Genomic DNA, 125174 nt, shown 5'->3' with positions numbered 1-125174 from the left:
TTGCTGTCCCCCTGCCTAGATGAACAGTGTCCGTGGTGAGCTACTAGCCAGCATCTGGTGGTCATTGCCTCCTCCACGAGTTTATGACAATTTAGGACCTGAGAGAAGGGACTGTAAGGTTCTCTGACAATCCTCAGGTAGGTGGTTCTGCCCTTTGCACATGGGTGCCAGGTTATGAACCCTAGGAATAAACGCGGACATACAGCCTTGGACAGTGGTGGTGGCCCTACTTCCCCTGTGCAGCCCACAGAGCATTTCTATTGGGTTTTTACAAGGACTCATCTCTGACACCCTGACCATCTGTGACACTCATCTCGGACACTCACAGTGTGTCTGAGCTTCCCCTGGAACACCATCAGGCTGAAACGGGGCAGAGAAAGCCTCCCACTGACTTAGCCCACGCAGCTGCTAAGAGGGACACCCCAGCCGTGGGGCTTCTCAGCTGACATAGACTCGTAGACTTCATGGAAGTCTACCATGGAGACCAAGAGGGTCTGGTGTCAGGCAACCCACTTCCTGGCCTCTTGCTGAGACCTCACGGAGGAAATGACGGAAGTAGCTCTATGAAGTCTTTTACGAGGGCATGAATCCCTGGCCAAGCCCTATTACCTCAGTACCCATCTAAGCCCCACCACCTTGGGGCGAGAACCCAATAGGTGGACTTTAGAGCAGCTGCAGACATTCAGGCCACAGCACTACCTGAATCCCTTCCACACCTGCAGCAGAATGAGGGTTACTATTGAATGCCTATGCCCCAGATGCCTTCACAGTTGCTGGGCACCTGGCTGAAGATGTTCCTAGGACCCCTTGTAACCAGGTGCTCCAGGAAATGAAACAGCAGTGAAAGTGTGCTGCAAAGGGACTCGGTGGGGGTCTTAAAAGAGGGGCAGACTGATGAAGAGGGCTAGTCTGTCTTCCCCATGTCTTCTTTTGGGAACACAGATAGGATGGCTGGAAGCCCAGCAGCCAATCTGGGTCACAAAGTAACCTTGGGTCTGGAAGCCCCACACAGAATGGGGCTGAGGGTGGGAGGTTCCTGTAGACCAGATGGGACCGGCTGCCCCAGCCCAGCCCTAGGGAGCAAGCCCTGGGGAGCATACTTAACATTCGCATTTGAGTAAACTTAGTGTTCATCTGAATCTTCTCTTAACTGCAACACATTTAGTCCTGCACCACCCCATGCAATAATCACATGAGTTGACTGTTTCTTTCCGCCTGGCAAACCTCTTTAGGGTGATGGCAGTGTGCACAGGTGTTCCTCAATAGTCCCGGGTGTCCGTTGTCAGAAGATCTGCCCACACCGATCCTATTCCAGGCTGATGGGGGTGACCCTGAGCAACTTTGGGATTTGTTTTGGGTTTGGTTTTCCCAGGAGGGATGAGGGGGTTTTGTCAGCCCTTCAGTATGGGTGATTAGAGACAAGAATAAGCTGGGATGTCTAAGCCAGATCACGCTGGGAAGGTACTGATGCTGGAGCACATCAAGAGAGGCTGAAGGAACCCACCCAAGCGGAGAGGAAGGGGCCCTGCAGAAAACCCAGTGCAGGAGCGTTACCATGGCAACCCTGGGCCTGGGTGCCTGCCGAGGTGCTGGTGGAGACCCTATGGAATGGAGCAGGGAGGCAGGAGGCCTAAGCCAGCTCTTCCCCCATCCCTCCTCCCACGCCTGCCCACGCGTCAGCCCTCCTCTGAGACAGACTTCCTTGAAGTCTTGTGTTTAACCCTGACAACTCATGAGCTTTGCGTTCTGGATCATTTCTATGCATGATTTCATATAGAAAGAAATCATTTTAAATCTGCAAGTAAAACATCCACACTTGTCCTGTGATTTTTACATATGCCCTTCCACTTTCCACAGCAGGTACACCCCGTTACAAAGCTTGCCTTCTTCAAGTAAGGTGAGGCAGCAATTAAGAGAAAAGCCTGGGCTTGGGGCAGCTGTGGGTCCTGTTGAGGCCATACCAGAGCCTTTCTTCACTGAAGACAAGGACACAACTGTGGCATTGTCCTGGAACCTGGGTCCCCACTCATGTGCTCTCTTTGCTTTGGCCAGCCTGTTAGTCAAGGGCTTCTTTTATGTCTTAATTTTTGTTTTATAATTTTATGCATGGGTCCGAGAAGATGGCTCAGTTAGGAAAGTACTTACCACGCAAGTGTGAGGACCTGAGTTCAAATCCTTAGAACCCATATAAAGCCAGACATGGTGGCAACCTATCTGTAATCCCAGGCAGAGATGGGAGAATTCCTGGAGGATCACGGGCAAACTAGCTTGGTGTATAATTTCATACATGTGTGTTTTTTGTTGCTGTTGTGATTTTATTTACCCTCCATGACCCTCTCTTGTTGCCCTCTTATTCCTGATGACTGCCTTTCCCCAACCAGTCCCTTCTACTCTTACGTCTTTTTGTGTAGGTCTTGTGCAGGGAGCCACCAAACTGGGTGCTCATGATTACAATGGCCATGTCCTATTCAGAAGATGTTTCATAGGGCTCCTCCCCACCCTTCAGCTCTCAGGATCTTTCTCTCTCCAGTGTCCCACGGGCCTCGCAGGCGGTGATACAAATGCCTTATTTAGGACTCACTAGCCACTTTCTCTAAGCACTAGCTTAACATGTTGCTATTCACGGGTGATATGGGGGACTCCAGGGCTTGGGATCTGCTGTTACAGGTCCAGGTCCTACCAGTGGCTTTAAACAGTAAACCAGTAGCCATTGCTTCTTCCCATATCCCCATCCCTGCCAGGGTCCTTCCTTTCCATCTGTGCATGTGAGAATGAAGGAGCCAGGTAGGCATGAGCCAAAGGGACCTTCCCTACCTGCATGCCCGTTGCCCACTGTAGTCCAGCCAAACTACCCACACATCAGATCTATTTTGTTTATGGGAAAATGCATCTTGTTCTGAGGTATGGGGTTTTTATCTTATTAATGTGTGTTTTCTTTTATGAGGTACAGTCTTGCTGTGTAGCTCAGGCTGGCCCTCTCTGTCAGCCTTCCAAGTACTGGGATTACAGGCCTCTGCCATCATTCCCTGACTGGCCACTATTTGTGTTTGTTTTGCTCACATCCAGAGTACCGGGATTGTTGGCCTGCACCATCACATCCAGTTTATGCCGTGCTACTTAGGATTGAGCCCGTGGCTTCATGAATGTTAGGCAGGTTCTCTACCAACTGAACCACATCCTTAATGATTTTTGTACCAAAGACGAGACATCATTGAACCAGAGAACTAACAATATATAACAATGCCTCCAAATTTCTGCTTCACAAAACATCCTGAAGATGCAGGATTGTGGGATGGGGAGGGGTACTCATGGAGAAGCTGCATCTGTACAGTTCCTATAAGGCCCGGAGAAGTCCTCAGCAGGGAGGCCTCGTTAACCTCAGCAGGCCCAGAATCTCCTGAACACAGTAGAGGCAATTCTTTGTTCACGGCTCATCTGCTAACCACAGAAAGACTGTGTCACCCCACACAGGATGATTAATCTCAATTTTTGACTTGATGAAATCTAGAATCACCTGGGAGACTGGCCTCTGGGCATGCCTATGGAGGACTGTCCTGATTATGTTAACTGAAATAGGAAGATCTATCCACTGTAGGCAGCACCATTTCCTGGGCTAGAATCCTGCACTATCTAGAGAGTGGAAAACTAACTGAGCACGAGCATTTATGGATCTCTGCTTCTAGACTGTGGATGCACTATGACCAGCTCCTCAACTTGCGCTGCCATGGTGGACTGTACCCTTGAACTGTGAGCCAGAATGTATCCTTTCTCCCTTAAGTTGCTTTTGTAGTGATATGTTATCACAGCAACAGAAAAGGTAACTATGACACTGTCCTACCCTGAGAAACATTAAAGACACTACCTGGTACCTGTGCATGCTAATTCAGGCTGGACATTGTTGGGTCCAAAAGAAACCAGAAACAAATGGCTAACTGTGGTGCCCATAAGCATACCAAAGTGCATGCTGGCCTCCAGGCTCACTCAGTACCTGTGGCTCTTCTCACCCCACCCCTACCCTAAACTTCTCCAGCTCTGGGATTCCCTTCCCACAGCTTCTCAATTCCTGTATAGCCCCGCCATTTTGGCCATGTGCTCTCTTGATCCCCTCTCTTGGTCTCCTTTGCCCACACTCTTTTTTCTTCCTTTCTTACACGCCCACCCCCACCCCCACAGCCTGGTTCAGTCTGTTAGCCATGTTTAGTCCACTGCCTCTGACTGTACTCTCCCTCATGTCTACAATAAAAACCTTCCCTTTAACCATACCTTGGAGCAGTCATATCCTCACTTTAAGCATCTGTCTTATTAGGGTTTCTATTACTTCGACAAAACACCATGACCAAAGAGCAAGTTGTAGAGAAAAGGGTTTATTACTGAAGGAAGTCAGGACAGGAACTCAAACAGGGCAGGAGTCCGGAGGCAAGGGCTGATGCCGAGGCCATGGAGGGAAGCTGCTTACTGGCTTGCTTCCCCTGACCTGCTCAGCCCACCTTCTTACAGAACCCAGGACCAGCAGCCAGGGATGGCACTACCCACCATGGGCTGGGCCCTTCACCATTGATCACTAAACGAGAAAATGCCTTACAGCTGGATCTCATCGAGGCATTTCCTCAACTGAGGCTCCTTCCTCTCTGATGACTCTAGCTTGTGTCAAGATGGCACACACAACCAGCCAGTACAACATCTGGTTCCGAAACTCCTGCTTTAGACAAACAATACATCACACATGTTCCTGAAAAGCCTTTTCTATCCTAGCCCTGAGGTATTTCCCTCCTAGCCAGTGTTCTACACATTATTGCCTGGGTGGGTCATCCCTTTCTTATTTTCCCATCAGCAAAGCAAGGAGGCCTCATTTTTCTTAGAGGATACTGTGGAAATGCCCTGTAGCTAGAGAAGGAAGCACTAGCCATTAATGAGAAAGACAAGTGAAATGTTTTCATGGGACGGTATCTGACTCCTGTGTATTCTGGCCTGGGCTTGTATTGAAATGTAGAATGTTAATATATGAAGATTTGATTTCAAATTATGTAAATGAGATGAATATGAAAATTAAACTTGTGATTAACAGAGGGGAAGGGAAAGAGAAGAAACAGAAAGCTGAAAAATGGAACAAAAAATAATCCTGGGGCAGGAGGGAAGGAGGAGATGGAAGAGGACAGGTCAAAAACAGTCTTTTGGGTGCCCTTGACCATGGGTGGCAGTATGCCTGCTGATCACAAACCCCTTCTTTTCTGAGGTCTGGGGAAGGCTTCGGGAATCAAGATGCCTTAAAGGGAATAGAAGTGGAGGGGAGTGGAGGATGCTGCTTGAGTTACCTCAGCAAGAGCCTCACACCGCGCAGGAGGGAGGATGCTGCAAATGTGTCCATGTGGACCGGGCAGTGGCTGCTCCAGAGGTTCGCTGCATCTGAGCCAGGGAGCGAGAGTCTGAAGGCTAAGGTGCGTGAAGGACGTGCAATTGAAATGAGATGGGTGCTGCCTCGGGGACGGACCTCAGTCTCCTTTTTCCCAGTGAGTAGAAAGTCTCCATCTTGTTCAATTTAAGAAAGTAGAAATTACCCTCGAATCATTGAAAATGTTTGCAAACGAAATGTCCAAGAATAAGTAATAAGCAGATCAGGAGACAGAATGGAAAGGTATGAGAATCTGGGTTTGACTGGAATCCCCACAGCTTGAGTCTTGGGCTCCTGGAATGGATTATCTGAGAGCTTCACTTTCCATGAGGGGGAGGGTGATGGGAGTTCTCCCACTCTAGAGGAAGCACGGAGAATCTGGGAATTACTCACATACAAACCCCTGTGGCTCCAAGATTCAGGCTCCGGTCTCCTCCTCATAGAAGGCCACTGCCATCAGGGGTCATCTTTAGGACACTATTAAACCCTAATCACCTCTCACATGTCCTGTCTCTAGATGCTGTTAGGTCTCAGGAAGTGCATGTCCAGAAATGAGCTCATGCTGGACTAGAAAAGGATTTCTGGTGGTTAGATCAAAGCCAGCATTCCCCAGGAATTTGTGAAATGGGTTTCCAGGTTCCCAAAAAGAGTCATTTCCCTTGCTTCTGGCAGAAGGGACATAGGGTTCTTGATTGACATAAGCCTGTGGTTGTATACCAAAGCCCATGTTGACCTCCAGGCTCCTCAGACTCTATTCACAAGAACCTGTTATACTTGTCAAAGTTCCCAGGCTAGCCCCCTGGCCCTTATCACCCCAGCTCCCTGCTCCCTTCAAGGTCCCCCCCCCCGGGGGGGGGATTCTCACCATTCTCCTATCCTCTCTATTGCTATTCCTGCTCTTCCCTTGTCCCAGCTCTAGCCATGTCCAGTCTTCCTTTTCTCTCTGCTCTGGACAATTACAGATGCTGCTGGATATTTTCTCTCTCCTAGGCACAATAAAAACTGTTTCCCTAATCACGGAGTTGCCATTTGGGTGGTTTCTTCACTGTGCCTCTCGGTAGATACCACTAATAGAGGGCTTTTTGTGCACCAAGTTTCCAACACCACAATTCTGGGGAACAGATACTTAAGTCATGATGATATATATATATATGTATATATATTTTCCCCCGGAGCTGAGGACCGAACCCAGGGCCTTGCACTTGCTAGGTAAGCACTCTACCACTGAGCTAAATCCCCAACTCTGATGGTATATATATTTTTAGGATTTATTTTTAATTATGTCTCTGTGTGGGTATGTGCACACGAACGCACGTGTGTGTGTGTGTGTGTGTGTGTGTGTGTGTGTGTGTGTGTGTGTGTGTGTGTGTGTGTGTAAGCCAGAGGTCAGTCTCAGGTGTCATTCCCCCGGAACTACTCACCTTATTTTTTGAGACAGGGTCTCTCATTAGCCTGGAGTTCACCAAGTTATCTAGACTGGCTGGCCTTTGGACTGTAGGGATATGCCTGTCTCCTCCTACCCAGCACTGGCATTTTACACGCATGTTACCACACTTGGCTTTTTCACATGTTTTCTGGGAACTGAACTCAGGTCCTCATTCTTGCAAGGTAAGCATTTCGCTGACTGCGCCATCTCCCTGGCCCTCTTATCGTGATCTTAAGAAATAAAGTAAATGTGATGCTTAGCTGTAAGTCTGACAAAATGCACAGGTGCTGTTTGACTCACAATAGGGCCACACTGTAAATTAAAAATATCGTTAATCTGTGTTACCAACACACCCAACCCGCCCAGCTCCTGCCTCAGCAACAGCCCTCTGCATTGTGTCATGGCAGCTGCTTCCCCTTGTTGCCATGGCCACCCAGCATCTAGAGGAAGGACTTTAACACGAATGACAAGCCCCGGCAATGATCGAAATTCATAGTATGATCTTACTGAGTGGTTTTTACACAGCGATAAAGTAGAAAAAATACATGAAAAGAATTGTAAATCGGAACCATTTTAAGAGGATTGGTAGAGCCTTTATGCTCAAAGTTCAAGACGCTGACAGAAGCGGGGAGAAAGGCAATCTAACGGAGTGGCAAGTTTGTGTCCATCCGCCCTTACACTGGCTTTCCACCGTGAGCAGAGCCAAGTGTGGCGGTGCACAGCAGTGATCACAGCACTTCTGGGACCGAGACAAGATCAGTTGAAGGCCAGTGTGGTGGTATTGTATTCCCCAAAATATTGTATACTCTAATAAATTTATCTGGGGTCAGAGAACAGACAGCCACTAGATACAAAGGCTAGAAAATGGTGGCACTCACACCTTTAATCCTAGCACTCCAGAGATAGAAATCCCTCTGGATCTCTGTGAGTTCAAGGCCACATTGGAAATATCCAAGCATGGTGACACACACCTTTAATCCCAGAAAGCCAGCCTTTAATCCCAGGGAGTGGTGGTAGAAAGCAAAAAGATATATAAGGCGTGAGGACCAGAAACTAGAAGATTTTTGGCTGGTTAAGCATTTGGCTGGTTAAGCTTTCAGGCTATGGAGCAACACAGTTCAGCTGAGATTCATTCTGGATGAGGACTCAGAGGTCTCCAGTCAGAGGAGACAAGACCAGCTGAGGATCCGGTGAGGTGAGATAGCTGTGGCTTGTCCTGTCTCTCTGATCTATCAGCATTGACCCCAATAACTCGCCTCAGGTTTGATTTTATTAATAAGAACTTTTAAGATTCCTGCAACAGGCCAGCCTGTAGTGGGTAGCTGTTCCAGCTTTGACCTGGAAGCACTACCTCCAGTGAGGCTTCCAGTAACTGTCATGCCTACCTATGGCCTGTCCCTGAGGCGGAGTCAAGATGGGAGCCCTTAAGACCGGAGATCTGGATGTGCCCGCTCTCTTTGTTCCTGGTGATCCTGGATGCTGGGTGGAGTTCTCCAGAGAACCCAGCTGGACTGCAGCTCACCTCTCCCAGATCCGGTAACCAATCCCTTTACTTGTTGTAAGTAACCTCTCAAAATAAACTTTCCTTTTAATTATGTGGAGTTGCCTTCATAAATCCCTCAATACCAGCCTGAACAAGAGAGCAGGAAATTTAAAAAGCCAGGGAGAGTAGATTTCATCCAATCATACTGTAAGAAGTAGGGGGAGGGAGGCAATAATGACCACTGGGACCAGACGCCAGGCCCAGCTTCAGTGAGCCTCTAACCAGAGAAGTTACTGGAAAATAAGACTTGGACTAGGCAAAAGAAACAGAGAGGCCAAAAGGCCTGAGGGGGAGCAGAGCCCAGAGGGGACCAATAGCCCCAGAGCAGCCTCGGGAGACTGTCACATTCATAGCTGAGGTCTGGGGGCTAGCAGCCACCCCAAAGGTCTACTGTCTTTTCCTGATGAATGGCTCTCTCCTTGTGATGATCCCTAGTGCCAGCTGTCATGCCTTTCTTACCTGCAACAAATCATGGCACAGTTTTTACCCTGTGCCTCTAAGAATCGAGGGGGGGGGGGGACGACTGCCAGAGAGATAGCTCAGTGGCTTAAAAACACTTTATTTGTCTCTCTTACAAGGGACCTGGATTCAGTTCCCAGTGCTCTCATGGTCGCTCACGCCCATCAACAACTCCAGTTTTAGGGGATCTGACACACTGCTCTGAACTTTTCAGACATACCTGCAGGCAAAACATTCATACGATACACATAAAATAAATCTTTAGGGCTGGAGAGATGGCTCAGGGGTTAAGAGCACTGACTCTTCTTCCAGAGGACCCGAGTTCAATTCCCAGCACCCACATGGCAGCTCACACCTGTCTGTAACTCCAGTTTCAGGGGACCCTGACACCCATGGCAAAAACACAAATGCACATAAAAATAAAATAAAAATATATTTTAAAAAAATCTTTAAAAAAAAAAGAAAAAAAAAAAAAGAATCCCAAGGGGATTGGGGACTCAATTCCTTCCAAAAAAAATTAAGTCAGTCGTGAGGCTGAACCCAGTCCTCAGCCCATCAGGGAAAGTCAGCCTCTGTGATTCCAGGGAAAGCCTCGTCCTCACACACCAACTGGGCAGCCTATTCCAGTTCCCTCTACCTTGGATCTCTGCCCCCACTCCCACCCCCACCCCATGGGCCTGTTGATTTTAGAGGCACGCACAGTCTACCTGGGGAGAGACATGGCCTCCCATTGGCCCTTGTCTGGGTCACATACCCTGTCCCAGTGTGTTCACCAGCAGAACAGGGCCCAGAACTGGAAGGATGAGTCCCAACAGGTCGCAGCAAGCCTCAGAGCCTGGTGGAGATGCCTGGGATCCTACAGATTGTCTAAAAGGGGGGTGAGGGAGAGTGGGTAAGGCTCCAGCCTTGGGCCTGTCTCCCCCCACCCCTGTAGAAACAGCTGGCAGCTTCGACCCTTCAAAGCAGGCTCTGTGATCAGAATGTAATTGTGGAAATGTTCCCACCGCTGGAACTGTTCTCCGAGGCCCCAGCATGGCTCCTGTTTGTCTGTAGGAAAGCATTGTTATTCTGGGAGCAGCTTCTTTGAGCAACATGAAGACCTGCATGACCTCAAGGCAAACTGTGCTTCAAGCTGGAGAACGCGGAGAATGGTCCCTGGCTGCAGCTGTCAGTTAGGTCCCAAAGGTCAGAAGACAAGGTCCTTTTGCTGAGCAGGAGGCCTGGCCTGAAGATGGAGAGGGCGTTGGCCTTCCACCCTGGGATCCCTCCGTATTTATTCCCTACGTCGGTATCAGAATCCCTGGTGTCTGATATATCATAGAATAAAAGTCATTTTCCAGCCTGCCTACAGCCAGCGGTAGACAATGGCTGAATTCTAGACAGTGTGAAATCTCTCAGCATAGGGATGTCTAAACTCCGTAGCTATCCAAGTGTGAAGGCCAGGCAGGAGGGACAAATCAAGACATCAGAGCCTGGATCGCTCGTCAGGACTCTGGAGCCCAGGTCCCTTCAAAACAAAGGAAAGCTTGAGTTGTATCTCAGTGATAGAGTGTTTGCCTACATGCACACGGCCCTGGGTTCAATTCCCAGCACTACAGACAAAGAAATGGAAGCCTGGGTCCCTGATTAGGTCAGCAGACTAGGTGTGGGTCCTAGGTAACTTTTAAACAAGTGCTATTTAAGGTTCCAAGTCCCATGGAGTTTGACCTACCCAGGACACAGACTTTATATGATGAAGTGGAATGCTGGGAAAGACGAAGCCACTGTTGGTGAGAGTGAGTGACAGGTGAAGGGAGAGCTGCCACATCAGCCTATAACACAGCCCCTGGTCATATACAGACTGCTGTCGCTATTGACCCCTGAGCTCTGGTAGGAAGATCTAGAGCTGGCAGGAAGACTTTGGGAGTGGGTAGGTGGTGACTGTGGTGACTTACTAAGGTACCAGTGTTACCATTTACACTGGCCTGCTCTCAGGGACCTAGCAGGATGCAGCAGCAGCAGCAGCCAAGTAGAGCACTCTCCCTATGTCATGACACTGTAGCTACTGCAGCCACCAAGTAGAGCACTCTCCCTATGCGCATGCGCTATATCCCCTCATAAAAGGCAAGCCCCTCCTGCCCCCCTTCCTTCTGCTCTCCCTCAGAGGCCGCCTCTGCACCTTCCCCCAATAAACCTCCCATGTGAGCTCTGTTGCATGGTGTGACTTTGTGGTGCCCCTTGGCTCCAACCCACCAAGGTCGCCTTCCGCCATTCATCTATTACACCCAGTTCACCTGCTCAGCCATCTCTCCCAGGTGGCTTTTCCTGAAGTGTCTCCATGGTCCCAAGGCCATAGGGAGATTTTCAGGGGGTGTGAAGGCTGCAAGAGAAGCTGTTTTGTACAACTCCTAAGGTCACCTTACACAGATCCATCATGGCCAGATGACGCCTGTGGTTTTCACAGGCATGCCATCCAGGAAGAGGGCCTTGATTCATTTCACAGTGTTTCAGAAAAGTACATAGCCAGGATACTTAGTGGTTCAGCATCTCTAATTAAACCTGAGCTGAGAAAGAAAGAGTCAAAGAGAGATTGAGAGAGAGGAAGGAGGATTGGAAGTTCAATGCCAGCCTGGGCTAACTAGCAAGATCCTTTCTTACAAGGAAGAGGAAGAGGAGGAAGGAAGAGGAAGAAGCTAAAGCTGGCCACGTTCCCACAATGCAGAGTGCAGGTGAGCAGCTCCAGGAGTGGACCAAAGTCTCCAGTTTGCTCTATCGTCTTCCTCTGGCTAGATAAGTGGCCACATCTTGATGACAGTGGACAGACTGACAGACATCAGAGCCTCTGACCCATGGCATGGGGCTGAATTTTCAACACTGAGAAACAGACACTGGACCCACAATTATCCAGGGGAGGAATCGACTAGCATTCTCTGGCCGCTGACCACTTGAAGTTAGTGTGAAAGCAGTGACCCCTGACCCAGAAGGGGTGGGAGGAGCCCCGAAGGGAAACTCCTGCATTTGTCACACAGTGGAGGTGACCCTCCAGGGCAGGTAACTGCAGCCAAGTGGACTCAATGTAGCTCCTCTGTGTCCTCTGGGCAGCAAGCTAGCTCCAGGTGACACTTGCTGAGGACGTGGCCTTGACTGTGAGAGCCGCGAGGGCAGCAGCAGTCCACTGGCTGGGTAGAGTCCAACTCTGGAATCTAAGAGAGCTTCAACGAGCTAGGGCTGACCATATCAGCCCTAGCATCAATCACCATCTCTATACAGGTCCCTAGATCACTGGAAAGTAGCTAACTCCCAAAAAGCTGCAGCCTTGCGCTCAATAAATAGAGTCCACTTACAGTTTTTCAACCTAAAAATATCTGTAGTTCCAGCCAAGGCAGACTGAGTGGGTCAATCTGCTAAACCTGGTGTTAAGGTGCTAATAATAATAATAATAATAATAATACTCTACCCTGCAAGAACTGGTAGTGGCTACTGACCTGGGACATCTCAGTAGTTCTCTGGGCTCTTGTTCTCCATCCTCAAAACAGATGTTGCACTGGGGCCTTTCTCTGAAGACTGCTGGGTTAAAGTAAAAATATGTAAAACTAGCACGGTTCGGGGTATGGGGAAGGGCTCCAGAGCTGTGACGCATGGACTGAGAGCTGTGAGAGTAGGTGAGCTAAAGCACCAGTCAGCAGAGCCCATCTTCCTTCCCCCGGCCAGCTGGTCGCCACCAGCATGGTCTCTATCATCTCCCGTGCACAAAGAGCCCTGCAAACCGGTCTGTGGAGCTCCGCCTGTGGTAAACAGCAGGGGGCCTGCATCCCTGCTCTGCGTGGATATATGCTGTTCCTGCTACTCAAATAGTAAAATCAAGTCTGTGAAAAGTTCAAATGATTTCACGATCACCTGACACTGTCCTCTTTCCCCGGTGGATATTCACTCTTGGGTAGTTTTAAAGGACCAGTGCTGTGCACTGAATATTTCTGTCCCTCTCCCAACTCCTATTTGAAACTTTATCCCCAGTATGACTGCACTGGGAGACAGAGAGAGCTTGTGGGAGGTGACCAGATCACAAGGTTAAAGCCCTCCTCAGGGGGCAGGTACCTGCACACTGTGAGACGACAGCAGTTCACACCGGAGCTTGACCTCACGATTGTATTGGCCTTGGACTTCCAGCCTCTAGAATGTCAAGGAAGAAGTACCTGCTGTCCATCAACCATTCAGACCTTGGTGGCTTTGTTGCAGCAGTCCAAGCTGACTGAGCCAGCCGGACACTTGACCAAGCCCTGAGACACAATAAGGAGTGTCTTCTTGGTGCTTGCATTTAGAGTGGGAGCAGACGCAGGCCCACCCACCACACCTATGTAGAAGGCCACCATCATTTCTGGATAAGGCAGTCTTTAGACAGGCAGGCAGCCTGGGGCTCACAGCTGCTAACTTCATCCCCAGCCCTCAACTGTTTTCCCATCAGACACTGACCGGCAATGCCTCTCGATTCTTCAGGCTACTCTATTATCACTTTCTTTGCTTAACTCTAAATATGGACAGACCTTCCAAGGGCCAAGAGAGTTCTGGTAAGAAGGAAACCTGCCTTCAGTTACTCACCTTTTAGGCTGACCCTTGCCTAGCTGGGAACAGCTCTTCTTCTAAAGATAGAAGAATTGGGGTTAGGTACCTAGGGCCCATTTGCTTTCCAGAGGATCTAAGATAAGTATTGACTTTTCCGTGGCCCCCTCTTTCCACAGTCAGCGTTCTGGAGGGCCTCAGCCCCTTGGGTTCTGTGCCTCATACAGCTGAACTCTGTGGACTGTGTGAGGCCCTAGCATTCACACCTGCAGTAGAGATGGGGACTTCCCTGTCAGAACTGAGCAAAACTGAAGCTACAGCAGCAGGTAACACAAGAGGCCATGTCACCATGCTCCCAGTGACGACAGCAGGCCCAATGTGATGATGCCCACGTCAGAGATGAACTCGGTGACTCTTGGCCTGGGACTATGCTCGGTGGTGGGGAATAGGTCCCCACAGGCTGGTCTGGAAGACAACACTGAGAACTGCTGAAGGGTCACTGTATCAGTTACTTTTCTCGTCACTGTGACAAAATATCCAATAAAAGGAACTTGAATGAGAACAAGTTTATTTTTGCTCAGAGGTTGAAGGTTCAGTTTGTCATGACGGGGATGGCATGATGGCAGGAGTGTGCAGCAGCTGATCACGTTGCATCTGCTGTTGGGAAGAAGGCAGAGACGAATGCGGGCGCTCAGCTCACTTTCTGGCTTTGTTTTGTTTTTTTCCTTGTGTATGGGTGTTTTACCTACAGATATCCATGCACCGTGTGTGAGCCTGGTACCTGAGGAAGCCAGAAGAGGCCTGGAACAGAGTTTCAGAGTCAGAGTAACAGGAGTTACTGATGGTTATGAGCTGCCATGTGGATGCTGGGAATTGAATCTAGGTCTTCTGGAAGAGTACCCACTGCTCTTAACCACTGACCCATCTCTATACTCCCCCCTCTCCTTTTTATAAGGTTCAGGACCTCAGCCCATTAAACGGTGCTATCTAAATTTAGTTTGGGTCTTCTCTCTTCAACTAACCTAATCAAGAAAACCCCTCACAATCATGCTCAGAGGCTCTTTTGTCAACATGACATTCAATATTAACCATGTCTTAGTACTTTTCTATTGCCATGACAAAACACTGTGACTAAGGCAACTTATAAAAGAAAGCATTTGGTTTGGGCCTCACCATTCCAGAGAGTTAGAGTTCATGACCATCATGGCATGGCAGGAGACAGGCAGGCAAAACACTGGAGCAGAAGCAGAAAGCTAACTGGGAATGATACGGAATTTTGAAACCTCAAAACCTGTCCCCCAGTGAGACACCTCCTCCAACAAGGTCATACCTCCTAATCCTTCCCAAGCAGTTCCACCAACTGGGGACCAAGCATTCAAATGCATGAGCCTGTGGAGGCCATTCTCATTGAAACCACCACAAACCATCACAGACACTAATGCGCTTGTTGCAGAATATTTGTACACTGTGAAGATGTGTCTTTGCCAGGGCACCTTCTGTTTTGGTTTAATAAAGAGCTGAATGGCCAATAGCAAGGCAGGAGAAGATAGGCGGGATTTCTGGGGAGAGAGAGGAAGAGGAGGAATCTAGGCATGGCAATTTCACCAGCAGACTCGGCACAAGTTGGATGTGCTGTACTGAAGAAAGGTAAAAAACCACGTGGTAGATTAACAGAATCAGGTGAATTTGAGTTATAAGAGCTAGTTGGGGACAAGCCTAAGCTAAAGGTCAGGCTTTCCTAATAAGAAGTTTTCATGCCGGGCGGTGGTGGCGCACGCCTTTAATCCCAGCACTCGGGAGGCAGAGCCAGGTGGATCTCTGTGAGTTCGAGGCCAGCCTGGGCTACCAAGTGAGTTCCAGGAAAGGCGCAAAGCTACACGAGAAACCCTGTCTTGAAAAACCAAAAAAAAAAAAAAAAAAAAAAAGTTTTCATGTAGTTATTTGCGGGCTGGCGGAGGCAATGCAAAGATAGTCTGACAAGAAAGCTTTCTGCAAATGCTTTTTGGGTGGAATGCTGAGGGTGTGACCTCCAGGATTTCCAGGCAGCCATCCATACCTAGCCATCCCCAGCCAGTGCCAGGATGCTTGTTAGTCACAACAGAACACAGTACTGACCATGCTGCTGGCCATGGCTCCTGTGGTGATGATGTGTGAGTGGGTGAGTGTGCATGCTGGTTAGGTTTTGTCAACCAGACCCAAACCTAGACATATCTGGAAAGAGTAAATCCTTTTGTTGTTGTTGTTTTGAGATAGGGTTTCTCTGTGCAGCCCTGGCTCTCTGGGAACTTGCCTTGTACACCAGACCGGCCTCAAACTCACACAGATCCACCTGCCTCCATCTCCTGAGTGCTGGAATTAAGGATGTGTGCCGCCACCACCCAGCTGGCAAGAGTGAATCTTAATTGAGAAAATGCCTGTACAAGATTGGCCTGTAAACAAGTCTGTGGGACATTGTCTTGATTAATGATTGACGTTGGAGGGCTCACAGTGGGTGATATTAACCCCGAGTGTGTGATTCTGAATTGTATAAGAAAGCAAGCCATGAGGAATAAGGCAGCAGGTACCATTCTTCCATGGTTTCTGCTTCAGTTCCTATCTTGACTTCTTTCAGAGATGGAGTATGTCCTGAGTTGTAAAGTGAAATAAACCTTTTCCTCTCCAAGTTGCTTTTTTTTTTTTTTTGTCATGGTGTTTTATCACAGCAATAGAAACCTAAGACAGTATACAACAATGTGTAGGAGAGAGCCTATGAATTGTCCTATCCCATATTATAATCATCTTAATGACACAGACTCCTGACTGAATGTAAGTGTGATGTGTGGTGTGAGCATAGTGTGTAAGTTTGGGGGAACTCTGTCCTCCAGGAACAAGATGACAATGCCTATGTCTGCTGTTAGATTCACTGTGATTACCCATACCTGGGAGATCCTCACCAGACTGCCTAATAACACTCTGTCACAGAAGGAGGGGCTAGGGAGGGTCATTAGACCCTCTTCTGGACTCTAGCTACCTGCTTCTGTGCCTTACTCCTACCCCCAGCGGTGTACTACCAAGAGGTGCTAGAGTGTGGAAAGGGTAGAAAGGTGACTCATGGGGCGCTCTATCCATGCAGCCCTCAGGAGGCTATCACCCATGCTGGGACGGGACTTTTCAGCGATGAGGCTGAGTCACCCATGCTCCTATAACCCCAATAAACTCTCTGGTTCTCAAAGTTAGATTCAGGTAAAATTGGTTCTCTGGCCTATAAGGTCAGTGCCCCTAATCTGGGGTGAATAAAGATTTGTTCACATCACTCCAGAAACGTTAGACAACAGTGTGTGTGGTGTGTGGACGTAAGACATGGACAGACATCTGCTTAGTCTCTCGCTGAGTGACTAGGCTCTAGGGGAGCTGTCTCTTCCATCTTGAACCCCTATGTACACACAGTGCCTGGCACCAGCCTGCTGTTCATATGAGTGTTTTAGATGCATCTATCACACCTATCACCTCCTCTCTACAGAGACTGGCTGAGCATCTAAATAGAGCAAAATTCTGTATTTTGGAGATGGAGCCAAGTGGATTCTTTTCTGCTCCCTGAGAGACCCTAGGACAGAACTGCCAGTAAAGAAAAACTCAGGCCCTCTGCTAATACCTGAGACATGCTGGGTGTAAAGAACCCATCATCCAGAGAGGTTTTAGGTTAATGGCTTTGGCTGCCCCTGCATGCTGGGGCCTGGCAGCTTCCAGTTCTGTCTGGTCCTAGCAGAAGACAACAGTTTTCCTAAAGCATGCATTCCAGCAGCACTGGTCTGCAGACATCTGGAGAGGTGAGGGCCCACCCCTTCAGCCACTGGAGAGCTCAATAGCTCTTATCAACAGCTGCCAGGCAGCCCCCATCAGGTAGCTACACTTCCAGAAGCAGCAGCCCTAGTGAAGCAATCACACATTCTGTGAGTCAAATACTGCAGCTGCGGCTACATTTAAATTACCGCAACATAATCCGGTCCCACCATCTCGTAGTGACTTAATGCTAAAAACTTAAACTAATGGAAAAGACACACTGAGCCAAGGAGGCAAGCCTGGCTACTGCATACATTGGTGTGGTGGACCCTGGTACACACCTGACTATGCCTCTGAGCCTCAAGATTTTGCCCTGTAGTGGGGAGCAGAGTAATTATTACAAGGCACCGTGGGAGTGGTTTCGTGTGAACAACAAGGGTCTTCACCTTCCGCAGCAGCATTTCCCACACTCTACAAGCCAGCAGGCGGAGGGCAAGCCCCGAGACACTGGTCCTTTCTCCTGCTGCCAAGGGCTCCATAGACTGGAAAACATTGGTCCCGCATTGTCGGGTATTGACTCTAGATGCAGCAAAGCCTGAAAAGGGTGGATGTGTGCTTTATGGAAAGATGTGAAGGCAAGCCCACACATGTCCTTGCTGGTGGCAAGGACATAATTTTATCCGATGTCTGCTTGACAAGGAAGACTGAAGTTCGGTCCTGAACAGAAGATCACATGGCTAGGACTTACATCCAACACCTCTAGCTCTGACATTCCAGTCCTTTCTACCATGCTTCCCAGGCCAGCTCCAGCTTTAAATAGCTGCTCTTCACTCTGCTTGGGAAAGAGAGAGATCCTGGGCTTCTTGAGCAGGCAGCAAAACATCTGGATTCCATAACACTGACTGGAAAAAGCATCACAGCTTGATTTATAGACTCACAGGATCCAGTGTCCTTGTTTACTATGTAGGCCACACATCCCCTGAAGTCCTCAGAGGAAGTGTCTATTGCTGCTCAGTTCTAGCCCCATCTCCATGCCTTACAGAGTCAGGAACTGTATTTCTGAGTCCCCTCTATTCTGATTGCAGTTCCACCCCCTAGTCCACCTGGCAGGATCATAAGTGATAAATAGTGGATATCCAGGGCACAGTATGTGGGGAAATGGCTGAAAGTGACATGAATCCATTGAGGGTAGCATCCCATTTCCCCTATTTTTTAACCTGGTGGCAACAAACTCCTTTCTTTGTTCTTGGGGTTTAAATTAGTGATGCTAAGCCAAATATGATGGTACATGTCTATCATTCCAACACTCAGGAGGTGGAGACAGGAGCATTGCCTTAAGTTCAAAGCCATCCTGAGCTATCTAGCAAGACCTTGTGTCAACATAAAATACAGCTCTCACTTCAAAGGAGATAAGAGATAGTTTATGCTGAAGACAAATATGATCATGGCCCTGTAATAGAGATTCAGGTTACCCAGAATTCCATGTTCTAACTTAGTAACACTTTGATAGTGTTTTTTAATTTTTTTTTTATTTTATTTAATTGAGATAAGGTCTTCCTACATAGCTCTGGTTGTTCTAGAACTCACTTTTTAGATCAAGGTGACCTTGAACTCAGAGATCCACCTGCCTCTGTCTACTGAATGCTGAGATTAAGGGTGTGTGCCACTATACCAGGCTTTGGATGAAGTTTTTATAGCAAGAGAACACAGAAAGTCATAAACTAATACACTTTTCAAATACATTAGTGGAAACTTTAGATAAGCTGGTAAAGCAAAGCTGGAAAGTCTCTGCTATGGGCCTCGGATGCTGTCCGAGGCCTCTTGGTCCTTTGGTCGGTGGGAGCTAGTGATCTAATAAGCTGATACATCCCAGGAGGTTTCACCTGTTAGCACCAAGATGTTAGGTCAGACACAGAAGTAGGTAAGGAATGGCTGCTTACGGGGCTAAAGATAGCCCCAAATAAGTTGTAATTAAGCTTTGGACATGAAACATTCCAACTTCTCCAGTCATTGAAGTTCTTAGAGGTTAAATAGCGCCATGGAAGGATCAACCACTTCAGAAAGTGGTTCTTTCCAGGAACTCTTGTTCATGGAGGAATGAATGACAGAGGCTGTAATCCAAACCCTTATTGCTGTCCCACCAGCCTTCCAGTGGTTTAACTTCTACAGAAGTTAACATCCAAGGGGCACTCCAAGATGCATTGGCGCCATGTCTGAGGCTCTCCTCTCCCTTGTGTGTGCAGTGAACCCTCCCATGCTGTGTGTTCAGAAAGGAAGAATAAATGCCCCTGATAGGAAATTAAGAGGAAGTGCTGGGGAATTGCCATTTCAGATTAGGCAGGTTGTCGGTTCGTGTGATGGAGAGGGCTGCTCTCAAGAAGCTTGCTTCTCAGAGTACATTTATTTTTCATGAGCTTTTATTATTCAGCAGCTTTAGATTTGATAGCTCTGCATCCATCTGTCACAGGTGACCAGACTGTTTGGAGGGAAGCAGGCAGGAGGCACTCTCCTACACGACCCCATCTAAAGACCAAGAAGGTATTTGCCTCCAGGAGCCAGTGCAAGGGCATTTCAAGGAACTTCCTGGGTAGGCATAATGAAAATTTAATGTCTTCAGATCAGGACATATTGTAAGCCAATACTTGAGAGATTGTTAGATTTTCCACACATGGCCCTCCAGGTATTTATGTGTAGATTATCCCACTGTGTGTGTGTCTGTCTGTCTCTGTGTATCTCTCTCTCTCTCTCTCTCTCTCTCTCTCTCTCTCTCTCTCTCTCTCTCTCTCTCTCTCTGTGTGTGTGTGTGTGTGTGTGTGTGTGTGTGTGTGTGTGTGTGTGTGTGCCTGTGTGAGGAGACCAGAGGTTGATGTAGGGTATCTTCAATTGTCTTTCCCCTTGTTTTTGAGACAGTCTCTCACTGAATCTGGAGCTCACCAATCGGCTAGACTTGCTGGCCGATGAGCCCCAGGGATCCTCCTGCCTATACCTTCCTGGGACCTGGATTACTGTGCCCAGCTGTTTACATGGATGCTGAGGAGCAGGCGTCAGGCCCTTGTGCCTTCACCTTCTGAGCCATCTTCCCACCCCCAGAGGCCTTCTCAATCAAGTCTGCCTTATGTCGCTGGGCCCTGACTCAGACCTGCCCATTCACTCCCGAATGCATCCAACAAGTCCTTGTTGAGCACCCATCAGCTTTTCTATTAGAGAGCAGTGCTGGGCTGTTATAATCCAGCAGGCAACAGTATCCAACAGCATGCAAGTTCTTGGCAATTATATGTAAAGTTGCCACAGACATTTATGGGCCAGCTTTTGAGTGCATTCAAATTTTCATTTTTGTTTTGTAGCAAAAAAAAAAAAAATACCTGATGTAGATTTGCAGAGTGATAGGGTACATGTGTATGTAATGTTTTGAGACACCACCAAACTGTCTTCCAGATGGCTGGATCCTTTTGCATTCCCACCAGCAGCTTAGGAGAGCTCTGGCTCTGCTTGCTTTTCAACACTGGCTCTAGGATCAACATTTCTTAGAGTTTAGCTCTCTCAATAGGTGTAGAATAGTGTCTCGGGTGAGTACCAAGCCTGGCATTGTAATGGGGCAGTAATGAACCTACCCTCTTCCTATTGCTGTTTATTTCCACTTCTTGGGAGTGTTCCAGCACACATCCTTGGGTGCCCTCAGCTGGAATTTAAATAAAGAACTCCATTATCAATCAAATGTGGGACACCAGAAACCTCTAGAGGTGAGTTTCTATACAAACAAGGCTTCTGAGCATTTTGACCTTCATGTATGCACAACAATACCCAAGAGAGGGCAGACTGGGCACTGCTCCCCGCAAATCTGGCTATGATGCTAGTTTCCTGTGGACTTTATCCTATACATCATGGGAAAGCTATTCAGGAGACTCGGCTGCGATTCCTAGGGAGAAGGGAAGCAGCACAATAACCTGTAGGCAGGAAACAGTTTTCCTCTGTGCACAGTAGGAGTCTCTTTGCTTCTCGTTCAGTGGCCTCCTCAACTGGGCAGGTCTATTTAAGAATAAGACTTTGCTGCCTCTTTGAGTGTAGCAGTCTTTCTTTTGGGTCACCCACCAGCTCCCAAATCATGATATTGAGACCTATTATTAGTTAAGGATGCTTGGCCTTATCCTAGCTCTTGTTTTAATCTGCTTCTCTTCATCTACGTTTCGCCTCAGGGCTTTTTACCTTTCTTTCAGTCTGTATATCTTACTATCTTGTTACCTCCGTGGCTTCTGGGCCCAGGCATCTCCTTCTCTTTCTCTCTCCTCTTTAGTTCTCCGAGCCTAGATTTCTCCTTCTCTCTGCCCATCTGCCCTACCTATCCCTCCCTCTACTGCCTAGCTATTGATCATTCAGCTTTTATGTTAGACCAGTCAGGAGCCTTAGACAGGCAAGGTGAAACAGCAACACATCTTTACATGATTAAACAAATGCAACAGAAACAAATGTAACACATCTTTGCCTAAACAAATGCAGCACAATCAAACGTAACACATCTTTACATAAAGTAATATTCTGCAACATAGCAAATGTAAAGCATCTTTACATAAGTAAAGTAATAGTCCACAGTATTTGAGAAGACCCCACACAGGGGCAGGGTTGACTGAGTAAGACACTGAGATGGCTGGACACCCACACTGCAGGCCAGTTCTCCGCTGCGTTTTTATTTTTTTCTCTTCAGAATCTATCTCCTCCCACCAGGGTCGTTCTCTGGTAGTGTAAACTGTCTTGCATCACTGGATGATGGAAGCCAGTCGCTTCCCTGCTCCCTCTGTTCTAGTCCTCCTCATTGTCATTAGCTAAGGTGGCGGAGCTCCAAGCTCCACTTCCTGTCAGGACTTACACATTTGCAGATGAACCCTAGTCTCTTCAAGCCCACGCTCAGACTATTTAATCCATTGCTTTATCTTTGCCCTACCCTACCCACAAACAAAGGCCCAGGAACTTGACATGTTGTCACCCCTCCTGGAGGAAATTTCCAGAATGTAGTTCAGGTAAAGGTGGGGAGACACAATGACTGTGAACGAAGTCAACCAAAGGCTCTCCTGACCCATCTGGAGTGTCAGGAGAGGTGGCTTGGTCCTGGTGCACCCATAGCAAGGATCCCAGTGGACAAAGGAACAGGGGACAGACCTGGCCACAAATGTCACTCTACGACCATGTCTCTGCCTCCCTGCCTTCCCATCTCCATCACCACAGAAATTGGGCTTAACAAATGGGTGAACTTCAGAAAATAGCAATCCTTAGATCAATAGGCCCCCTCGTGAGTTTGAGGCCAGCCTGGGCTACCAAGTGAGTTCCAGGAAAGGCGCAAAGCTACACAAAGAAACCCTATCTTGAAAAACCAAAAAAAAAAAAAAAATAGGCCCCCTCAAACTGTCCTAAGACATTGCAAAAAGCAGCAGCAAAGAGCAACCCCCCCTCAGTGAGCCCCGAGCTCAGAAGTAGGCTGGAGCCTGAAGCTTAAATAAAAGCCACTGGAAAGCGTGGGTCTGCCAGAAACATTTCCAAGGTAAAGAAAAGGGACGTCCAGGAGACCTGTGATCAGAAAAACACAGCACTATTTCATGTCAGCTTCCCACTGAGCAGACGGTGTTAACAAAATCAGGTTGAATGTTACCAGAATCCAGAGAACGCTCCTATTTGCCAGGGCTTGTCACCCATGGGTAGGTAATATGCCATATTACAGGCAGTCATGTGCTTAATGTTACATCTATTGTTAAGCTGAGTTATTTCCAGTTTTTTCTCATAGGGACAAGGTTGCTACAGCCCTCTGGGCATAAATTATAGTGTTTTTCTTCTTAGCTATTTCCTCAGGCAAAGGCCTCAGGTCTCAGCAACAGTGGCATTTTCTGATGGCAGGTCCTCATGCTCCCTTGACACCTGAATAGATCCTTTCCTACAAGATGTCTCGGTGACCTTGCCAAGCCCAGTCACTCCACTGTGATACCTCATGAGGACACTCAGTGGACACAAGGTAGTGTTGCTCAGGGGCTAGAGTAGCTTATTCTGTAGAGTAGCTCATGAACAAGGAGGCCCAGAGGATGGCGTAGCTGAGAACCCAGACAGAGCGGGCTGCAGGCCGATCAACCGTGCCTCAGGGGTATGACTAACCATTGCCCTGCCTCTCTGCAGGATCATCCCATCTTCAGCCCTCAATCCATGGGATAGGAGGGTCTGTGTCCAACTCTGGGGCTCATCCCTTCACAAAATACAGCAGAAGAACATGTATTTCTTTTTGTAAATTTTGAGATAATGTCTCACTATGTAGTCCAGGCTAGCCTCAAACTCAAAACAATCCTCCTGCTGCAGTTTCTCTAGTGCTAGGATTATAGACATATGCTACTACATTTGCCTTTTTTTAACTTTTAATTTTTAGTTTTGTTTCAGCTGAGCAATACACCTACGTCCTAGAACTTCACCGCAGTAAATAAGCATGAGAAAGTTTACTTGCATGTGAAGATCATGATTGTCCAACAGAGAACATGAATCCCCAATAAATCACCTTAGAGAAAGTATCAAAGCCAATATGGTGTGTTGTTGTTTGTTTTTTCTCTTTTTTTGGGGGGGGGTCCTGCCACCCAGCTCCCAAATAAATCAGACATTTATTTGATTTATTTGCTTATTCTTATTTATGAATGCTTGGCCTTAGCTTGGCTTGTTTCTAGCCAGCTTTTCTTAACTTATCCAATCTACCTTTTGCCTCTGGGCTTTTTCTGTTTTTTACTTCTGTAAATCTTACTCTTACTCTGGCTTGCTGTGTAGCTGGTTGGCTGACCCCTGGAGTCCTCCTCCTTCTCTGGCTACTTCTTTTTTTTAACTTCCCAGATTTCTCCCTCTAGAGGTAGTCTCTGTCTACCAGCCAGCCCCGCCTGTTTCTCTCTCCTGCCTTGCCATTGGCCGTTCAGTTCTTTATTAGACCATCAGGTGTTTTAGACAGGCACAGCAACACAGCTTCACAGAGTTAAACAAATGCAACATAAACAAAAGTAACACACTGTAAAATAATGTTCCCCAATAGTGATGATTCATACTTGGGGGACTAAGGCAGAAAAACTGCAACAAGTTTGAGGCCAGCCTACCACATAACGCGTTTCAGGCTACAGAGTGAATCCCTGTCTAAGAAAAAATGAACAAACACCTTGTTTTTCCACTTCTCTGCTACTGGTAAGAATGAAAAACAAAATGCCTGGGGATGTAGCTCAGAGGGTAGAGAGCTTGCCTAGAATCCACACAGTGCTGGGTTCAGTCCTGAGGACCACATATGCCGAGCATGATGGCACATGCCTACAATTGCAGCTCTCAAGAGGGAGAGGCAGGAGACTTAGTTCAAGGTCATCCTTGGCTACAGTTCAAGGTCAGCCTGAGCTATGTGAGACCAAAAGTGATGTGGCTTTTCTTATATGTTATTATTAAATATTTATTTAATAAGACAGATGAAGAAACGAGTTCCTAAAACAAAGTTCTCGGTGAGTCTGTGTATGGCCCCAAACAGAACTAGATAGAAATTATAAATCAGCTGTTTGCTAGTTGAGTGAGGCTGGGTCTTTTACCCAGCCTCTCTGGGCCTATAAAATAGAGATGATAGCAGCAAACACATACGGTCTTCCTTCACATGGTAAATGAGATAACCAAAACAGAAGCAAAGCTCTTCTGCCTGCCACTTTGTCCACTGAGCCACCTCTTTCTTCCTGACCAAGGTTATCAACCTCTAGTGCGCTCAACTGTCAAGGTGCTCCAAGCTCACCCAACCTGTTACCAAGACTGTCTTGGTAACAAGAGCTGAGGAGATGGCTCAGTGGGTAAAGGTGGTAGCCACCAAACCTTAAGATCTGCGTTCGATCCCCAGGTCCCATATGGTAGGAGAGAACCGACTCCTACAATTTGTCCTTTGACATCCACTTGTGTGCTGTGGCATGTTTATACCATATACAAACATATGCAAGTAAATAAATGTAATTTTAAGAAAAGACTGTCAGCCAGGCCTGGTGGTACACGCCTTTAATCCCAGCACTTGGGAGCCAGAGGCAAGTGGATCTCTGTGAGTTTGAATCCAGCCTGCTCTACAAAGTGAGTTCCAGGACAGCCAGGAACACAAAGAAACCCTGTCTTGAAAAACCAAAGAAAGAAAGAAAGAAAGAATGAAAGAAAGAGACAAACAAACAAACAAACAAACAAAAGGAAAAGACTGTCATGCCAACCATATTTTTTTTTCTTGAGACATGGTCTCATGTAGCCTAGTGTAGTTGGTTTTTCTTTTTTACTCTTTGGGGGCCTGCTACCCAACTCCCAAATAAATACATGGAGACTTATTCTTATTTATGAATGCCTAGCTTTAGCTTGGCTTGTTTCTAGCCAGCTCTTTTAACTTAAATTATCCCATTTCTCTTTAAATACATTTTGTCTCTGGGCTTTTTAACTTTCTTTATTATATATATCTCTCTTTCCTTCTTATTCTGTGGCTGGCTGTGTGGCTGTGTGGCTGTATGGCTGTGTGGCTGTGTGGCTGGCCCTTAGCATCCTCTTCTCCTCCTTTCCTTGCTCCTCCTCTTGAGTCTAGATTTCTCCTCCCATTTATTCTCCCTGCCTGCCAGCCCCACCTATACTTTCTCCTGTTTTGCTTGCTAATGACCGTTCAGCTCTTTATTAGACCAATCAGGTAGGTGTTTTAGGCAGTAACTCAGTTTTACAGAGTCAAACAAATGCAACATAAAACAAAGCAACAAGCTGGGCATGGTGGCTCACACCCTTAATCCCAGCACTCTGGAGGCAGAGGCAGGCAGATCTCTGTGAGTTCAAGGCCAGCCTGGTCTACAGAGTGAGTTCCAGGACAGGCTCCAATGCAACACATCTTTGCATCATTAAACAAATGATCCACAGCATAAATGAATATAACACATCTTAAACTTATATTCCACAACAGCCTCAGCTTGCCTCAAACATGGTATGTAGCCTAGGATGACCTTGAATTCTTATCCTCCTGCCTCCACTTCCCAACTCTGGGATTACAGGTGTGTGCCAACATGCCTCGTTTATGCAGTACTGGGATCAGATGCAGGCTTTGAGCACGTTAGGCAAGCACTCTGTCAACTCGGCTATATCTCTAATCCTCTGGTTGTAATTCACTTAAACATTATCTATGTTCATGAATTATGAGTGTAAAGAAAACAACAACAAAATCACCCAGTATTGCTTTTATGAAAATAAATAAATAACTAGAAGGCTTTGAGAAGACTCCATAAAGGTAAATTGTTAAAATAAATCACTATCAGATTATGAGAGTGTGGGACAAGGACAGGGTGGAGAAGCCGTGGAAACTCTAAACCACTCACCCTGGACACACACCTTTAAATTCTTGCTCCATTCAAGGAGTCCTGAACTAAAACATTTGCTCAGATGAAGGATTATATATGTGACCTACAAAAAAGAGAGGATTTAGAACTCTAGTCAGGGGCTGGTCCTTCAAGATGAGGTCTCAGTCTTTATCAGTAGATTGGCAGAGAGCTCCACAAATTCATGGTTAAGGTATAATACTGACATACTTTAGAGTGAGTGTGGGATTGTGTGAGCCCTCCCGTCAGTCAACAGGTATTAAGTTACATTTTTATAGTGCTGTGGATTGAGACAAGGCCTCAGACATAGGCAAGAACTCTTCCATGCCCAGCCAGCCCCAGCCCTCTTTTTACTTCGTATTTTGAAACAGGGTCTCACTAAGTTGCCCAGGCTGACCTTGAACTTGCCTTCCTCCTGACTCTGCCTCTTGAATAGCTGGGATGATCGGCCTGCACCATGAGGCCTGCCTTCAGCCAGCGTTAACAGATGAAAAGTTGTCACAGGACTTGGCACTTGCTAAATGTTAGTTCTTTCTCCCTCCCACTCCCCCACCTTGAAGGCTGGATTTAGTTTAACACCCAAATGCCACCCGGTCCTTTGACATTTCACCACTAGATGCACACTGCTGGGGTGTCTTCACGTGCCTGCAGTGCTATTGGCATTTACCGAACCTTGAAATGCTGAGGCCTAGCACATTTCCACTGTGGAGGTTCAGAAGCACCTCACCCCACACCAGTAGAATCTGGGCCTGGGGAAGGTGTGCAGCACAGAGCTCATGCATGGTCACCCCGAGTTAATAAAAATAACAGCACCAGCATTCCACAGCATTCTAGCGATGATGAGCTTTGGGAGGCCAGGGCTAGTCGCCCTGCACCCTCAGATCTGGAGGAGCAGAAGCAGTTGTTCTTTTCCACTTAGAAGGTAAAGGAATAGAAGGAAGGAAGGAAGGTTAATTGACTTGCTTGAGTCCACACCACCAGTGAGTAGAAAAGACAGGGGGAAGCAAGGGGGCGGAGTTTGCGCTGGGAGCCTTGGTCTCATGTCTTTGAGGCTGACTTCTTCCCAAGAACTGAAGAGAGTCTTCTGGCCACAGGAATACCTCTACAATGCTGTACATGGCATATCTTTATGAGTGTACATGCCAAAGCCAGCTGCATATGCCTGTCCAATCTAAGCCCTGGGGCAAGAAAAGCCCTGGAAACAGCCCCAGGTGGGGAAGGTTTGAGGCTGGGGTAAAACTCTGGGATGCTCCAACTGCCCTTTGGCCTCCACTACAGCTCCCCAAAATAAGGAGCCAGCAGCCTAGTTGTATATAAATGGGACTCCTTGGTCCTACTGACCCCTCTAGCCTTCCCGTCTTCCCAAGCACTAGCTGTGGCTAAGCCACATCTGGGACCCTTAGGGAGGTTGCCTTGGACCTGGGACTAGACTGTCTGCTATCTGCCAAGTGTGGGCGGAGTCTGTGCGGTTTGGGAGGAAATGATCTTCAAACATCAGCTCATACTGACAGTCAGCTGGCTGCAGACAGGAAAGGGTTATGAGATGCCATTGTCTCTCAAGGGCCACCCCAGGAGCCTCTGAGACTGAGACCAAAACATCATAAGGACTCGCCAGGAAGCCACTGTGCCCAAACACTGCTGAGGCTCCATGGCACTGCTCAGGATGAAAATTACTCCCGAGTAGGAGGGGAGGGACCGGTGCTCACTGGATTGTGAATGTGTGCTCAATGGAAAACAACACACTAGTTGTTCTGTTTCCTGTGGCTGCCTGATAACCTATATGGGACCAAGGAACCAGTTCCAAAACCCCATCCGAGCCACCCACACCGCTGCCCAGTGCCTCCTGGTCCCCTCTACACCCTGAGTCCCGAATGTGTGATGGAGGGTAGAAGGTTGCTAAGTGCCAGGAAGAATCAGGGTCCTGCCATATGCAACCAAAAGGGAAATATCTCATGTCCCTCATTCTGGCCCTGGAAGAGCAGGACAAGGGATGAACTGTGGCTGTTTTTTGTTGTTTTCTAGTTGTCTCTGAGGCTCCCAGCAAGCCCCTCGGGCACTGGGAGCTGCTGGCAGCTCAGGACTTCACGTCAGCCGAGTTTCCAGAAAGCCAACATTTGTCATGGTGGCCACATGCTCTAAAGGCAACACCGTGCAGGTGAGAAAACATGGGCGGGTCTACAGTTTGAGAGGACTTTGCTGGGAACCGAGCTCTGTCATGCTGCTCGGGGCCAGGTTTTCACAGTGTACCATTATGCAGGGATTCATCTTAGCTGAAACGAGAGTATACTACACCCGTAAGCTTTTGGTCCCAGTTCTCAGGAGAATTGGGGGTAATTTCTTCATGATTCTCTATAGCTAGAGTAGCCATGGAACTCTCTCTGCTTACTGAGCTGTGGGACTCAGTGCTGGACAGAGCTCACAGCCGGCAAGATGAAGAGATTAAAACCACCTGGGCTAGAGGTATGGCACTCCCTAAAGCCACAGAGGTCACAAGAGCCTAGAACACCATCTGGTCTCAGAAGCCACCCCAGCAAAAAGCTAAGGTTCACCCACAGCCCCGCCTTCTGCAAAGTTCACTTTGGATGTATAAGGTAGCAATGTGAGTGTCTTGCCCCCGTGATGGGATGTCTAGCCACTTTCCTGCATAGGGTTGTGTACATGACTCTCTGTGTGTGTGTGTGTGTGTGTGTGTGTGTGTGTGTGTGTGTGTGTGTGTGTGTGTGTGTGTATGCATGTTTTGTGTGTACATGGGTATGCATGTGTGTTCTGATCTGCCCATAGCACCAGGGGCGAGCCAGGTGATGTCCCATTTGTAGCTGACGAACAGAGCAGGGCTGGCTGGCTAATTAAGACTCGTTCGTGTCCGTCTCACAAGAAGAAAGCGGCCCTGTGGCTGGCGTGGAAAACAATTAACCCCACTTGAGTTCAGAAGCTGATGTGAGCTGAGAGCTCATTTCCCTTCTGGAGCCACTAATTAATGATTCTCTTCCTTCCCCACCCTGGCTCCCGTCTCGGCTTCTTTAGCTGGCAGCCTCGCTTGTCATTCCACACTGCTCCTGGCTGGCAGCGCAAAAGCAGACTTGGAAACGTATCAGAGGGAGCGACCACCGTGCCCCGGGATGCTGACATCTGTTTCTGTTCAGTTGCTTCTTTTGCTCGGAAGCATATCACAGCCTGATGAATGTGAGGAGCCATCCTGAGAGATGCCAGCCAGCAACCCAGAGGCACTGAAAATAGAAATGACTATGGCTTATGCTTGGCAGGGTGAGGCATGTGGGTTTTAATGAGAAAACCCAGAACACGCTGGGTAAACGAGAGGCCTCTGCCTGCATGTGCGTGGACCTCCGGACTAGAGACAATGCTGGAGGCTTGTAATTACCTGCACCAACAGCTGCCTTGAGCTGACCTGGCTGTTTGCAAATACAGTCATTTTCATTTGTGCTATTTCCAAATTGCGGCTCAATTTCTCATGTCACCTTTCTCTTTGTATCTGTGGTTATGGCCTTGAGCTTCCTCGAGTTGATTGGAGACACAGTCTGCAAGGGGTCCTGTCGGGGCTTCCCGGGGAAGCTGCAGGTCCCAGAGGGACAGGAGACCGGAAGACCACTGCATAAGACCCAGGAGCAAGCAGGCAGAGGACTCAGCACGTACACAGAGGGAAACGCTCTGGTACACTGCTCAGAACACTTCCTTTCCAGTCAGCTGGTTGAAAGAGTGACCAGAGGTCAAGCAAGAAGGGATTTTAAAAAATTGATGAAGTGTGTGTGTGTGTGTGTGTGTGTTTATATGTATGAGTTGTTAGGTGGTTGGGTAGATAAATAGACTGGTAGGTGAATGGGTAAATAGACGTATGGATAAGTACATGAATTGATGAGAGGGTAGGAAAATAGGGGAATTTTGAGATGAACAAGAGATTCAATCAATAGTTCATTCGTGTGTTAAAGAATTCATCCATGCTGGTCCAGAAAGGTTTGGAAGAATCATTAAGTTGGAAAATCAGGGAGATCCTAACCACTAGAATGATTTCCCTATTTGGGGACAGAGATGGGTCACCCGAATTTACCATGTCTCAGTTCAGTTAACACTTATTAGGCACTATTGGATAGTTTGAAAGTGAGATGTGTGAGACAGTGTGTGGGTGTGCACTTGTGGAGGTCAGAGTCAGCCCCCCCCCTCCACACACACACTTTTTCCTTCTCCTTTTCCATGGGTTCTGGGGATCTGAATCAAGCTGTTAGCTTTTCCTGTTTGCTAACCTAAGCAGAGAGTTTTGTCCTGCGGGCTATTTGGGACCTTCTCGGGAGGACCATGGCAGAGGACCCCAGTGCTCCCACAGACTTTACTGTTGTCGTCACTGTAATTTTATTGCCACATTCAGCATTTTCCCTCTCACACTGGAGAGTTCCATTTAGACATGGATAAACCTTTTGTTTCCAGATTCTCCTTTTTCTAGGTTCTGAGAAAACTACCACCAGTTAGCAGTTACCAAGAAGAGGCTGCAATTACCAAGATTACTGTTTACCTAATACTAACTAGTGCACTGGCTTCAGGTGGTGCCTTCCTCTCTCCCTGAGTCACCACCCTGTGGCCTTAAAGCTGAGTTTCTTCTGCTTCTAAGTTAGTGATTGATCTCATCAAGTAAGACCATTTGAGAGCTCTAACAGGTGTCTGGTGTGGTTTAGAAACTATTGGCTAGTTCCCCTAGAACTGTTAGAAACCTTTAAAAAGCTGTATCTTAGCTAGCTAACTGTCACAAAGTGGAACCTTCCTAGAAGGTCTAGAATTTTCTTATTGTTGGGACAGGAATAGCATGTTCTTGCAGGTTTTTGTATATAACATGGCAGTGGGAATTCTATTTAATATTCAATAAAAGCCAGGCTGGGAGACATAGGAAAACTCTGTCTCAACAACAACAAAGGTGTGTGTGTGTGTGTGTGTGTGTGTGTGTGTGTGTGTGTGTGTGTGTGTTTTGAAAAAAAGAGAAAGTAAAGTACATTATTGATGGTGAGATGAACCGAGTAAGTGCTGGTCACATAACAAGAGGCTGGCTTCAAGAAAGCAGCAGGTGGACTTCCCTGGAACCCCAGCATGCCCCTTGGTCCTGCTGGCTCTTTCCTGAATGCTGCTGTACTAGCATGTCTGGTGGGAAGACAAGAATCTTGGGAATACCTCGGCTCACTGGCCTTTATCCAGCACGGGGATCAAGAGAGAAGTATTGACGTCTCCCTCTCACCACGGAAGCCACCCCACTGAAGCAGAGGAAGGCAACTCTAGCACTGATAACAAAAGACGACAGCTAAAGCAAAATCGGTTCTCAAGTCTGCACAGGACGTCTTCCTTGGGTCCTTCCAACTCATCTCCAAAAGGAGGCAAAATGTCAGGTTTCTAAGCCAGGGCTTTCATGGGCAGGATTTGTCTCTGTCATAGAACTGGGAAATACCCCGATGACACTCTCACGCCAGGCAAGCCAGCATGAGGTATAAAGTAATCATCAGACAAGGAATGTGTTTCTTTTATAGCAGACTGATTCTTTCTTTGGGTCTCTGCTGAGTCTATGTGTGAAAAGAAGTATTTATTCATTTGTATAACATCCTTTTCACTTTCCCACAGTTAATGAAAACAAAGCTTTTAAAAAGGATTTTAATTATGACATGATCTCAAGCCATTTCTATGAGATTAGAGTTTTTATTTCTTAAAGAACTGAGATAGATGCCATTGAGTCAAGCCAAAGAACAAAGAAACAGCATTTTAAAAAAATCAGACAGATCTGGGAGTGATGGTGCACGCCTTTAATTCCAGTACTCAGGAGCCAGAGGCAAGCAGATCTCTGAGTTTATGGCTAGCTAAGTCTATATAGTGAGCTCCAGGAACGCCAGGGCTACACAGTGAAAGGCCTGTCTCAGAGAAAGAGTGAGTGAGAGAGAGAAGTGGGGAGAGGGAGAGGGAGAGGGAGAGGGAGAGAGGGAGAGAGGGAGAGAGGGAGAGAGGGAGAGAGGGAGAGAGGGAGAGAGGGAGGAGAGAGGGAGAGAGGGAGAGAGGGAGAGAGGGAGAGAGGGAGAGAGGGAGAGAGAGAGAGAGAGATCAGCTAGGAAGCTCCATCTCTGCCAGGTAGGCACACTGCTCTCCCATACAGTACCACTGGGGGAAGGAGGCAGGGTGGGAGCTGGCCAGAGCACATTAGCATTCTTCTCCTTTGGGCTTGCAGGGTCTCTGTTTCCTTCGCATTTGTGCATCTGAAGAAAGTGTATAATGCAATTCTCACAAAAGTCCTGGAGGACACAGTCTATGCAGGGAGTCTGAATGTGAGGCCAGCCAGGAATCAGGGCACCTGAGGCCACTCAGTCTGTACAGCAACAGTTGTGAGGATGTAGCTGAGGTTTCACGGTGGTGTCTGTGTCAGTCTGGCCTTGTGTGGGAGTCCTGCAGGAGCAGGCAGAACAGGAAGAAGATGAAAAAAACACCACATCCTGTGACACATCTTGGGTAGTGAGCTGTTAGCCAGAGCGCGCCAGTGTGGCCATTCTGCTTCCTGTGACAGACCTACATGGTCTAGCGCCTGAGGTAGGACACTGCCCTGCGCCAGGGCTCCTGCTCCCTGCCATAGTTCGGATATATACAGCTAGCTCTAACAAATGAGGTAGGCTTTTATGGAATCACCTCTGATACCAAACCAGCTCGTGGCGGTTATGTGGTTGGGTCCACAGCCACACGGCTGGCAAGATGAGGAGTGTGGCCTATCAAGCCTCACTTCCTCTCTACGCTCTCCTCTGCTTGTGACCTTAGCAGGGACCTTTCTACCCCTCTCCTGGGAAGCCGACTGTACCGAAAATGAGAAGAGCAGAAAACAGTCTGCTCTCAGCCTCTCGGAAAGGCCAGGTGACTCTGTTGTCTTCAGTGCCTGTGCCCGGACTGCATACACCCAGCCAAACTGTTCATGTTACAGAACTGAACAAGGGACAGCTAACTGAAGAGGGACACAGTGAAGCTGAGGGTGAGTGAAATGGAGAAGAAAAACCACAGAGAATCAACAAAACCCCAAAGGCAGCTGGATTATCACAATTTGGAAATCACAAAATTAACTATCACCTGGACTGACAAATAGGTAAGGAGACAGAGATAACTGGAGAAATAAAGCAGGGGCCATGTGTGTTGATGCAAGCCTACACTCCTAGTACAGGGAAGGCTGAGGCAGGAAGAGCTCCAGCTTGAGGCCAGCCTGGGCTATATAACAAGATCCTATTTCAGAGGAAGAGAAGAAAGGAGGGAGGGAGGGAAGGAGGGGAGAAATTGGCATTCATTTTCTAAAAATAAGAATGCTATGAACAATTCTACACCAGATAAAATAGATAAATCCAGATGAAATGGACAAATCCCTAAAAATATGCAAATTACTTAAACTTGACTCAAGATGAAATAGAAATTCTAAATAAACCCATAACATGTTTAGGCATTGAATCAGGAATCAAGAAGCCTCCAACAAAGAGAAGTCCAGAATCAGATGGTTTTGCTGGGAACTCTACCAAATACTTAAAGAATTATCACCAGGCCTAAACACTAAGGTAGCCTTTCCTAAACTCATTCTAGGAAGCAGCCACTACTCCAAATCCAGAGCCAGATGAATACAGCTTGAGAAAAGAAAATGACAGACCAAGGACAGGTCTTAGCAGGCTGCAAAATCTCAACAAAATCTAGCAAATCAGACTCAGCAGCACATGGCCCTGGGCATAGCTCAGCAGGTAAGAGTACTTGCTGTGCAAGCACAAGGACCTGAGTTCGAGTCCCCAGAACCCACACAGATAAGTCAGGCATGGATTGGTAGGCGGTCCATGCTCCAGTGGGTGGTCCCAGACTCACGTGCATATGAGCAGCATTATTTGGACTCAGTGGGTTATTTAAAAAAAAGAAGACATGAAGTTGAGAGAGGGATGATGTGTTGGGGAGATCCATGCGAGGTGGGGGGAGGTAGGGGGATTGGGTATGATAAAAACACATTGTATACCTGTATAAAATTCTTTGAAATTGCAAAGAACTTGGTGACAAATCCTTTTTAAAAAACGTTTTGCTTGACTGAGCGTGCACCTGCAACCCCAGCGCTGGCTGAGGGAAAGGCTGAGGGAAGTGAGACAGAAGGGTCACTGGGGCTCGCCAGCCACCAGTCTGGCTCCAGCCTCAGTGACAGACCTTCTCTCAAGGGACTAAGAGTGACAGGACACAAGTGATAGGACAATCCGGCCTCTGCACAAGCACGTTTGCATACATATACAGCACACACAGGGGCGCACAAAATACTACTAATAATAATAATTTCAGCAGCACATTAAAGAGACTGTATGTCAGGACCAAGTGTAGTCTTCCCCTGGAAAAATCAATATAACACACATCACAAAAATGAAGGAAGAAAAACTCAGGATTATCTCAACTGATGCAGAAAACATTTTTCAGAACTCAGCATCTTTCTGTGATAAAAAAAAAAAACACTCAATAAATTAGAGTAGAAAGAAATGTTCTCAAAATGACAAAGGTCATATATAAAACCCCCAGCTCTCATCATACTCGATGCTGAAAGACTGAACATTTTTTCCATCTCAGATCAGTAACAAGACAAGGACATTGACCTTGGATGCTTTTGTTCAACACAGTAGTTGAAATTTTAGTCAAAGAAATCAGGCAGAAAGAAATGAAAATTTCAAGGCACCAAATGAAAAGGAAGAACCAGATGATTTCTGTTCACAGACAGCATGGTCTTATATGAAGAAAATCCTAAAGACTCTACTCAAAAGGAAAATTGTTAAAGCTAAAAACTGAATTTAAGAAAATACAGGACACAAAATCAACACTAAAAAATCAGTTGCATTTCTACAAATTTACAATGAACGTTTCTAAAAGGACATTAAGGAAGGAATTGACATTAGGCTGAGACTCAGATCAGTGGATCCCTCAGCCATCATTAGAAAAGCTTCTTGCAGTAGATGGGAACTAACAGAGACCCACAACTTGACAATGTGCAGAATGAGAGACTTTGGAGCACTCAGTCTTAAATGAGATGTTTTTTATCAAATCCTTCCCCTCACAGCTCAAGGATCTATGTGGAAAAGGAGGTGAAAAGGTTCTAAGAGGCAGAGGTTGTGGATAACTCCAAGGAAACAGTGTCCTTAAGACGCAACAGGACTGAGGCACACAGCAACTCACAGAGACTGTGGCAGCACACATAAGGCCAGCACAGATTCAAACTACGTGAGGTCCCAGTGCTAGTAGGGAAAGTAGACACAGGCTCCCACACCTAACCAAAAAGCTATCTGCAACTGATGCCCACTGGCAAAGGAAAAATTAGTTTTCTCCAGCAGAGTCTCACTGGGTATATTAACCAAACTTCAAGGTAGGCTCCAAGCCCAGGAGTAGCCAACACAAAATGAACTCAATGGTACTTTTGTAGACTTGTTGTCTCATTTTGCTTTGTTTGAGCATTTTTTTTTTGTCTTACTGGTCTTTTTTGTTTATATATTTTGGTCCATTTTTGTGGGGGTTCTTTCTCTCTCTCTGTATGTATGTATGTATATGTATATATGCATGTTTCTTGTTTTTTCTTTCAAAGAAAGAGAACGGGCATGAAATTGGGTTGGAGGGAGGTGGGGAGCAGCTGGGAGGAGCTTGGAAGGGTGAAAGTATAGTTTAGATATATTGTATGAAAATAATTTCAATTAAAAAATAATAATTAAGGAAAGAAAACACTTGCAGTGCTGGAGAGAAAGCTCAGTGGTTAGGAGTGCTTGATGTTCTTCCAGAGGACCTGAGTTTGGTTCCTAGCACCCAGGTTGAGTGGCACACAACCATCTGTAACATCAACTCCCAGAGATCTGATGCCCTCTCCTGGCCTCTGTTGGCACCTGTTCTCACATGCACATACCACATGTAGACACAAGCCCATAAATAAAAATACAATAATAAAAAATAACAAAGTATAGGATACAAAATCGGTTATATTTCTTCAAACCCACAATAAATAGCCCAAAAAGTAAATTAAGAAAATGTTTAATAAAAACCAGACCCAGATATTGGGGTAAATGCTGAAAGATCAGAGAGATGAAGGGACAAACCACAGCCACTTCTCACCTCGCTAATTCCTCAGCCAAAAAGAGAAGATCCTGTTTCCATGAATCCTCAGAGTGAATGCCTCTCAGTCCTCAGCCAAAAGGCTCTTGAGTTCCTCCTGTCTCCTCATGTTTTATATGCCTTTCTCCACCCAGCCATTTCATTTCCTATCTCAACCTTCCTAGTGCTGGGATTAAAGGCATGTGTGCTTCCCAAATATTGGTAGCAAAGGCATGAGATCTCAAGTGCTGGAATTAAAGGTGTGTGCCACCACTGCCTAGCTCTGTTTCTTTTAGACTGGATTAATCTCATGTAGTCTAGGGTGGCCTTGAACTCAACAGAGATCCAGACAGATCTCTGTCTCTTCCTCCTAAGTACTAGGATTAAAGGTGTGTGCCAGCATTGCCTGACCTCTATGTTTAACTCTGTGGCTGGCTCTGTCTTCTGATCTTCAGGTAAGATTTATTTCTTAGATTACAAATATCATCACAAGAAAATATTTCACTTTCAACATCATCAAAAAGAATAAAATACTTAGAATAAACATATTCAAGGAAGTGAAGACCTGTACACTGAATACTGCAAAATATTGTCAAAGAGAATTAAAGAAATCATAGAGGAAAAGAAACCCCATGTTCCTGGATTATAAGATACAATAATTTTTAAACTGCAATAGCCAAAACATTTTACAGTTAACGTAACCCTTGCAAAGTCCTCACATTATTCTTTTTGTTTAAAAAAAATCTCTCTCCCTCCCTCTCTTCCTCCCTCTCTTCCTCCCTCCCTCCCCCCCTCTTCCTCTTCCTTTTGGTTTATTGCTTTGTAGAAACAGGAATCTCAGAGGACTATGAGCAACCAGACCTTGAGAAAGAAAACAAAGCCAGTGGACTCACATTTCCTGACTTGAACGTATACATAAGCTGTAGTCATCAAAATGGTATGGAACTAACATAAAAACAGACACACCAGCACAGCAGAACAGGAAGACTGGAGATGTACAAAGTCAAGGTCTTTGGCAAGAGTGACTAGAACTTGTTTTCTGCAGAAAATGGTGCATGAGAAAGAATGAGGAGCACGCCTCCCCACCTTCCGCCATACAAAAACAACTCAATATGGACGAAGAATTAAAACTGTGAAACTCTTGAAAGAGTGATACAGCTAATAAGTAGCAAAATTAGAAGACTGAGCCAGGCTTGGGTCCAGAGTCCTAAGCTATTTACTGTTGGACTAAATAGTTGAGAATCAAGATGGGAAAAGTGTGGTTAAGAACTTAGCCTGGAGCTTGAGAGACGACTCAGTCAGTAAAGTGCCTGGTGACAAGTACAAAGACACGTTCAGATCCTCAGCACCCACATACAAAGCTGGGCCTGGTGACACACATGTATAACCCCAGTGCTGATGGGGTTGGGGTACAGATATATCCTTGGAGCTCAATGGTCAGCCTGCCTACCTGAATGGATGAGTTCCGGATTTGGGGAGAAACCTTGTCTAAAAAATAAGGTGGCAGACTTTGGGTCTGGTTAATTTGGTATATGATGTCTGTTATTGCCAATTTTTAATAATAAAGCTAATTTTTAAAAATTAAAGTGGAAAGCATAGAGGAGACTATCTGATGTTGACCTATGGCCTCCATACATGTGTATATGCACCTGCACACATTCATGAGAAGGTACATATACACTTGTACATAACACATTCAGAAGAACATACAACCTGTGAGAGGTGGGAAGGGCATGGCTCAGCAGCAGAGTATGCTTAGAATTTATCAATGAGAGCTCTAAGACCATAAGTCAGTGGTAGAGTACAACCAGTCTAGAAGCAAACCAATGAGGTTGGTGTGAGGCCCTGGGTTCCATCCCCAACACCACGAAACCTGACTGTTCTGTAGAATTACATCCCATTTTTTCCTTATGAGAAGCCAAGAATTCCCTTCAAATTTGAGAGGGGAGGAGGAAGGGAAGAGAGAGAAGAGACAAGGAGGAGAGGGAAAGGGAGACAGAGAGAGAGGGAGAAAGATTCATTTACTCCTAGTAGGGAAGAAATTCAAGAAGAAACCCCACACACTCTTAGGATAGTCCCAGTGTTGTCGACACCTGCCAGTATCCTATGAGTCTTTATAAAAACAGAACCAGTGTCATGACAGTGCCCTTGATGGCATCTTCACCATAAACACACTTGGTGTCATGACAGTGCCCTTGACGGCATTTTCACCATAAACACACTGGGTGTCATGACAGTGCCCTTGACGGCATCTTCACCATAAACACACTCATGCACTTCCACTTGCAATCCACATCCCCATTGTCAGCATAAAATCAAGTGATGTGTGGTTTTAGACCTCGTGTGTCAAACGGTCACAGTCCACAGCTCTCTAGAGAAGTGGTTCCAGCCAAGGGCTGTGTGCGTGTAGCAGTGAATGAGGCATACATTATGCAGGAAAAATACATACATCTTAAGTATTTTAAGAGAAATTATCCAGAAAATCCTGGTTATGATCTCCAGGTTTTATTAGGATGCAGTCTACATGGCTGATTCAAAACAGAACTCCAAGAGAGATGGAGGTTAATGTGAAGGAACTATTAAACATGCATTTAGGTAGCGATAGTCACCTTCACTAAAAATATTAGTTTTAATCAATCTAAGTCTATATCTCACATTATTTTTAAATGTCAGTGTGGTGGTTTAAATGTAACTGGCCCGCATAATCTCATAGGGAGTGACACTATTGGGAGGTGTGGCTTTGTTGAAGTGAGTATGGCCTTGTTGGAGGAAGTGTGTCACTGCGGGGGCGGGTTTTGAGGTTTCTATGCTCAGGATACTGCCCAGTGTCTCAGCTGACTTCCTGTTGCATGCAAGATGTAGGACTCTCAGCTACTACTTCAGCATATCTGTCTGCACACCACCATGCTTCCCATCATGATGATAATGGCAGAACCTCTGCAACTGTAAGCAAGCCACTCCAATTAAATGTTTTCTTTATAAGAGTTGCTGTGGTCATGGTGTCTCTTCACAGTAATAAAAACCCTGAGACAATCAATAAGAAAGATTCTAATTCATTTGTCTTAGTCTGTTTTCTGTTGCTATAACAAAATACCTAAGGCTGGATATTTTATAAAGAAAAGAGTTTTATTTAGCTCACAGTTTGGGAAGTCTAAGGGAAGGTGTCATGACCTCATTTCTGGGAAGGCCTTTCTTGGCACATCACAAAAATGTGCCAAGACTGATCAGCTCTGATCATTCAAGACAGCATGGTGATGTGACTTTCTTTTCTTCTTCATAACAGAAATATCCTAGAGGGAGACAAGCGGCACACGGGAAAGATTCAGGGACAGTTAGGCTCATAACACATTAGCAAAAGTATCAATCCCTCTGGAGGCAGTGCCCCTGGGATCTGGTCATCTTTCACTAGGCCACACCTCTTAAGGGCTCTACTACCCCACATGCTGCATTGAGGACCTAGTTTCTAACTACAGACTCTCAACGGAGATACACTCAAACCATAGCTAAGCCATTGAATGCTTCTAATCAACTCAAAAGCCATATTAAAATGGGAGCTTATATACCAATGCTATTTTGTGTTCCTTCTACTATTCTTAAGATAAAAACAGTGACTATTCCTGCTTCATTGTAAGTAAAATAACTTAATCTTTCAAGCCACAGCTTGGAACTGGATTACAGATAGAAGTAAATGAACCAGCTCTTCAAGGTTCAGCTCTGATCATTCAAGACAGCATGGTGATGTGACTTTCTTTTCTTCTTCATAACAGAAATGACTTATAAATGAAATTTTTTATTAGGTATTAAAAGAATAAGGTGGAATTGGTGAGAAAAAAGTATTAACAGAATATATATCAAAATATATGAAGATGTCAAAGAAAATATTACTTGGAATGTCAGCCAGGTGATATTCATCATGCAGCATAAAACATATAACAAAATATTCTAATGTTTCTAGTCAAGTCAGACAAAACGAAAATCTAATATGCTTGCTGCCAAAAAAGTGACAAATTCATATTTGGCTCATTATGAAGTATTCACAGGTCTCAACATAAAAGCAAAACTATCATATCCATTTGAGAATAATTTGCTATAGTTTTTGCTCATGAAATGATTTCATAATGCAGACTGGAGGTAGTGGTGGCCAAATCCAAAGGCTCTGCAGAAGGGATGCATGTTAAAAGCAGATCGTAATGAGAAGGAAAGTGGGTGATGACTAGTGAGGACAGGCTGGTGACTTTGTAAGACTGACTAATTACAGAAGCCAGAAAAACTTCACCAGAGAAAAACACATACCGGTATCCACCTTTTAGCAACGTTTGTATTACTGTGACATATGGCAAGGAAACTGTAGTGTTTAAATTATGATGCAAATTCCTCAATTTTAGTTTTACCTAGAATTAAAATAATTTGGATAAACTGCTCTTTCATTTTCTTACAGCTAATTTGCACACCGCCTTTGTAATTGTACCAGGAGGGCACCTGAGCCCCACGACGGTGCAAGCTGCACTGGGAGGCACCCTAACTACTTCATCACTGCACCCCAGCACTGCATGCCCACTTGAACAGCCTGGTAACTGCTAACCTCAGGGATTTGTTGAAAGAATGAGTGAATTTTCTATAGAAGATGCCATTTAGAACTTGAAATAATGTTATCCTCTGACCACAAAACTAATATACAATAAAAACGAAAGGCATCACCTAGCTGTAAAAGTAACATCAATATGCTTTGTCTATGTGGATGGGGAAATTTGAGACTGCTAAGTAACAATCAAGATAGGGACCTACTGACATGGGGTCACAGCAGGAACATGGCTATAGTCAAGAAGATATAAGCTTGGTTTTTTACATGTTTCTGAGAAAAGGTACACAATGAAATGGGGACCTTGGAAATATGAAATGAGATGAAATAAGGCATTAAGACTTTATTTTTCTGGTTTTACTATACTTAGTAAAAAAAAGTTTCATGAGATAAGTTTTTTTTCTGTTTAGATAAATGGATGAACAGAAGGGCAGAGGGTTGGGCTGGCTGGCTGGCTGGGTGAGGATGGATGGATGGATGGATGGATGGATGGATGGATGGATGGATGGATATGTTAATGAACAGTTGGATGGATGGGATGGAGGGTGGGTGTATGGATGCATGGATGAGTGGGTAAATGGATACATGGATATGTAGATGAGTGAATGAATGGGTAGATAGATGAATAAATGCATGGATTTGTGGAACAAGTAGGTGGGTAAATAGATGGGTAAATGGGTCAGTGGACAGGTAGATAGGTAAATGGATGCATGGATGTGTGGATAAATAAATGGGTGGTGAAAAAAATAGAGGAATTGAGAAATGGACAAAAGATTCAATCAATGGTTTATTCATATGTTAAAGAATTCATTCATGCTAGTTCAGTAGGATGTAGAAAAGAGAATCATTAAATTTGAAAGACAGAGAAATCCTGGCCACTAAAATGGTACCTCTACTTGAGGATAGAGATGCATCACCCAATCTTACCACGCCTCAGGTTCAGTCAATGAACATTTATTGGACATTGACTATTGGCTAGTTTTCAAATGAAATATCAAGACCTGAGTGTTTATATCTGTTGGAATATATTATGAGTTGGTTGTGATTAAAAACACAAAAATGTCGGAACATAGTGGTACACCCCTCTAATCCCAGCACTTGGAAGGTAGAGGCAAGAGGATCTCTGTGAGTTTGAGGCCAGCCTGATCTACATAGTAAGTCTGAGGCCAGTCTGGTCTACACAGTGAGTTCCAGGACAGCCAGAGCTACATAATAAGATGTTGTCTTAAAAACAAAACAACCCACAAAATGAAGCAGTAGCTGAAACAACATAGAACCATCCTTCTACCCGGGGCCCGTATAGACAGATGTGGTGGGCCTGCTCCACAGTGATCTCCAGGGACAATTCATGAGCAGTTCAGATCAGAGCAGGCTTAGCTACAGAGAAAGCAATTTTGAAATTTCTGTGGCTGTGTAGAAATGAAGTTTCTATTCTCCCCGCTCCTGTGGCTGCTATGGGTCAGAGTGTATGCCACGAAGCTTATTCAGTGACAACCCTGGGATCGACTTAGAGGCTATGGATAGAGCTCAATTGGCAGAGTATTTATCAAACCTGTATAATGTGCTGGGCTTGGTCCCCAGGACCACGTAAATCAGGCATGCTAACAGACACCTGTAATTTTAGAACTCAGGAAGATCCAAAGTTCGAGGCTAGACTGGGATTTATGAAAGCCTGCCTTAAGAAAAAAAAAAAAAACAGGACTCACAATTCACTTCCTTCAGCTCATGTGCTTTCTTTCAAGCACTTTGGGGTTGCTGCTCCACAGGCAGAGAAAATGGACAGAGCCATGTATGCCTGCTCCTGAGGTCCCTGTCCCACATACTGAAAGAATGGTCCTGGAATAAAATGAGAAAAGGGGATATCAGCACAGGTTTTGTAGAATACTCTTTTAAGGTGTGTTAACTTTTGTTTATGCTCTGGAACATTTAATGATGCAAAGATGTGTTTGATTAAATAACATTCACCTGTGGTCAGGAGGCTGCGTTAGTAACAGCTGACAGGAAGTGGTAAGGAGGAGCCAGGTGGAGAAGAGTTTTTAAGGAGGGGGAGGAGAAGCAGGAGGGCTTTTTGGAGGATGCAAGCAAGGAGAGGAGGTGAGCTACTTGTTATTCAGCCTCTCTGAAAAGCAGAATTCCACTTTAACCTTTGAATCTTGAGTTCTTTAGAGGGACAGAGGTTTAGTTAAGTTCCCTTTATAGCTTTGAAATGGAGGGACCCAGGTGTCAACAGCTAACTGCAGACTTCAGCCCTGTGATGTGATAATTATCAACTTTATTTACCCTGCAGCACAGCAGAGAACCCACACTTCCTCAGAAACCTGGACACAGAGGAAGCCTGTGCAGCTGCAAACAGAATGTCCATGCTTTCCTCATCCTACGTGTACCTGGGCATGGCATGTGCAGATGGCTTGAGGCCACCCTGTAGTTGAACTGTCCCACATCTGCACCCCACCTGTCTCAGACAGGAGCTCCAACCCAGAGCACTCATGTGTCAGATCCACATGGCCCAGCCTGATGCCAGGAGAGGGAGGGGATTCCAAAATGTTTGACAAACTGTGTGGTCCATGTCTGTCCTAACAGGTGGAGCTCTCAAGACCCAGAACTCAGGATGTATCCTCTGATCTTCGCCATCCTCATGATGGCCTTATCTGTGCAGAAGGCAAAGTTACCTCATAGCCTGAAAACGTACTAGTGCTAGAGTGATTTCTCACAGTGCATGAGGGTGGCAGACACATTAACTGTACAGCTGTGTCTTTATGTAGGAAGTGCTACAGAAGTCACTAAGGTACATAGAAACTTCCAGAGCCAGCGAGCACAGCAGTTCCCAATCACACTTCCCTACGTCAGCGTTTCTGACTTATCTCTGATTTAGACTCCTTTGCCAGAGAAAGGGAAAAATGGACAGAGCTCTTGCCAGTCTAACACAAAGAAAATAAAACGAGACTTTACCAGAAACCTCCAAATCAGAACTACATTGTCAATCAAAAGGTGCACAGCACCCTGTCTTTTGATTGTCACCAATGATCTTGTGTTCCACGGAAATTATAGGGATAGCTATTCTCAGTAAATGTGTAATTTGGATGGGGGAAAGCCAGAACTGGCACAAAACCCATTTCTACCAGTTAATTTTCAGCTGTTCCTAAAATAAAAGAGAGCAAAAGTGATTTCAAAGCTCTGAGAACCCAAGCTGTTTGAAAGAGATGGCACATAAAAGGAAGCACCTGCCACTGGCAGCCAGGCTCTGGTGCAGTGGGTGCTGAGATTCCACATCAAGAGCCCAAAGCTTTCCTCAGTCACTCCAAAACACCCCTCACTGCCTAGAGCTAGGGACAGAACTCAGGTATGGCGGTTTTAATGAGAAAGGCCCCCAGAGGCTCACATCTGAATACTTGGTCCCCACTTGGTGGACTGTTTAGGAAGGATTAGGTGGTGTGGCCTTATTGGAGGAGGTGTGTTACTGGCCTTTGAGGCTTCAAAAGCCCATGTCAGCCTGTCTTGCTCTGCCTCCTGCCTGCTGACCAGGAAAGAAGCTCTCAGCTATTGTTCCAGTGCCATGCCCACCCACCTGCCACCATGCTTCCTGCCATGATGATCATGGACTCTACACCTCTGGAACTGCAAGCAAGCCTCAATTAAATGATTTCTCTCCTTTCTTTCTTTCTTTCTTTCTTTCTTTCTTTCTTTCTTTCTTTCTTTCTTTCTTTCTTTCTTTCTTTCTTTCTTTCCTTTCTCTCTCTCTCTCTCTCTCTCTCTCTCTCTCTCTCTCTCTCTCTCTCTCTCTCTCTCTCTCTTTTTTTGGTTTTTTGAGACAGGTTTTTCTCTGTGTAGCTTTGCACCTTTCCTGGAACTCACTTTGTAGACCAGGCTGGCCTTGAGCTCACAGAGATCCGCCTAGCTCTGCCTCCCGAGTGCTGGGATTAAAAGCTTGCGCCGTTGCCTTGGTTATTAAGGTGGTTTGAATGGTTATGGCCCCCACAGACTCATACGTGTGAATGCTTGGCCCATAGAGAGTGGCACTACTAGGAGGTGTGGCCTTGTTGAAGGAAGTGTGTCACTGTGGAGGTGGGCTTTGAGGTCTTCTAAGCCAGTATGGCACAGTTTTTCCTTCTGCTGCCTGTGGATCAAGATGTAGAACTCCCAGCTCCTCAGCACCATGTCTGCCTGCGCGTCACTACGTCCTGCCATGATAATGAACTGAACCTCTGAAACTATAAGCCAGCCCCAAGTAAATGTTTTCCTTTATAAGAGTTACCAGGGTCATGGTGTCTCTTCACAGCAACAGAATAGTAACTAAGATGCCAGGTATGTGATCCAGGAGCAAAGACTAGAAACAGCACTGACTAGGGTGGCGCACTCTTTCTGAGACCTCTTTTCACTGATTCTACTCTTAACTTCTGACTTTGGAGAACAATTCAGTGTCCACAGAGACACCCACCAAACCCAGTCCCTAAGCTAGGCAAGAGCCCAATGCCCCACATCCTGTACTTCTGCCCAAGGGGTAAGATGGAGCAAGCCGGGCCACCTGCAGTCATTACTACCTGTCCTTGAACAGCACTATCCCACTTTGCAGCCAAAACTTGTACTATCTTGTATAAAACCTGTATATGGGTATCTATGAGACCCATATCTGGTAATGAACCCCTTAAGCTACCTGCAAAGTCCTCTCAGAGCCATGTGGCACCCCCTTAACTACTCAGCTCTTGCTTGTCCTCAACAGTGATGGCTCTCAGGGTATCTCTTATGGCTTTTGGTTTAGTGATGGTTGGAGAGGAAGGTGCCTGATTACTTTTCTTCTGGGATCCAGTCTGGATTGAAAACTACTGCTGGTTATAGATATCCCGGTCTGAAACAACTGTATGTACCACTTTTTTCTTCCTTTCGTGACATGGTGTTTGAAGTTTCACAGAATGCTCCAAGTTCTGATGTTACCTGACTGATTATTTCCTTCTGATGTCATTGCTCCAGTACTCCATCTGTCATATTCCTGTGTAATGGATAGGGCAGCATTCAATAAAAATCCTGAGAGGGGTTGGGCTGTAGCTCAGGTGGTAGGCAGCTTTTCATAAAGCCTTGGGTTTGATCCCTAGCACCACATAAACTGTGTGTGATGGCACAGACCTGTGATAGAAGGAGTTCAAGGTCGTCCTCAGCCACCTAACAAGCTTGAGGCCCCACCTACCTTCATCCCGATGCCTCTGTCCCAGCACAAGTTCTTGGTATTGTCTGGATCTTACTAAGCTCCACAGATACTCCTTCTCCTGTCCCTAGACCAAGACAATACTGATTCCAAAGGAATCATATTAGACTATGTGAGGCAGCACAAGAGTCCATCTTGGGTAGTGATGATGGGCAGGGCAGCTGAAGCAGCAGTGGACAGACTAAAGTTCTCCCAGGTAGATTCTGTTTTGGTTTAGGTTCTTTGGCTTGCTTGAATGTTGTTGTTGTTTGAGACATGAGAGCTTTCTGCTAAGCAGTCGAGGCTGGCCTTGAACATCCTCCTGCCTGTCTCCCAAGTGCTGGGATGACAAGTGTGCTCTACCATGCCCATAGAGTTGGTTTGCTTTTAAGAGGAAAAGAGTCCTTGCAGGTACAAGTGGTCACTGACATGAATGATCAGTGGCAGTAGAGGAAGCTGTAAGTGATAAGGACTGGACTAAGGGGGAGTGAGACAACAATGTGGGGGATGTATTATGGCGGACCTGTATGACATATGCTTGTCAGGCATTCAGCTCAAGACATGGTAAGTGGTTCAAGGAGCAGAAATCAAAAGCTTGAGAGGAACTTGCCCAAAGGAGGCTAGGGACCTAATGGGAGCGGAAGAGATAAAGAGAGAACGAGAATATCAGAATTTTAGGGGTAAGGAGAGGAAAAGAGCCTGTGCTGCAGGAACCTTAGAGAGTGTAAACCCAGGGAGGGAAACTGAGGACCCACCACAAGGCTGGGGCCCCGGATCATGCACAAAGGTAAAGGTTAGGATGCACACAGCAGAGGTGGGCACTTCTACTCAGGGTTCTTAGTGAAAACAAGGAGCTGATGGGAACATGGGAAGGACAAAGGGCTGGGCCAGGCTGATTTAGAATTAGAAAATTCTGTCTATCTATAAATAGAATGGAAAGTGATGAAAAACTAGGCAGGGTTAGACTAGAGAAAAGTAGCTGACAATGTGTCACAAAAATGCCAGTGCAAGCTTCACACTGAGTCAGAAAACCACAGCCACAGATGCCATGGGCACCCCATGAGACCACACAGTCTTTCAGTCCTTAAAGTGGCCCCACCCTCCAGGAGGACATGAAGGCATTTCAGGCACATGCTGTATATAAAGTCTGCTTTCTCACCTGTGTGTGCTGTCCCCAAGGTGGCCAGGCCAGGTGTTCCTTGCTAGGTTCTTGTCCTCCCATGGCCTCACTGCCAAGACCCTCTAACCCAAACACCACTGCTTTCACCTCCAGAGAGCCTGTCCTATGTCCTGCAGTGTTAGCCCATGCCAGTTTTTGAGGTACAGCCCCTGGGTCCTCCTTTATTAATGAAACTGTTCCCCACTCTCCCCAGCTGTGTTCACTACAGAGCATTTCACACACTTCTTAGCATCTCTTATTCATGCTACAATTAACCATAACTTCACCATAAAACCGTAACCAAAACTATGCTGCCTCAAGGGTGATTCTTCCTCAGATGGGAAGCTGTTTTTCCTATAGCTGGACCAATGAAGTAGAAAACAGGACTTGGAGATAACCTATCACTGAGGCCTTACCACTAAGGAAGACCACTAGGGGACTCATCTCAGTAAAGTAACAACAAAAGGTGTTGGAATGGGGATGCTAGTGAGGGTCATGGGGACATGGCAGTAAGGAACAAGCTATATGAGAAACTGAAGGACAAGGAGGAAGCCAAGGGGTAAATGTGAGAGTAGGCTTGAACAAGGGAAGAGACTCAAATGCAAGGTCTCTGTTAGTGCCTACTGCAGACCAGAAGTAGCAAATCTGGGATGAAGAGATAGAGTGGCAAGGTCCCCAGGATAGACCCTGAGGTAAAAAATCATGCCTACAGGAAACAAAAAGGGGGCTGGGAATGGGTAAAATAACCACAGATGGAAGTGCAGGGAGTTGAGGCTTGATTCACAGAAGTAGGAGAGTGGTATAGTAGAATATTCCTTTACACATGTGTGAAGATGCATCACTGTGATTGGTTTAATAAAGAGATGAATGGCCAATAGTTAGGCAGGAAGAGGTATAGGAAGGACTTTAGGGCAGAGAAAGAACTTTGGAAAGGAGAAAGTGGAGTTGCAAACCTGACAAAGAGGGAACAGACATGCAGGAGAGGTAAAAGCCACAAGTCAAGTAACAACATGTAGATGAATAGAAATGGGTTAATTTAAGTTATAAGATCTAGTGGCACAAGACTAAGCTATAGGGCAAGCTTTCATAATTAATAAGTCTCTGTCATTATTTGGGAGCTGGCTGGCAGGACAGAGAAAGGCTCGTTACAGTTGGAGATGGCCAACTGACTCAGACAAGATCCTTAGGATGACAGGAATTACATCTGTTGAAACTGCATCCTGTCCACCACATAGATTGTGCAGGAAGGATAGCAGGGAAGGTGAAATAAAGAGAGGAAGAATATTTAGATGCTCAAGAGAATGAGGATCACAAAGTGATCATTTAGAAAGCCATTGGACAGTGGCTTTTTAAAACAAGTGGGAGAGCTTAACTGGGCACTCTGGTGCAAGCCTGAAATCCCAGCATTTAGGAAGCTGAGGCAGGACAATCAGTTCAAGGCCAGCATTGGCTACACAGCAAGTCAAAGACAGCCTTAGCTACAGAGACTCTGTCTCAGAGTAAGTAAGCTCAGCAGGTACAAGGCTAGAAATGAATTGGAGTAACCCCTGTGACGTGTCATTGAAAGCACAACTGAACACACGAAGCAGCAGGGTGTGAAAAGAAAAGGGTCTGTGAGGAACTGCGTCAAGGAGACTGCAGAGGACAGGCTCTGGAGGTTACCCACTACGGCCCACAGAGAATAGCTGAGGGCAAGAAGTTACTGTCTTCTTTGGTGTCCCCTCCCCAAACATTCTAGACCGCCCCAGCAGTGCCCCACATGGTGCCTCCTCAGCCCCAGCTCCCCTCACAACTAATGCCCCATCACATGTCCAAATCAGGAAGCCAAGTGATTTCAATCAGTTCTTCTAGATCTACCACCCCATTCCCATGTCCTCCACTCCATGCAAACAGGTCTCTCCCTTCAAGACTTGCTTTTCTGTCACTCATTATCAGTGGCCCTGCTAGAAAGTAAACATTGCACCAGGACTGTTCTCACACCTGACTTACACAGGGATATTGTGCACCTGTTGAGTGGCTTGGCGTTTGAGCTAAAGTAGGCCTACAAGGTTACTAGTCCAGCATCAGCCCCTGTGCCTAGGTCTCTGTGGTGTGTTCCTCTGAAAGACCCCTAGTCTGAGCCCTTGGAAGATGCTCTTTAGTCCTCTGAATCAGCAAGGCAGATCTGAAAATGATTTGCTTGCAAGATTTAAGGTCACAGAGAAGAGACTGAGGCACCAGTAAACACTTAAGGAATGGGAATCTGTTGAGGACCACACTTCTGTTACAGCACTGTTGAGAAGGCTGAAGATCACATTCCCCCTCCAAGGGCAAGTTCTTTGGCCACAGAGTTCCTTGAGTAGCACCACAGCACCACCATCAGGACACCTGAAGAACTGCTGTGCCTGCAACTGGATTAACCTGGAATCCAGTTAGCTTGGTGAACTCCTGCATTGTGTCATCTGGTGAACCTGCAGGAGGATGAATCAGGCACTGCTCTACCAGGTTGGGGAGCAGAGAAGGCCAGAGACTATAGCTTCAGTTCCATCTGTCTATAGCAGGAGCCCTTGAAAGACCTATTACTCCCTGTACCACATCTCCAGGTGACCAAACCTCCTTTGAAGGTTCCTGCAGCAACTTCCTAAGTAAAACAAAATCGCCAAAGTGTACCAGCCCACTCAAATCCAGTTCTAGTTATCTCTGAAGGCCTAGGCAGGGGGAGAGGAGAGACAAGACAGCCATGCAAATTGTTTCCCTTCAAGTCTACCAGAGCAGGAAATAAAATCAGACTTGAGGATAAAGCACAGGTTTGTCACAGGTATCCAAAGTATCTAGTTCATATTGTCTGTTCCAAGCAGAGTAACTCAAAAAAGTAGTGTATGAAAAATAGGAGTTGTGATATTGTGGGGCCAACTGGTAATCCAGCACTAGGGAGACAGTGGAACATCTTGGTGAATTCCAGACCAGTGCATATGTCACAAGAAGTCTACCTACTTCCTTCTTTATGAACACGCATCTGCTTATCGCACACAAGTCCAGCTCCAGAAAAAACTACACCTGTTCAAGAACAAGCACCCTAGAGTGAACTTTTCCAGTGAGGCTCAGTGAGGGTCAGCAGCTATTTGCACCTAGAGCAGTCAGAGAGCACCTCCCCTGCTGGCCAGAGGCCTGTGAGTCGAACAAACATACTTGCCACCACCTCTTTTCTGGCTATACAAACACTGCAGGCTATTCAGGTGACTTTAAGACACCTTTCTGTGTTGCACCCTAGTGTTACAATCAAGACCAGGTCCAACAGAAGGCTTCTTGTAAGCAGTCTTTTGCTGCTGTTCTCTTTGAGACAAGATCTCATGTAGTGTGCATGCTGGCCTCCAATTCACTGAGAATGACAAACTGATCCTGATCCTCTGCCTCTACCTCCCAAATACTGGGATCAAAGGCATGCACCACCATACTCAGCTCAATCTTTTCTTCCTTGCTTTTGGTAGTATCAGTAAGAGAACAGGCTGAGTAAGAGAACAGGCAGAGGTAGAACAGTAGCAGTGGCAAAGATGGTCCTAATAGCAGCAACAATAGAAGTGAAAGGGTAGCTAAAGAGTTCTAGAAAGTGACCTGGGGGTGGGAAGTAGAGGGGGCAGAGATGACAAAATCAGTGTAGAGCTGAAAAGGAAGAACTGCAGGCCCTACACAAGGACTGACCATTCAAAAAGCTGCCAAGGCTTAAATACCAAGAGTCTTAAGGCCTAAGAACCATAGAACTCATCACTGTCAAGGGCCAAGCATTTCAGACACCCTGGGTCTGAGAGCTATAACACTGGTCACTGTGAGAGCTAAGGGTCTCAATAGCCAAGGTTGATTCAGCAAGTGTTGCATGCCCCCACTGCCTGCTGCTATTGCTCATGGCTACCAGAAGCAAAGGACTGTAATACCTGCCAAGGGTTTCAAGTCCACAGTAGGTAAGCCTCCAACTTCAGTGTCAAGATGCAGAATTTTAAGACTTGTAAGGCCTACTGTCTCCGGCTCTCTAGGCTTGAAGCCATAATCTTCTGGGTCTGCCAGTCTAGTTCTTATGCCTCAGGCACTCAACGGCAAGTGACTGCCAGTACCAGAAGAACTTCTTGCCCACCCACAATTCCTATCTGTGTAGAACAAACCAAGTGGTGACAGATTCACTTGGGAAAAATCAATGTGTATATTTTCTAGAGGGTAAGTTGGCAATACTTACAGAAGTCTGTTAAAACCAATATGACTTTTTAGTCAGGCTAACTGGTGGTACAGACCTCTTATCCTAATATTTAAGAGGCTGAAGCAGGAAGATCAAGTTCAAGGCCAGCCTGGGCTACAGAAATAAGGTCCTGTCTCAAAATATAAGACACAGTATTCTAAAACTAAATAAACAAACAGCTCATGTGAATTTGTCTTAGGAAATAATCTAGCCACAGGCAATATTCACAAAAGGAAAGTGTGTAAGATTTCTATGTCTGACAATGGGCAACTTATTAAATGAAGCAGCTATGTCTATTCAGCAGAATACTATGTAACATTAAAAATATCAAATATCTTTATTACTGACTCTAACATATGACAATTATTACACAAGAAAACATTAAGTTTTGATCAATTTACTATACATACATACATACATACATACACACACACACATACAACAAAAAGACTAAAACAAGCCATTTCTAAGTGATAATAAAGGCTGGGAAACTGAGACCATTAAAATATATTGTTTAGAGCCAGGTGGTGGTGCACGCCTTTAATCCCAGCACTCAGGAGGCAGAGTCAGGTGGATCTCTGTGAGTTTGAGGCCAGCCTGGGCTACCAAGTGAGTTCCAGGAAAGGCTCAAAGCTACACAGAGAAACCCTGTCTCGAAAAACAAAACAAAACAAACTATATATATATACACATATGTGTGTGTGTGTGTGTGTATATATATATATATACATATATATATAACAATTAACAGTATTTCTTGAACTGAGTAGGAAGTTCTGTAATGAACTTCTGAGACTGAAGTGGGAACAAGCAGGAACCCTGGCTCCTGTGCTAGAACGAGACCTCCCCTACTACCAGACAGGTACATACTGCCCTATCCAGGGCCCTTGCTGCTCCCCCAAGCACCACCAGAATTTTCCGAGGGAAGACACAAGAATGGCAGCTAGAAAGTGTCTCTGTGTTACTTGATTTGAAGGGTACAATTATTCAAACAGGACTTAATTACAGACCCATGTATCAGAAGCAAAACACCAGTTCTACAGTTTCCAGCCAGGAGAGGGAAAAAGAAAAAGGACCACATTAGGTACAGTCATAATGGTCAGCAATTTTTTCATTAAATTCATCCCATCCCAGAACCTATTTCTAGGCTTCTTATGCCACACTTAGTTACAAAAAGATGTACTGAGGCTTGAAGGTGTAGCTGAGTAGCAGAAGCGTGAGATTAGTATATGTGAGGCCCTAGGTTCAATTCTTATCATCCTGGAGGAAGGGATATTAAAGAACACTCAGCTTTAAAAAAATAAAAAAGCTACAAAAATATATAATTCCCAAAGTGGCCATGGTAGTGCATACCTTTAGCACCTGCATGCAGAAGGCAGAGGCAGGTGGATCTCTGTGAGTTCAAGGCCAGCTTGGTCTACAGGCCTTGTTCCAGGCCAGTCAGGAATACACAGTGAGATGCGCGCGTGTGGGGGTGGGGGGTGGGGGGGTGGGGGAGGTGGAGGATAGGGCGGTGGGGGGAGTTTCCATGGTTATTGACAATGTGCATGAGAACTTCAGAAGCCTTATATCCTCTATGGCTCTGAACCATGAAGCCTCTGCACGGTGTCCCAGGTGACTGTGCTTCTGTGGTATGGCCTAGGCTGTATATCTTTTCTCTCCTTCATGCTTGGCCTTGTGGTATTTGAGGTAGTCGTTGTGCAGCTCCTTAAAGACATCTCGTGCTCCAGGCTGCAGTGAAGCCCGCAGAAATTGGATATCACGCTCCATGCAGAGATCCAAGATGAGATAAATTCCCTCCTGTAGCAGGTTCTTCACAGTTGGGTACAAGGTAATCTGGGAAAGAAGGAAGACTCTAAGCACAAACCAGGGACAGATCAGGCAGCATGCTGAAAACTCCGGAGCTCATTAATTAAGCAGCATGAAATTGGTGAGGCCACAGATCCCTGGGCTTCAGACTTTCTAAGACAAAGGCAGTTTCTACAATTAGAATCAATGGTCAATGAATGAAAATATATTCCAGCAGCTTCAAAACTCATTGGGTGGGATGAGCATTAACCACTACTCATCCCAAGCTAGCAATATGAAGAGACTGTTGTAAATCTGATCTGGAAGTAAAAGAGCAAAGCACTGGAAACATCTTTGTATGTTTTCATTGGGACTCCTCACTACACCGAGCAGACAAAACAAGCAGGCCTGTGGGCTGTGGCATCTCCTGACCAACAGGGTCTTCCCAGGACATCTGCCTGTCTCTCACAGGTCCTCCCACAGCACCTAGTCTACAGAAGCACAGGGAATGAATGCAGAGATCTCTCAGACTGTCTTTGCTCTTGAGCATTTAATTAAAGCTAAACATGCTGCCTGGGAGAATTTATGGCTTTCAATAGCAGTCTCTAATGCATATGAAGTATTTTCATTACTAAATTTAAAAATAAGTGAAAGATAAGACCTAGACTTCTGCCAATGGATTCCAGGATGTAATGGCCTTAAATAACCCACAGGGCCTTTTTGCTTTCAAGATTAAAACAAAACAAAAGGAAAAGGAAAAAAATAGACAAGTTTAAACTAGAGATGAATAATGAAGCCAGGAAACCAGACTTCATAAAGTAAATCTTAGAATAATATAACTTATGGGTTCTACTTATCACTTCCCTTTTTGTCCCTCAGCAAAGTGAAATTACTATGTCTCATTTTATTCTCCAGTTAAAAAGTACAAGCTTTTCTTTCATCAAAAGCTTATATGTTAATGACTCATATGCTTGGGGAATATCAAACTTCGATAAAACGGCTAAATACTCATAAGGAAATCAAATTACAAGTCCCCATGTCATTCTAGGACCACTGGAAGTATCTTCTTATACACTTACTTAGCACTGCTGCCCCCTCCCATCCCCCAGCCCAGCCAAAGTTGCTAGGATAACAAGAAGCTTTAATACCAATGTCAGCAAGGGTGTGGGGTAGAAAGTTACTCAACAGTTATAGTTACTAGCAATAGGGAAGGAAGCAATCTAGAAAGGCTGTTCAACCAAATGCTAGAGAAATGCCGACTTCTCTAGCCAGATACTCCACTACAGTGCCCACCAAGAGATCCAACTACCAATGCATGCAAGAGACCCCAATATGAAGCCAGTCCACCAGACTGGCTATTTCCCCGACAGAAAGCATGTAAATGTGTTTATACAAATACAAACAAATGGAAACACATATGCTCTATATTCACCCAACTCTCTGGCACATTGGCATTCATTAATCAAATTCAAGTTCCAACGCCATTTATAGTCCTAAAGTGGCCTGACTATGGGGCACCAATAACTTATGAAGTGTGAAAACAGTGCATGGACATACGCAAACAAGTAAATCTTAATGATAAATTCATCATTTAAAACAGCAATTCCAAAAGTCAGATAAGTTTGGACAAAAATCACCAGTAGCGAATTTCCCAGTGTGTCCACTCTATAGTCTGCTCTGAGTGTCTAGGGACAGCTAAATGTGCTGACTACCCCAGACCCTTCTTTTCTAGCCTCTGCTGGGCTGGATCTATAAGAGTTCTTAGTTCTTGGCTCAGGGGGGACATTTCACTTGCCTGCTGGATAACAAGAAAAGGAAACAGGCCCAAGTCTATACTGGAACCAGAGACCTAGAAGTCCTGAGTCAACTTCAGTGAGGGGCTCCATGACACACATTCCTCAGTCCTGACCATAACTCCATAAAGTTGATCACACTCCACCTCCACCCACCCACCCCCACACCATGTACAGGAAAGCCCGCTACTGTGGGCCTATCACTGCTATTGGTAAAAAGCTCTAAGACTGTGAATGGAAGCCCCTGATGAGCATGTTCAGCCTGGTTTTACCTTCTGTGCCTCTGTCACATACTGAGCCACCAGGAACGGGGAGAATGCGGTGAACTCCTCAGCTCGAGTAGCAATGTGACTATACATCCTTTCTACCAGGCGTGCACTCTCAAGGACCACTGGCAAGTCATCCATGCTTCCTACAGATAGAAAATCATTAACTTTGAAACGGCAAGAGCATTTCTTCTAGCCTTACAATCATATTATAAATAGAATTGGCTGCAACCCTCTCTTACCAGAATCTAACTGGCTTATTTTGTAGACAAAAATAAGGTGAAAGATATATCCAAACATGACAACAGTAAAAACAATATTTCAAGTCTACGAGTTTTTCTAGGGGGTCTGTGACAGCTAATTTTCACTGTCAACCTACTGCATTTTAACAGTCCTAACAGACATATCTCTGGGGAGTATCTAAGAAGCTATTTCCAGAGAGGATTAAGTGAGCAGGAAAGACCACCCTGAAATGGACAACACCATCCTATGGACTGGAGTCCTGAGCTGAAAATGGGGGAAGGGAGTAGAAAAGCCAAATGAGCCCCAGCATTCATCTCTTTCTACCTGACTACAGACACAATGGAACCAACCACCCCTACTTCTGTCCCCATGATGGACTGTATCTCTTCAAACTGTGAGCCAAAATAAACCCTTCCTTTCTTAAGCTGTCTTTGTCAGTATTTTATCACAGCCAGGAGAAAAACAACCAATACAATATCTAACTAGAAAAATCAATACTTCTCAGGATGAAATCTATGATTGCTATCATTATCTTAAAGGAGACAGACTGCTATAAGAGAGGATCAAATGAAAACTATCTTCAAGAGAAATGGTTTATTGAGAGGATTTAAGAGTTCCAAATGATGTCTTTGCCTCCATCAGTTTTAGAAATTGTCTGTGTAAGGTTTTCCTTCCATAGGCCAATGGAGATAAGACACAATGTCATCAGCAAACAATCCCCACCTTACTCCTATCTTCCCAGAGTCACTTCTCACTCCCAGTCCTCCCTTGCTATTCATGTAGGATCATCTAGTTCCTGGGCTGCCTAAGCCTGCTTTGCCTTGGTAGGGAGCTCTGACCCATGCTACAGCACTTCCCAAGCTTTGCTGAGCACAGTGATAGCTATAATTTTATTTATAAATCTGGAAAATGCAAACAAACTCAGGAACAAATGATAGACTGGAGGTTGCTCAGGGTCAGGCCTAATACAGAGGCACAGAACTCAAACAGGAGTTGAAACAATCTATATTTTGACTGTGGTGTGGCTTCACTTTGTTCTTAATTGTCAATTAAACAGATGAATTTCATCATGTATACATTAAACCTCAATAAGACTTATTTTTAGTATGTACAGCAGTTTTTTAGAATAAACACGAAGACATCTTTAATAAATGTAGTTCTCTAAATCAATGTAATTTCTATGAAATTAAGTTAATATTTGGGAAGTATTTCACAAAGCCCACATTGTAGTCATGTGCTTCATGACCTAACATTCTACTGCTTCTCTTTTCAGACAATATGAGTAACTGACACTGATTATTGCAGCCATTGACTTCATTCATAATCCTAAGAGTGTACTAGAACCCAATAAAGAGAATAGAACTGTTAAACCCTTGTGGGTCAAGCACTAAGTACAGAGAATATTCTTGGGATTAGAGAGGACCAAGCTAGGCCAACATGAAGCACATGCTTCCATGCATGCTCAGAACATGTGACAAGGGACAATCTTGATGTAGTATACAGTCATATTGCACTTCCATAGTCCACAGCAAGGTCTGGGTTTGCCTGCCTGCCTCCCTGGGTAGACCAGGGGAGACATCATCATCAGAATAGCATTTTGGGATATTAAACCTTAACTAGAACCACAGACAATCATCATATACCAGCAAAGGCTACTAAAGAGAAGGAACTTGTTATTAGCCTTTCACATGAGTAGAATTTTAATTATTAGGTCAACACATGCACTATGCCAAGCATGGGAGGTGGTGACAATTAGTTATACCACTAGCTAGCTGTCCACAGCTAGGTAAAGGGAAAACTGCAAAATCTGTCATTAGTGACCAACCTCTCATCTCTTCTCCCCCCACCCACTTCTTTCCAGAAAAAGAAATTTCAATCAGAGATGCCAGGTGCATCCACACAGTTTGGGATACAGTAAAATGTGATGATTTGAAATATTAAAAAATTATCTTGAGACAGGAGGATAGGTGTAAGTTTGAAGCCAGTTTGAGCCAGCCAGGGCTACATAGTGAGACCCTGTCTCTAACAAACAAAAGTCATCTTGAGAAATGCCTTGGCTGGGTCGTGTTCTTGTTTTTATCAGTTTGACCTTAGCTAGAGTTATTTGGGAAACAGAACCTCAACTGAAAAAAATGCCTCTATCATATTTCCTGTAGGCAAGTCATGAATAAAACAGTACACTCTCTTTATTAATGATTCATGTGGGAAAGCCCATGCCACAGGGGGCAGTGCCACCCTTGAGCAGCTGGTACTAAGTTGTATTTTTTCAGGCTGAGCAAACCATGGAGAGCGAGCCAGTGAGCAGCAATCCACATGGCCTCTGCTTCAGTTCCTGCCTCTAAGTTCCTGCCCTGACTTCCATCAGTGACAGAGTGCAGCCTGAGAGTTGTAGGCTGAAATAAACCCCTTCCTTCCACCAAGTTGCTTTTGGTCCTGGTGTTTCATCACAGCAATAAAAATCCTAACTAAGACAAGAGGCTGGAGAGAGAACTCTGTGGTTAAGGTCCAGAGGTCACAAGTTCCATTCCTAGCACCCATACCAGGTGGCTTAAAACTACCTGTAACTATGGCTCTAGGGTAGCCTCTCTTCTGGTCTCCACTAACATTAGCTTTGCACACAAAATTTATACACACATACACAAATAAAAATAAATATTTTTCAATAAATTCTTTCTTGAATACTCACTTGATAATCTGAACATTTCTCATGTGAACTCAGTTTGGTGGTTTTATTTTCAATAATATTTATGGCCAGAAACACTGCATGATAAATACACTTGAATCTGTGCACCGAATGCCAATACTCTGAATTACCTTTGTCTTTCTGCCGTCCTTCATGCATAACTGAAAACAATAGTCTATTAAATGAGTTCAAGAAAGATGGAATGGCCTTCAGCATCACCTGTGGTAATAAAGGAACACATAAGTAGGTCAATGATCTTCGTCTGCTTACTTGGCAGGCCATACAGAGAGGTGTATGCCCTGCTGTGCAGCACAGATACTTCTCTTTTTGCCAAAAACACTGAGCATCTGGTTCACATCTGGCTCCTTAACTCTTGTTTTAATATTTTAGGGAGTAGGGGTTCCACATTGCATACATTTCAAAATTTGTAGGACACCTTGATTTAAAATTTGCCGAGTCTGTGTTTTCTCTACACTGGTTCTAATATACCCTAGGAACACACATAGAATTGGTGTTTTTTAAAAAAAGGATTACATAAATTCACTTAAAATGAGGACCAAACCATCCCAAATAACAGTGATGAATAGCCTGCCTAGGACTTTCCTTTGAACACCAAGTCTAAGCAACTCTTTTAAGAAGCCTGCTCCTGGAACTGGAGAGATAACTAAGTGGTTAAGAATAGGTCCTCTTGCCGAGGACCTGGGTTTAATTCCTAGTACCACATAGGAGCTCACAACCATCTGTCTGTAACTCCAGTTCCAAGGGATCAGTCACCCTCTTCTGATATCATGAGCCCTGCATGCATGTGCTGCACATACATATATGCAGATAAAACACTCCTACACATAAAATCTTTTTAAAAAGCTTACTCCTAACCTTCTTCAGTGTCTAAAAACCATCCTCCAAGTACTTCTTCCTTCCCACTTTCTTTTATTTATAAAAATTGTTTTCCTTTGAGACAAAGATTCACTATGTATCACTGGTTGGCCTGAAATTCATATGTAGACCAAGCTGGCTTCAAACTCACAGCATTCCTCCTGCCTTTGCCAAGTGCGGAGATCACAGGCATTCATTACTACATCAGGCAGTTAAAGCCTTTTCTCAATAAACTCTACTTTATTTCATTTAGAAAGAAATAAAGTAAAGAAAGGAAGGAAGGAAGGAAGGAAGGAAGGAAGGAAGGAAGGAAGGAAGGAAGGAAAAGAAAAAGAAGGCTAAAATGACAAAACATGCTTTTTTCATCTCTGTGTGCATGTGTGGTCATGCATGTATGTGAGTGTGGCTGTATGTATGCCACAGCACACATGTAGAGGTCAGAGGACAACCTCAGGTATTAGTCCTTGCCTTCTACCTTATTTTTGTTGTTCACTGCTGTGTTCTCCAGGCTAGCTGACCCTCAACCTTCCAGGGATTCACCTATCTCCACCTCCTATCTTGCCATAAAAGCACTGGGATTACAGACACAGGCTACCATGTCCAGCTTTACTTGGATTCTGGGGATCCAAATTGGGCTCCTCACGCTTACATCTCCCCAGTCCCAAACATACTTCCTTTACACCTGACATCAGAAACACAACCACAATGTCCAGCCAAACAGCAATGAGCTCATGTAAATTGAATTAGAATTAAGCAAAATTAAACATGCAGTTCCTAGTCATACTGACCACATTTCAAGTGGCCAACATGTCTGAGGCAAATGAGTACCACACTGACAATGCAAGCACCACTGAATATTTACTTACTGGACCACACTGCTCTCTATGTTGGACTGAAAAAAAGAGTAAAGCAACAGAACAATTCTCTCTAGTATAATTAATCCAACAAAATTCAGACAAAATCACAGCAAACCTTTCATATTGGCTTTTTGCAACAGGTTTAAGAGGAGGCTATTTTTGTGAAAGCATCCCAGAGCTTCATCAATGCTCTAAGTTCTCTCTGAATTCTTGTTATACTGATGAAAAGTTATCAAATCCAGACCAAACTACCTAGCTCCACAATGACACTTTGGTAACTTCACAAATCTGTGTGTGCCTCATTTTTCTCATTTGCAAAATGAAGATAACAGGTCATCATGAGGAAATAATTATAACGTGAAGTTTTCTCATCATAGCCTCCTCCTAGGTGCCTTGTCAATGTTGGCCACCTGTTACCACATACATTACCCAGATATATGTGAAAGGATTCTAGCTGAGTGTTCACATGTATGTGGCTCTAACCATGCATTGGCTTCCCTCATGAGACCTGAGAGTGTCAGGTGAATGTTAGCTACTTTAATTACTCACATCATCCTGTTAATATTATGTTGTTGAGGTTCTCTACACACTGAAGTCCAAACACACTAAATACTCATGCGTTAGTAGCTTTGCAGGAGTCAGTTTTTTATTCTTACTTTCATAACTTTTAGCAAGATCTGCAATCTCAGATTGTGATAGATTTGTGCTGCATTTATATTATACAGTCACATAATAACCTTAATAATTAGTCAAAACATTTCTTATCAAAGGTAGTGACATAGGAGGCAGGGCCAAAGGTGACAGACGGAAAAGTCTTTGGAACAGCCCATTTCTCTTAAAAAATGGCATTGCTGGAGAGATAAGATAACTTAGTGGGTAAAGATGTTTGCCACGCATGCCTCGTGGCCTGAGTTCAATCCCTGAATGTGCTGGCTGGTTTTAGGTTAATTTGACACAAGCTAGAGTCATCAGAGAGGAAAAAGCCTCAATTGAGAAAATGCCTCCATAAGATCTGGCTGCAAGGCTTTTTTTCCCCCCAGAGCTGAGAACCAAACCCAGGGCCTTGCAGTTGCTAGGCAAGCACTCTACCACTAAGCTAAATCCCCAACCCCGGCATTTTCTTAATAAGTGATTGATAGGGAAGGGCCAGACCTCTGTGGGTGGTGCCATTCCTGGGCTAGTAGTCCTGGGTTCTATAAGAATGCAAGCTGAGCAAGCCATGAGAAACAAGCCAGGAAGCAGAACCCTCTATGGTCTCTGCATCAGCTCCTGCCTCCAGGTTCCTGCCCTGCTTGAGTTCCTTGTCCTAATTTCCTTCAGTGATGGACTATCATGAGGAAGTGTAAGCCAAATAAACCCTTTTCTCCCCAACATGCTTTTGGGTCATGGTGTTTCAGCACAGTAATAGTAACCCTACTTTGGACACTGACCCTCATATAAAAGAGACAGAGAACTGTCTCCATAAATTTGTACTCTGACCTTCAAACACACATCATAGCATGTATGTACACTATCTATTCTTAGATTATCAAAATACTTAGAAATATCTCAACATGTATGTGTACATGAACATATATAGTATCTATGAATTCCTACTGGTCACATATATTAGTGGTGGTGCCTGGTCAAAGAACCAAAAGAACCCTGGTCAAAGGTATCAATAGGCTTAGCCTAACACTCAGATTCAAACCAAGTGGCATTGGTCAAAACATTCACTGAGCCTCAGTATCCTCATCACTAAAATAGGATTACACATGCTTTACAGTCTTACTATGGCAGGTAAAGCAGCAAATGTTCAACAAATGCTACTTGGTCATACTCTCTTCTGTGAGATCTGTGTTCCTAGCCTCTGCATAACATAACAGTAGCAGATTATAAACTCAAGACCCTCACTCCCTTTACCACTTGAATTATAAACCCAACATATCTAAACAAGGTAGCAACTTATTTAAATACATCATCAGCAAACACAAAATAATGGGCCTTCTTTGTATAATATATGACACCACTCAAAGTATCAGACGTGAAAAAAACAACTCAATCGGCCTCAAGAGTAGGTCAAGTATTTCTATGTTTACATACCAGAAATTACTGGAAGCAAAGTCTGTAACAGTGGAGCTTGCTTTTCTTTAGTTTTCTGTCTGTCTGCTTTATTTTTAGTGGTAGGAAGGATAACCTGGGAGCCTTTCTCTTGCACACCACCGAGCAGCCCCCAGCCCTTCTGCTGCTCCTCTAGAAGCTGGCATTCCCAGCTCACATAGGAGCAGCTGCATGCTCTTCCTCTCACCTTAGAGTGACACTGCAAGATGGAGAATAGCACATTGTGCATCTTCAGGAAGACACTGCCAAACTCCAGTGGCTTCAGGTGGTCCAGAGGCACTGTGAGCAAGATGTTAAAAGCCAGACTGACATGGTGAGGGTTGCTGATGGTCTCCTCCCCTTTCCGCAGCAGAACAGCCAGGACGTCAAGAATAGGCTCAACCACTACCAGGGCCACAGGCTGCTCCTGGCAGGCCTCGTGGTGTTGCAGCTACAAAGCAAGACAAACAAAGGAAAGAAAAGAGACGGTGATCCTCCAAAGACATAAAACCACTAAAGCTCTAGGTGACAAAGGAAGTCTGCCTATGCTCTACAAGGAAGTAGTGTGGACCATCAACAATCCAAAGGGATAAGGAGGCTATCATCCAGTCTCCCACAGCCCTGGCTGCTTCACCTCTCACTTTGTGTTGAGTGCATCTACAATGAGACAAGCAATTTCTTAAAAGGAAACAGACACACCCAACTCCTTACAAGGAAGCTGCATGTCAGACACACGTAGCAAAACAGATCATCAGTTCCAAATGCCTCTGGTTATAAAACAGGTCTCATTAAAATTTTCAGTTATGCCAGCCACAGTGAGGCACCCCTTTAATCCCAGCACTTGGGAGGCAGAGCCAGGTGGATCTTTGTGAGTTCGAGATCATCCTGGTCTACAGAGCAAGGTCCAGGAAAGGTACCAAAACTACACAGAGAAACCCTGTCTTGAAAAAAAAAAAAAAAAAAGATTTTCAGTTACTATCCTAGACAATAAGAGAACAGACTCAAGATAGGGCACTTCCCTGTATTGTGGAATATTATTTGAAGATGTGTTACATTTGTTTGTGCTGTGCAACATTTGTTTAATGATGCAAAGATGTGTTGCATTCTTTTATGTTGCATTTGTTTAACTTTGGAGCTGTGTTACTTTGCCTGTCTAAAACACCTGATTGGTCTAATAAAGAGCTGAACAACCAATAGCAAGATGAGAGGAAGGATAGGCGGGGCTGGCAGGCAAAGAGAATAAATAGGAGAAATCTGGGAAGAGGGAGATCAAAGACCAAGAAAAGGAGGAGGACATTAGGGGCCAGCTACCCAGCTATACAGCAAGCCACAGAGTAAGAAGTAAAGAAAAGTATATAGAAATAGAGAAAGACAAAAGCCCATAGGCAAAAGATAGATGGATAATTTAAGAAAAGCTGGCTAGAAACAAGCCAAGCTAAGGCCAGGCATTCATAAGTAAGAATAAGCCTCCATGTCTGATTTATTGGGAGCTGGGTAGTGGGCCCCCCAAAGAGCCAAAAGAGTTTAAAAACAAACAAACAAAAAACTATATCCCTGGGTCATTTAGAGAACACCCCTGTGGCTTCTAGCTTGACAGTATCTAAGGAGGTCTTTGGGTCCTGAATCTTACAAGTGCCATCATTCTGCAGGGAACATGGCTCTGCAGCCTGTCTGCCACACACATTAGAGGCATCAAGTGGGTTCCAACCTGGTGCATATCAAGGTGGTCAACACACACACTGTCATCATAATGGCCACCCATCAGTATGTTCCATACCCCACTTGCTTCACTGTCTGCTCAACACATACAGATGCAGCATAGGCCTTTTGGTTTTACATATTCTTAGGTCAAAAACAAGCAAATTAGAAAACAGGAGGAAACATGCAGTCTAGTTTTCAGGCCCTTTAGCTCTGGAAATATGCTGATTCATGACAATTCTCTCAGATAGCAGAAGTTATATCCAGATGACAATGATGGCAAACAGGCACTGTTCTTTCCTATCTTCAGTAAGAACCTTTGAGCCAGGCTCAATGAAGGGTGCAAACACTAAGACCAGCCTCAACGAACCAGGTGTTTGGTTGTTTTGTTTTGTTTTTGTTTTTTTGTTTTGTTTTCCAAGACAGGGTTTCTCTGTGTAGTTTTTTGGTGCCTGTCCTGGATCTCACTCTGTAGACCAGGCTAGCCTTGAACTCACAGAGATCCGCCTGGCTGTGCCTCCCAAGGTCTGGGATTAAAGGCGTGCACCACCACCGTCCATCCGGTGGAACCAGGCTTTTGTATAAAATGAAACTAAGTAACTGCCAGATAAATTCAACACTTTGGTAGGATAAGAGTATTCCCCTTCACTGTATCACATGCCTTACACACATGTACCCCTCCTGATACCTGACCACAAAATTTTGTGGGGAATCAGCCCTAGGGATCCCCCTTCACCTATTTTGAGTATATGGCCCAAAGTAGCCTCACCTTGTCCTTGCCATTCATCTCATCACTCCCTGTCTTATAGTTCTCAGTGTCCATCCCTCTCACCACCTCCATGCCAGGTTGCTATTGTCTAACAGTGTATACAGACAGAAAACACAAATGGGTTACCTGTTCACGCCACCTTCAAGAAACAGCCCCAGAACCATAGGGTGGCGGATCCCAAGCAACTAGCTGTCTTATAGAAGAGGGAATGTCAAATGAGCTGGAGGGTGCATCTCGAGAAGCTACTCACCATTAGAGCTGTGACGATCTGGGGGCATGTACGCCACAGCAAACTTGCCTTTTCTCCATTGAGTGGGCATTTAAGTAGCAGATTGAGTAGTCTAATGGCACACAAAACAACCTGAAACAAAAGGGCAAACTTTAGAACAGAAATAGCAAATCCCATAGGAGAGGAGATTCTCTTACTTGTACTGATGATAAAATGGAACCTTGTTATTGGGGACAGCGACAGGCCTGGTGAGGGCTGAGTTCTAAGAGCAAGGGCCATCTTTCACATTTGTGCACAGAGAGGAGGCAATGATGATGAACATAACTCGAGCTGAAATAGGGCCTTCAGGCACAAAATTGGTCCAGGACAGCAAGCTCAGTGAAGGACAAAGAATAGTCTAATCATAGACCCCATTTTGCCAAGATGCTGTCCACAGAGGATGCTATTACTTCACTGATCAAGAACTACACAAGAAGGCTGGAGAGATGGTTTAGTGGTTAAGAGCACTGGTTCTAGAGAACCTGGGTTTGATTTCCAATATCCACATCATGGCTTACAATCATTTAACTCCAGTTCCAGGGTATCTGATGCCCTCTCATGGCCTCCACTGGCACAAGGCATGCACAAGGTGCACAGATATACATGAAGGCAAAATACCCATACATATAAAGTAAAATTTTAAAATAATTTTAAAAACCAAAAACGACATAAGGAAGTTTAAAGAAAATATTGGGTGAGATGCTGTGATGGCAGGCAATGCTTTTAACCAGAACACAAGCAGGCAAGTTAAGGAGGGAGGAGACAGGAACTCAGTTCTCTCCCTTTCAGGCTGAGGATTCCATAGAGGTAAGAAGTCTCTTTAGTGCTGGTTCCTTTACGGATCTTTCAGCATTTACCCCGATATCTGGCTCTGGGTTTTTATTATTAAGACCAATTAGGATTCATGCTACACCTGGTGTCTAATATTTGGGGCATGAATTCACAAAAAAAGATGCTTGCCTGTGGCTTTGCAGCCACCAGCACAGGCCAGAGCTACATGTGGCCAGAGTCACTACCACGTCTGGCTAAGTTTCTGTTGCAGCCTATCTGCAGCAAACTCCATAGGCTTTTGCGCTCCAAAAACTGCAGAAGTTAGCCACTTTCACACATTCCCCCATGCAGACGTCTGGCTCTTTGGCTTCTTCTCTCCCGGTGGGTTGTGGCACACTAGGTAGCTGCCTTAAAACCTACTCAGGCTTCCACTGTTCTCTGCAGAAGCAGTCAGCCTCACATCTGAATCGTCATCGTTGGCAGATTTGGTGAGACAACTGGGAATTCTTAAAAGGGGATTTAGTAAAAGAGAGAGATTTTTTTTCCCCACATTAAAAACTGGGTAACACTATTACAATGGAGAGAGTTAGGTCTCTATGATTACACAATGCACAGTTTGGAAATAGAATAATTAGATGAGAGGATAATTAATTTTGATAGGATTTAACATAATGTCAATTATAAACATTATCTGTTTGATCACTTTTGTTTTATCATTTAAAAGGTTGGTTAATATGAGTGCCAAGATAAAGGTTTTAGAAAAACTTATTAAAACGGATCATAGAGATATTCAAACCCAGATGGAGGAATTTAAAGAACCAATCTCAGCATTGCATTATAAGGTTAGAGAGGAACAGACTAAGGTTTTCAAATAGCCAACCTTAATTTATCCAGTAACCTTATAGGAACTGCCAAATGATAGATATCCTCAAGACAGTATAAGAGCTGAATGACTCCTGTGCAAATGTTAGACTTTGCAAGGAAGTGATAATCTCATACGGCATGCATTCACCTTTTGTGAAGCAGATGTTAAACTCGTGGACAACTTGTAATAGAATTATCCCTCAGGACTGGAGAAACTTGGTTACAGCAGTCTTGGAGGCTGGTCCTCAATAACTGTGGAGGACCTGGTAGAAAAATGAGGCTAAGACCACTGAACAAAAAAGTAGGGTTGGTTAGAGGTATGGAAATCTCCCAAGACCAACTTCTTGGAGAGGGAGATTATGCTAATGTATAAAGGCAATCTCTACATGATGATCACACCCTGGCTTTATGCCACATAACAGCCTTGAATGCTTGGGACAGAATTGAAGAAGTAGGAAAGAAAATCGAGTCATTTACTAAAGTTATGAAGGGCCCAAAAGAAACCTTCACTGACTTCTTACAAAGATTGACTTCAGCAGTAAACAGAATGATACTAAATTTAGAAGCTAGACAAATAATAATTGAATTTCTGGCTTTTGAAAATGCTAATGCACAATGCAAAAGGATAATTGGTTCATTAAAGGCAAGATCAACACCCTTAGAGGAATGGATCTGAGATACAATCACTATTGAATCTCATGACTATGGTGATGCTTGAATAGGCAAGGTGATTTTCAGAGGTTTGAAGAAAAATCAAAATGTCAAATGTTTCAATGGAGGTAAACAAGGTCACCTAAAAAGAGATTGTAAACAAGGTGTTCCTAGAAACAATGTTTTTTTTCTAAGAATAATCTCAACAGAACACCCTTCCGTTCTGGATTATGCAGAAGGTGTGGCAAAGGCAGACATTGGACTAATGAATATAGATCAACAAGGGACAGTCAAGGTAACTCTTTGCCATCAGGAAACGCCTTGAGGGGCCTCTCACAGGCCTCCAAGTCAAATTCCATTTAGTCATTTCCTGTCATCATGGAGAAAACTCCTTACCAGAGCAATTTAAGAACCTAATATCTATTGTAAAAAACCATTCTGCTCTGGATGATAAAACAGCTATAGAAGAACAAAGAATTCAGAAGAAACCATAAAGCAAATATTTTGGCAAACTTCTATAAATGAACAAAGACTAAAATTAAAAATACGAATAAATGGGCTGAAGAAATGGCTTAGAGGTTAAGAGCACCAACTGCTCTTCCAGAGGTCCTGAGTTCAATTCCCAGCAACCACATGGTGGCTCACAACCATCTGTAATGAGGTCTGGTGCCCTCTTCTGGTCATACATGCTGTATACATAACAAATAAATCTTAAAAAAAAAAAAATACGAATAAATGATATCATCATTGAAGGTCTTATAGACAAAGATATGGATGTAACAATAATTGCACCAAAATCTTGGCATCCAAATTGGCTTCTTCAGGAAGTAAATATTCAGCTTTTGGGGACTAGAACGTTATTTCAGGTAAAACAGAGTGTGACATGGGTCTAATTGAATGTACAGAGCCAGAAGGACAGAGAGGAAATTAAAGCCATATGTAAGTAATATAGCAATGAATTTGTGGGGACGTGATTTGTTACAGCAACGGAACACCCAGATTAACATTCCTCCAATCTCAGAAACAAACCATAAATTAACGTATGTTTCTGGGAAAATATTAGAAGGTATTATAAAGAATAGTCACCAACCATTCAGGTTGTACAAGAACAAGGCACAACAGCTGCTGATCTTTCAAAGGCATCAACAGCCCTACTTTTAAAATGGTTAACAGACAAGCTTGTATGGGTTCAGCAATGGCCTTTAACATCAGAGAAACTGCAGGCTTTAGAACAGTTGGTACAGGAGCAGCTAAATGCTCAGCATACTGAAGAATCAACCAGTCCTTGGAATTCTCCTGTATTTGTTGTTAAAAAGAAATCTGGAAAATGGAGAAGGGTAACAGATCTAAGAGCTGTTAATAAGGTGATTCAGCCAATGGGCTCTCTACAGTCTTGAATTCTTTTGCCTTCTCTGTTACCTAAAGAATGGCCACTGATAGTTATTGATTTAAAAGACTGTTTCTTCACTATACCTTTACAAGAAAAAGAAAAATTTGCCTTCACAGTGCCTATTTATAATAACTTTCAGCCTGTTAAAAGATATTAATGGAAAGTTCTCCCACAGGGAATGTTAAATAGCCCCACCCTATGCCATATTTTGTAAGTCAGCCATTGGAAATGATTTGTAAACAATTTTCTCAGTCTATAGTTTACCATTACATGGATGATATCTTACTAGCTGATTCAAACGTAGATACTTTAGAAAGAATGTTTGAAGAAGTAAAGAATTTTGTCTTGTTAGGGATTACAAATTGCTCCTGAAAAAAAAATACAAAGAGGAGATTCTATTAACTATTTAGGATATAAAATAGGTCTACAAAATACTAGACTACAAAAGATGCAAATTAGGACAGCTCAATTGTGGACTTTTAATGGCTTTCAAAGACATTTCCTATCTACAGCCCACTTATTGGAGTAGAAAATTAAGAACTAATTAATTTGTTCAAAACCTTAAATGGGGACAAGGATTTAAATAATCCAAGAGAATTATCAGCTGAAGCTAAGAGAGAATTGCCTTTGGTAGAAAAGAAATTACAGGTGCACATGTGGATCATTTGGATCCAGAGCTTGATTGCATTCTGGTAATCTTCCCTTCTAAACATTCTCCTACAGGAATATTAATGCAGAGGTAAGATATTATCTTATAATGGATCTTTTTACCACATAAAGAGTAAGTAAGTAAATAAATAAAACCTTATGTGGAAAATGTCTCTGAGTTGATTCTAAAAGAAAATTTGAGACTTTGTCAATAAGCAGAAATAGACCCAGCAGAAAATGTAGTACCTTTTACTAATGATGAAATTGATAAATTATGGGCAGAAAGTGAACCTTGGCAAAGAACTTGCAGGGAGAGGTTAACAACAAATATCCCAAAAGAAAGAGAATTCCATTTATAAAGAGAACTGAATCCTTCCTTGCATTGTATGAGGAACACCAATGTCTAGAGCCCCTACATTTTATACTGATGAAAACACATCAGGAAAGGCAGGTTATAAATTAGGAAATTTAAGTAAAGTGGCTCAAAGCCCTTATGATTCTGTCCAAAAGTCAAAATTATATGCTATTCTGATGGTATGAATGGATTTTACAAAACCTCTTAACATAGTTACTGACTCTCACTATGCAGAAAGAGTTGTTTTACACATTAAAACTGCTAAATTTATTCCTGATGGATCAGAATTAACTTTGTTATTTATTTAGTTACAAGAAATAATTAGGAATAGGAAACATCCCTTATATATAACACACATCTGATCCCATTTGGGTCTGCCAGGCCCTCTAGCACAAAGTAATGAAAAAATTGGTCTACTATTGATAGGACATGTGCTGGAGGCCTCAGAATTTCATAAAAAAAATAAATAAATAAATAATAAAAAAAAACATGTCAATAGCAAGGGTTTGAAAAAGGATTTTCCTTCACTTGGTAACAAGTCAAAGAAATTATAAGAAAATGTCCTACTTGTTCTTTATAAACCAAACTCCATTACCTGCAGGAATGGAGTACCAAAGGGTACTCAAAGGAATGAAATCTAGTGGATGGATGTGTTTCATTTTGTAGAATTTGGAAAATTAAATTATGTACACCACACAATTGATACCTATTCAGGATTTCAATGAGTGACTACTTTGAGTTTTAAAAAGGCTGATTCTATATTCACATGTTTGATAGAAGTTGTGGCCATCATGGGTATACCTGTACAAATTAAAACTGACAATGCTCCAGCATATGTCTCTGGTAAAATGAAAGTTTTTTGCTTTTTACAATATAAAGCATATTACAGGTATACCACACAACCCTACAGGGTAAGCAGTCATGGAAAGCTAAATAAACAGAAAGGGGTAATAAAAGATCCCCAGAAATAGACTGCATAATGCTTTATTAACTTTGAATTTTCTAAATGCTAATGAGAAAGGAACGACAGCTGCAGAGAGACATTGGATAATAGAAGAACTATGGAATTAAATCAACCTCTATACTTTAAAGATGTGCTGACCTCAGAATGGAGACCATGATATGTGTTACGTTGAGGAAGAGGTTTTGCTTTTGTTTCTTCAGAAGAAAAGCTAAGGATACCATCAAAATTGATAAAGGTTCAATTTGAACAAGAGAGACCTCTTTATTAGAAGAGATGATAGTTCATCAAACAGCATGGCCATTCAATCTAAACTAACTTATAAGATTAACAAATGCTTCTCATTTGATCAGATATAACTTGCCAAAAAGGAGTCTCCCCAAAGTTAGGGTTGGGTAAGGATTTGGTTTTGTCTTTTCAGGAGAATAAAGGCATCCAGCTAAGGAATCTGAAGACTACTGAATAAATGAGACATGTGAAGAAAAAGGACAAATCAAAAAAAAAAAAAAAAAAAAAAGTTCCAAGAAAAAGGAGTAAATGGCCTATTGATATATCACATTTTCAACAGGATAAAATTTCATAAATCCTCCCAATTGTTTCTGCTGTTCTCTATAGACACATAATGCAAATGGTCTTTTGTAGTCCCGGTTCAATTGAAAATTAAAGCTGGCTTTGAGGTTGAAGTGTGGCTCTCTTCTTCTCTAAACCCAAGCATGCTTGTTAAAGGAAAATGCAAAATCTCTGTATCATGTCAGAAGAGCCACCTGATATGGGACAGAAGAAAAACCAAAATTAAGGGACTATTCTATTGGTACTGATCTCATGGTCCTTTGGTTTTATTTTGACTATTTAAAACTTTTCTTGAGGTATAACTATTATCTCAAAATTCACAAGATCAATATATGTGTGTATATATATATGTACATTTTAAACTTTTTTGTCATGACATTAATGGTCATATAGAGGACTAATTCTAGAAAAAAGCTTCACCTAGCTTCTTGTATATGATTTCAGGTTTGAGTCTCTATCAAAAACTAGGAATTAAGTTTTTGTACTCTGGATGTACATAATAAATATTGATCCTTTAACCTCTTTGAAATCTGCTGTATATGACATTTAAAACATTAGTTTTCTGCAGAGAACCAAGACTATGCCTAACAGTGATCTCTGAAGTCTCCAAAAGGATTATGGGGCCCCACAACTATGATTCCACATGTACTATGATAATGCCACTAAGCCAACAAATACCACACAAAGATTGGCTTTGGGCTACAAACTGCTCAGGACAATTTCAAGATGGCTAGCTGAGATGATCCAGCCTCATAGACTACTCTAGCCAGAACTTGAGACAAGCCCTGCACTTTCCCATTTCTCAGAGACTGGACAACAAATGATAGAGCTACCTCTCCCAGGACTTGACAACCCAAAATTTTCTTTTCAGGATCCCTTAAAGATGCTGCCACCCTCAGACAGCAGGAAACTTAAGGACACAACACCCACATTCCCAACAAGTGGGGTGGGTGGTTTTTGGTCGTTCAATGGGCTATGGATATTTGTCATCGTTTAGGGTGGTCAGTTACAAGTTGTTATTGGTAATGGTCAGGAAAAAAAGTTGAACAAAGGAGATTAGATTCAGAGTTCTTATTTTGAAAAGAAAAAAGGGGGATATAAATATGATAGGATAAAAGGGTAGATTATTGGATTGACTTTTAAAAAGAAACTACTTATTTTAAATATTTTACACTGATATGGATCTTCATATACTGATACAAATTTGAGATTATTTTTGTTAGAACATACTGTACATACATTTTTTTATTTTTTTATTTTTGGTTTTTCAAGACAGGGTTTCTCTGTAGCTTTGCGCCTTTCCTGGAACTCACTCTGTAGCCCAGGCTGGCCTCGAACTCACAGAGATCCGCCTGGCTCTGCCTCCGGAGTGCCGGGATTAAAGGTGTGCGCCACCACCACCTCCTGGCTGTACATACATGTCTAATCTTGTTCAAGGTATTGTACCTATACATCTCATTTAACAATGTAATATAAATTAGTAGTCCTTGAAAGTTGTTATTACAAATTATTCAGGATAATAAAGAAATGCAGGTTTGTAATTAGTCACCTATTACAATCGAACTTGTTGTCATATTAGGTATGTTTTCAAGGCCAAATAGATATATTTTAGATAGACAGGTTGTCTTCAAATACTTCAGAGATCTACAGAATATGGCTTTTAAGATGTTTTAATAACATAGGTTCTTTTTTTTTATGACAATGAGACCTGTCTGCTCTTGGCAGCACCAATCTATTTCAGAGATGATGGGCATCGAAGAAAGTTCCCATGGAGTTTACTTTGTGGCAAAAGGTAGCCACTGGGCAAGAAAATGTCCTTGCCTCAACTGCTGACAGTATACTGTCCAAATGGGACAAGCAGGACACAAAAAGAAGTGACGGCTGAACTTTGCCAAGACAAGGTGGGACTATCCTTCATATATCCTGCTTCACAAAAAAGTCTGTCAGATATTCCAGGCCTGTAGGCTGAAGATGGCTGCCCCAACATTACAGAGGAACCCTGGGTGACTGTCCAGGCAGTCCGCTGTTTCTGTCATTTCTCACATTTTTTTAGAGGTCACTTGCTTGCACTTCCTGTTTACGCAATTAATATTATTTCTTTCTTGGGTCTCTGAGGGAGTTGAAGACTAGACAATTATAGTTTTCCTTGTTGACCAAACTCAGAAAAGAAATTCACTAAAGAAGTGTAAAGTGTATAAGGTTGAGAGACATCAAAAGATAGTTTTAGATGGTAAAACAAGTTAGGATAGAAAGTTAATTAGGTATAAGACTTTGCACTCACCAAGATAGGATATATAGTGGAGTATTTTCTCTGAATTTGTCAAATGCAAATGGACCAGACACTGTTGATGTATTTATTGCCTGTGTATATTGTATATAGTTCTTGTACTTACTGTATATAGTTTTTCTTACATCAGTTATATCCTTTTTTTATTTTAGACAAAAAAGAGGAAATGTGGTGATATTTTGTTTGTGCTCTAACAAATAAAGCTTGCCTGAAGATCAGAGGGCAGAGCTAGCCACTAGTTAACCATAGAGGCCAGGCAGTGGTGGCACACAAGTTTAATCCCAGCACTCAGGGGCAGAGGCAGAGATGTCTGAGTTCAAGGCCACCCTGGGCTACACAAGATTGATCCAGTCTAAAACAGAAACAGAGCCAGGCAGTGGTGGCACACACCTTTTGGTATCTCATACCTTTAATCCTAGCACTGGGGAGGTGGAAACAGGAAGTGATATGGCTGGGTGGAGAGAGGAATATAAGGAGGGAGAAGACAGGAGCTCAGCTCTCTCCCTTCAGACTGAGGATTCAGTAGACGTAAGAAGTCTCTCTAGTGGCTGGTTCCTTTACTGATCTTTCAGCATTTACCCCGATATCTGGCTCTGGATTTTTATTAAGACCAATTAGGATTCATGCTACAGGCAAGGACCCACTTTTACTAAATGCTTCACAAACAAAGGCCTGGCCTTCTGCCCTGCTTCTCAGCTTCACAACTGCCTCTTTGTCCCTTAATACTGTGAAGCCACACAACCCCAGCAAGATCCTAATTTCTGCCCTGTGCACTCTTCCCTGTCTTCTCTTGACTGCAAATCTAACTGTTCTTAATTTCCTGCTTACCAACAGGATACATCTACCTATTGAGGCTTTGGTGCCCATTCATTTTCTCACAATTGTACACCCTGTGCCTCAGCAGACCAACAAACTTCTATCCCATGCATACCTTCAAATTCTTCATTCTTCAATACTTAGTTCAAGTTTCCCTTGTCTAATAATTCTTAGATTAATTCATTTAATGAAAACTTGGGGGCTATTTTATCCAAGTCACTTGCTGAATGGAAGCCCAGAGACCCAGAGTCCTTCTCAAAGCTGGGCCCAAATTGTGCTATAAAGATACACAATTTAAGTTCCAGAGATAAGCAAGTGTAGCAGGCAGCTGGTGGGGATGATGCAGGTCCTCAGGCCCATAGGTATGGGTCTAAACTGTTCCTGTGCCCTTCCCCAGAATTCATACTTACCCCTTAATTATCCTCTAATCTAGATCAAAAACCCAATCCTAGGTATTATCAGTAGCCAGGAATCAAGAAGCCACTAATGAGGCTGGACATAGTAGTACACACCTATATTTACAGTACTTGAAAGGCTGAGGCAAGAGATTATAAATTCAGGACCTGGGCTGCAATGGTAAGACCCTAGCTGAGAGGTGGGGGAGGGGGGATGAAGAGGAGGAAAAGAAGCAGCAGCAGCAGCAGCAGCAGCCTACAGCAGTAGAGACCTCTGTGGAGGTCTTTTTCCTCAAGCACCACTGAGAACATCTGACCAGATAGTACCCACAATCATCCTGACAAGGGAGCTCTGTAAGGCATTCTAAATGGAAGTGCACTGGGCTTATCAACTGAGAACCCAAATGCTTCTTTTTTTTTTTTTTTTTTTTTTTTTTCCAGTGTTGGGGTTTGAACCCAGGGCCTCATGAATGCAATACCAACTGAGCTATATACCCAGAGTGTGTAGGTATACACACACACACACACACACACACACACACACACACACACACACACACACACACTTCTTAAGTTCTGGTCTATAGCTGTTTCACCATATCAAATACTTTTCAAAAATGTGTGAGGGCAATTCTTTGAGAAGCCCACAAACATGTTCTTACACATCTTATTTTTTCATAAGTGTCTCTTTTAATCTTCATTCTTTACTCTTAATAATGTTTCCAAAAAAACTGTGATAGATGAACTTAAAATATTTGGTCTTTATAATACTTAGCACCTTACGTAATAAGAGCATACATTTGTAATTCTGAAGAAACTGCCCTGTGAAATTCTTCAGTGGAAGCTAGAAAGTCCACAACTGGGCTCCCTCCCACAGGCTTTTGCTCTGCCTCCACTCTCAGCCAAATTTGTCTGCCTAGTTTTAAAAGTGACACAAAATTTCAAACAATCCTTCCTTCACCTGGAGTGAACACCACTTTAGGCCTAAACAAAAGAAAGAAGCTATCCACCTGTAGATCAGACCTCCATGCCTGAGTGATGTTCAGCCCCTGAAGAATAGACTGCAGCACGATCCCAAAGTGTTCTGTTGACCCAGCCTCAAACATCTGGTTGAGCAGGGCTTCTAAGTGAGGCTCAATATCCTGAGTGACTAGAGCAGGAACACCTGGACCTGGGGGAAAGGAAGCCAAAACTGTTAAGATCTGACTGATAAGTGATAATGAAATACAAAGTGGCAATATGATGACACCATGTAGCTATTAATAACACGAGTTGAGGAGTGTAATAGTACAACTAAATCATGGTGAAAAAAGCAGAATGGATGCTCATCGTGGTACCTTCTCTTACCCAGAACTGTACTTATGTACAGTGCATGCACACAGAAAATGTCACTATGCTCACGTTAGCTCTGGACCACAGCAGACACGTGACTGTTTTTATCTTTTTATCTCCCTTATACAATCAGTATGGGTATAGAAGTGGAGTATTTTTATATGCCTAGGTGTAGGCAGCCAGACCAAGCCTAGATTTTCTTAGAGGGCCTGATGAAAGGACAAAGTGAACTTTAAGTTCTGTATCCTTGTCCAGGAGTAGATTTGGCAAGGCTGGTATAAAGCTGAAGCCAATGCCTCAAAAGAGTCAAAGTTGCAGCTTCTGGGGACTCAAACTCTTTCCCCCTGTGCTGTTGTTTTCAGTCCTAAAGCAGCTGTGTCTGAGGTATCCAATGTTCTCTTTGCCAACACTGTCAGACTTAGCTCTCTCCTGAACTTGGCCACCCACCCCCATACCTACCTCTGCAAATAGTATGTATGATGCTGCATCTCTTAATAAACTTGCTTGGCATAAGTCACTAGTTTATACAAGAACTCCCGGGCCCAGCTACTGCTTTTGTCTTCTTTATTTCTCATCCCCAGTCTTCCCACTCAACACCTTGCTCTTTAGGTCACCCTGCTGGTTCGGGTCACTCAGAAGTGTCAAAAAGATAAAAAGAACCTTGACATTCCTGGGACTGTCTACTAGGTCCATCAGGTGTTTTCTGGAACCTCCAGGACCTACAATCTTACAATAAAGTCCAAGGCAGGGTATTCAAGGCCCTTCCTGTGATCCTTCATGTGTTTCAGACTGCGACATACCACCAGAACACCTTCTGCCTCTCCATTTGTGTTATTTACAATCAGGAAGACAGAGACTGGGGGCTCTGACTGATTAAGTCATAGGCTCATATCTCCTACAACCTGTAAGACCTAGATTCACAGCCTCTTTCAGCCCCAACTTGCCATCAGTAAAATGAACATATCAGCAAAGATGCCTATCACTGGCAAACAAAAGGACACAGAACCTATTGAAGAGCCTCTCCAGGAGGGCTTACCACCTACATTTACCTGGCTGGACTTCAAGGCCACTTTCACTTGGTTTACACGTATCCTCTAAGCCCCAGTCTCACATTCAGGTTGGGGTTTTGTATTCCATATTTTCTCTTCTGCAACCTCTATGGATATCTATCTGTTAATGAAGCCCAAATCAGCCAGAGCACAGCTAGTCCTAGAGAGAAGGCCAGCTCTAAAGCACTGGCTTCCCCAACTCCACTAAGGTAATCTATTCTATTGCCTGAATGCATTCTTCATAAAAGTTCCTGTTTATGAAATGCCCCCTTAGGACCCCTGGAGGGCAGGGGCATCTCCACAAGCCATCATATTGCTACCTTTCAGCTCTTCAAAGCAACCTTCAGGTTATATTCCCTTCCTTCCCCAGTGCCTTGGGCCCCACCTCACTTGGTATTTCCTCCAGACTGCTCACTACTCCAGCACATCACTAGACAGTCTGACGGTTCAGATATGTGAACATGCTAGACCCACTGTATGTGAGGCTCTTTTCCAGAGGTCTGAGGTACCACAGGTCCAGGGATATAAAAGTGAGGCTTAGAACTGCCTCATCTCACTAGATGTAGGGAAAGGGAATGCAGAAGTTCTGCTTAACAAACTGACAGCAGCCACTAGTTTTAGATGCTAGCTGCCATCTTAAGACACTTACCTATCATAAGCTTTAACAAAAATTTGATGTTAGTCCTAGTCAGGGAAGCCCCAATCCCTGAGTTATTAACAGAGAAAGATAGACCATCACAGTCAGGGTCTTTTCAGTTCATTCACACTTGAATCCGAGACAGAAAGGTCTTTGACAGAAAGACAACAGCAGCACTATTCAGTCCACACACCCGGATCTGGTACTGGCCCCGGTACGCCTGGTGGCTTCACTTCCTAAAGGCCCCACACCCTTGTAGCTTCTCTATGCAAATCAACACAACACAAACTCTACCCAGCATGTACTCTTACAACACTCCCCAACACCTGTGAAGTCTAACCTCAAAAGACTACCTAATTCCTACCCTAGCCCCCAGCAACTCCAAAAACTTAAAACCTCTGCCACCTGTGATATGTTCTGACTAGATACAAGAAGACACCAGGCCTGTTTATCTTTGTCTGCTTTGGGGAGCAACTCTGTTTACCATTTTTGTCTTTAAGATTTTATTTTATTTTATTTATGTTTGGGTTTTTAGACAAAGTCTCACTATGTAACCTTGGCCTGGAACTGGCTATGCAGACCATGATAGCTTCTGCCTCTGCCTCTGGAGTGCTAGGATGAAAGGCATGCACCACCATTCCCTGCCAAAAAGAATAACTTTATACTGTTACTTAACATTAATATTTTTAGATGTTTCTAAATAATTTTTATAACTATTTCAATGGCTATACAGGAATCCCTAAACCTTTGATCTATAAAACTTCAGGGTCAGTTTTGTGCCAGAAGACATCAGCTCTCTCACGAGTCTGTGACTGAGGTCTTAACTGCCTCAAAGGGTGATCTCATTAAGAGATGACACACTAGGTAAACCTATTCTACTACATATACAAGTTATTGAGCATACTGAATTGGGGTGCTGAGGAAAGCAGATTTCATGTAATTTTCAAAGTTAATCTATAGCACTATAAGCCTGATACAGAGGAGTTTCCCCTCGGTGAGATGATCCATTTAAGTCCTCTGTGGCCAGAGCAAATTAAAGGCCAAGAACAAGAACAGTAAACCTTAAAACCAATGAATGGGGGTTGGAGAGATGGCTCAGTGGCTAAGGGCACATAATGTTCACACAGAAAACCTAAATTAAGTTCCCAGCATCCATGTTAGGCAGCTTACAGCTGTGTAACTCCAGCTCCAGAGAATCAGCAACCTTCTTCTAGACTCTAGAGGTACCTTCACTCACATGTGCACAAACCCACACAAATATACACACAATTTAAAGAAAAAATTGTAGGTGTGGAATTCGAGATGAACTAGGTCTACATAACGAGTTCCAGACCAGCCATTACATAGTAAAATTCTGCCTCAAAAAACAAGCATGGATATACACAAAATAATCCCTAAAATATGAAAGGACCTGAGAAGACTAGAAGGATACAGTGTGCACAGTGAAGGGAAAGCTGAAAAGGTGACTGCTTACATATGCCAATATAGAAAGAGGAAATGATGTCCCAGATGCATGTCTGGGGGCAAGCTTTCTCATGTGGGACCTGAAATGGCCAGGTACCACCCTGTTCAAGGGGGTGGCGCAGCCAGTTGTGGTGATACACACTGGTAAGATATGCTGAAGAGACAGGCATGTGAATCTTAAGAGATGAAGCATGGTAACTTGGCCATGGAACTTTCATTGACTTAAGCCTCTGTAGCTTCAGGTCAGAAAGAAATACCTTACTGGGCCTGGAGAGATGTCTCAGTGGTTAAGAACACTGGCTGCATGCTCACAGGATCTAGGTTTGAGTCCCAGCACCAACATGCAGCTCACAACCATCAGTAACTTCGATTCTAGGGAATCTGACACTATCCTTTGGCTTGAGGATACCAGGCATATACACAGTACATAGACATACATGCAGGCAAAACATCCACACACGTTAAAAAACAAAACAAAACAAAACAAACAAAAAAAAAAACCCACCTTACCTGTAAGAACTTTCCGCACAGAATGAAAGATGGAAGCAAAAACAGAGCTCTCCTTGGAATGGAGCTCTGGGGCCAAAAGGAACAAGGTTAGAAATTGCAAGGCTGCCTGGAAAGACTGAGTATTCCCTGACAGGGCTGGCAACTCCTCCAGCAACTGAACGTAGACATCCTGGTAAAGGGTCATGTGAGAAAGCAGCGTTCGATCTGTATCCACCACTTGAGCAATTTGGGGCTGTCCTTCCCTGAGGTGTTGGCTCAGGTCTACTTCTAAAAGAGTGGGGACAGCTGAGAGGAGGACTGGCGGCAGGCGGCGGCCTGCAGTCCCAGGCACTAAGCAGAGCTGCAGCATGGCACCCATTTGCATCGTGGCCTGCCGCAGCAGCTCAGGTAGTGCTGCTGGTGCCTCCAGGAGCTGCCTCCGCTCCTTAACATAAGGCCCCAAACTTTGACACAACTTGGTTAAAGCCACTAGAAGCAGTTGCCTGCCCTGAAGGCTCTGGATTTTCAATTCTTTGCTGGAAGCATCCTTACTATACCTTGAGAGTAAGGCAGTGATTTTTCCAAAATTGAGCACCAAGCTAAGCTTTACTTGGATAAGCATCTGCATTAGCTGTTCCAAGAACACCCCTGACACTTCCAGAAGCTGCAGCCAAGTGGAGTCATCCTCTCCAACTTGAAACTCAGTACTGGCTTGCAACAGTGAGGTCAGCACAACCTCAAAGATGTCACTAACATACATGATCCTGAACACAGAGCGGGCATTCCTTCCCCTCTGTAGACCATTGAGGAGCCGGTAGCATGTCACCAAGAACTGGAGAGCTAGTGGGCTGGAGCAATGTCCCAATGTAGAGACAGCCATGGAGAGTAGCAGGAAAAAAAAATGCACGTGGTAAGATGGCAAGAAGCTGTCCAGGCGAAGGATAGAGATGACTTCTAACAGCTCCAGGAGGTCTTTTAGCTGCTCTTCATCCAGCTTGATAGGAAAACCACTCTTGATCATAGATAGGAAATTCTGGGCAACTTCTCCTCTTGGTTCTATACCTTCAGGTCCAACTTTTGCCAATTTGGTTTCCCAATGAGCCACCAATGTGTGGTAGTCCTTTTCAAAAAGCCAGGGAAGCTGCTGACTGATAAGACTCAGATCACTATGGGCAGCAGAGCATAGTATGCTAGAACATTTTGCAATGATACACATCAGGAAGGCAGAGTGGAGGGACTGCATCTCCGGGAAGAGAGGGCTGTGGAGGAGGGCTGTGGATACGTTTTCAAGTGTGATATATGGCTCACCATGTGCCAAGCTTTCCTGGGCTTTATTTGCTGGTACAGTTCTTAATAGGACAGTGGCCACGTATCTCACATCATCCAAACAAAGGTAGGGCATTAAAACTGTGAGGTTTGATACAATCAAGTGCCAGTGGGCTACAGGATATGTGGATTCATCCATTGTCGACACCTGCCTATCCCAGGCAACTACTGTCTTCTGACTTAAACAGTCCCTGCTAGAATCAAGAATGTGGGCAGTGTCAGACCTCAAGGTTTGAAGGGCTTCTTTAGACTGGAAACTAGTCTGCATTAGAGTCCTTTTCACCTTCTGCAGGTACAGCTGTTCTAAGCAGTACCTACTCAGCGACCTGGACTGGGCTATACACTTTTCCACCTTCTTCCAAAGCTGTGTTTCCACACCTGGGAGCAGCAAAGGGAGGTTTGAGATATCCAGAGCAGCCCCAACTAGGGGGCCCGCCAGAGAATAATACTGGCTGCAGTGCAAACTGAGGGTAGTGTCCACTTGAGCCCAGGTGTAAGAGAGTAAGAGTGCAGAGTCACTCACCTTCTGCTGCCACAGCTCAGGCTCTGGGCTCCAGAGGTCCAGGAGAAGGCCCAAAAGAGGCTTCACAAGCTCTTTCAGCATCCTCTCCATTATGCACTGGGTCCTTCTGATGATGGGCAGAGGCATGCTGTTGTCCAAACTTGGCATGTTAAACATGATACAGTGTAGCAGAGAGCTCAGTGACAGTGCCTTCAAAGCCATGTCAGTATCACTCTGCAAATAGGGCATGACTAAAGACTGGAACTTATCTAGTACAAGGGACCATGTATCCAGGATCTGACTCAGTGGCAACTCTAAGAGGCATGTACAGAGAGCCATGAAGGGGCCTGAGGCAAGCAAAGGCTGCCTCAGTGCCTCAGCGGCTGGACGGCAGATCACCCCCAAAATCTCCTCAAACAACTGTGGTACCTGTCGGAGCTTGGCATATGTCTGGAAGACAGTGTTAATAAGTACCTCCTGGGCTTTTTTGGCTCGAAATTCTGTTACTTCTGCATCAATCCAAGCTGAAGACAACAGGTCATCTAGGTCTGGCTCTAAAATCAAATGATTCAGAGACATCAAAATCTTGAGGCAGCGAAACCAAGCTGGCACAGGTGCTTGTGAATGGTTGATCAGCAGCTCAGCCACACGGCGGTAGAAGTGGAACTGTGTCTCCCCATGCCGGATCCTGTCAGCAGCCACATTGTAGATGTTGTTGGTGGCCACTGAGTTTAGGAGTTGCTCTACAGCCAGAAGCTCTGTGGTCCAATCTGATAAGGACAGGGCTTCCATCTGCCCCTCTTGCAGGTGTGAAATTTGCAAGCAGCCAAACAACCTGGGGAGAGCCTGAAAACAGAGAAACTGGTTTTCTTCCTTAAGGTATGAATCCAGAAAGAGTCTGTACAATAAGGACACTGAATTGGCCACAACCAAAGCATGTAGGTCTGACTTGATGCAGTCAGGCTCTACCAGCCTTGTAATCACAGTCTCCATTGGAGTGAGAAGACTCTTCAGAACCCCCATCTTTATGTTCCCTTGGCGCTGTTCCAAGAGCTCCTCCTTATAGGATGAGAGTAAATCATGTCGAAAAACACCGCCTCGAAGAACAGTGTCAACCTTACTCCTGATATCTCTGCTCAGTATTTGCTGTAGCTGGCCTTGACCAGGCTGTGTCCATGTGCCCCCCAAAAGCAAATGTCTCAGGACTAGGCAGGGCTGGAGGAGGTGGCTAGTCATATCCACAAAGACACGTCTAGGGTTGGCTTGTTGTTGCTGAAGCTTGAGGTAATGGTCAAGAGCCAGATGAATGACCTCAAATAGCTGGGCTGTCATGGCTCCTTCTGGCTGTCTGCAGACCGACCAGCAGAGCTGGCTCAGCAAGGCCACAATCAGCTCCGGTTTGGCTGTGTAGATGACAGCAAGGGCAGGTGCTGAGAGGATGCCCTGGCAGCAACTCAGGATGGCACCGATATTCCTCTGGGATCCCGAAAGTGAGAACTCTGCTATTCTTTCATTTATGATCTGAGTATTAAGAAAGAAAGAAAGATCATGACTACCCTGAAGCTACACTTACTCAGAAAGTATGAAAAAAATCAATCATTCCTCTCCCATTTTGATGAGAAACACCCAGATTTTTCTACCTCTAACATGAACTGACACTTATTCAATGCATCAATAAAAGACAAAGTGTCTGTTCTAATTCCTTTACACATCTATCTCCTGTCAATATCAATTCTGAAAAGGTTTAGTGCCTTTGTAAATTTGCCACCAATTCCAAAAGGCTTTGCAAAGCTTAAAAGTCAGCAGTCAATTTTTTTCTTTTCATTTATTCTTCTCATACATCCCAACAGCCTCCTTTTCCTCCACTACTCCCAGCCTCCTCACCCCCGACCTCCCCTTCCCCCCAAATCTACTGCTCCTCTGTTTCCCTTCAGAAAAAATCAGGCATCTCAGGGATATCAACCGAACATGGCATAATAAGATGCAATAAAGACAAGGCAAAAACCCTCATATCAAGACTGGATGAGGCAACCCATAGGAGGAAAAGGTTTAGACCCCAAATCCTTTAACTCATCTCAGCACTTGAGTCATGACCCTGTGGCCCTATATACATATTTATAGCCATTACATTTTCCTATTAAAAACACCAAAGCAGGGCTAGAGATTGACTCTGTTGGTAGAGTGCTTGCCTAACATGCTTAAAGCCCTAGGTTCAATCCCCAGCACTACATAAACTGAGTGTGGTAGTGCATGCCTGTAATCTCAGTACTCAAGGGAAATAGGCAGGAAGACCAGAAATTCAAGGTCATCCCTAAATTACATAGCTAATTGGATGCCAGCCTATGATAAATGAGTACCTTTCTTTTAAATGTAAATGTAATGCAAAAACCATGTTATACACATTATTTTCAGCTCTCAAAATTCCAAATTCAGACACAAAAGCAGGCAGATCTCAAAATTTACTATTAGGCCAGTGACCTGCTCCCAGTTTTACAAGATCTAAGAATCAAAGCTGTCTGAGGTACTAAGCTATTAGCAACCGCATGAAACAATCATTATTTCCACTCAAGTAAGTACTGGATTAAAAAGTAAGTTATAGCAAATGTGCTGAATCCTAAGATGTCAACATATCACTAGTAGCCTCCAGATATTTTATTAAATAGATCAATAAAAAAATTTTTACACAGACCCCAAAGCATAATTTGTGTTCAAGTTGTATATGTGTCCCTTAGTAATATTTCATAACTATAAACATACATTTATTTTAAATGTTGTATCATTTCTTAAATATAAAGCTACTTTTGATCTTCCTGTCTTGTCTTGAAGGACCACTTAGAATGACCCCATTATTTAACAGTGTCACAATGAAGGGTGTGATCTTAAGCATTACTGACAGCTTATCTACTTCCTTGTTCTCTGTTCTGTTCCATTCCATTTTGTGAGGCTCTGGCTGAACAGCTCTACAACCAGGCACATCTAGTTTCAAATCCCAATAATGCAACTTACTATTCATTATATGATGACCAGTTATATCCTTAGGCCCTTTGAGCCTGTCATGTACTAAATGCTCATTGGTACTGGTTTTTAATGGCAATTATTATGGCATTTGAAAATACTGTTTTGACAATGAAGTTCAAACTTTTGTGATTTTAATCAAAAACCTTTTGAGGTAATTCCTATCTAGATTATCTTTGATCTCCCTCCAGAAAATTGCATCAAATGTCTGTGTGTGTGTGTCAGTGTAGTTATAATATGGTAGCTACCTTTTCCAGTTACAAAGTAATAAAACTGGCTCTGATGGTACACACCTGTAATCCCAGCACTTGGGTACACAAAGCAGTAAGACCATAAGTCTGAGAGCAGATAGTAATAAAAACTTGTTCGTGGGCCTGACACGGTGGTGCATGTTTTTAATCCCTGCATTCAGGAATCAGAGGCACACAGATCTCTATGAGTTCAAGGCCAGCCTGGTCTACATAGAAAGTTCCAGGACAGTCAGGGATACAAGGCACTGTTTCAAAAATAACATTTTCTATTTTGGGATACTATTACTTCTTCTTACTCTTCCCTCCTCTAACTTGAAATTTCTCACATAGTCACATAAGTGATTCTGAAACAAGTTTAAGCAGTAATAAGAAAGTAACAAAGCTGCACATAACACAAGTCAATAGAAGAGACCATTATTTACCTTGACAAGAGAAATTTGAAGATTTACAGTCTTTCCATTCTTAAGGAGATTCTGCAATTTCCTGCTATGTAGAATGTTATCTACATAGACCCAGAGCCTTTCAACAATATCTTCCTGCAGTTCAAGTTTTTTCTTATAAAATGCAACCAATGTCTGTCTTGCCCAATCAAGTAAAACCTGGATTTGTAGAAAACATACTGTGTAAATGAACTTCTTACATGAGAGAAAGATTTCCAACATTATAGGGACATACAGCCATGACCAAATTCTATTGCAAGAAAAACAAAAAAAACAACTTTCTTCAAAACATGTCTGCAGTATCAGTTACCACTGAGGTTGAAACAGGAGGAGCACTTCAGTTTACAAATTCAAGATGAGTCTGGGATCTCTGCAACTGTTTACATATTACCCACAATTCCCTTTTCTTTCTCTCTTCTCCAGCCAAGCAAGATGCCCAAGGGAAAGAAGGCCAAGGGGAAAAAGGTGGCCCACTCCACCCACCCCCAACTCTCCCCCCTGCCGTCATGAAGAAAGAGGAAGCCAAAAAGGTAGTGAATCCTTTGTTTGAGAAAAGGCCTAAGAACTTCAGCATTGGGCAGGACATCCAGCCCAAAAGAGATCTCACACACTTTGTCAAATGGCCCCGCTACATTAGGCTGCAGCGGCAAAGAGCCATCCTCTATAAGTGGCTCAAAGTACCTGCTGCCATTAACCAGTTCACACAGGCCCTGGACTGGCAAACAGCTACCCAGCTGCTTAAGCTTGCCCACAAGTACATGCTAGAGACAAAGCAGGAAAAGAAAGCTGCAGGCAAAGGGGACATCCCAACTAAGAGACCACCTATCCTTTGAGCAGAGGTTAATACAGTCACCACCTTGGTGAAGAACAAGGCTCAGCTGGTGATGATTCCACGATGTATACCCCATTGAGCTGGTGGTCTTCCTGCCTGCCCTGTGTCGAAAGATGGGGGTCCCCTACTGCACCATCAAAGGAAAGGCCAGGCTGGGGCAGCTGGTCCACAGGAAGACATGCACCACTGTTGCCTTCACACAGGTTAACTCAGAAGATAAGAGTGCTCTGGCTAAGCTAGTGGAAGTTATTAGGACCAATTACAAGGACAGATATGATGAGATCCGCCGCCACTGGGGAGGCAATGTCCTGTGTGGTGGCATTGTGTTCCCCAAAATAATGTGCACCCTAATAAACTTATCTGGGGTCAGAGAACAGAACAGCCACTAGATACAGAGGCTAGAAAATGGTGGCACTCATGCCTTTAATCCTAGCATTCCAGAGGCAGAAATCCATGCCGATCTCTGTGAGTTCAAGGCCACATTGGAAACAGCCAGGCATGGTGACACACGCCTTTAATCCCAGGAAGTGATGGCAGAAAGCAGAAAGGTATTTAAGGTGTAAGGACCAGGAACTAGCCTGGTTAAGCTTTTAGGCTTTGAGCAGCATAGTTCAGCTGAGATCCATTTGGATAACGACTCAGAAGCTTCCAGTCTGAGGAAACAGGACCAGCTGAGGAATTGGCAAGGTGAGGTGGTTGTGGCTTGTTCTGCTTCTCTGATCTTCCAGCATTCACCCCAATACCTGGCTCCAGGTTTGTTTTTATTATTAAGACCCTTTAAGATTCATGCTAGGGCTGGAGAGATGGCTCAGAGGTCAAGAGCACTGACTGATCTTCCAGAGGTCCTGAGTTCAATTCCCAGCAACCACATGGTGGCTCACAACCATCTGTAATGAGATCTGGTGCCCTCTTTTGGCTTGCAGTCATACATGCTGTATACATAATAAATAAATAAATCTTTAAAAAAAAAAAGATTCATGCTACAGCCCTGGGTCCTAAATCTGTGGCTCGGATTGCCAAGCTGGAAAAGGCAAAGGCCAAAGAACTCACCACTAAATTGGGTTAAATGTACACTGCTAAGTTTTCTGTACATAAATATAATTACAAACTTACCTTCCCCCCCCCAAAAAAAAAAATGAGTCTGGACAACATAACAAGATCCTATTTGAAGCAAATAGGCTGAATATGGTTACTTACACATGGCTATTAATATCAGTACTTGGGAAGCTGTGGCCAAAAGATCTCAATTCAATGGCAGCATAAAATGTATAGTGAAAGCATTTTGTTTTTGTTTTTCGAGACAGGGTTTCTCTGTGTAGTTTTGGTGCCTGTCCTGGATCTTACTCTATAGACCAGGCTGGCCTCGAACTCACAGAGATCCGCTTGGCTATGCCTCCCGAGTGCTGGGATTAAAGGGATGTGCTACTGCTACCTGGTGCATTTTTTTTTTAAATCTTCACTTGTATTTTACATAATGATATATGTTTTTAAATCTTGAAATGTTATTAAGGAATAAAAAAGGAAAAACAATGTTGTCTTAGTGTGGAGTCAATGAAAAATTTCAGTGAAATTAACATTATTTATTGGCCTTTTCTAAGAGAAACACAATAAATGTCCACAATGACCACACAAGAAATCACATATGCAAATCAAAATGGTAATGAGAGATCAGTAAAGAAAAAGAAAAGGGCTGGGCAGTGGTGGCGCATGCCTTTAATCCCAGCACTCGGGAGGCAGAGGCAGGTGGATCTCTGTGAGTTTGAGGCCAGCCTGGGCTACAGAGAGAGTTCCAGGAAAGGTACAAAGCTTTACAGAGAAACCCTGTCTTGAAAAACAAAAAAACAAAACAAAAAAGAAAAGGAAAAGGAATGGGAGTCAGAACACTAGGATATGTGTCCTGATTTTCCCAAGATACATGAAGGGTACCTTCTAAATCTATCTCTCAGGAGACATAAGCACACAGATGCATGAGGGCTTTCTGAGAAGGAGGGTTGTACACATGCAGCTTCCATTATTACAACATGTTTACTCAAGCACAAAACACTGAGAAAAGGTGAGGCCTCAGCTCTCAAAACTGTGTGTGCACGTGTGTGGTATTGTTGTTGTGGATGATGCTGGAACCCAGGGCTTCAGGCAAGCTTGGCAAACACTATGACACTGAGTTACATTTATTCTACCCAAGCCCTCACTCAGTTTTACTCTCCAGAAGTGTCAATATGTACAAAGAATGACTAATGTTAAAAGGAAAAAGGAAAAGGACATCTTGGGTCTTGATCAAGCCTGCCAGGATTACCCTTTTGTTTCATACTGTGCAGTGCTTACCAGGGACCTAACAAGCTGCTAAGCTGATTCAAATGTGTAGTAGGTGTGGACACTAGCAGGTCAACTGTTCCACACACTACACCTCATAACTAACTACTCTAGCAATTATGATACAGTTTTGATACACCTCGAGGTGCCTCCTTTAAAACCAGCATTGGGATGTTTGTCAACCCAATTCCATGAGTTCGTCATCCTACTACTGTTTCAATTATCTACTTTTTAGCCACAAAAGCTTAAGAAATATTAATAGAACAACATTATACTTGGTACCTCTCTATTTCTAGCCTGGCCTCATAAAAAAAACTAATACTCTCCAAGTTCCCAACCTTCAACCTAGCAAACTGAAAGACCTCACTATTTTTTCACTGACATTACTTTTAACTCCCAATGAAGTTTTCTCCCTAACTTGTTTTCTAATCTTTTAAATAAATGTCATATCCAAGCTGTACATGTAATTATTTGAGATCATAAAAAACTAAGTTTTACATTAAACTTACTTGTTCTTTATTTGGTAGAAAGCACTGATGGGAAATCCAAGCAAAGTGAGCTAGTTTTAGTTTATCTTCCCAGGAAGTTGTCTTGCTTTTAAGCTTAAAGGAAATGCCAGAATAAACAGCAGCCATAGTTACACGTCTTCTACAATTAAAAAGAAGGGAAAATAGTATTATAATAAGACCTAACAAAACAGGCATCAGAAAATGAACACTATCTTTTTAAAAATATTTATGTGTATGTGCTTAAGTGTATGCATGCAAGAGCCCAAGAAGGTAAGAAGAGATCCTTTGAGACTGGAGTACAGACTGTTGTAGCTAGCTACCACATAGGTGCTAGAAAATGAACCCAGTTCCTCCACAAGAGCAGTCAGTGCTCTTAACTGCTGAGCCATCTCTCCAATCCCTCACTATACACCTTATATATGGGCACAATTGGGAAGCAGAGGAGGCAGGCAGGTCTCTGGGAGTTCGATGCCAGCCAAGAATACATAGTGAGATGCTGTCTCAAATTTGTGTGTGTGTGTGTGTGTATGTGTGTGTGTGTGTGTGTTTATATTTAATTTGAACCTGGATTTCAGCAAAAGCAGGCAGATGATTATAAATACTCCTGCTGTGATTACACATCACACATTTAGAATATATAGGAATTCAATAAGGCAAAATCAAAATGTATAAATTACTCACAGAATGATAGTCACCATACATGATTGAAGATTGAAAGAAGTTTCAGTACATATCTTCTAAAATGTATTGTGTATCAGGATTAGCATTATTAAGTAAGCAAATAAAGTGATACAGTACTTGAAGAAAGCAATGTTTCTTCAGGGGAAAAAGAAATCAAGTGTTGTGGCTGAGGAAATGGTTCAGCAGTTAAGAGCACTTGTTACTTTTATAAAGGACCTGAGTTCAGTTCCTAGTACCCACAAGGCAGCTCACAACTGTCTATAACTCAATTTCCAGGGAATTCTGCATCTTCTAACCTCCCCAGGCTCATGCACACATAAGAGAGAAAGAGAGAAAGAAAGAGAGAGAAAGAGAGAAAGAAAGAAAGAAAGAAAGAAAGAAAGAAAGAAAGAAAGAAAGAAAGAAAGAAAGAAAGAAAGAAAGAAAGAGACAGAAAGACAGAAAGAGAAAGAACGAGAGAAGAGAGAAAGAAAGAAGGCATTAATTTCAATAGAAATAGTATAGTATTATTTCTACTATAACAGGTAACTTCTTACACATGCAGAGCTACATTAGACTACAAAACATACACACGATTAAAAAAAAAAAACCAACAACTGGGGGTTGGGGATTTAGCTCAGTGGTAGAGCGCTTGCCTAGCAAGAGCAAGGCCCGGGGTTCGGTCCTCAGCTGGGGGCGGGGGGCGGGGGGAGCGGGGGGACTGTAATAATAAAATCCTAAGTAACAAAGGGAAAGCATATACATTAACAACTTACACTTACTATGAAACCCAGACAAAGCTTTTGAGTTTCTTAAAAGTCATAAAAATTTATCATTTTCATGAAACAAATTAGCTCAGAAAATATAAACATTCACCGTCCCGCTGTGTCAAGGCACGGAGAGGGTGCGATGTGGAGAACTTACTGCCTGCCTTCAGAACGGGGAAGCACCCCCCTTCCTGCTGTCGCCCTCAAAACTCCACTGAAGGAGCTAGGGCAGCGACTTCTCAACTTGTGGGTCCCGACCCCCACAGGCTGGCACTCAGCTATTTACATGGTCGTAACAGCGGGAAAAATTATAGATATTTTTCAATCAATGAGATACCTTCATGGCTGGGGAGTCATTACAACACGAGGAACCGTATTAAAGGGTCGCATTAGGAAGGCTGAGAACCGCCGCTCTAGAGCCTGGAGCGATGGCTCAGTGGTTTTCCAGAGAAGCGAGGTTCGACTCCCACACCCCACCTTGTGGCTCACAACCACCTGGAACTCCAGTTCTGGACCTGACGCCCTCTTCCAGCCTCTGCAGGGGTGCATAGATACGTACAGACAAAACAGTCATTCACATAAAAAAAACTGTAAGGGTTTTAGCTTGATACCTTCAAATCCCACTACCTCGGATCGGGGTTCTCTGGCTGTCAAGTCGGGCTCCCCGAGTTCTAGGAGCCCGCAGATCGGGGCTCCCTATGGTGGGTTCTCAGATCAGGGTTCTCTCAAGCGGGGCTCCTTCAGATCCCAGCTCTCCTCTTAAGCGGGGCTCCCCGAGTTGGGAGAACCCCTCAGGAGGAATTACCTCAGACTGGGGATCCCTCAGATGGCAGGGAATCCCTCAGGCAGGGCTTCCTCAGATCCCGGCTCTCCCGCGGGGGTCCCCCCGAGTTGGGGGCTGGTGTCTGGATCTGCCAAAGTGCCGGTTCGAGGCGAAAAAACAAAACCTCAACACCAAACTCCAGCCGGCGTTCACCTGGGACCGCCACAGCAACTAGCCACACGTGAGGGAGGCGCTTCCGGCAGACGTCGACGCCAACGGCTCGGGGCGGGGAGGGGCGTCACGCAGACATCGCTAGCGGAGCGCCGAGTGCGCCCTGGCCGCGGCGTCGCGCGTCCGCAAGCCTAGCCCGGCGTGCCCGCTCCGTCAGGCGGTCATGGGGCGGCCACCAAGAACCGCGGGCGCGGTAAGGACGTAGGGCGCGGGGACCCGGCTAGCCGGCCGCGCGGTACGAAGTCCTCCGGCGGGCAGCCGATACGGAAGCAGCCGGTGCCGGGCGGCGGCGGGGCAGCGGCAGCCGCCTGGGATGTTCAGTGAGTGCGGGCGGGGCGCGGGGAAAAGGGGGGAGGGGAGGGGACGCGGGGGAGGGGCTTACGGGCGGGCGGCTCCGCGCCTCCCGCCCGCCCGCCCGCCCGCCCGCCCGCGACGCGCGCGCGCGGGCGCGGGCGTGGGCGTGCGCGCGCGCGCTTACCTGCGCAGGCCCGACCTCCCTCGCGCGCGCGCGCGGGCCCGAGCGACCCCGCACGTGGCGGCCCCGGCTGCACGCTCCCGGAGACCCCGCGGCCCCCGCCGGGCGCCCTCGCGCGGAGCCAGCCGCGAGCTCCCGAGGGCGCTCGGCGGAAGTGGGCAGCCGACGGGCAGGCTCGCAGCTGCCGCCGGGAGTCGCCGCCCCGCGGACCTCGCAGGCGCTGTGGCTCCGGCGTCGAGAGGTGAGTCCCGCTCCTATGCTCGGACCCCGGACCCGCAGGTGGATGGCGTCAGGGGTGTCCCGGGAGTCGGGATCAGGTGTCCGGACACCCGCCGTTCCAAGCCTGGCCGGCCCTACGGGAAAGTGAAGTAGGAAGGGAGCCCGCCTACTCCAGGTTGAAGACTTCTTGGCTACTGAAACTCAGAGGGACTGAATGTCACGGATGGAGTTGGTGACCGCGGAGACTAGGATTGCAACCATGTAGCTGGTAGTTAGCTGCCTCAGTTTCTCCTCCGGTAAAATGGGGCGCTGGTTTAAGACTAGACTCAAATGGTAGTGGTGGCGCACTCTGTAGGCTGAGGCAGAAAGATTGCTGCAAATTTTTGGCCAGTCTGGTTGGTGTACAAAGTGAGTTCTGGGCCAGACCAAGCTACGGAGTGAGGCTTGATCTAAATATATATTCACACATATGTGAATTTAGGAATTCTAAAGCGAATATTAAACCAGAAAAACTGAAGTCAGCTTGTGCCTTCAGTAGCTTTGCCATCAATAACAAATTAGGTTTCTGTGTTTGGGGACAGTCCTTTCCAACTGCTAGATTTGAGTGTACTTCTGTCCTGACTACTCAGTAACTGATTGTTTTCGTTGTTTGTGCGCTCTGTAAGAATCTGTAAAAGACATCTGGGGACAGAGGAAGGGGCTTTGCTTTTTTTCTGAGTTGTTGTAGCTTGATCTTGTGTGATGCCGGCCGGCACTGGTCATGCACAGTACTTGAAGTCGCGTTTCCAGCCTTCCACATAGCCGTCGGCTTCTCGCGTGCTTAGCTCCCAGGTGCTTTTTCTCAGAGCGAGCACCTTTGAGCGTTCGCCCTTCTGCTCCCCCCAGGCATCCAGTGTGGGATCAGTGGAGCATGGGGAGCTTGCCGTCAAGAGTGCAGGTTCAGACACCGCATCCAGAGGACTGAGTTCTCATCCAGGGCCTACATGACTCTGTGCAAGTTGTCTGACTACTCCGGGCCTCGGTTTTTCCATTTGAAAAATACTACCTGCCTCATAGAGTTGTGAGGGTAAAAGCAGATAGTATGTGGGAAGTAGTTAAGACGTTGTCTAGCAGCCAGGTGGTGGTGGTGGTGGTGGTGGTGGTGGTGGTGGTGGTGGTGGTGGTGCACGCCTTTAATCCCAGCACTTGGGAGGCACAGGCAGAGTGAGATCCAGGGCAGCCAAGGCTGTTACACAGAGAAACCCAACGCCAGCCAGGTATCAATGATAGCGTGGGAAACTCAGTAATGTGACATATACTATGATGGTGCTCCAGGCTCGGGGTGGAAAGGCAACGATGAGGAAGCCATGGGAGGAAGAGATAGCCAGACTGAACATCGAGATTGTTCAAGCCAGGTGAGCATTTGTGAGGGTGCCTCCAACCATTAGAGAGGGATTGGCCAAAGCCTACATAAAAACCGAGAATGCCTGTGGAACCCCAGTAAAGTGAACACTGAAAAATCGGTTCAAGTGGGTAAACAGAGGCAGTCCAGAGCAACCTCAAAATGACACGGTTGGGTTTTATTTTTTTTATCCTCCACACCAGTGACAACTGTAAGGTTTTTTTTTTTCTCGTTTGTTTGTTTTTGGTTTTGTTTTGTTTTGTTTTTTCCAAGACAGGGTTTCTCTGTGTAGCTTTGGAGCCTTTCCTGGAACTCACTGTGTAACCCAGGCTGGCCTCGAACTCACAGAGATCCGCCTGGCTCTGCCTCCCGAGTGCTGGGATTAAAGGTGTGCGCCACCACCGCCCGGCAACAGTAAGTTTTAAAATGAGTGTATTACATTGACTTTTTGGAAAGAATGCCTATAGTAGAGTGGTATTAGGTTGAAGTAGAGAAGGCCATTCCTACTTCTGTATCTAGCTTAGTACAGATAGACTTTTTAATCTAAATTTCAAAGCCTAGAGAACACTCAAACAAGGCAAGAAGAAACTATAGGTTATTCTAGACAGGGTTCTTTCCTAAAAACCATATTTTAGTGAATGTCATGTACCAGGGTAGAAGACTGGTTTCTCTGAGAAGTCTCCCTGTGATTAGAGGGTGTCATTCCATGTTGTGGTCTCTGCCACCAGGCACACTTGGTTGTTTCTCCAACACCAAGATGATTTCAGGAGGGCATACCAGGCTGAAGCAAGCCCAGGGATGCTGGTTTAGGACTTTTGTTCAGTCTCATCAAATCAGTTAATAAAAGAATGACAACAACAAAAAATGTTGACCAGTGATTGCTGGGGTCATGTCTGAGAGCACAGGTACAGATCACACATAATACACAGAAAATAATCGGGAAATAGTGATTCATTCTTGTTATCCAAGTACAATGGAGGCAGTGGCAGGAGGTTAGAAAGTTCAGGATCAGACTGGCTATGTACAGAGTTTAGGCCATCATGGGCTACATAGCAAGAATTCTGACTCAGGAAAAAAAAATGCTGTAACTGATGAATGAAAAAATACTTATTGGCCAGCAGTGGTGGCACACACCTTTAATCCCAGTACTTGGGAAGCAGAGACAGGCAGATGTCTGTGTTCGAGGCCAGCCTGGTCTACACATCAAGTTCCAGGACAGCCAAGGCTTCCCAGAGAAACCCTGTCCTGAAAAAAACCAAGGTAGCTTGGAAAGAAGGCATATAAGGATTTGAAAATTCAACAAGTGCCGTGAGGACCCAGGATAGCTTGGTGGTAGAATGCTTGCCTAGCATATGGGAAGCCTCAGGTTTAATCTCTATTGCTTCCCCCCACTACTCCCTCCCCAAAGAAAAACTTATAAGGTTGTCTGTGGTGGTAGATAAGGTTGGTAGATAAGGAAAGTCAATTACAAGTCTTACTTATTTTGGCTTTTTTGAGTCAGGGTCTTACTATGTATCTTTGGCTGGCCTGGAACTCACTTCGGTGTTCCCGTCTGTGCCTCCTCAGTGCTGAGATTAAAGATGTGCTATGATGTCCAGCTTGAAAATAAAATTTGATAATCCATAGTGGTTTTGTTGATCATAGATAACTGTTGTTTTAAGATGTGTATAAATAGTTGGAGCAAAATTGTACCACAATTTGATATATATATATTGGCATGCCCTTTTATGTATGTCAATGAAGTTTTATATATGTGGTGGTTTTATATATGAGGATGGCCCCGTAGGCTCATGTTTTGTGTATTTGTTAATTGTTGTTATTGTTATCTACTTAGCCTTGGCTGTCCTGGAACTCTCAACCTGTAGACCAGGTTGGCCTGCCTCCTGAGTGCTGGGGCTAAAAGCGTGCATCATCACAAGCCAGGATTAACCATATCCAGCATGGTTTATATATGTGAATGATTGGTCCCTGGGTGTAATTGTTTGGGGAAGGATTAGGAGGTGTGGCTTTTTGGAGGAGGTGTGTTACTGAGGGTGGACCTTGAGGTTTCAAAAGCCCATTCCAGACCCAGTGTCTCTGCCTCCACCTTGGGGATGTGGTGTAAGCGCTCAGCTACTGCTCCAGTGCCGTCCTTGCTCGTCCATCTGCTGCCATGCTCACCCTCTGAAACAGTAAGTAAGCAACCCCCCAGTAAATGCTGGCCTTGGTCATGGCTTCTCTTCACAGCAGTAGAAAAGTAACCACGATAAGATAGATCTTTTTTTCCCATGCTAGAAAAACAGCATTAAAGTAGAAATAAAATACTTGTGGCTTTCTTGGTTCCTAGAAATCACAAAAGGTCATAAGCCTAAAATAAGTCCAAACGGAAACTAGACAGCACTCAAACTTTTAAGTCACAATATAGTTCATGTTACCTGTCCCTTCAGAAACCAGTAAGCAGGATAATAATTGAATCATAATGTAGTCTTATTTAGTGTGTTAACAATCTGAGAAGACAAAGATTCATATTCTGAAGTTTCATAGACTGTCTAAAATCTCATCTCCAGCCGGCAGATTAAGAAGGGTGTGTTGGGGACACAAAGCGTCAGTCTCTCCAGAGCTCAGTCTTGACCCTTTGGTCAGCCACGTTTCTGAGACTTATGAGGCCCGTGTTTCTCTTACTGTCCCTTCCCTCGTCTCTCATGGGTGTTTGAGTGCAGGCGTTACTTCTTGATATGTGGGGTCAGGTTAATTTCTGCTAATGTCACCTTTGTACTCCGGGAGCATCTGAGCTGGGAGGGGTAAACTCAGAACAAACTAAGCATTAATAACATTGTGCACCAATTCCTTTTTACAATACGAAGTATATGTGTCTTTATAATGCAGAATATGGAAATACTCCTGTCTGTTCCTTCTGTCCTGCATTGCTTTTTTTTTTTCCTTTCTATTTGAGACAGGGTCTTTAGCCCTGACTGTTCTAGAACTTGCTGTGTAGACCAGGCTGTGCTTGAACCTCCATAGATCCACCTGCCTCTGCCTCCTGAATGCTGGAATTAAAGGGCATCATCATGAGCTATTTCGCATCACTTTTTTTTTCTCCCTCATTGTAAAAAGTGGTCTCACTCTCTACCCATGGCTGGCCTATATCTGTATCCCCACACTAGCCTCAGTGCAGTTTGCCTTAGCTTCCCTAGGACTGGAATTACAGGCATGTACCATCACACCTAGTGACTCCCGCCCTGTTTTTCCATGTCAGTTTAAAAGTTAAGGAAAACCCTCCCACTGAGCATGGTGGTGGCACACAGCTTTTTTGTTTGTTTGTTTTTTGTTTTTCAAGACAGGGTTTCTCTGTGTAACTTTGGAGCCTTTCCTGGAACTCACTCTGTAGCCCAGGCTGACCTTGAACTCACAGAGATCCACCTGCCTCTCCCGAGTGCTGGGATTAAAGGCGTGTACCACCACTGCTTGGCTAATGGTAGCACACATCTTTAATCCCAGCACCCAGAGGTAGATCTTTTTGAGTTCAAGGGCTACATGGTCTACAAAGCAAGTTCAAGATCTGCCAGGGCTACGCTGTCAGTCCCTGTCTCAAAAAGAAAAAGAAAAAAAACCCTGTCCCAGGTAGTAGTGGTAAGCACAGACAGCCTGCATTGGAACAAGAGAACTTAGAGGTAGGTGGATATTGGGATAGTCCAATTGAAAAGTGCTTTGTGCTGTCAGCAGAAAGTAAGAATGATTCTGTTTAGAAAGAATTCATTTAAAATAGGAATTGGAGAATTCTTAAAGTGGCCAGGGTATCTTAAGAGTATAACTAGGTTTCTTGCTTGAATGATGGGTAATAGCACCATTAAGTTGCCTAGGAGGAAGCTGAGGTAGGAGGATTGCTCCAGTTTTGAGACATACCTTGGTTATAGGGTATCTCAAAAGGTGAGTTCAGCAATATCTAGCCCAGTCATGGGACCATAAAGGAAAAGGGAAAAGTAGTTTGCATTAATAGGAGGTGAGGAGTCACAATCTTTCTCTGCAGCTCAGTGAGGCTGGGCAGGGTCAGTGAGCTGGGTAAGGAGACTGATACAGAATCTCTAGGTTAGTATGTTATAGACAAAGCTAGTTGACCAGAGAAGACGTTGAAATCTTGAAGGTGGTGATGGAGAAATCACCTTTTTTTTTTTTTCTTTTAAAATTTATTTTATGTGTATGAGGTCTGCATACCACATGCATGCAGTGCCCTTAAAAGCCAGAAAAGGGTGGCAGAGCCCCAGAGACTAGAATTACAGACAGTTGTGAACTGACTTGTGGGTTCTAGGATTTGAACCCTGCTCCTTTAGAAGAGCACCTCTGAGCCACCTCTCCAGCCCAAAAAAATAGTTACCGATGTTGTCTGTTGGGTGTTGTGTTTCCTAAGTACGAACTTACATAGATACCACCACCAAAACTCCAGGTCCTTCCACTTCATCCTGAGCCCTGGCTATAGCCTCATTTACAAGGTCTTTTATTTCTTTAGGACACCTTGGGAGAAATCAGAACTACTGTAGAAGTGTATTGCAATGTCTGAGCAAAGAATCACTTTGAAAGGCAGTCATATTTGGAGGTAGAGATAGGATCAGGAGTTCAAGATTCTACTCAGGGGCTACATACAGTGAGTTGGGAGTCAGCCTGGGATATATGAGACACAGTCTAAAGGAAAAAAGTCAGGGTTTTTAAATTATATGAGATATGGCTGAAACTACATAGTGTGCCTCAGTTATTTTTCAACTTTGACTTTTTTTTTCCCACAAAGCTAATTGAATATACTCTCATGGAAATGCAAATACTGGATTTGGGGCAGGGATTCACTTAGATGACCTCTAGATAGATCTCTCTTGCTCCATGTTATGGCACTTGAGAGATGAGGCCAGGAGAGGCTGAGTTCAAGGTCATCTTCAGAGAATGTAGAGTCACCTTGGGCTGCGTGAGACCCTATCAAAAAAACAAACCAAACAAAACAAAAGGGGCAATTAAATTAGATTGAGTACCTTAGCAAATACTTTATATGACATCTCAAACAAAAAGTATAAACTTCTAGGCTTTTTAAAGCATAAAATCACAATTAAAGAAAAATACTTTTTTATAGGTTCACAGAAAAAATACTTAGCTCTCTATACCCCCCAAAACTGGCCATGGTCAGCAACTTTTATGGAGCTAATTCAAGGACTGTGTAGAAGTTAGCTTCCCTGGATTTCCTTTGAACTTGTTCTACTTGAAGCTTCCATTTTAAAGGAATGAATTATGTCTATATAGTAGTATGTTGGCACCTCACAGAGCTGAGTAGTTACTTCTTGGCTTGTCTTAGTAGATTTAGTGTGTTCTCTACCCACTATATTTGACGTTAAGTGGGTAAGGCTGAGATGCAGTGTATAATGATGGACCAGGTTTACCAGGCCTTGCTCCAACATCCTCATTTTAGGGAAGTGTAAGAAAAGAGTGCAGTTTGTCCTTCCTGATGATTACTTGGAGTGATCATGTAAGATTTTGCATTGCAACTATGCTGAGTGTTAGTGAACAGAAGCAACCGTTAAGATACAGGAAAAGAAGGCTATTTGGCATCAGGTTTGTGTGAATTGAAAACTGACAAGTCTTGAAATTTTAACAAAAGATTGTATAATTATATAAACAAGCCCTTTTATTTTATTAGTGTTTTATTATGATCTCTGGAAAACTGAGCAGGTATCTCAAAATTGCAGTGTAAGTCTTATAACTGGGTCTTAAGAGACTTGGTTCTATTTTAAGGCACCCCCACCCCGCCATGTCCATTTATGGATATTTTACCATGGAAATCCAATTGCTCTGAGGCATTCTTTCATTATTTTGCTTGAAATATGTGCATCAGAATAGAACCAGCTAAGCTGGTTGGATCATGTTTGTGATATTAGTGTTCCATGTAGGCTATAAACACAGTTCCTGCTGAATTCTTACCTTGAGTTCCTTGGCCCAGAAGCTGACTTACCTCCTGTCCTCAGGAAGGATCTCTTAGAGTAAAGGCAGTTGCATTCAGACAATCCCCATTTCAAGCAGTTAATTTGGGTAAACTCATTGGCATCAGTACTTACAAACTAAATTCTCTCAATTCCATATGTAGCTGAGCTTTCCTATTTGTATTTTGTTTTTGTTTGAAAATGAAACTAAATTGGATTTTATGTAGCCTGAGGTTAAGCTCGATCCTCCTACCTTCACTTCCTCATGTGCTAGGATTACAGATTCGGGACACCACCCTTGACATTGATTTTCTTTCACAGCTTTAGCATCTCTTCTCCTCATCTGTGGACACATGTATTGTCCTATTTCGAGAACACTCATCTCTTGGTCTGTTCTCCAATCAGTTGTCTTGTGTCTCACAGGCAGTACTTTTTTCCTGTCAGGAGGGCTTGATTGGAGCGAGGCATTGGTGGTACTCACCTTTAATCCCAGCACTCAGGAGACAGAGGCAGGTGGATCTCTGAGTTTGAGGCCAGCCTGGTCTAGAGAGTGAGTTCCAGGACAGTCAGGGCTACACAGAAAAACCCTGTCTTGAGGGCAGTTTAAAAAAAAAAAAAAAGAATTGATGGGAATGCTTGTGAATTCACACGGGTACATGTCCATAGTCCCATGTCACTGAAAGCTCACAGTGGAAAATCTGGAAAGAATTGGACTAGTTTAATAGGGTTTGAAACTAGGCACTCTGGAAAACAGCAGCGGCAGGTATATATAATACAGTGTAGGCAAGGCTGGGCATCTTGACTGGAAAGGATCATAGAGTCACAGCTGCTGTATGTGTTTGATTTCCCCCCTCCCAAACCAGAATTTCCAGGGCTCGGGTTACTTATTTTTGCACATACTCACACTGCCGGGATTCTTGTGTAGCTAGGTGAGCCATAGGGAGTCACTGATACAGTCAGAATGAATGATTATATTGAATAGTGGTCACAAAGAAATGATGATTTTGGCCTCATTAATGGACAGGAGAAGTGTCTCTCAAAGTATCAGAGCCCTTGTGCTAGCAATAAAAAAAAAAAAAAGAATCTTACCTTTAATCCCAGCACTTGGGAGGCAGAGGCAGGCAGATCTCTGTGAGTTCGAGGCCAGCCTGATCTACATAGCGAGTTCCAGGGCAGGCTCCAAAGGTACACAGAGAAACTCTGTCTTGAAAAACAAAATAAAAAAAATGAAAAGCTTAATTAAAATAGCTCTTCAATACACTGAAAGAGTAATAAACCATCATGAGAAGGAATGTCAGTATTGGGAATTTATTTCTGCTTTGTTACATGACCAAATTATAGCCTTGTCTTTCTTTATAGCTATCACCCCTCCTTTCTGGCAAATATCTTGGGTTCTGTGGTAATCCAGGAATGAAATTCATGGACAGCATAACTGTCTCATGGTTTAATAGGGTCAGTGACACTTTGTTTATGACATACATAGACTTTGTCTCATGACTCCAGCCTCTGTGCTCTCCTTGCTGTGTGACTTTCAAGAAATTGGAGGGTTGGTCTTCAGAGTATCTCACAAATCAGTTTAGAAGGAAAAAGACATTTACAGATACTCTGGAAGCAGTGTATTAGCCAAATAACCGGGGGAAATGTACTTGGCTATTCATGCATAATACACTGGAATTGCAGACAATAATTAGAGGTAAAGTCTTGAAAAGCATTTAAAGAAAAAGATAACAGCTGGAGAGATGGCTCAGCAGTTAAGAGAACTGGATGCTCTCCCAGAGGACTGGGTTTGATTCCCAGCACCCATGAGGTAGCTCACAGCCATCTGTGAGTCTAGTTCCAGGGGATCCAATCCTCTTTTCTAGTCACTGCGGGTACCTGACATAAAAGTGGTGTGTAGATAATACATTCAGGCAGAGCACTCATACATATTTTTTAATTAATAAAAAAAATTAAAGTGTTTCTTAAAAGATTTTTTTTTTCAAGACATAATTTCTCTGTGTAGCCCAGGCTGGCCTGGAACTCACTCTGAAGACCAGACTGACTTGGGACACAGAGAGCCTCCAGCCTCTGCTTCCCAAGTGCTAGGATTAAAGGTGCCACTATGCCCAGTAGGGTGCCACCTCTTTTTGACTATTGAGAAATATGGACTGAGTATGGTTGCACATAACTTTAATCCCAGCAGCACTTGGGAGGCAGAGGCAGGTAGATTTCTGAGTTTAAGGCCAGGCTGGACTACAAATCAAGTTACAGGCCAGCCATCACTACACAGTGAGACCCTTTCTTTAAAAGAAAAGAAAAGAAAGAAAGAAAGATCGAATCAACTATGGGTGGGGGGCATACAGCTCAATGGTAGAGTGCTTACCTAACTTGTGCAAGGCTCTGGGTTTCACCCCCAGAGACACACAAAAATACCTCCTATTACCAGGGTCTTACCTTATCAGCATCTGCTTACCCAGTGTCTGGGTTTCTCAGGCCTTTGATCTGACCCTGCCCCCTACTTGAGCTTTTAGCAGGGTCACTGCTAAGGAATAGCTCTCTGACAGAGCAGTAGAAAAAGCCTGAAATTCAAACTAGGCCTGCCTGCTTGGTCCTAGGAGCGCTAATGAAAAGGTTCGTGGAGCTGGTCGATGACTGTTTTGGGGAGTGACCTTTGGGGTGTGTTACCCATGCTGTTGCTGTGTTTTCCATCAAAGAAGCTGGCTGTGTGCCCTTTGGGAAAATTGATAAAATGGAAGAGAACAGCGGCCTCAGAATTAGGGAGCCCAGACTTGTGTCCTCACTGGGTCACTTCAGTATCCATCTTTCCAGCTGTGTGAGACCTCTGCCATCCCTTACAGTCTGCTTCCTGTGTTTCTTCTCCACAGGTCATGAAACGAGTGCGCACGGAGCAGGTTCAGGTGGCAGTGTCCTGCTACCTCAAACGTCGGCAGTACGTGGACTCAGAAGGCCCCTTGAAGCAAGGCCTGAGACTATCACAGACCCCTGAGGAGATGGCAGCCAACCTCACAGGTACCAAGACCCTGTGACTAGCCTGGAACAGGATCTGTCAGTAGGTTCTCAGCAAAGGGCAGGCTACCCCGCCTCAGTGAGCAGCTCTTTGGGTCTCTGGCCTGTACGCCTTTCCTGTCCATCAAAGCTGTGTTCACTGGACTTCTGAGCCTTTTGGACCCCTGCCTAGAGCCATATTTCCTTCCTCAGCATCCAGATTGTTTGATATGTACCTGATGGTATGTGCAACTTTTTTTAACCTTACAAGACCCTAAGTAATAGGTTCTCTCTTCTAGCATAGAACTTTGCTCGTAGAAGTTAGGTCTATAAGATGGTTACATACTGTAGGATTAATGGTTGGAAATACTGGTATCATAAGTACTTCTAAAATTTTCAAATTTTGTTTTGGGGCTGGAAAGATGGCTCAGAGGTTAAGAGCACTGACTGCTCTTCCAGAGGTCCTGAGTTCAATTCCCAGTAACCACATGGTGACTCACAACCATCTGTATTGAGATCTGGTGCCCTCTTCTGGCCTGCAGGCATACATACTATATACATAATAAATAATTTTGTTTGTTTGTTTTGTTTTTTGAGACAGGGTTTCTCTGTTTCTTTTGCGCCTTTCCTGGGTCTCGCTCTGTAGACCAGGCTGGCCTCAAACTCAAAAAGATCCCCCTGCCTCTGCCTCCCAAGTGCTAGGATTAAAGGCGTGCGCCACCGCCACCACCACCACCACCACCACCACCCGGCCAGAAAATAAATCTTTAAAAAAAAAAAAGGAAAGAAAGAAAGAAAATTTTGTTTTGAAATTAGTATTTCAAAACCAGACATAATGGCTCAGATCTTTAATCCAAGCACTTGGGAGGCCAAAATGGGAGGGTTGCCATAAGTTTAGGACCAGTTTGGGCTACAGAGTGAGACTATCTTAAACATCCATAGGGGAATTTTTAAAAGGGTGACTCCACCAGGAATATCAAATCATTGTTACCATATGCAGAGGTTATCACCTAGCTGTTTTATGAACTCAGGGTTTATGTAATAGTTTTTTCTGTCCTTCCATCTCCCTCTGGTTTTTATGAAATGGGTTCTCACAAGGCCTAATCTGACCTTGAACTCTCAGCAAGCCTCAGCCTCAGGTATATGCCACTGTGCCTAGCTGAGTTTCTAATACTGGTGATTGGATGATTGTAAAGGACACACTAACGGCTGTGTGGTATGGAGCTCTCATTGTTTGCATGACTCAGCTCTGGCTCTCCTTCACATACCCAAAGTGGCTGCTTCTCCCGTTTGTTCCTGGACTGCTGCTTCCCTTGAACACATTTCCACTGCTCCATCCTAGCAGCAGTAGATTCCTTGGTTCCTTTCCACAGCACTCCCAGTCAGTGGCCTGTTTTCTTTAGGGTAGACTGCCTTTGCTATGGAGAAAGTGATAGAATGTTGGAAACCTAAGGAGGTTTTTGAAATGAGAGTCTTGGCTTCATGGAGGGATAACAAAGCTGTCAGAAATCTACCTCCATGTTCCTTTAAGGGATACCTGGCTGTTCTCTGTTTCAGCTCCTCAGGGATACCCTGGTGAGCAGTTATCTCCCTGTCTCTAGTAGAGGGCTCATAGCTCCTATTGCTGTGCATCCATGGGACCCTGGGCAATAACTGTGTTTGTGGGAAAACAAGAGAGTACTACTGATGGATCTCCAGACATCACTCTGCAGTTTAGATGCAGTGGCTTTTCCAGAGGCCAGCAGGAACAGAGAGAAGTTGAAGTGGGCTGATCGTGCTATTGAATCCTGGATTTTCTGATTCATGAATGATCTGAATCATTGGTCTTCGCTCTGCAGGTTTTCATTGCACATCTGCTTTAGGCAGATGGTAACAACCCTAAAACTTTTAAGATTCCAGCTGCTGGGAATACATGCTACAGTACAGCTGTAGAAAATGTTGGTGTGCTGAGCTTTGACAGGGATACCTTAGGGTCAGGGAGTAGAAAAAAAATGGTCATTTGCACTAGGTTGGCAGGGCAAGCAAATCTTGCCAAAGGCCTGGTACTCCCTTGTTGTTAGGAGTTTTTCGTCTTTTTGGGGGGCCCGCCACCCAACTCCCAAATAAATCACACATGGAGGCGTATTCTTAATTATAAATGCCTGGCCTTAGCTTGGCTTAGTTTCTAGCCAGCTTTCCTTATCTTAAATTATCCCATCTACCTTTTGCCTCTGAGCTTCTCTCGTTCTCTTACTTCCGTAAATCTTACTCTTACTCCGTGGCTTGCTGGTTTTTGTAGCTGGGTGGCTGGCCCCTGATGGCTCCCCCTTCTCTCACTCCTAGTTCTGTGCTCTCTCCCCCAGTTTTCTCCTTCTGTATATCCTCTCTGCCTGCCAGTCCCGCCTATCCTTTCTCCTGCCTTGCTATTGGCCAGTTCTTTATTAGACCAACAGGTGCTTTATACAGGCACAGTAACACAGAGTTTAACAAATGCAACATAAACAAAGGTAACATACCTTAAAGTAATATTCTACTGCACTCCCTAGCTTATGGTCAGGTTGGCCAGTAGCAGAAGGAATGAGCTGTTTTCTGAGGAATTACAAGGAACACTCCACTGTCAGGTTAAAGGATGACCTGAGAAATCTGGAGATAGATTTCAGGACAGTGACTGGGTGCTAAGTCTATTTAAAGGGTCCAAGTTAGATTAGATACACCAGTCAAGAACCAGCATAGTCAGGATAACAGGAATCTGAAGGGTTTTGACTGATGAGGGGGAGGGAGATCACCTGCTGCTCTAGCCATCTGAGTTCTGCTGGAGGGCAGGAACTCTTCTTCACACCCCCTTTTCTGTCACCATGTTTGATTCCTTCAGTTCTACTGTGTTCATTACCATTCCTCCATCCACATTCTCGTGGCTAGATACGGCATTTTCTTCAGGTCACTATGGAGATGACCCTGGCTTCCGAAGTCAAGTTAGTACCACCTAAATGAGTATCTGCTGCAATGAATTTGAGGGCAACCTTCTCCATTTGCAGAGCATCAAGGGTTCTGGACATTGTGTGAAAGTTTGCCTTTAAGTTACAATAGGAATCAAAAACAGTATGGTGTAGACTCTTCATTGGATAGTGCAGAAAGCTTGAGTTTCTTTTTTAGGAAGCATAATCTCAGGCCAAGTATAATGGCATACTACTATAATTCAAGCACAAGGAGCAGAAAGATTGAGATTCCCAGGTCAGCTGGGACTACATAATGACCTGCATTGTGAATTCTAGTTGGTCTTAATAATAAAAACCTGCTTAATAATAAAAACCCAGAGTCAGCTATTGGGGTAAATACCGAAAGATCAAAGAAGCAGAGCATCCAGCCACTAGAAAGACTTCTTACCTCTAGGAGTCCTCGGACTGAAAGGGCTGAGCTCCTGTCTCCACCCTACCTTATCACTTCCTCTCTCCACCCAGCCATATCACTTCCTGTTTCCTCTTCTCAAGTGCTGGGATTAAAGGTGTGTGCCACCACTGCCTGGCCCCTAGTGGCTAGCTCTGCACTTGGATCCCCAAGCAAGATTTATTTGTTAAAGCACAAACAAAATATCACCACATTTCCCCCTTTTTGTCTAAAATTCAAACAAGGTTATAACTAATATAAGAGAAACTATATAATAAGTACAATAATTATATACAATATATACAGGCAATAAATATATCAATAAAGTCTAGTCCATTAACATTTGACAAATTCATAGAAAATACTCCATTATTTATCCTATCTTGGTGAGTCCAAAACGTACCTAATTCACTTTGTATTCTAACTTGCATTACTAAAACTATCTTTTAATGTCTCTCAACCTTATATACATTATACCTCTTTAGTAAATTTCTTTTCTGAATCTGGTAACAAGGAAAACTATAACTGTAAAGTCTTTGACTCCATCAAAGACCCAAGAAGGAAATATTACCTCAGTAAGCAGGAAGTGCAAGCAAGCGACTTCAAAAAAAATGTGAGAAATGATAGAAACAGCTGGCTGCCTGAACAGTCACCCAAGGTTCCTCTGTAATGTTGGGGCTTCCCTCTTTGGCCTACAGGTCTAGCATATCTGACAGACTTTTCTGTGAAGCAGGATATTCTAAAGGGCTGTCCTACCTTGTCTTGGCAAAGTTCTGCTGTTCTTTCTTTGGTGTTACAAAGGAATTTGGGCCAAAATAACTCTTTCCTCTTTTGGAAAAAATATAAAAAGGAAAAAAAATCAACAAAGGGTTGAAAGTTAGACCAGGCGTGGTGGCACACAGCTTTAATCCCAGCACTTAGGAGACTGAGGCAGGGGGATCTCTGAGTTTGAGGCCAGCCTGATCTATAGAGCAAATACCAAGACAGCTAGAGCCGCTACACAGAGAACCTGTCTTTAAAAAAGGGGGACTGGGGGCATTGAAAGTTAAAGAAACCTTCCTATTAGTAAAGCAGAAAGATGAAGAGCAGAGAAAAGATAATGATTTTCAGATGATTTCTTTGAAATTGGGAATCAGAAAATTAGAAGACATGATCAGAAACAAGTGAAGACTGTTTCTCTGAACTGGAAGGCACATACTATTTCTGAGATTTATCTGGAAATGTCTAACCTATGTTGAGATCGACCAACCCAGATAAATCGACATTTCCAGATAAATCTCAGGCATAGTATGTGCCTATCCTCTCTTCACTTAATTTATCCTATGCTTTCTAGTTTTTCATTCCACTGCCCTAGTTTTGTGGAGTACCAGAAGAGAAGGGAGACAAACAAGTGTAGCCAGCCTGCCCTCTGTATCCTGCTACATGGTAGATAGTAACTGCCTTCCTGCCTCTGTCTTGTGTGTCTTCCTCTTCAGTCCAATCAGAATCTGGTTGTGCCAATGCGGTGTCTGCAGCTCCTTGCCAGGCAGAACCCCAGCAATATGAAGTACAGTTTGGACGACTAAGAAGCTTTCTCACTGGTAAGTCCTTTTTAAGAAACCAAATAATATAGACATCCCTCAGAACCTCTTGTATTACAAGCATGTTATTAGGTTCTAGAGAATCAGGTACTTGTTTTTTTGGTGGTGGTTTGTTTTTTCAAGACAAGTGTTTCTTTATAGTCTTAGCTGTCCTGAAACTTGCTCTGTAGACCAAGCTAGCTTCAAACTCAGAGATTCACTTTCCCCTGCCTCCTAAGTGCTATGATTAAAAGTGTGCGCCACCACACTTTTAACTAGTTCTTGTATAAAAACAGAATTTCTGTGAGAGTTAGATCTTGAGGTTGAAGTTTATAAAGATAGAGAGAACTCTGTGTGTCCTATTCACTGTTTGTCTGTGGCTTTTGGCTTATGACTTCTGAATAAATGAAAGCCAAATCAGCCATGGAGAGAAGCATCCTTTAAATGAAATGAGTTTGAAGTGTTCGTCATCTTCAGAGTAGTGCTCATGAGTTGAGTGAAGAAGGAAGTTCACTGTTGTCATTTAGGCAGGCCAAAGATAAAATGACCACAGAGACACAAAATCAATGAATAGATGTTCCGTTTGCTTCTTAACACATTGATGTGAGTTTTTAAAAAACAGTCGCTTAAGAAGAGCCATTTAGCCAGGCAGTGGTGGCACATGCCTTTAATCCCAGCACTCAGGAGGCAGAGGCAAGTGAATCTCTGAGTTCGAGGCCAGCCTGGTCCAGAGTGAGTTCCAGGACAGGCTCTAAAGCTACACAGAGAAACCCTGTCTTGAAAAACCAAAAAAGAAAGCGCCATTTAGCCCACTGGTGGTGGCATACGCCTCTGATCCCAGCACTTGAGAGGCAGACGCAAGCAGATCTCTTGTGAGTTCAAGACCAACCTGGTCTACAAAACAAGTTCCAGGACAGCCAGAGCTGTTAAACAGAGAAACCCTGTCTCAAAAAGAAAAAGAGCCATTTATCCCATTTAGGAACCTCATTATCCTCGAATATGAGGTGAAGAGGTTTGGACAACTAAACAAAACCATGTTTTCTGGTCCTGAGATGGCCAGTATTAACTTAGAATTGAGGGGCTGCAGTAAGAAGCATGTTGATTGTGAGTACTACTGAATCCCTTCTGTAAGCACCTTATAAGAAATAAAACACTCTCTACCCTGGAAGGATGGAGACTAATGAGTGGATACTGGTTTAGTGGCACACACTTCTAATCTCAGCATTCAGGAGGCAGAGACAGATGGATTTCTGTGAGTTTGAGGCCAGCCTGGATTACATGATGAGTTCTAAGCCAGCCAGAGTTACATAGTGAAACCCTGTCTCAAAAAATATATAAATAGCCAGGTGGTGGTGGCACACGCCTTTAACCCCAGCACTAGGGAGGCAGAGCTAGGCAGATCTCTTTGAGTTCAAGGCCAGCTTGGTCTACAGAGCAAGTTTCAGGATAGGCTTCAAAGCTACAGAGAAACCCTGTCTCGAAAAACATACACACACACACACACACACACACACATACTCTCTCTCTCTCTCTCTCTCTCTCTCTCTCTCTCTCTCACACACACACACACACACACACACACACACACACACACAATTTGAATTTATCCAAGAATGGTGGCAACTTAGTACTTGGAAAGCGGGGACATCAAGGACAGTTCAAGGACATTCTCATAGCAAATTTGAGGCCAGCCAATGCTACATGTATGTTAAAACAAACCAAAAAAGGCTAGAGGTGGTTTTTTGGATAAAGGTGATTACCGTGAAACCTGATGACCTGAGCTCAATCCCTGAGACCCACATTGGTATCAGGAGAGAACCAACTGCCGGTTGTCTTCTGGCCTCTACACATGTACCCCGATACACATATGCATGCACACACATACAAAACAAATACCATTTTCAAAAACTGTGTTAGGGGCTGGAGAGATGGCTCGGGTTTAGAGCACTGGCTGCTCTACCAGAGGACCCAGGTTCAGATCCTAGCACCCACAAAGTAGCTAGCCACCATGTGTAACTCCAGTTCCAGGGGGTGCCCTCTTCTGGCCTCTGAAGGCACCAGGCACTCACATGGTACCTAGACATACATGCAGGCAAAACTCCCATACACATAAAATTTTAAAAATCATTTAAAAAAAAATATTTAAAAGCTGTGTTAAAAAAAAAAAAAAAAGCTGTGTTTATTTTATTTTAAAAAAATAAAAACCCAGGGTTGGGGATTTAGCTCAGTGGTAGAGCGCTTGCCTAGCAACACAAGGCCCTGGGTTCGGTGCTCAGCTCCGGAAAATTAAAAAACAAAACAAAACAAAAAAATAATAAAACCCAGTGATTAACAAATAAAATAAATAAATACTTTGGGTGCTGGAGAGATGGCTGGCTCAGCAAGCAGTTAAAAGCCTTTACTATTCTCTGTAGGAACGAAGTTTGATTCCCAGCATCCACTTTGGGCAGCTCATAGCTGCCTATAACCCAGCTTCAAGGGATTCAAGACCTGTCTCTAGCCTCCCTGGATACCCACACAGATGTAACTTGCATGCATGCATGCATGCATGCATGCACGTACATACTTGCACACACAAATATAGATAAAAACTTTATAAATTTTTTTTTTTTTTTTTTTTTTTTTTTTTTTTTTTTTTTTTTATTTATTTATTATATACACAGTGTTCTGTTTGTATGTATGTCTGCACACCAGAAGAGGATACCAGATCTCATTATAGATGGTTGTGAGCCACCATGTGGTTACTGGGAATTGAACTCAGGACCTCTGGAAGAGCAGCCAGTGCTCTTAACCTCTGAGCCATCTCTCCAGCCCAAAAACTTTATAAATTTTTAAATAATTTTCTCCTCAAGTAAATAGTCCTTGTGTTAATCTAATGGCAGATGCATATGAGGAGACAGACCAAAATAAAGTCTCCATCCATTCTGTGTGTAGAGTCACCCTATGTTATTTGACCCACATAATAAATAAACCTATGTTTACATGGTCTAGTGTTTTAAGCGGAGGGTCAAACTATTACAGAAAGTAAAGATTTACTAAAAAGCATCCATTATGTTTAAACTGAAAGGATAGACTCCATTATATCTCAGAATAGAGCTGGGTGGTTGGTCCAATGCTATAATCCTAACACTTGGGAGGTAGAGACAGGAAGATCAGGAATTCAGAGCCTCTTTGATAAGGTATTGTAGTAAGCAAGAATGTGGAAATACTGAAGGTTATTCTTAACTAGCTTTGGTTTATTAAGTTTTTAAATGGTTATATCTTTTGCTCTGCAATGGAGTTTTCTTGCCTTTATAGTGGGGAACTTCTTCCAGCCTGCCTTCCATTCATTCAGCATGTACTTAGGTTAAGCATTGGCTCGGTGCTATTGTGATTTCTGACACAATTGTTGCCTTTGTGGAAGATCCTGTCCAGTGAGGAAGCCAGACACGATTTAGCCACACACATGTAATTGTGTCATGGAGGGGAATTCTGTGTACTCTTGTTCTGGATGTGGTCTGCTCCATGATAAATGATTCTGGGATGACCCAGTAACAATATGTAGTTTTTAGTCACGATGGTATAGAATAATTTCTTAATAATTTTATCACAGACCAGGCTACTTTGTCAGTGAAGCCTTCTCACATTGAGTTGGGATTGTTGGAGTTTATGCGGTGCACATTTTCGTGATTGCATCTTGGATATCTGCCTAGGTTCTGCTGTGGAATAGCTCATGTTTTTTAAAAAAGTAGGCTAGCAGAACAAAAGTACTGGCTTGCTTTGCACTAAACAATCGTTATACTAAATATAAAACTTTTTTGTTTCTGTATAAAATTCAAACTCTTTATTACAATAAAGGACAAGTAAAACCCCAAAAGCAGTATAGGTCAGGTATTTAATGGTGGCTGTTAACAGGTGGATTTTGCTAAGACTGTCAAGTGTTTAGACACTACTGTGGCTCTGAGCGAGTAGGCCTGGCTCTGTTGTGTGGTACTTGTGCCATGAGGTGGCTGCCCTCTTCCGCTCACAGTGACCTGCAGAGCCCTACTCTTAGACACTCTGTCCGCACTTGCACACATACTTAGATGCTATATGAACCTCTTTTCTCATCCATCTGTGACAGTTAAAGCCTGACTTAGCATTCTTTATCAAAGTTTCATGACATTAGTTTCAGACTAGTCAGTGGTCTCAACAACAAAATACAGATCTTATTTGTAATTTACCACTGTGAAAGGGAAGTTTCATATTTTTCACCAAAGAAGTCAAAGCTTTAAATGCATATTTTCATCATCACATAGGACAGATCAGTCTGGATAGCCAATGAGCTTTGAATTGACTCTTGGCTACAGTGCTCACAGAACCAAGGGTAAGTGCCGTTCTGAAGATTTTTTTTTGAGACAGGTTTTTATTGTGTATCCCTGACGAATCTGGAACTATATAGATCAAGTTGGCCTCAAACACAGAGATCCACCTGCCTTCCAAGTGTTGGAATTAAAGGCATGAACTACCACCCCGGCTTGCCACCCGGAAGATTTTAAACATACTTATGTTCCTAGCTTGAAGCTTATCAAGATGAAAGTTTTTGTGAAAAATGCAGTCTGCCTAGAACCATCTAAGGGTCCTCAGAGGCAGGGGTTTCTGACTTGAGAAGTAATAGGCAAGATGCTGGACTATAGACCTAACTACAGCTGCACAAGACATGGCCAAATCCCCAAAACCATTACTGAACCTCCAAGTCTGCTCTTTCTTGTTTGATGGGGAGACTTTGAACCTCTAGATTCTGTGGGCAGGAAGTGTTGGGTAACTGGCTCTAGGAGGATCCTCTTGTTTCTCGGGTTACTGAGTGAGTTTTTGCTGTTTCTCATAGCAGATTCTGACTCCCAGCACAGCCATGAAGTTATGCCTCTCCTCTACCCCCTCTTTGTCTACCTCCACCTCAACCTGGTCCAGAGTGGCCCCAAGAGCACAGTGGAAAGCTTCTATAGCCGCTTCCATGGAATGTTCCTACAGAATGCAAGTCAGAAGGACATCATTGAGCAGCTGCAAACCACACAGACCATCCAGGACATTCTGTCAAACTTCCAACTTCGTGCATTCCTGGACAACAAGTATGTGGTCCGTCTCCAGGAAGATAGCTACAACTACCTTATCCGCTACCTCCAAAGCGATAACAACACTGCCCTGTGCAAGGTGCTTGCCGTGCACATTCACCTGGACGTTCAGCCTGCCAAGAGGACAGACTATCAGCTCTATGCCAGTGGTGGCTCCTCCCGAAGTGAGAGCAGCGGCTTGGAGCCACCAGATGTGCCCAATCCAATTCTGCAGAATGAGGCTGCCCTGGAAGTCTTGCAGGAGAGTATCAAGCGGGTCAAGGATGGACCTCCCTCCCTCACCACCATCTGCTTCTATGCCTTCTATAACACAGAGCAGCTGCTGAATACTGCAGAGATCTCCTCTGATAGCAAACTTCTGGCTGCTGGATTTGACAACTCCTGCATAAAGCTCTGGAGCTTGCGCTCCAAAAAGCTGAAATCAGAGCCCCACCATGTGGACACATCTCGTATCCGTCTAGCTTGTGACACTCTGGAGGAGGAGGTAGGGATGCCACTTTTTCTTTCTTGTATCTCCTTCCTATTAGAGTGCTCTTGACCTGTCCCACCAAACAGTACTCTGTAGTCCCCTGCTAGGCAGCCAAAGCTGGACTAATACCAAATGACACAGCCACTGAGTCCCACTCATGCCTGATAAAAGCACATTACAGCCCTTCTCCCAACTCTCAGCTTTATTTATGAGTGGACAGTGTTTACTGCTGTCTGAAAAGCAGGGGGCACCATTGAGCCTAACAGATCTTCAGCTGATAATGACTTAGGGATCACATTGCATGTCTGTTGTTGTGTGCACTCAAATGTGCACTGTGCAGGTTCAAATAGTGAGAAACAGCATTGCTAGATATTTAAACGGTAGTGACTGTTGTCTTGCCCTGCAGAAATCTAGGCTATTTCACAGCCTTGTCCATCATAAAGTACACTGGTGTGCACCTGTCCTAGCTCTGTGTGCCAAGAGTGGTCTCAGCCCCACTTTGAAAAGGGACATGGGTTGTAGAACTGGTGTCTCCTCAATCAGTGCAGCAACCTGTTGTCAGGTGGAGTGGCTATTCTGGGATGGCCATGAAAGGTGCAAGCACAGTGGCTTAAATTCCTGTCACCAGTCACTACTGTATACAAACTTGGGCTGAGAGAGACAGTCTTCGTGATCAGCTTCTCTTGAGCCCCCAAATGCTTTTGCATTTCTAATTTGAAGTGTCTGCAGTAGCCTTTTTGAGTAATATCAGACAGATACCAGTGCTTAACTCCCTCAAGTTTCATACATATTGGAAGCAATTATTTTGCTTTGACTTAGTTTTCTAGTAGAAGAAACAATGCCTACTAAAAAGGTGTTTTTTCCTATGCAGAAACCAGCAAAGCTGAGTGTTAAAGAATCTCGATTGTCTTCTAGTGTTAAAACCCATTGCAGTGAAGAATCACAGCTATAGTGGTCAGGAGCTTCCCTGTGAGGGAGTGGAGGAGAAACGGTTTATACATAGGCTGCAGCCTTTTGGGAAAGGGCTGTGGGAGCACACTTTATCTCCAAGTACTGCTGTGGACATGTCTTGTTTTCCAAGGGGGGAAAAAATATTTCCAAAAGGGACCTGAGTCACTTGGCTCTGTTTTAAGCCTCCCCCTCCTCACTCTCTCACTCTCTGTAGACCAGGCTGTCCTCAAACCCAGAAATCCACCTGCCTCTGCCTCCTGAGTGCTGGAATTGAAGGTGCCAAAGGCGCCACCACCGCCTTGCTGTCATTCTCAGTCTGTGAAGTTTGTTACTGCAGGAGGAGACATGTTTGAGACTCTCCATCTTCCTGTCCTTTTCCTTTGCTTTGTCCCACCCCCAACCCCCGCCCAACAAAGTCTCTTATAATATCAGAATCTTGATGGTGATCCTAAGTCTGGCGTTGCAGACATAAGTCACCATATCCAGCTCTTACCTATCAGTGTTCATGGTCTCTTCGTAGATGTATACTCTGGTTTCAAGTTCCTATGCAATTATGTTTTATTTTGGCTCAAGCCCTTCAGATTCTTCTAAAGCAGGCTCTCATTTTGTCTCAGCTGGTCTTTGAACTCAGGATCAGTACTGTGATGACAGATTTATACTACCAGGCTTATCTCTAGATTTCATTAAATGGAGTAGAAACAGAAAGAGCTGATGGCTCTTTAAGGAGAATCTAAGAACTTAATGTCAGTTCAGAAGTCTGTCTTTTCAAAAAGTATTTGTCTTCAATCCTCTGTGGCTATGGTTGGGCATTGTAAGTGGCCATGAAGGGCATGCCCTCTGACAGGTACTGCTTCCAGGCAGGCCCTGTTCTTTCCTTTTCCTCTCTTGGGCTTACATTCCTTGTGAGACCACTGAATATTTTCTTGTGTGTTTTACCGCCCCACCCATCTTGTTCCAGGAGAATGAGGAAGATAATGCAGGCACAGAGATGAAGATCCTTCGGGGACACTGCGGCCCAGTATACAGCACTCGGTTCCTCGCAGACAGCTCGGGGCTGCTCTCTTGTTCTGAAGATATGTCCATCAGGTACTGGGACCTGGGGAGCTTCACCAACACTGTGCTGTATCAGGGACATGCCTACCCTGTGTGGGACGTGGACATCAGCCCCTACAGCCTGTATTTTGCCAGTGGGTCCCATGACCGTACCGCCAGGCTGTGGTCTTTTGATCGGACGTACCCGCTGAGGATATATGCAGGACACCTGGCTGATGTGGACTGTGTCAAATTCCACCCCAACTCAAACTACTTGGCTACAGGTTCCACTGATAAAACTGTCCGGCTCTGGAGTGCCCAACAGGGGAACTCAGTGCGGCTCTTCACAGGTCACCGAGGTCCCGTGCTTTCCCTTGCCTTTTCTCCCAATGGTAAGTACTTGGCATCTGCTGGTGAGGACCAGCGGTTAAAGCTGTGGGACTTGGCCTCTGGGACACTTTTTAAAGAACTGAGAGGCCACACAGACAGTATCACCAGTCTGGCCTTTAGCCCAGACAGCGGTCTGGTTGCCTCTGCCTCCATGGACAACTCTGTGCGTGTCTGGGACATCAGAAGCACGTGCTGTAACACACCTGCTGATGGCTCTTCCGGTGAGCTTGTGGGCGTGTACACTGGGCAGATGAGCAACGTCCTGAGTGTGCAGTTCATGGCCTGCAACCTCCTCCTGGTGACTGGAATCACACAAGAAAATCAAGAACATTGAGTTTTTATTCAGGTGGCAGACTGGGTGGGGCTGGAAGACTGGTCGCAGTCCAGGACTTGCTAAAACTGAATCAGTGATTGCAAAAGAGCCCTCCCCTACCCCACATTCACCCCAAACAGCCCTGGTGCGCTAGACTCCAGTTGTGAGCCGGGTGCTCAGGCTTGAGGCCTCCCGGCTCGACGCAGGCACCTTGCTTTTGCATCTGTCTCCCCAGTAGGGCTACTGGACGGTTGCAGAACTCCCCTGCGGCAGCTGTAGACAGTGTCTCCTGTGGCTACCCTCGAGGGAAGTGGGGACAGGAACTAGGAAAAGAAGGGACGGTCTAGCAGTCTTTCTTTTCCATAATGATAGAACCAGGATTTTTATTATTATTATAATTAATAATTATTATTATTGAGAAGAGGAAACCTAGCACTGGCAGAGATGTCTCTGCTTTTATCTGCAGGTTTGACTCCTGGCACTGGCTGTGATACTTGGAATTTTGAGGTTCAGGGAATTCAGACTTTGGTAGCCCGGTGTATCAGGAGAAAGGGGCACCATAGAATGTGCTTCTGCAAGCAGGCAGGTAGCTTAACTGAACAGTGGGCTCTTGGAGTGATGGTGGGGGAGAAAGATTGTTTTGTTGGCGTCACTCGGTCAGGACTTCTCTACCTGGAAAGAAAGACTGGTGGGCAGAGGGCGGGCCTCAGCACCTGATGTCCACTGTTCCATCCTCGCACCGTCAACAAAATTATGGTCAAGACTAATCTTGAATAAGTCACAAGATAGACTTAAGAAAGCTGGATTTCCAGATGACTGTTTATTCTGAGAGGTGGCTTTTGGTGTCTTTTTCTCCCTCAATGATCTGCTTCCACCCCTCACTGCAGTACCAGTATAGTGAACACAGGAATGAATCATGAGTGCACACTCACGAGTATCAAACCATGCTCTAAGGACAGAGGAAGTTCTGATGTGTGGGAAAGGATTTAATATTTCTGTTTTCTGGAAAGAGTTATTTTGTATTTTGTTTTCTATTAAAATGTATTTAGTTTCAAAAAAAGAAGTGTGGCATCTCATTTATACTCTGGTCCTGGAAAGGTGTCTCTTATCTTTTTTCAGAATAGTGGCCAGAGCATAGGCCAGCTCAGCCACAAAGCAGGCGTGGTTGTCTATTCTTGTATTCTGTTTAATTTACTTTTCATCATGTCCTTCCTGGTCTCCAGTTGAATTATCTACAGCAGTAGTACATCCAATGTTGCTGGCTGCTGATGAGAGATGAATATCTGTTTAGGAGGGTCCCACTTTAGCTTCGTTGGGGAAAAAAATCCCATTGTAGCTGAACGTGTTGATGCACTCCTTTAATCCCAACACTTGGAAGGCAGATAAAAGTGTGTTTCTATGAAATTGAGGCCAGCCTGGTCTACATAGTGAGTTCCAGGGTAACCAAGGGTGTACATGGTGTGTGACACTGTTTCAAAAGAAAAAAGAGAGAGAGAAGAAATAAAGAGAAAAAAAGAAATCCCATTGTAAACTATAAGAGGTCTAAAAGCTAGATTAATAATAAATTGTTGGACTGGGCGATGGTAGCACATGCCTTTAATCCCAGCATTCAGGAGGCAGATGTAGGAGGATCTCTTGAGTTCTATAGAGCAAATTCCAGGACAGCCAGAACAGAGCAAATTCCAGGACAGCCAGAGCAGTTGCACAGAGAAACCCTGTCTCAAACAAAAATAAGTTGTCAGACAATTCCAAGATGATGGGTATGGTGGCCTATAATCCCAGCACTTGGGAAGATCAGGAATTTGAGACTAACCTGGACTGCATAAGATCCTGTCTTTAAAACAAACAACAAACCAAGACCAAAAAAAAAAAAAAAAAAAAAAAAAAAGTAATCCTAAGGGTAAAATAGATTGACTTTATTTTATTATTATTATTATTATTTTTTGTTGTTGTTGTTGGTTTTTTTTGTTTTTTGAGACAGGGTTTCTCTATGTAGTTTTGTGCCTTTCCTGGAACTCACTTTGTAGACCAGACTGGCCTCAAACTCACAGAGATCCACCTGGCTCTGCCTCCGGAGTGCTGGGATTAAAGGCGTGCGCCACCACCGCCCAGTGACTTTAATTCTTTATAGGTAGAGTATTAAAGGTTCAGACTTTAGAGGTGTTTGCTTGGAGTTAATGTATCCTTTTAGTCTACTAAAGAAAAAAAGAGTTCTGTATATGCCAAGAGATGGTCTGAATTGAAGTCCTCACCTACGCTAGGAAAACCATACAGATAAGTTAAACTGGAAGGCTTGAGTTCAGAAAAACATGCTATACTTTGAAATACAATATAGCAAGCACACCTAAAACTGTGTGTGCACCAATCCTAACGGTACACACCTGTAATCCCAGTATTTGAGAGTCAGAGGAAAGAGGATCACTGTAAGAGGCCAGCTGGGTACCCAGCAAGACCTTTTCTCAAAAAATAAAAATCAGGGAAAATAAAAATAAATAAAACCAGGAACTATTCAGTGTTTTAAGGATGCCATGATTCTGTATTTCTTGTGTTTGTTCTCATGTTTATCTTAGTTGCTTAAGACATCTACTGAGTGTAGACTAACAATTTTTCCTTTTCTCAGATTGATCTTTCAATACATGTGGATTAAAAGGATGATCTATACTTCAGCCTGTTTCTTAGTGGCATGTTTTGGTGAAATGCTCATTTTCTACCCCAACCCACACCAACATTTCTGTCACTGATACCTGTAAAAAAGGACAAGTGCCACCATGGGATTTTCTTGTTTTGTAGAATTAAGGTTTGAACCCAGAGTCTTGTTAATGCTAGTCCCACCCTACCCTCATTAGGAAAGGTTACAGGCATTCCTTGTCAAATTGAGTCACTGAAGGGCATTTAAACGATTACAAGTATGTGTTTCTCTTTGGTCCAGAATTTGTGTTAGAAGGTGGTATGCTGTGGTAAGCAAAATTAATGCTGTCTCTAACCCAGAGACTGTTGGCAACAAATAACATCAATAGTAGGATTTCAATCTGTCAGTGCAATACAAGATGCTGTGACGGAGGCTGGGGTCTAATTAAGGTTAGGAATTTGCTGAAGCCCTCTTAGAGCCAGGCCAGGTAGTGCAAGCATATAATCCCAGACGTATAGGAGGTCAGGCAGGAAGAGCAAAAGCTTAGGACCAGATTGGGCAGCCTTAGTAAGACCCTCTGTTGGAAAAAGTAAGAGGGGTTGGAGAGATGACTCAGAGGTTACGAGCATCTCCTCTTGCAGAGGACCTGGTTTAGGTTCCCAGCACCCACATAGTAGCTCATAGCCCACATGGTTGCAGCCATCCTGAACTCTAGTTCCAAGGAATCTGATGCCCTCTTCTGATCTCTCTGAGCACAGTGATGAAAAGATGGTCTAACCTTAAGCTTCTGAAATGGTTTTAAAACAAGGAGATTGCCACTAGACACCCATCAAACAGACAGTAAGGGACCTTGCTCTCCCTGCGTTGGGTAGCTGTTTCCTTTAGAGTGGAACATCCCTTCTTGGGAGAAGGAAGGCATTCTCAGGATCCTCTCTGAGTTATAAGCAGTAAACAATTACGAAGGAAAGGAGTGGTCTAGCTGTCCAAAAGTTGTGTCTAGAACTCCAGGGGTGGTAGCTTTTTTAAGTCCTCTCCCGGCCGGGTGTGGTGGAGCACACCATTAATCCCAACACTCGGGGCAAAGGCAGGCAGATCTCTTGAGTTTGAGGCAGGCCATTCTGGTCTACATAGTTCCGGGATAACCAGGGCTACACAGAGAAACCCTGTCTCAAACGAAAAAGAAAGGAAAACCACACTGTACTGGGGTGGGGTTTTGGATGTGGCAGCTGCCCAAGTCACCCCAATAAAACCTGTTCATCAAGCTGCACTTGAATAATTTCTCCTGGGCTGGCATTGTTCTCTTTTTAGGGGTGACTAGAAATAGACTCAGGAAGGCACACCACACCCAGAAACACTGGGCCTTCATTAAACATTCTTAAAGCATGGTTAAAGTCATTATTAGCACGAATTAGTGTTAAAATCCTTAAGTTCTAATTTTAAGCACTTCCGATGTTCATTTTCCTGTCAATGAGTGTTGGTGTTAGGAAAATCTGACTTCCTTAGTGACAGCTGTTGGGCTCTCTTGCCACCCTAGCTCCTTCAGCAAAAGGATTGTCCGTCCAACAGCCAGCAAGACGATCCTTATGCCAACACTGCTGTTTTGAACCCACTGTGCATGCTTTGAAGAAACCACACACAACTACAGCTTTTTCTTTGGCTCCTGAAGGTATAACACAATCCAGGACTGTTTCAACTGGACTCTTTGCTGTAATAAGCGTCACTGAACTCGAGGTAGTCCTGCAGCCTTTCCACCTAGGTCAGAGTGGAGAGCACTTTCTCTGTTAGTAGCAGAGACCGCTGTTTTGGATATAAAAGAGTGTTATGACTGGCACAGATAAAAATCTTTATTTGAACACACAGTTCTCTGTAATTGGTACAAACATCCCTTTGCTCTGTAAGCATTTAAGCAGCCTGTTAGCTCACTTGGTGAGTTGGCTGGGAGGCCCTCCCATGCTGCCTTTCTTAGTGTTGCACAGTGGACCCAAATGTTTCTCTTGAGTGGTCTTGGTACTTTCAGTATAGCTGCGGAAGCGATGCAGTGGTGTGCTGCATTGACAGCTGAAGAAGAGGCAGAGCTGAGCTTTCTGTGTCCGACGTAAACGTTGCAGAGCAGCTGGTTGCATTGAGAGCTGCCAAAGAGGCAGAGCTTCAAAACCAGCCATTGACAAAGGTAGAAAGAGCAGCTGCAAGAGAACGACGGTTGCTGCCTCCTGACAGTAGCAACTGTGACAGAAGGCAGAGCAAGAAGCAGTTGAGCAGCTCTAAAGAGTGGCCAGGGCCAGGAGCAAGAAGGACGGTGGAGTTGGGCATGGTGGCACAAGCCTGTAGTCCCAGCAGCACAGAAGGCCGAGGCAAGAAGATTGCCCCAAGTTCAAAAACCAGTCTAAAATAAAACAAACTGGAGAGATGGCTCAGTGGTTAAGAGCTCTGGCTGCTCTTCCAGAGGACCCAGGTTTAATTCCTAGCACCCACATGGTAGCTCACAACTGTCTGTAACTCCAGTTCCAGGGATCTGACATTTTTCTGGCCTCCCTGGGCACCTGGCATGCATGGGGTACAGACATACATTCAGGCAAAACACCCGTCCACATAAGTAGATGTTTAAAAAAAAAAAAAAAAAAAAGAATAGAGAGTTGTCGAAAGATTCCATTCTTCAAATGTTGAGCATCTTGCCTCATTCCTGTAGTGCCAGCACTTAGAAAGCTGATTGGGGAGGGGGGGAGATTGCCACAAGTTTGAGGCCAGCCTGAGCTACGTAGTGAGATTCTGTCTCAACAACCAAAAGCAGAAAAAGGACAGACGTCAAAACAGAGCAGAGCTGAGATTTAAGAATAGAAGGCAGTAAAGAGCCCAGAGAGGAGAAAATCTAGTTGCCATAGAGTTTTAGAGAGCTGTCAAGGCTTTAGAGCCAAGGGTCTCCAACATTACAGACCCAGGAGCTCAAACATTAGCTACTATTTAGTGCTGAGAAAGCCCATTCATAAACTGTAACACCAGGGTAGCCTATGCAAGATCCGGTAACACTGTTACGGTCTACAGGAAGCATAACACAAGAGGGCGCCATATACCTGCAGTTTACCTTCACCAGCTGCCGTTGCTCTTTGCTGGCAAAGTTAGAGTAAGGGACAAAAAAAGGACTGAAGTGCCTACCTAAGAATTCAAGTTTGTAGCCAGTCTGGAAAGCAGTATGGTGTCGCCAAGAAAAACACAGCCCATATACCTTATGGTGTTGAGTGAAAACAAAAAAGATGAATTCCTGAACGGTGAGTCCGTTCATAGAGTTCAGAATCAACACTGCATCACTTTTTCCATTGCTGTTAAAATACCTTATTTTTCACACTAAAGATACTTGCCATGCTTTCTCCATTTGTATAGGCCCCGCCTAACTAGAAGGTAGGTAGAGAACTTTTCCAGGAATCCAAATGATCATAGGCCTCAAAGGAATCCATTCAGAAAATATTAGATAAAACCCTTATTCAGCTCTAGCTTCTGAAGAGGCTGGAGTAGAGCAGGAAGAGCAATCCAGTGTGGCCAGGTAGCGTAGGGCTGGGCTGGGGCTGACCACACGGGTTCGGATCCTTATCGCACTTGAGCAAACTATGTGGACATCTCTGAATGTTTCCATATCTGTGGTACAGATCTGCTAAACTGTTACCAGATGTGGTGACAGGACTTAGGTTATATTAGATGTCTGAATGGCTGGCCTTGATGCCTTCAGAAAATGGCATTGATGCCCCTCCTTGGGCTTTCATTCCCTTTCATGTGAGTTACAAAATGTAGGCTCTCGTTTCAAAAGCCTGTCTGAGTTGTGTTAAGCATCTCTGACTATCTCTGGCTTTAAGATCACTACCAGTGGGCATCTGGTTGTAGCTCTTCCTTTGTTCTAGAATGTAGGAGCATACTTTCCTGACTTAGCAACATAAATTGTTCTCGGCATTACCGAGTGAGATAGCTATCTTTCCCAGCCTGGTGAGTGATAGTCAGCTAATGCCTCCTTATAGAGCACACCATTGCCAGGCTTCCCCCACAGAACCTGCAGACTATAGGTCCAAGGTCAACAAGTCTAGGCTGGCTTCTCCTGAACCTGGTTTTGTAGATACCAGAGGTCATAATTTATCCCTAACCAAGGTTCGTTCTCTCTCTCTCTCTCTCTCTCTCTCTCTCTCTCTCTCTCTCTCTCTCTCTCTCTCTCTCTCTCTCTCTCTCTCGGTTAAACTCAGGTCCTTACACAGCAAGCACTCTCTACAAGCTACGTCCCTGGCCGTTTATTTACTTACTTAAAGTTTGAAATAAGGTCATACTAAATGTCCCACGGTGTATTGCCCTTGTAAGGCCTTGAATTTGTGATCCTTCTGCATCAGCTTCCTGGGGAATCACAGGCATTTCCCACCAAATGGCACAAAGGCTCTTTAATAACCATGTCTATGCCTTAAAAAGATCTCAGCAAAGCTTTCTATAGCTTGTAATGCATGATGCCACAGGGAGGCTATTGAAGTAGAATAAGGGTGTTTTTTTTTTTTTAAAGACCAATTGTTTATTTGTTTTTTTGTTTTGAGACAAGGTTTCTCTGTGTAGCCCTGCCTGTCCTAAAACTTCCTCTGTAGACCAGGCTAGCCTCAAACTCAGATCCACCTACCTTTGTCTCTGGAGTTCTGGGATTAAAGGTGTGTGCCACCATGCCCCAAAAGATCAATTATTAGATACTACTTCATTCGTTTATGTGGTGATTTATGTAAAGCACTGCTGCTGGTTCTGCTTACTTGCCAAGCTTGACTTCACTTGCTTCCTGGAACAGAAGGATCTGGAGAAATGGCTGAAACAGTGGGTCAGTGCCCTTAACAACCGCTGATTGCCTTGTAGGCTTCTGTAAAATCTTGCTTTTCTGCCTTCCCCACTTGAACCACTTTGTGGTTTTAGAGCAGTGGTTCTCAACATGTGGGTCCCAGCCCCTTTGGGGTCACATATCAGATATCCTGTATGTCAGATATTTACATTATAATTCATAACAACAGCAAAATTACAGCAATGAAGTAGCAATGGAATAATTTTAAGGTTGGGGGTCACCACAACATGAGGAACAGTATTAAAGGGTTGCAGCATTGACCCACATTACCCACATGTTGAGAACCAATGCTCTAAAACCACAAAGTGGGGCAGAAAAGCAAGATTTTGCAGAAGCCTACATGGCGACCGACAGGTTCTTAAGGGCACTGACCCATTGTTTCAGCCATTTCTCCAGGGTTTGAGGTTAAATTATAAAACCCTAAAGAAGCTGGGCATAGTGACTCATACCTGTGATCCCATCATTTGGGAGGTAGAGGCAGGGGGCTGGGGCCAAAGTTCAAGGCCAGGCTGGAAAACACCGAGCTTGAGATGGGACTGCACTGTTTAAGGAGTTTCTGAACCCCAAAAGCTCCAGGCAAAAAGATCATTAAGGTTGTCTCAGTGTCCAGTGACTTACAGGCCTGCTAGGAAACCTGTGTTTGTTCTGCTGCTTACAACTGATTAGGGTATTTCCAGCTCTGAGGGAGAAAGATAAGGAAAGCTGACAGTGTGGCAAATGATATTTCAGAGTAAAGATAACCTAAAAAATTATCAGGTGTTGCCATGTTGAAAATTAACTAGGTTTGTGTGTAATGAATGTATCAAGTTTATTGTGTCTTTGAAATAAGAATCTTTCCTAATTAAAGAATGAACTTTCTCATGCTCAGCATCTGTTGGTCCCTCATTGATTGCTTAGCAATAAACCTTTGGCACAGTTTGACTTCATATTTGCATGAGACAGCCATGCCTTGTAATTTTTTGACAACCTAAAAACTATTTTCAACACTTAATTTAGCTGAAAAACCCCATCAGAATTTTTTTTTGCTTGTTTTTACTTATTAGCTGTTTTGTTTCTTTGTTTTAATCAAACAAGATCTCTCTGTGCAGCTCAGCCTAGCCTGGAACTCACTGTATAGCCTGGGCTGGTGTTGAACACACAGCAATCCTCTGGCTTCAGCTTCAGGAGTCCTAGCATTATAGTTGAGAGCTACCACACCCAGCTTCTAGTGTGCTGTTGAACAGCCATGTAGATACCAACTTCCCTTCTCTGTCCTGAAGCTGAACAGGACTGTATGAAGTTAAGAAAGAGGCTGGTTTAAAACTAAGGAATAGCCGGGCGGTGGTGGCGCACGCCTTTCACCCCAGTACTCGGTAGGCAGAGGCAGGCGGATCTCTGTGTGTTTGAGGACAGCCTGGACTACCAAGTGAGCTCCAGGAAAGGTGCAAAGCTACACAAAAAAACCCTGTCTCAAAAACAAAACAAAAACTAAGAAATATACCTTTCATCACATGAATTCACGGGCTTAGTGGTGCACACCTGCAATTACAGGAGTCAGGAGGGAGCAGCAGGACACTCACTGGGAGGCTGAGGCCAGCCCGGGCTTACACAGGGAGTTCCAGGGCAGCCAGGACTATATATGGAGATGCTGTCAAAAAACAAAAGACAGTAACAACAACTACCAGGACATCCTACAAAAATCCAACAGTGACAGCATGTCTCAACAAACCACAACAACCCTCCCACCCCAAAAAAATCCCACCACCAAAATAACCTGATGGTTATCAGGTGTTGTTTTCATATTTTTTTTAAATAAGTGTTGATTTCTCAGGGTTTTTTTTTTCAGATTCTATGGAGCTAGTCATTATTTTTCTACTTATTTGTATTAAGATGGTATATTAATGGATTTCCAAATATCCAATCACTCATTCCAGGATTAAATGTGTGTGTGTGTGTGTGTGTGTGTGTGTGTGTGTGTGTGTGTGTATTGTATGTGCATATGAATACAGGTGCCCACAGAGACCAGAGTTACTACATTCCTCTAGAGCTGGAGTTATAGGCAGTTGTAAGCTGCCTGGTGTGAATTCTGGGAACTCAAGAGCAATGGGTTCTTTTTTAAAAACAAAGTTATTTATTTTAAAAAATAAATTGATTTTATGTGCATTGGTGTAAAGGTGTCAGATCCCCTGGAACTGGAGTTATGGACAGTTATGAGCTGCCATGTGGGAATTGAACCCGGTCCTCTGGAAGAGCAGCCAGTGCAATTACTGCCAAGCCATCTCTCCATTC

At 44.3% G+C, this 125174-nt stretch overlaps 2 protein-coding genes and 1 pseudogene across 8 annotated transcripts; 2 read left to right on the top strand and 1 right to left on the bottom strand.

The window, feature by feature from the left end:
* Window positions 1-51982: 51982 nt before the first annotated feature.
* Urb2 (URB2 ribosome biogenesis homolog) lies at window positions 51983-91370 on the bottom strand. 4 transcript variants are annotated; one of them, XM_076572316.1, is made up of 10 exons: window positions 91257-91370; window positions 88854-88992; window positions 85185-85361; window positions 79690-83017; window positions 75708-75868; window positions 64972-65082; window positions 62463-62705; window positions 58574-58661; window positions 55523-55662; window positions 51983-53505 (listed from the first exon to the last, which is right to left on the bottom strand). In XM_076572316.1, the coding sequence occupies exons 2-10, from the start codon at window positions 88977-88979 to the stop codon at window positions 53308-53310; spliced, it is 4572 nt and encodes a 1523-aa protein (XP_076428431.1). In that variant the 5' UTR covers window positions 88980-88992; window positions 91257-91370; the 3' UTR covers window positions 51983-53307. The 4 variants fall into 4 exon arrangements, with proteins under 4 accessions (XP_076428431.1, XP_042133778.2, XP_042133777.2 ...); XM_042277844.2 differs by having other exon boundaries at window positions 91086-91295; XM_042277843.2 differs by having other exon boundaries at window positions 90892-91292.
* Window positions 85635-87146, top strand: LOC107402940 (large ribosomal subunit protein eL8-like; annotated as a pseudogene).
* On the top strand, window positions 91303-116497 carry Taf5l (TATA-box binding protein associated factor 5 like). Of its 4 annotated transcripts, none has more exons than XM_006990940.4 (5): window positions 91303-91594; window positions 102147-102291; window positions 107106-107210; window positions 112036-112763; window positions 114658-116497. In XM_006990940.4, the coding sequence occupies exons 2-5, from the start codon at window positions 102150-102152 to the stop codon at window positions 115453-115455; spliced, it is 1773 nt and encodes a 590-aa protein (XP_006991002.2). In that variant the 5' UTR covers window positions 91303-91594; window positions 102147-102149; the 3' UTR covers window positions 115456-116497. The 4 variants fall into 4 exon arrangements, with proteins under 4 accessions (XP_006991002.2, XP_006991001.1, XP_015864699.1 ...); XM_006990939.4 differs by having other exon boundaries at window positions 91355-91594; window positions 112039-112763; XM_016009213.3 differs by lacking the exon at window positions 91303-91594 and adding an exon at window positions 91834-91990.
* The last annotated feature ends 8677 nt before the right edge of the window (window positions 116498-125174 follow it).

Source organism: Peromyscus maniculatus, chromosome 5, assembly GCF_049852395.1.
Source record: "Peromyscus maniculatus bairdii isolate BWxNUB_F1_BW_parent chromosome 5, HU_Pman_BW_mat_3.1, whole genome shotgun sequence".
Taxonomy (NCBI): Eukaryota; Metazoa; Chordata; class Mammalia; order Rodentia; family Cricetidae; genus Peromyscus; species Peromyscus maniculatus.
The sequence above is the reverse complement of the archived record's forward strand: the minus strand, read 5'-3'. Positions and strand labels throughout refer to the sequence as shown.

Excerpts from the sequence above, each read along its gene's own strand:
- Urb2 (XM_076572316.1), bottom strand. The coding sequence starts at position 88,979 with ATGGCTGCTGTTTATTCTGGCATTTCCTTTAAGCTTAAAAGCAAGACA. Across the intron at positions 83,018-85,184 it reads TTCAAATTTCTCTTGTCAAG|ATCATAAATGAAAGAATAGC; the intron begins GTAAATAATGGT and ends CTTAATACTCAG. Across the intron at positions 62,706-64,971 it reads AGATCGTCACAGCTCTAATG|CTGCAACACCACGAGGCCTG; the intron begins GTGAGTAGCTTC and ends CTTGCTTTGTAG.
- Taf5l (XM_006990940.4), top strand. The coding sequence starts at position 102,150 with ATGAAACGAGTGCGCACGGAGCAGGTTCAGGTGGCAGTGTCCTGCTAC. Across the intron at positions 102,292-107,105 it reads GATGGCAGCCAACCTCACAG|TCCAATCAGAATCTGGTTGT; the intron begins GTACCAAGACCC and ends CTTCCTCTTCAG. Across the intron at positions 107,211-112,035 it reads ACTAAGAAGCTTTCTCACTG|CAGATTCTGACTCCCAGCAC; the intron begins GTAAGTCCTTTT and ends TGTTTCTCATAG.